The 125,525-nt window shown below is 34.8% G+C and overlaps 1 protein-coding gene across 1 annotated transcript; it reads left to right on the forward strand.

Moving 5' to 3' along the window:
- Nucleotides 1-11,961: 11,961 nt before the first annotated feature.
- Nucleotides 11,962-102,911, forward strand: LOC148313172 (uncharacterized). Its single transcript, XM_088266287.1, has 2 exons — nt 11,962-12,917; nt 101,720-102,911. Exons 1-2 carry the CDS (start codon nt 12,533-12,535, stop codon nt 101,860-101,862), a joined length of 528 nt encoding a protein of 175 aa, XP_088122413.1. The 5' UTR covers nt 11,962-12,532; the 3' UTR covers nt 101,863-102,911.
- Nucleotides 102,912-125,525: the final 22,614 nt, after the last annotated feature.

Below are 125,525 nucleotides of genomic sequence, written 5' to 3' on the forward strand. Positions count from 1 at the left end.
ATATATATTTATATATACATATATATATATATATATATATATATATATATATATATATATATATATATATATATATATATATATATATATATATATATATATATATATATATATATATATATATATATATATATATATATATATATATATATATATATATATATATATATATATATATATATATATATATATATATATATATATATATATATATATATATATATATATATATATATATATATATATATATATATATATATATATATATATATATATATATATATATATATATATATATATATATATATATATATATATATATATATATATATATATGTATATATATATGTATATATATATGTATATATATATGTATATATATATATATATATATATATATATATATATATATATATATATATATATATATATATATATATATATGTATATATATATATATATATATATATATATATATATATATATATGTATATATATATGTATATATATATGTATATATATATGTATATATATATGTATATATATATGTATATATATATATATATATATATATATATATATATATATATATATATATATATATATATATATATATATATATATATATATATATATATATATATATATATATATATATATATATATATATATATATATATATATATATATATATATATATATATATATATATATATATATATATATATATATATATATATATATATATATATATATATATATATATATATATATATATATATATATATATATATATATATATATATATATATATATATATATATATATATATATATATATATATATATATATATATATATATATATATATATATATATATATATATATATATATATATATATATATATATATGAAAAACCTGTACAACATATCGACGGCCCCTACGTTAAGTACTCTATCTGAAAATCTGTTACTTTACAGGAGAGAGCTTAGAAGATTTTTTCAACGTATTTATTTTTTAACTAACGGTTTTATCTTAAATTCTAAACTAGTATTATACATTCAAAAACACGATAAAATAATGTATTGAATCGTTTTAAAACTTTATGCTTTGTCAAAATTAAGTAGTTAGCGTTTTAGGAGTTCAGTTCATTTCGAAAATTCAATGTATATAGCGTCTTATACGCCTGAAAACTAGGCGTAATTTATTTAATATATTTTTTTGTTTGTTTATATTTGTAGATAACGGTCAGTTGATAACATACACCAAATATCTCAAAATTGACAAAAATGAAGTTAGAGCACTTGACGTAGGGCACGTCGATATAATTGTTTGGTCATAGTAGAATCTACCGAAAACATATTGCGATGAAAGTGGGTGCAATAAATATGTAAATATTATAATAAAAACCGCAATAAATCGCAAAATATTTTTTATCTAATAAAAAAAAGTTTTTTTTTTATTATTATTAATTTATATGTGACATGCTTTTTTAGCCAACCTAAAGTAAAAGTTTGTAATTAAAATATATTGTTTGCTTATTATATACTCACTCTAAACTTTTGAAAGTTCCCTACTGCAGCCTTCATTAAAAAAAATATTAAATGTTAATTTTTGCCAATCGATTTATTGACTTCTAATGTTTAAAAAAGAAAACCAGCTATTAAAATGAAAATGGAAAAATATCAAAGCAAATTAGTGCTATGAGAAATACTTAACGTGTTTTAATTATATTATTTATTGAATTGGCATTAACTTTGTGGAATAACAAAATTATTTAAATATAAAAATATAACACTTGTTTAAGACCACTTTTTTGAGTTTATTAATGTAAACACGACTAATTTCGAGAACTGCGGATATTCTCATAAATTATTGTAATATATTTTCACCTGTTATTATTTAAAATGATATTTTCCAAAAGTTTTTCTTGATTGATTGAGTGTTTCCACATAAGTACCTACCGATTTTATTATTTCACCACGAAGCTATAAATAAGGTTTTCATTGCTATTTTTATGTTTTTTTTGTTGTTTTTATAACGTATGAAAATTATATAAGGGGTATAAATTTAAGAGGGTCCCATTTATTAATGTAAACACGACTAGTTTCGAGAACAACAGATCGCTCACTCCTTTCAAGAACGTCATAAATAAAAAATCGTTAATTTTCAGTTGTGTATGTTTTCTGAATGCCCAGAAAATGTACTATATCCCAGCAAAAGAAGCATATTTTTAACGTAATATCTACCCATTACTGGGCAGAAAATGTTGTCATTGCATTTTGAAGAAAATGTTTTATTTTATTATGTTTTTAAATGTGCTAAATATTTTTCAAATGGAGAAAAAACCTTCAGGTTGTACCTAAAAAGATCTGTTGCACAGTAAAAAGTTCAATAAGTGGCTTGATATTTATTTTTGATACATTGTATCATATTTTTAAACTTTAAAAACGTTCTCCTGAAAAATCAAGTTTTTTGATTTATGACGTTCTTGAAAGGAGTGAGCGAGATGTTCTCATCAATTATTGTATTTTCACATTTTCATCTGTGGTTCTCCAAACTAGTCGTGTCAAAAATGTAGTCTTATACAAGTGTTTATATTATCCACTGACACTTCGTGATGGAATTGCATTTTTATGTATTATTAGATTAAAACCAATATTTTTAGCTTTTCCACTTTATTTTTATTTGACCAGCGACCGGGTTTCGTCGTTACCGACATCATCAGACTGGTCACCCAGTCTGATGATGTCGGTAACGACGAAACCCGGTCGCTGGTCAAATAAAAATAAAGTGGGAAAGCTAAAAATATTGGTTTTAATCTAATAATATATTATACAAGTGTTTTATTTTTAAATTTAAATCTGTCATTGATCAACTACATATACGAAAAACGTCCACAGTCAAATTTATTGTAAAATCAATTAATTTGATCGTATCCATGGGTAACAGCCAAATTACTTTGACAATAATTTAAAAAAAGAGCATATTTTTTGTGAAATAAACAAATTGTTCAGTCACCTTTTTCTACTGTACAGTTGAAATTAAAGGGCGGCGCGACGAGAATTGCAATTGTAAATTCACAAAAATCATTGTAAATAAAAAAATTAAAATAAATCATTGGTACCAATCTAATAAGTACACGTACTTACGAAAGGTGGCCAATTGGCCTTTTCATTTTCATATCATTTTCCATACATAATTCACATGTGTTCCAATGTATCCTTATTCATGTATCCAACGATACTGATAAACAATATAAATATTTGTTTCTTCATCAAATTACAAAGATGTTTTGTTTAAGTATATTAATACTAGATTATACTGAATAATATTTCGCCTTGCGATTGCATTGTCAAACTGTGTCTAAAAATCCATTTAAACTTCAATAGAAGTACATTTTTTTAAAGCAATAAAGTTGGATTCTTCTATCGTGTAGCGGATGCAATTTTCTTCGGATTTTTCGAAACAGTTTGTGAAACAGCTGTCATTTTCATTGAAACCTGTTTCAACCGCCTTCCTGGATATGATACAGAAGCATCTAGGCTTCCTGACAGACACTTTCTTGCAAAGCAATTTTTTTATGAACCAAGTTAAAAATTATAGAAATTGTGAAACAAAATTTCATCCCTATTTTACTGTAAATTAACATCTAATAGCTTTCAATGTCCCTGACAATCTAAATACTGTAAAATACAAGTTTGTAAAACACCCCTAGTGTAGGCAGTGAAATGGATTTAATATTTATTTGTGTTCATATTTGCAAATACAAGTTAGTATACTTTATAAAATAAAACAACTTTGTTTTGGTTTAAGCAAGTGATTAAAAACAAAGTTGTTTTATTTTATAAAGTTTATAAAATGTGTCACATAATATCTGCGAAAAACATTCAAGAAACAAGTTAATATGTTGAAAAAACTATCAGGAATGATTTTTTTCTCAATTGCAATCAATGAAGTGTTGTTAGTGATTTTTTCTGAAAAAGTTAAAACATATCTATATCTATACGGCTAAATTAAATGGCCAATTTTTCAAGTAGAGTATTATTTTTATTTATTTTTTAATTCGATTTCAATTTTCCAACCAGCCAAATCTTAACGTTTTGTATATTTTTAGTACTAATAAGGTGGTAGTTAAATAATACACGCTTGTTTGTGGTTGAGGAAACGTTATAATCATATTCAACCCATATTCCAAAGAATGGATAGCCTGTAATTAAAATGTATCAACTGCGTATTCTATTCGATATATTAACTCAATATAAATTATCTGTTCACCCAACAGATAATGTAAGTTTCGTTCGGTTTTTACGAAATGTTCATATACCTCTGCATACGTTACTGATATTAATAAATAAGAATAAATTCGACTTTCTTATCTACTAATCGTTTTAAGTTAAGTACAGTAAACCCCCCTTTAACGTTGAGATAGGTTCCGCGTTATCAAGGGGAAAGTTATAGCGGGTTAATGATTTTCAATTGTATTTTTACACTTTAAACAGTAAAAATGACTCGACTCGTATGAGGATTTTGGGCGAAGTAATCTTTCTACTGGGTTATACGGAAATCTTCGTTAGAGGAAAAAAAATGCCGTAAACGTTATAGGGGATAACCTTATACGAATAAACGTTATACTTAATAGACGGGGGTTTACTGAAAAACCAATCGTATTTAAAAATAAACACGTCGTTAATATTTTACTCTGCTTATTCAAAGGAAAAAGACTTTTATCAGTGAGCCATCAAGCAGGTTCTAAATTTTAATCACACATCTTCAAAATTACGTTTTATATATTTTTAATGACATCATTACAGTTTTGATTAAGTAAGAAATATGATATGGCTGAATTTCGAGAAAATTTAAAAAAATTAATAAAATATTTGTGTTTTTACTACAAACACAATATTTCAATTTCAAACTTTATAAAGTTAAACACCTTTGTTTTAACCACTTTTTTATAATTAGTACACTTTTTAACCTACCGGTTTCGATAAGAACCTTGGCATCATCTGAGTTTATTAAATTCTAAAACATTAAAATACTTAATAACATTCTCTTACCGAAATTAAAAATGTAACTGAGTATTTCAATGGGTTTAATGTTTTAAAATTTAATAAACCCTGATGATGACAAGGTTCTTGTCGAAACCGGTAGATTAAAAAGAGTACTAATAATAAAAAAGTGCTTAAAACAAAGGTGTTTAATTTTATAAAGTTTATAAAATGTGTCTGCGAAAAACATTCAAGAAAATTTCATTTTCATGCTATGTTTGCAGTTTGCACTTGCGAAAAATCATACCAGACCAAGTGAAGTTTGAACATTTCGTAAAATGCGAGTTAACAAGTACGTACGTACAATGTTATCTTTTTTTAATTATAAATCCCCATGTATTTCTTTTATAAAGACTGTGCATTAGGTTTAAGAAGAATTATTGTAACAAAGAAAATATTATTATATACTTATCACTTGTTTAATAAATTCTAGTCTATATGAAAAAATGTTTTTATTTTATTCGTTAACTGTTCTAACCTGTCTTCAAAACAATGAGTACTTTTTTATCATTTGGGCATATAAAAACCTGCGATTTTTTAATGCCAAGCAATCAATGACGTCACCAAGGATACATCTCGTAGAGCTCTAATCTACCTGGTGTAAAATAATTTGATTCACATATTGCTCACTCCTTTCCACAACGTCATATATCAAAAAACTTGATTTTTCAGGAAATATTTTTTAAAGTTTAAAAATATAATACAATGTTTTAAAAATACATATCAAACCACTTATTGAACTGTGCAACAGATCTTTTTGGGTAAAACCTGAATGTTTTTTCTCCATTTGAAAAATATTTAGGATATTAAAAAAAAATACTTAAACAATACCTTTTCTTCAAAATGCAAAAACAACACTTTCTGCTTGTAGCGGGTAAATATTATGTTAAAAATATGCCGTTTTACTGGGATATAGTACCTACATTTTCTGAGCATTCCGAAAACATGCACAACTGATAATTGACGATTTTTGATAAATGACGTTGTTGAAAGGAGTGAGCGATATCGTCACTCTCCTTACTGACTGTCGTATGTACTTACTTACTTCAGCCTTCTTCTTGTGTCCAGTATTGAATAATAGTTTCCCTCTTGGACTTTCACAGTTCTCTGTTGGACTGGAATGTCTTCCAGTGTAGGCCCGCCACTTTTCTAATGTCCTCGGACCATTTTGTCTGGGGCCTACCCACTGTTCTAAGCTTACAGCTAAGCATCTTTTTTGTCCATATATCGTAGTCATACAGGAGAAAGTGACGAAGTGCATTTTACACAAAAACGTGATCATTGACTATTTGTTATCTTACTAGCTTAATATTGCCCTGAAAAAAATCCCAAAGGATTTTTTAAACTTGTAAGTATAAGATTTTGACTTGTTAAAAATGACTAACTGCATTGATGTTAATTTTCTTGCCAAGCAAAAGTGACTTGAATGACCCTCCGGAACATTTTACCTTTTGTTAGTTGGTCACTTTCTCCTGTACGACTACGATATCTTCAGGCACACGTGCCACATAACCTACCCAGTTCCACTAGATCCGCGATCCGTTGAGGGACATCTGTTACTTTGGTGTTTTCCTTTATGTAAACGGATAAAGCAGTGGTGGGATTGAGCCGGTTCGCACCGGTTCGCTAGAACCGGTGACTAAAATTTTTAGAGTTCGCCGAACAGGTCCTTAACCGTTTGTTGTCACACAATATTCCGATTGAGATCATGTATCGGTAACTTATCGGTAAATCTGTACCTACTATTATAATTGGAGCATTCTCAGTTTTTGTGTGAATGTTCTGTTTATGTGCAGAATAAAAAACAAATAAATGAAAAAATGTAAAAAATATTATTATGGGGGGTGGTTAGAGGAAGTACCTAAAGTGCGAACCGGTTCTTGAAATTTTTTAATCCTATCACTGGGAAAAGGATTTTGATTGCCGTATGTAGTCCAGGCGAATTGAACATCAACCTCAAAAACAAATAGATAGTTTTGAAATGTTCTCTAGAAGTTCTCGCTTGATATCTAAGTTAGAACCCCAGAAGTGTTCGTTTGAGGTCTGAGGATCAGATTTCGATTGCGTCAAGTCAATATTGTTTTGCCAACTCCATGCTCCATTTCCATACATCAGGGTTGACTGTTAAGGCCCAGTATTGGTTAAGTCGCAACTGAATTTTCATTAATTTCAGGTAACATTTTACTAATAGATTTTTTTCATAAAACATAAGTTTTTCTTCGAAATAATTATATGTTTTTATAAAGGAAAGACATTGAAAGGTGAGGAGTTAAAAAAATATATTTTTCAATATATATTCTAAAAAACAAACAAAAAATATCTAATATACATTTTTTTAATTGAGCGTGTACACATGTGCACCCTGAGCGTGCTGAGCGCATTCTGATTTTTAATTTTTTTATTTAAAACAAATATGGAGTTATGTTTTTCTTTTACAAAAATGCTTTAATTTCATACTATTTCTGTGAGTCTAAGCGGCTCATTGTCAGAAATCGCTTTCCTTTTCATGTTTTGAAAAGGAAAGAGACATTGAAAGGTAAGGATTTATTTTTTCTAAACATGCGTGACCAGACATGTCGCGCACTCCTTTCAAGAACGTCATAAATCAAAAAACTTGATTTTTCAGGAGAACGTTTTTAAAGTTTAAAAATATAATACAATGTATTAAAAATAAATATCAAGCCACTTATTGAACTTTTTTCTGAGCAACAGATATTTTTAGGTAAAACCTGAAGGTTTTTTCTCCATTTGAAAAATATTTAGTTTATTTAAAAAATAATTAAACAATACCTTTTCTTCAAAATGAAAAAAACAACATTTTCTTCCCTGTAGCGGGTAAATATTAAGTTAAAATATGATTCTTTTTCTGGGGTATAGTACATTTTCTAGGCATTCTGAAAACATGCATAACTCAAAATTGACGATTTTTGATTTATGACGTTCTTGAAAGGAGTGAGCGACATGTGACCTCTCTTATGGTATGAAATCTGTGTTTGCACCTTACTTATTATTTTTTTTAAATCCAATACTTTTCTATATTGATTGAGTGCTTCAAAATTACCGATTCTATTATAGACCACGAAGCTATGAATAAGATTTTCATTGTTATTTTTACACGTTTTTTGTTGTTGTTTTTACAACAGGGTGTCTGAGAAAATGATGAAATAGGGGTACAATTTTAAGAGGGTCCCGTTTATATAAAGAATGATTACTAACTTATGTGTATTGTGTGACCCCGCATGATCGATCGCATAGGGTTAAAGTCGTTTAGAGACTATTCAAAAAGATATAATGTGTTAATATTTAAATTTTATAGGGGCTACCGTTTTTGATTTTAATTCGGGGTGCGGGTTGAACATGGATTAATAACAAAACTAAATGCCGATAGTAAATAATGCACAGCGTTTGTAATATCGTTATCGAAGTATTTTGGAACACTCCTTTCTTTTTGTCCTTGACTTTGTGTAATAAAAGTTAAATAATTATTTTTTATTTTATTTATTTTTTGTTTTTATAAACGAGAAATAGTTGTGTTTTTATTATTTACACAAATATTTCAATTTCATACTATTTCTGTGAGCCTAAGCGGCTCATTATTATGAATATGTATCAAATTGTGGAAGAGTGGGCTCGAGCCGAGAAACTCTGACTTAAAGAGTCCGCGACACTTCCACGGGACCACAACCCAATACAATAATCTTCTTCTTCATCTTCTTGCTCAATGCTGAGCGTCGTGGTCTTCTGGAATGTCAGGCACTTGGTGCACAAGTCCTTTCCATTCTTCCCGGTCCTGGGCCAACTTGATGGCAGCGTTTAGCGAGGATCCGGTTAATTCCTTTATTTGGTCTGTCCTGTTACTACCAGTTTTTCAAGACTCTTCTCGTTCTTTCTGGCGATATGCCCAAAGTACAATAATAAATTTGGATAATTTACATAGCGCCATTTTCGTAAAATACTACCTCAAGGGTGCTTCACTGTGAATGAATTGGGGAAAAGAAAATGGTGGAAATGATTCAGCAAACAAATCGCTCACTCCTTTCAAGAACTTCATAAATCAAAAATTGCCAATTTTCAGTTGTGCATGTTTTCGGAATGCCCAGAAAATGTACTATATCCCAGCAAAAGAGACATATTTTTAACCTAATATTTGCCCGCTACAGGGCAAAAAGTGTTGTTTTTGCATTTTGAAGAAAATGTATTTAATTATTTTTTTAAATAAACTACTTATTTTTTAAATGGAGAAAAAACCTTCAGGTTTAACCTAAAAAGATCTGTTGCACAGTAAAAAGTTCAATAAGTGGCTTGATATTTATTTTTCATAAATTGTATTATATTTTTAAAGTTTAAAAACATTCTCCTGAAAAATCAATTTTTTTGATTTATGACGTTCTTGAAAGGAGTGAGCGAAATGTGTTTTTGTTTTTTTTTCTAAAGATCATCTCACTCTCACAATTTTTCACCACTGGTGGAAGAGCATTCCACGCCATCGGTCTCGCAACATCAAAGGCACGCCTGCTTAATTTAGTGCTCTGGTTGCGAGCTGGTAAGATCACTTATTTCCTTTATCCTGTTGTTCCTTAAGCTATCTCGTAGGCTCTTGCCAGATATGCTTCATAGAGTCTTCATTTCTGACACTCCTAGCGCGTTTTTTGTAACTACGGTGTCCGCTCTGCATTCGATGTCATGATGGGTCGCACACAAGTTTTGTACATATTATTATTATTATTAAACCATATACGCTCCCTAGGTGGAGCATTTGGAGTCCACAAACTGTCTACAGTATTTTCTGTCGACTGCCAGCTCCCTTGCATCCTCCCAAGTCAGATCCGCGTCTAGAAGTTCTGACGAGAACTTCGGGACATATTATGTTCAGTAATTATATTAAATTTTATTGATTGATTGTACAGTCACTTTGTGGTAATATCTAGCTATTTTTAGTTTACATTTCACTTGGTAAATACCACATGTGATTCGATACATCATTTTCAAACACCGTATTCGAAAATGATGCAGAATGCATCGAAACACGTATAGCAATAGATTTTTAAAATTAGTGGTATTTACCAGGTGTAATTTAAATCATAAATTATATTTGAGTTTCTTATTAAGCGTTATTTTAGTAATTTATTACCTCACGGACGTTTTGATTTAAGAACTACATTATATAAAGCTTTATTGTATTAAAGCGATCAATCAAAATATGGCCCTAGTGACGACGTACAATGGTGAACGATGAGCTGCCTAACCCCTTAATTATGTTACATAATATATGTATATTATATACCTATTAGTTCTCACATCTGGCCAAAAATGCCGTCTGTACTGGTTTCTTTAAAAACTTGCCGTTCGCCGAATCTTTTTTACTAATTGAGTCAAATTATATAAATATTTCACTTCAAATGTAAAGCGCCTTTGAGGTAATTTCTGAAATCTTTTAACTAAATTGACTGGAAATAAAACGTTTGTACAATGTTGTATGATTTCTACTATCTGATAAATTAAGAAAACTGCATATCATCTTCTCGAAACGTGAAACAGCAACATAATTATTTTTACATAAGAGCGAGACGGTATCACCTAAATGTCCTAAATGAAACAATATTTTATAGTTTTCGAATTTTAAGCAACATAGTAAAGAAGTTCTGTGTATCGCTTCTAAAGAAAGTCAGATCATACTGCATTGTGCTTTCCTTTTATGAATGTTGATGTTAATGTTTCGTATTTCAGCCACTCGTGGCAGCACCTTCCGGATGGGTACCAGTGACACCTCGTGGCAAATAGGGGGAATTGATTACAACGCCCCCAACAAGTATGGCGTCTTTTTTTGTAATTGGCGCTTTCTTTTTACGCGGCCAGAGGGCTCGAAATATAAAAATATGATAACCGCGTGACAACATTAAAATTTTATATGTCTCATATGCAACAAGCGTTGTTAATTAGATACGTACTTTTATAACGGGCGTTTTATATACACATAAATTTAAATGTAATGCTGTTTCACTAAATTAATTTTTTTTTTAAACCGAATGTTTGTTTTTATTATTTACAAAAATACTTCTGTGTTATACTATTTCTGTGAGCCTAAGCGGCTCATTATTAGAAATAGGTATCAAATTGTGGTAGAGTGGGTTCGAACTGAGAAACTCTGACTCAAGAATCCGCAACACTAACCACGGGACCACAACCCGACACAATGTGCAATTTGATTTGTATATGTAGGTACCGAATTTTATTATATAATTTAATATTTTCAATACATAGTCATCTATACCTCACGTATTGCTTAAAATCTTGTATTAATATATTTATTTTTTTGTAAATAGATAACGCGATTTGAAGGTAACCTAAATATTTAAATTGATGTGTAATTTTATTATTTGTACTTATTAAAAGATTAAATAAAATCTATGAATAAAGTGAGTATTCAACAATATATAAGATTCTAATATGATCTATTTGTTATTGCCTATTATATTTGGAAACATGCCCGTTTCTTATTTTCTATAGGTATGATAAGAAAATTCAAATCTTATTGGAAAAAAATATATAGTTATTGAAGTTATGAAGTATTTTAGGTAGTAAATCGCAGTAAAAAATGGGACAGGTGAAGAATTTAATGCGAATTAATTTGATTTGTTTCTTCATCTATAGTTCGCCCTACAAAGAATTTAATTAATAGCTATAATTATTTAAAGATAAGTTTAAAATATGTGTATCAACAACACTTAAAATCTCCTTATCCTATCAAGCATTTCAATGTTATTTCCTATATTTACATATAATATGTAACTGTCACTCGACTTATCTCGAATTGTGATGAATGATCAACAAAGCGTAGTGTGTTTAGAAAATAACCGATTTCACGAGTCAGCACTGAATTAGTTTCCAACGCGCGTCGCGACTGGCGCTAGTCGTTCGCGAGATACGTTCGGAGGCGGACCTGTGCCGCGCGGTTCGCTTTTTTATCTGGGCGAATCCACTTTTGTAAATTTTGTTCTCAACAAAAAAACCAAAGACCGCGAAATATATTTATGTCAGTGTTTAAATATTATGCATGTTGCATAAATGTGGTGAAATTACTTAATTCGTACTGCCTTAAGTGGCGATCTGATCGCCCGATGTGAGTTTTATTGAAAATTTTGATGTGTGCTGTCGTTGAAATTTTACGAGGACTTGTCACTTTATTTCTGCAAAAAAACTCTGGATTTAACCAAAGATTCAGTTAGTGAAGTGGATATTTTTGTATTTTTATATCGAATATGTAAAAATTACGTGACATTACTGTTGAATTTTCGCATTTCACTTACGCGAACCTAACACGTAATTCATTATTTTTACTACTCTCGCGTGTGTAATTTTGCTACAGCGTTAAACTTTCGTTCGGAACAGAAGTCGCTTGTTTACAGTACTCGCGGAACAAAACTGTTGCGGGACTTTTGTTAAAATATAAGTGTTGTTATTTTTTCATTGACATTTGAAAATGTCAACCATGAGCGCGAGAGTTTTGAGTCCCGCGGTTCTTAACCAGCTGGGACAGATGAGGGGGCCGAAGAGAAAGGAGTTATCCAAAGTGAGGAAGAATCTCTTCGGGCCTCCGGGAGAAACGGCCAGGACGCTGGCGGAGCGAGAGATGAAAACTGCGACCCAACAAGGGTCCCTGAAATGGGGCTTCGACTTCATATTGGAGCGCCCGCTGGACGGGCATACAAGATTCGCGTGGATTAAAGTCCCTGGGGCCCCGGACATGACAGCAGCTCCCGTTGCAAGAAGTACCCCCGTTGAAGTGGAGACCCGTCCCGTTCTAGAAGCGAAAAAACCGATCCTTCCTCCACCCCGGTCGCAGGTTAAACAAGCCTCAGTCAAAGGTTAGTCTATTCTTATAATTATTTCAATATATTGCGCAATTAGTTCACTTCACCATCCCGCTATAATGACACGCTTAAGCTTTGTTCCGAAGTTTGTGCCGCGGCACACTGGAGTACCGTTGATTAGTTGGTGTGCCGCGGAAAAAGTCTAGTTTTGTGAAAATACAATATAGGTATATATATTATATATTTTGATTGCCTGTGCTCAGTTGAGTGCGCTCACATTTCGCATTGAACTTATCGCTCACTCCTTTCAAGAACGTCATAAATAAATCGTCAATTTTCAGTTGTGCATGTTTTCGGAATGCCCAAAAAATGTACTAAATCCCTGCAAAAGACGCATATTTTTACCCGCTACAGGGCAGAAAATGTTGTTTTTGCATTTTGAAGAAAAGGTATTGTTTAATTATTTTTTTAAAATATTTTTCAAATGGAGAAAAAAACCTTCAGGTTTTACCTAAAAAGATTTGTTGCACAGTAAAAAGTTCAATAAGTGTCTTGATATTTATTTTTAATACATTGTGTTATATTTTTAAACTTTAAAAACATTCTCCTGAAAAATCAAGTTTTTTGATTTATGACGTTCTTGAAAGGAGTGAGAGATATTATGTTACCACAATATGGTAAATATGCACCTCTGAAATTTCTTAATTTGATAGGTGTACCTTGAATAGAAAAAGTTTGCGGAACACTGTTCTAAAGAACGCCAGGTTGTGGTCACGTGGTTAGTGTCGCGAACTCTCGAGTTAGAGTTTCTCGGTTCGAACCCACTCTATTTGATACCTATTTCTGATAATGAGCCGCTTTACCTCGCAGAAATACATAGAATTAAATTTAAGTATTTTTTGTAAATGATAAAAATAAAACAAATAAAATTTCTTTTAAAATCAATTTCCATTCCCGCTTAAAACAGTTTGAAAACAATTTCATTCGAATTCTAAATTTGTAATATTCATTGAAACCGTTCCGTCCAATTTCTAGTACCGCCGACGCACTAACGAATAAAAACGCTCTAAATTTGAACTAGGAAATCTTCGGTAGTACAAAGAACATTTGAGAAAAATACCCATGAACACATTTTCATATTAATTAATATTTTATTAAAATTTATCAATAATTTATTAAAATTTTAGTAGTAACTGTCTTATTTTCGTAAAGTATATTTTATGTAATACATATTATCTTAATCTTCAGTGCTGATAATTGCCATGATAAATTTATCTGCCTGATTATTTTGTGGTTTTTAAGTACATAATTAAAAAAATATATACATGTATGTATATATGAGATCTATGCCTTGGCGTAAAAATAATACACAGTAAACCAACCCCCTACAACGTAAAGATAGGTACCCCTTTATCAGTGGCGTTCACAGAGTTTTTAATTAGGGTACGCAGTAGGGTTGAGTGAGAATAAGGCATAGTAGGCACTGGTCGTGTTTCTATATGGAACGCGAGTAATCCAGGGTAGGCACTGCTTTGTTCCGCTATCTTACGGAATGTTATAAGGGATTAATGTTTTAAATTGTAATATTACATTTGAACTAGTACAGTTACATATAAAGGAAAAAAATATATGTACTGTAAATAATTTATATTTGAAGCACTAACTTTGTGATTTTCCATTTGATAATTAAAACATAACTTTGTTTTAAAATCACTATAAAAGTGATTTTAAAATATATTTTAATTTACAGTGATTTTAAAGCAAAGTTACATTTCAATAAGAAAAAAATAAATGTGCAATGTTTATTTAAAAACGTATTATTAAGTGTCCAGTCACGGTATCCCTAAAACTTGCCTTGCAGTGTTGTTTTCGTTGTAAAAATTATAAATACTCGTTTCTTTAAATATGTTGGCATCGGTCTACTGAAAAAAATACGATCGTAGTGAAAGCAAACGTATACCCACGAAGTCGATGTTTTACAGCTCGGATCTAAAATTTAAAAAAAGAACAAAAACAAAAAAAAACAAATTGTATTATTTAACCGGGTCACCTCTTGTTCCCGCGCTTCTGTCTTATTTACCAAAGTCTCAGGAATATATGAAAAATGCATAAAACGCTTTGGTTTTGGTATTTATTTATTTCAAGTAATCTTTGCATTAATCTTGAATCCAAAAATTAAAGTTTTTTTTCTTTGTAAATATAATTATAGAAAATTACGAAAGCTATGAGAATTAAGGCCCAGTATTCGTTAAGTCGCATCTTAATTTTCTCTAAATCCTGGTAACATTTTACATAATTGATTTTTTTCTTAAAACACCGTTTATGCATTGAAAAAATAAGTTTTTCTATGAAATAATTATCGTCCGCCTCCGTAGTGTAATGGTCAGCACGCTCGGCTACCGTTCTGGAGGTCCCGGATTCGATTCCCAAGGGGGGTAAAATAAATATAAGTGATTTTTTCACTGTCATATTTATTTAATATTACCCTGGACTGGGTACCTGAATCGGAGGGCTTATCACCTTTCCTTCATGTGTAAACCATCAAGATAACACTGCGTTTATATGATGCAGTGCCCTATGCACCATTGGGGTGCGGATAAGGGTTTTGTTATTTATTATTATTATGAAATAATTATGTATATGATTTTTAAAAGAAAAGAGTTATTGAAAGATATGGAGTATTTTTTTTAATGTTTATTCTATAAAACCAAAAATCCAATATACATTGTTTACAAAAAAAATGGGACGTTACATGACGCTCACTCCTTTCAAGAACGTCATAAATCAAAAATCGTCAATTTTCAGTTGTGCATGTTTTCAGAATGCCCAGAAAATGTACTATATTCCAGCAAAAGAGGCATGTTTTTAACTTAATATTTACCCGCTACAGGGCAGAAAATGTTATTTTTGCATCTTAAAGAAAAGGTATTGTTTAATTATTTTTTTAAAAATATTTAATATTTTTTAAATGGAGAAAAGCCTTTAAAAGGTTTTACCTAAAAAGATTTGTTGCACAGTAAAAAGTTCAATAAGTGGTTTGATAATTATTTTTAATACATTGTGTTATATTTTTAAACTTTAAAAACGTTCTCCTGAAACATCAAGTTTTTTGATTTATGACGTTCTTGAAAGGAGTGAGCGATGTGACCTCTCTGGTAGTCTTCGGTGGAATGAATTATGTGTTAGCGAATATCCCCTTAACTCTGGGTATTGTGTACATGTACGACGGATCCCAATTAATATTAAAAATGTACGATATAAGACGTCGATTTAATTGTGTTTTTTTTTAATCAAATAAATTAACGCTCGAATGTGAATTTAACGTGTTGCGTAATGATAATATTATTACCATAGTTGAATTCATTGAAATAATCTTCTTATCTTTGCGACACTAAAAATATCATCGCCAGTCGTAAAAGAGATACCCTCTTCCGTATTGCAACGCATTGCACGCGATTGTATAATAATGAATTTCACTTCTCGTTCCTGAATAGATAATAACTTTTAATTTACAAAATTTCCTTCCTGTAATATTTTCGAGTATCGATCGAGCATACGTACCATTATTGTTTATTTATTGGTTCCTTATGTATATTGTATTTACCTTACTATTACATAATTATAAAAAGAAAATGTTATAATTTTTCAATTCAAAAACAGTGTTTAAAAAAACAATTACGCCAAATGTAACCTGCGTTTAGAGAAAATTAAGTTGCTATTTCGTGTCTATGTCCGCCTCCGTAGTGTAATGGTCAGCATGCTCGGCTACCGTTCTGGAGGTCCCGGTTTCGATTCCCAGGGGGGTCTAATGAATATAAGTGATTTTTTCACTCTAATATTTATTCAATATTACACTGGACTGGTACTTGAAGTGGAGGGCTGATCACCTTTCCTTCATGTGTAATCGATCGAGATAACACTGCGTTTATATAAAGCAGTGCCCTATGCACCATTGGGTTGCGGTAAGGGTTTTATATATTTTATAAGTTGCTATTTAACGAATACTTGGCCTTAACGAGATTTCCAATGATAAATAATTTATGTTCGCACTGACCTGTGCAATATTTCACGAAATATCTCCGCTGTATTTTGTCTTTCCATTGGTCGTTTCAAGGTTACATCACTGTATCTATTACTAGACCATTTCTTTTTATCAAGAGTGTGTAATCTGTCAGAATGAAAGGTTGTGACTTGCTTTATCATAAAAGAATGAACCCAAATTATTGTTTCGATAACATAAGGATCGTTTATTTAGATTTTTGACCAATATTTGATGAAAACATATATTACTCTCTCAGTGTATCGAAGATTGACGGCAGTCATCTGGCAAGAAATGGACATATAGCAACTGGCGGTATCAATCAACTATAGAACAATAGGTCGTGGAATGCTTTTGAAATAATTACGTTATGTTGAAAATCAATCACCAAACCTTTTTTTCAGATTCAGGGTAAATAAATGAATACCGTTTTCTCATCAACATAACACATCTCCGACATATTTTTAGTACGTAACATTAAAACAGAACAGTACAAAGAATTGCCATTCATTGTTTTGCGAAAATTATATTAATTTAATTTATTAATTGGATGGGGAGGGGCATATAACAATATCATGAAATCAATCAAAGCAGTACAAAGTAATATTAAAATAAAGATCAACATTCTCAACACAAACCCTTTTCGCAAAATTCTCAGTACATAAAAAAGAATATATCTAAAAAACATATATTATACATCTTCTTATGGTCTTCTTCTTATAGTACCAACAAAATTACACATACTTAGGAATAAAAAAAATCACACAAAAAAACATCCTCGCTTTAGAAATTAAAAATATAAAAGACACAAACACTCTAAAAAAGAAACTTAACGAACACTATTAACATATACAGACTATACAATAATAAAACTAAACAAGATAACTCTCTAGTACAGCATAAAAATATATATTCCCCAGTAATGTCACTATCAACAAAAAAAAGAAGAAAAATGTCCCTCTCCAAGCACAAGAGTTCGGTCTCTTTTTTGAGAGGCTCAACGCAACTAAAATCATAAGATTGTAAACAGTAGAAATGTATATAAATTGTATATTTTTTTTAATAAAAATAAATTCTTAGCGTGTCGATTTCATTCTCACCCCGGATGGCTAGTTGCAATTTTATAATAAAAATGCAACAAATCTCTCATTGTGTTCGAATTACGCACGTCCTCTCTTTTCCCGCCTCGCGAAAGTATTCGCATTCATTTGTTTGCTGTTGTTGAAGTAATGGCGGATTGTTTATCGGCTCCCGCGGACCTACGTGAAGACAGACAGATATATAATATGTACCGAAATATCATCAACCGGCCGCCATTCGGACGCGCATTCGGGCTACCGAATACGCACCCGCCGACTCACTTCATCAAACAAAACGTGACGTCGCAAAAAGGCGAAATCCTTGCCGCACTAAGAAATTTCTTCATCTTGATTCTCCCGCTCTTTTTTATGTATACCCCGCGTATATTAGCGACCTTGTGCGCTTCTCTCGTACGTACATTTGTAGCGATTGTATTTCCGTCTCTTTCTGCTTAGTGCGCCAGAGCAGAGGGGATATACTCTTCGTTGATGTATGAAGCTAGCCGCGAGCGCATTGGAAATTTGAATTTTTAACGGTTCGCTCTTGCACTGCATTGACATCTATTGACATTTTTTTTCTTAATTAGGGCGGTAAATTTTGAAAAAAAAAACATTACATTAGTAATATCGCTCAGTTTGTCTTTTTTATCGGTGTTTATTTAGAATATGATATTATCCTTCCCTCTAAATAAAAAAAATATCTCGCCATATTTCGCTCACTCCTTCCAACAACGTCATATATCAAAGAACTATGTATTTCTAAAGAGAGTTTTTTAAGTTTAAAAATATAATAATGTATTAAAAAATAAATATCTAGCCACTTATTGAACTTTTTACTGTGCAATAGATCTTTTTATGTAAAACCTGGATCTTTTTTCTCCATTTCAAAAATATTTAGTTTATTTAAAAAAATTATTAAACATTAATTTTTCTTCAAAATGCAAAAACAAAACTTTCTGAATTCATTTGTTATTTTTACCCCAACCTATGTAACGTGGATATCAATAATGCAGGCGTTTGTTTATCGAGGGCATATCTGAATCAAAGAAATCGAAGAAGATATATATTTTGTACATTGAGAGCATTGTTAACTTTGTGGTATGGTAATATAACACTCTCCTTATCATTCATCGTTCACTTCTTGATATTACACAAAGTGAACGATGAATGATATGGCGTGTTTCGAATAAGATATAACTATTTTTGACATCTCAATATAGATGAAGAAGAATATGGATTTTTAATTAATGTTTTACTTAGTAAATACCACTATTTCTTAAAATCTACTGTGACACGTGTTTCGATGCATTCCGCACCATTTTCAAACACCGTCAAAAATTTATTTTCAAACACCGTCGGTGTTTGAAAATGATGCGGAATGCATCGAAACACGTGTCACAGTAGATTTTAAGAAATAGTGGTATTTACCAAGTAAAACATTAATTAAAAATTGATAGATTTTACCACAAAGTGACTGCCGAATCAATTAATGAAAGAATATGGATGTCTGGGTATTTACAGGTCTTGCCACCTGTCATTGGCTGTGATTAAGTGGATACTTTTCCCCTTTAGAATCAGCGAATTGACAACGTTTTTCTTTCATATATATATTTTTTATCTATCATTATCTATCATTTATTTATCTATAATTTTCATATCATAATCCACTTCTATATAAACGTTCTTGAGGTAGTATTTTACGAAAATGGCGCTATATAAATTAACCAAAATAATATTTATTATTATTATTATCATATCGTCGGATTAGTCGTTATAACTTCAGTTACACGTTTGTAATATTTTTCAGTAGCACGAGCGGAGGGCGTTTAGTATTCTCATTTATTAATGTAACGAAACCGGTTAGTCGCAAGTCACAGCTGTTTTACCCCACGTGTCCTATCACCCCCCGCATTTGTGTTGTGCATTTCCACCCCAATATCCGACGATGCTGTTTTGCGCCGAAAGCTCATGTTACTCGCGATAAACGCTGCACATTCACGAACTAAAAATATTACGTTAATTTAGAACGCCTGATTTTTTTACAAGAGAATCATTCCTTTTCTATCAAAATCAAACCCTTATCCGCACCCCAATGGTGCATAGGGCACTGTATCATATAAACGCAGTGTTGTCTTGATCGTTTACATATGAAGGAAAGGTGATCAGCCATCTGCTTTAGGTACCAGTCCAGGGTAATATTAAAGTAATATTAGAGTGAAGAAATCACTTATGTATATTTGCCCCCCCCTGGGAATCGAACCCGGTACCCCCAGTACGGTAGCTATGGAGGCGGACAACGAAAATTAAAAAGTATGTTTAATAAATAATTACCAAGGTATTTTTTGAAATTATTTAATAGCGGTAAAATCGTTGGAAAGGTAAGCGGAAGCGGTTACTCCTAATGTCTGGCTAGTGTGATTCATGCGAATTTTACGTGAAATTTGTATAACCACAACACACATTTCCTTTTAGCATCACATCCACACTTCTAACTCATTTAGTTATCAGTGAAAATGTACTCGTTAATGCGTTTGACGATTTGCTAAATAAAATATGCGTTAATGGCAAGTATTGGTAAGTCGCAACTTAATTTTCTCTAAATCCGTGTAAAATTTTACGAAATTAATTTTTTGTTAAAATACCGCTTTTTTATTGTTTTTTTTTTTACAAAATACATATTTAAATAATACAAAATAGTCGGTAAAAATATTTCAAATATGTATAACGTTTCTACCTCTCTAATAAAGTAGACACTTGTGTTTAGAGAGGGAGTTCGTTTTAATATTATTATTAGCTTTTATAAACAGTGTAAATTAAAACAAAGTAAATAAAAAAATAAAATAAAAAAATAAAATAAAAAATATTCCTTGGTATGGAGGGTTGGGGTGAGTGTTTGATAATGTCCTAAGAAGACGAAACGCGTCACGTATTAATAAATAAATGTAGAATTCAATCCAAAAAACCGCGTTTTATTTTGGATATAGTACCCAACAATTTTATTTAATTTTTTTATTCTCTCTGCGGCTTCCAACAGTTCTGTCAGCAACCCCGTGAACACGTTTTCGATCCCATCTCCGTGCACTATCTGCCATCTACCGTCTAGTTATCGGGCCGACGCGTCGATGCCTCCCCCGGAGTCGAACTCGCGTTCCGCGGGTCGACATCCTGATCCCGCCGCACATCTGTCCACCCGTCGGCCCTACCCCCTTACCTTGCCCTCGCCATATCGCACTGTGCAACATTAGCATTAGGAGGGGTGGCGGAAAACCGTTGGCGCATCCCGCCGGCCGTTAGCTGCGCGACACCCCCCATTGTTTCTGCTCGCCTGGAACGAGGAATGCGTAATTTTTATACTTTTACACATAGCGCTGGCCTTTTTGCGGCCACCGACTTCGGGTCGTATGATTATGGGTGCTTGTGCACTACGCGGAATTTTACTGTCCGGCAGTCCGGTTTTTTCAAATAAAAAGGTGTCTCTTAAGTCAGAGTTTCTCGGTTCGAATCCACTCTACCACAATTTGATACCTATTTCTAATCATGAGCCGCTTGGGCTTACAGAAATAGTATGAAATTGAAATATTTGTGTTAACAATAAAAACACAAATATTTCTCTTTTGAAAAAAATTAAAGAAAGAATAGTGCAAACCGATACAATTCAATATTCCATTTTTCTTATTAATATTTATAGATAAAACAGTTTGATCTTTTATAGTATATGTAGTATATAGTATAAATAATAAAAACAAATATTTCTCTTTAAAAAAAAAGCGACTACGACAGTTTAGCGTGATCGAATTCACGCGCTCCGTGATCGCGCACTGATCGAGCGCACCGATCCGAAGAAAGACGGTCAAAAGCACAAGCCAATCATCCGTTTTATCATGCTAACCGGACTACCGGACAGTAAAATTCCGTGTAGCGCACAAGCGCCCTATGTAGTCCATTATCGAAGGTTGCGGTTTGCGTTTAGGACGCCCGCTCCCCGACAACAGAGAGTCACATCACCTGAGGTCGAGATTTTTATTTATTTATTTAAACACATTAACATAAGTCTCATACATAATATTACCGATGGCTAATTTCCATTTTTTAATTACTGTTCCATTTACTTAACAATGACGAGTCTTAGTTATTTTGTTTTGTATTTCCGTCGATAGTGCGACTATAGTGGCATTCCTGTACCGACACATTAGTAACCAATTTCGTATATTGTAAATTGATTCAATTTGGCATTGTACATCATTTTAAGTGGGTCAAATTAAGAGAGCTCGATGTTGTCAAAATTATGTCACATGTTATCAGAGAGAATTCCAGTGATTGTTTCAACTCGTAAATCTCAATAAAAATCCTCCGCGTGGAATGTAAATTGATCAAAATGGAAATAATTTATCTATGACGAAAATATATTAAAAATAAATACCTTGGATCTTAATATCCGTAAAGATTTTTCATCCGAAACAAAAAGAAGTCAAAAGAAATCAAGACGATTACCTGTTTAAAATTAAGGCGATTTTCGCAAACACAGAATTCATTCCATCGGAGATCAACAAAGACGTCACATGTCTGTTCACGACCGAGTTTTTTGAAGAACGTATATTGGATATTTTTGTTTTTTTTTTAGAATATATCGCTGGTTATATGCCACAACGCAAAAAATCTTCATTCCAAAAATCGTATCTAAATCGTCAACACTTTCATATTCTAAAGACATCCATGATTTTAGCGTTAGAAGTGGACATTTAAAATTATACAAAAAAAACTATATTTATAATTTTTTGAACTCCTAACCTTTCAGTGACTCATTTTTTTTCAAAACCATTTAATAATTTCGAAGAAAAAGTTATTTTTTCAATGCGAAAACGGTGTTTTAGAAAATCGATTACTTAAAATGCCACCTGCATTTAGAGAAAATTAAGTTGCGACTTATCGAATACTGGGCCATAACTGTTTAAAATTAACATTATAGATTCGAGCTTCAATAAATTGTAGATGAAAAATCGAAAGGTATGTAAATTTAGTCAGCTGGTCGCGTTTCCGAAATAATGCCACAATTTGAATAAATTATTATTAATTGAAAATGTATTCCAGACCAAATTGTTTATTGGCCATCATACATCATGGCATGGGAAGCGTATCGATTAGCGATCCCGAACGGTATTTTATTATTTAGTAATGTGCGACCACTTATCGACCCCAGCAGAGTAAACAGCCGTGTGAAAACGTTATCCGTATCGATCCGTGGGGTAGCCAATAAGGGGTGGCTCCTAATTGTTTCACAGCGATCGATAGTACTAGACACCTCACTCTAGGTAGGTACACTAACGCCAATAAACGGACTCTCCATCCTCCTGAGAGGGCTAATGTCGTGGGAAAAGGTCAATCAGCTGGCTAACGGCTTCGACTATTTACAACATTTTGAGTGTGTCCAAATACTTGTTCACAAAATCTGGATTATCTCCAATTACACGAGTTATTTTCATGTTTATGAAAATAACTGAATGAAAATAACATTAATATGTTAATGTATTTTGTTTTTTAAATCTTAAATCATTCGTAAACGAGTGGAGGCTTAAAAATAAAACGAACTAACCATCACGCCGCTGCCCCGCAGGGGTAGGCAGAGAGAATAGAACGCCACACCACTCTGTCCTTGCAAACATTCTTCGCCTCTTCCACGCTCATGCATCTCCTCATACATACCCGCCGATTGTTTCGACTCCTAACCTGACCACTTTCAAGTATTTGGCATACTTGATCATGCCAAGTTTTTCTCGGTCTTCTTCTGCTCCTTTTTCCAATTACATTCGCCTCATAAATTTGTTTTACCGTTCTTTCCTCACTCATTCGTTCTACATGCTTGAAAATTAAAAAAATAAAAAAGGTACATTGTTACAAGTCCCGTGTTCTTGGGGTTAACTTATAGTCTCCGGTCTTTTGGATCAAACTTCTATACAACTAGAAAAATAAAAACAAGAGCTTGAAATGTAATGATTTTCGGCAGTAACGTTGTTGCGCTGCCTTTGTGTGTATAACAGGAACTAACGGTATGGTACAAGCCATGTTTTCGTGGTGTCATAGTATAATACTCCGAGTCCCGTTCCTATCGATTTATGGTAATTAAGAACGGCCGTGTGTTATTCGTGTCGAAATTAACGCATAACAGATGCTCCCGTATGCAGATATATGTTGGGGAATTGAAGAGTGATCGCTATCAGATCGACCCAGCGCGCACGATGATTATTCCTGCCGATTACCGTTTGAGCAGTCATCATCGTGGCTGCCTCTCTTAATTAAACAGCGTCATCGCATTATGTCCCCCGATCAAGAGGCAGAGACACATATCGTTCACTCCTTTCAACAACGTCATATATAAAAAAAAACTTGATTTTTCAGGAGATCGTTTTTAAAGTTTAAAAATATAATACAATGTATTAAATACAAATATCACATCACTTATTGAACTTTTTAATGCGCAACAGATCTTTTTAGGTAAAACCTGAAGGTTTTTTTCTCCATTTGAAAAATATTTAGTGTATTCAAAAAAATACTTAAACAACCTTTTCTTCAAAATTCAAAAACAGCACTTTTGCCCTGTAGCGGGTAAATATTAAGTTAAAAATATGCCACTTTTGCTGGGATATAGTACATTTTCTGGGCATTCCGAAAACATGCACAGCTGAAAATTGACGATTTTTGATATATGACGTTGTTGAAAGGAGTGAGCGATATATATAGCCACACGTAGTACATACTAGGTATCCGGTTCCGAATTTGATGTACCCAGATGCCCTCGCAGGAAGCTTATGTTTGTTCATGGTGAAATTAATATTAACACGATATGGCGTGTGGTATTTAGTCTCGTTAATTCGTAAAATAAGAGTACAACAACCCGTTTGTCACGAGCGTGTCATGTAACTCACTGCTCCTCTTTTTATAACACAATTGTTTAATTTCCCAATAAATGTCTAATCACTGCAATATAAGGGTTTCTCGAATGTCAACATCTGATAAAATTCAAGTTTTTTATTGATTAAATGCGTTTGACATTGCAGGGATTACAATTGGGCTTTGTAGACTATTTGTCCACTTCCTTGTAATTGTAATGGTCAGCACGCTCGTCTACCGTTCCCAGGGGGGGTGTCAAATTTAGTGTCGGGCTGTGGTCCCGTGATTAGTGTCGCGGACTCTAAGTCAGAGTTTCTCGGTTCGAACCCACTCCACCACAATTTGATACCTATTTCTGATAATGAGCCGCTTAGGCTCACAGAAATAGAATGAAATTGAAATATTTGGGAAAATAATAAAAACACTAATATTTCTCTTTTTTTTAAATAATAATAAAAGTGATTTTTTCACTTATTCAATATTACCCTGGACTGTTACCTGATGCGGAGGGTTGATCGCCTTTCATTCACGTGTTAACGATCAAGATAACACTACGTTTATATGATGCAGTGCCCTATGCACCATCGGGTGCGGAAAAGGGTTTGAACGAATGAATACATGTAATTTGTTACATTAACAGTCCCACAGAAAAATCTGTGTTAGAGGTAGCAGACCCCCAGGAAGACCACCTAAACGATGGAGAGATAGCTGGTCTTCCGCTTCCCAGGAGCGGACCGGAGAGACAGCACATAGTCCTAAATAAAGAGGAAGAAGAAGAAAAAGAACAGTCCCACAGGTTGACACTTTCTGGCGTGACAATATCGTGGAATTAACCCTTATAGTGTTGAACTTATTTTCACTTATTTTGCATAATTTGCTAATTGCTTTTCATCATCACTACTTGACGAATTTGACATTTTGTAGATAGAAATAAAAAACTTTTACTTAAAAAAATACAAAAATAAATGTTAAATTCACAGCAACATAATTTTAAATGGTTATTGATGAATGTTATTAATAATAATAATAAAACCCTTATCCGCACCCCTATGGTGCATAGGGCACTGCGTCATATAAACGCAGTGTTATCTTGATCGTTTACACATGAAGGAAAGGTGATCAGCCCTCCGCTTCAGGTACCAGTCCAGGGTAATATTGAATAAATATGACAGTGAAAAAATCACTTATATTTATTTTACCCCCCTTGGGAATCGAACCCGGGACCTCCAGAACGGTAGCCGAGCGAGCTGACCATTACACTACGGAGGCGGACTTAATGTTATTAACTTATTAAAAACGTTATACATGCGCGCGCTAAGACACGTCCGTACAGGCCGATACCTAAATCAAATTGCGCAATAGTCGGTATTCCGACGCTCCGCACTTTATACGCATTAATAGAGAGTCGATCTATCGACGGTTCGCACTCTAAGGGTTAAGTAATTATAATATTGTGTACGCTACAAATAGATACCGAGTTGGGCCCCCAACACGTGCCACGTTAACCTACGACAATAGTACCTACATAATATTATAGTAATCCATGCAGGAGAGCGCCAAACTGGTGGGGATGCTTCTATTCCGGGACCCTCGGGTTACTTATTACCGTCACATGTGCCAGCGTAAACACGCACTGTAAATAAATGCAGCATGCCGCGCTCAGAGATTGCCGGAGAAATACGGAGAGTGGAAGACGTTTTGGGGACAGAGTGCAGTCTCATGTTTATATTTTCGAGTTGTGCAGAAGAAAATATATTTAAACAGACAGAGAGAACGACTCAGAAAGTATATGTGGCGAATGTGAGCGGGAGAACAGAACGAAGACGGTACGATTAGATCAATCAAAATCTAAAACTGGGTGGTGTTAAAAGTCGGCGTAATCGGAGGGCATGTATGTTTTACATAATAATTTTGGATAATGTATATAGCGCCATTTTTTTTGTAAAATACTACCTCAAGGGTGCTTAAACTTTGGATATATTATATTTTGTTCTTATGATATGAGAATGACAATGATGGATAATAATAAAATATTAAAGAAAAACGTCGAGTCTGAAGGGGGGAAAGTGGAGCCGCCGTATTGTTGCGCCTTCTTCTCGGTCTTCTTGGGCTGGAGCGTGGCCAAGATGTTGGGCAGGACATTAATGTATTCAATTGCGGGGAGTGTATAATACCGAGCGTTTGTTGTTGTTGAGTCGATAGTAAGAACAACCTCGCTTCTGAGGTACGCGATTCGATCTCAAATCTGTCAGGACCTTAGTGCTCACATTGAATTGCGAGACTCTTTCTCTTACGCGATGTTGTCTCTGAAAATAAGCCTTGATTTTATTAATGCACCTAAGTATCTGACGAAGGTATTATCCTCATCAGTTCTCTTTCTTTATGTCTCCACACTTAGCGATCCTGTGCGGCAAGGCTCCAACCCTCCTTGCTGGATTTCGATCCCTTGCTCCTTGCGCTTGTACATCACTATCTTCCACTTCTCTTTTAGCAACATTTCCGAAGTTATAAACAATTATTTTCCTACATGTTGTGAGCAGTGGCGTGCACAGAGTTTTTAATCAGGAGAGGCAGTAAGGTTGGGTGAGGATAAGGCGTAGTAGGCACTGGTCGTGTTTCTATATAGAACACGAGTAATCCAGGGTAGGCACTGCTTTTCTGCCTATATAGAATGTACGCCTCTGGTTGTGAGCCTCTCTTGTATAAAAGGAGTTTGGAGAGAGTCGAGATACATAGTCGAGTTCGCTGGTAGTCCATTAAAAGCGCAAAAAATATGGTAATAATGATAAATTCTGAGAATTATTAAAGTTGTTAATAATATTGACGTTAAATATACAGTAAGCATTCTTGTATGAAAAATGCAATTTTATCCATTGCACCAAAACAATACAGTCTTATTTTTATTAAATTCAAGCATGTATCTCAAGAGATGTATCTCAGAAAACCGACTTTCTTTAGCTTTTTATTCGTCACGCGTTACGGGCGCTTCTGTTGTCAATTAAACATTCCAAATTTAAATATAAACGGTAATGTTCCGGTGCATGGTCGCGTGCCGTACCGCGAGTGTATCTCCCTCGCTTTATCTGCGTGCTCCGGTCGGTATTATATCGTCGCTCGAATCTAATACTTATATAGCAGCTGCGTGGTACGCAACCTTACCTTACCACAAAGTGCTGTCATTACACGGAAATGGTTTCTGCGTATAGTTATTTTACCTTTCTATGTCGAAACTATCTGTAAGTTTGTACGATTCGAGTATAAGGACGATTGTCAGCATTCTACATACTGCAACATTTTGAGTGTGTCCAAATACTGTTCAACGTTTTAAACCAATATCACTAGTCTGTTTTGGTTGGTTGGAAGATATTGATTTTTAGCAATAAGTCCGCCAATGTACATATTTCTTTTCTGTAAGTAAATAAATAAGTACTTGTTCACAAATCTGGATTATCTCTAATTAGGAGTTATTTTTTTTACATTCTTTTTTGACATCCCAACATAGATGAAGGGGAATATGGAAGTCTTGGCATTTACAGGTCTTACGACCGTCATAGGCTTGGTCAAGTGATCACTTTACACACGTGTAACATTCACCAATTCTACCCATGATTGACAACCACACTACTAAAATTTTTGAAACTTTTACATATTTTGATCAAACTCGTGTAACACAGTATGCGCGAGTTCACAATTGTCATCTATGGTGGGATGAGGCAGATTGTATTAATCACTCTTTAAAAAAAATGAGTACTGTGGTTGTTAATCGTGGGTGGTAGAATTGGTGAATGTTACACGTGTGTAAAGTGGTCAGCTCTATGACGTTCGTAAGCCCTGTGAATGCCCAGACTTCCATATTCTTCTTCATCTATATTGAGATGTCAAAAAATAATTCTACATACATATGTACTATATGGGTCGGGGCGCGCCGCTTTGGCTAGCCCGAATAAAGCGACGAACGTAAACATAACATATTCATACAATATACGTATGTATATTAGACGTGCGTAGTTTTTTTCCGCTTGCCTCGTCAAACAAACGGAAAACGCCTCCGAGCCGCTTCGCTCCTTCCGCCACTCCTTCGAACTCTCAAATCAACGAATTTTGCTTATTTATTAATTTGTAATATTCCTTGTCTATATTTAATTTTCGTGTCAATGACAATTGAATGTCAATGACTCTGTTTACTCGCATATTACGATGACGTTTGCAGGTCATGCTGTTGACACTGCACTTCGTTAAGTTTTAATATAACCGCACTTGGCAATATTGATTTTATTGAATCATCTTGATTTGATAAGGATTAAAGTCGATGTGAGAGTCATCAGCGCACGCGAGCTCTTTATTATTATTATTATTATTAATATGCATTTCTGTAGAGCAGTGTTTCCCAACCTTATTTGTACCATGCCTAACGTGACCATATATTTTTCTCCTCAAAACGGGACGACATCTACCAATTTTTACGTAGTAGTACGTATATACAAGAAAACGAGTATTTTTCATAGTTTTTACGTTTTGATAAAAAGAAAAGCAGTGTTGATAAAGAAAATAAGGGGAGTAAATAATATAAATATGAAAAAAATTATGTTGTTCAGGCTATCTAAAAACGGGACGGTCTCGTTCAAAACGGGGCGTATGGTCACACTAACTGTACTCCACTTTAACTAATCAAATATCTTTACTCCCCCCCTATAAATTTTTTATTTACCAAACAAATTCTGAAAAAAATGAACTACTTCAAATAAAAATTGCACACATCCAGTAAGTACTATTTTTATTTAATTTTTATAAATAAATAATTTGTATGTTATGTTACATCACAACTCCAAAGAAAATAAGTGCGATCCTTGGGCTTGGCTTGAGAAACCAAAATGCGAATAATCTTTTTTCATACTCTTACCATTAATTTTTGCATGGTGTTCGGAAATATAATTAAAATAGGTTTATAAACATTACGAAATGTAAGCGAACGAACAAGTCAATCACACACATGCCACCTTCCTGATTATAATCTCAACATTTTTACGTTGGGCTAGTATTTCTATCTTTCACTATAAATAATATGGAAAAGTGCAAATAAAACAAACATAAATGTTCTCCAAAAGTCAGAGAAGCATTTTTTTGGAAAATTCGTTTTTCGACGACAATGTAACAAATATAATATTAACGATTTCGTAGTTGTACAGGAGACAATGACTTTTGCTTGTCACGAAAAGTCACTTTTGCTTGGCAAGAAAATAAACATCAATGCAGTTAGTCATTTTTCAAGTCAACATATTATACTTCTACGATTAAAATCGCTTTGGATTTTTTTTCAAGACAATGTTAAGCTAGTAAGATATCAAATAGTCAATAATTACGTTTTTTTAATGCACTTGGTCACTTTCTCCTGTATGACTACGATTTGCACATTGCCCCTAAGACCTTCAAATTGCCCCCCGGTAGGGCGTGCCCCACGTTGAGAAACACTGATGTACAGAGTTTATATTGTGAATTGCTAACCGTTAAAAAACCATCATAAGAATTAGGGTCCAATGACACTTGACACAATTCGTTTAATTCGTATCGTTTGAAACTCTAATCCTTATAGGTCATGGCTGTACCGTTAGTGTGGACTTCATTAGACAATTTAATTTACGGTCGATAACCTCGGTTTAGTCTTCGTTTTGTTTGTTTGCTTTTTAAGTATTGTGCTTTACTTAGAATTGTCTGTCTTGTGAGCAAATATGTATTGCGTGTCCATTTATGTCACTCGTCTTAGATCTAGAGACGAGAGAAACAGAACAAGGACTGCCGAAAAAGACTTAGCACGATCAGATCAATCGAATCCTAAAATCTGGTGATGTCAAAAGTCTGCGTAATCGGAGGGAATGTATGACTACATGTATGGATGTGAAGGAGGCGAGGAGTGTATGCCAGGACAGAAGAGTGGCGTTCCATCCTCTCTGCCTACCCCTGCGGAGAAACGGCGTGATGGTAGTAGTAGTAGTAGTAATCTTAGATCCGTCACTCGTCTTAGATCTGTAACTGTGACATCAGATTAGTTATTGCGTGTTTAGCAATTTCAAATAATAAGTACATACATGGCAATTATTTGCCTGGCTCCGTAGTGTGGTGGTTAGAGTGTTTGGCTACTATAATTCCTAATTCCTGCTCTCCACCTTGCTTTCATATAATTAATGATCAATGTGAGATATGAATAATTATTAGCATTAACGAATCAAACTGTCGAACAAAAATACACAGATAGTGCAAGATATATTATGAATCCAAATTTCCACATGTTGTCGTTGGAAATTTCGTTAAGTATAACTAAACTGGGATGCGTTCACATTTATTTTACGCACGTGGGATACCGATAAAATTTACTGGAAATTTATAGTTTCAACTAGATGAGAGTATAAAAATTAAATAATCTTTCCTTTGCTACATTTGTTTTTTTTATGTATGTGTATATATTGTATATTCATTCAATCAAGATTAATTCTGAACATTACCGGAATATCAAAGTATTCGTTTTTAAAATGTCCACAATCCTATATTAACGACGCAGTGTATGGAATTATTTATCCAATCGCCGTCTTAAGATAAGAACTCTCGTAGGTCTTTGAACTCCGCAGGTTTTTTTTTCCTCTTCATAATTACTCTTGTATCATTGTTTGATTTCTAAAGCGACAAAAAACTGTCGTTTGCATAAATATGAAAGTGAACAGTATAATTAGAATACCGCCCAATGCGGTATTTGCACAAACTTACAAACCCGTTTGTTTGGATTCAATCTTCGATGAAGACGTGTCATTCTCCTCTATAAAAAAACTACATAATGGTTATGTTTTGTGTCTAATATATTGAGCAAATTCTCGGAACCCTCGCCCCAGAGATATTCATCATGATGTTTTCGGTTTGACGCCTAATAATTATCTGATTTTTGATAATGCTTTTTTTCTTCTTACACAAACCGTGTCAAATTTGAATCCCTCGAAGCATCCCTAAACAGACCAAAACCCCAAATGTCCCCAGCGGTTCCAAGCTCCCTACAAGTCATCCCTTGTAATGATATCTGATTCTGAGAACTACCGCAGTTTTTTTTCTTTTTTTTCCTTGCCCAGTTTTTTTCATTTACCATTTTCGTGTCTTCTTTATACGTATTTATTTACAAAACCTTTCTCCTATATTGGCTCACAGATTTAACGCACCACGCCTCTGCTTTTTTTGTGCTGTTCAAAATGGCTGTATTATATTTCAACACCCATTCTTTCGTAATCATTATTATACTTTTATGTTTGTTTTCATTTCCATTGAAACGGCGTTTAATTGGTGAATTTGTTCCCTAAGTATGTTCCTGATGCGTTTTATTTGCCAACTAGGTAGTACAGTTAATTTATTTATGTATGTAACATGTGTACATATATTAATATGTTAGGGAGGTATATTATATTTAATTTAAATTTTACTAATGGATAGGTATTTGAGTTAAAACTAAAAGTATATTAAAAGAGCAATACAAGTACGTATTTCAATTATTTTTCATTAATTGATTCGGCAGTCACTTTGTGGTAAAATCTATCCATTGTTAATTTAAGTTTACTTAGAAAATAAATTGTATTTACCAAGTAAAACTTAAATTAAAATTTTATAATTTTTCGTAGTTTACTAATTAATAAACCTAATACATAGTTTTTTAAACTTTATAAAATTAATTAACTTTGTTTTCACCACTTTTTTTATTAATACAATTTATCCTACCGAAAAATAACATTTAGGAGTGTGTGGAAGTTTTTGATGAGAGTAATTTAATGTTTTTGGATTAAAATAACCCCTGATGATGACAAGGTTCTTGTCGAAACCGGTAGGTTACATTGTATTAATAAATAAGTGGTGAAAACAAAGTTAATTAATTCTATAAAGTTTATAAAATGTGCCACAAAGTATCTGCGGAAAACATTCAAGAAACTAATACATAATTGTTGTTGACTAATAATCGCCTGATAATGAACTTGCCGGTTTTATTTTATAAACCCCTCATTCAATACTCGTAACTGGTCTGCGAAGAGCGTAGCGATGCCCATCCTTAACAGGTTAAAATATGTGTCCATAAACGAATCGTGAAGCGATCCTGTAGCTATTCGATAGTATCCACTATCCACAACAACTCTCAGTTTTACCATCTCGAGACCCGAGGTGGCATGTACCGACTTGACTTCGGGCTTTGTTCTTAGAAAAGCCACGCTTCGCCCGCTACCCGCCCCCCACCTCTGCTGCCACAAAAACTACCGAAATCCAAGCCTCTTACGTCGTCCTCGGCGTGACGTCACGATCCAGCATTGGGTCATTACACCCTGAGGTTCCCTTCCGTCAATAGGTCGCGTGTCTCCGCTCTTCCCGCACTCGAATCTCGCCCCGTCTTCTTCGTCCTTCGCGGCTGTAATGGACAATTTCCCGCGAAGGACGCCCGACTTCGTACGGGCTGTAGTTGCCGCGCGAAGAAAGGCCACGAACGATCGTGCGTCCCGGTCGCTCGCGAGCACTTCTAGCCTCTCCGAAAAGGAATAAGAATCCTGTTTTATTATTCCGAGTGTTGTTCGATGAAGGCGCAACGCACTCTGATCGAAATGTATGTAGTTTTTTCGTATGTTTTCGTTCTTTCCCTTTTCCTCTCGGTTCGGGCCTATGTTTTCTCTCGCGCGCGCGTCCCACCGGGAGCGGTCTTCATTCAATACGGCTTTCCTCTTTGGTCGTTAGCGTGGAGTTACCTAGAAGAAAAGGGACGGATTGAGTAGTATGGGTGTGGGGTGCTTCTGGCGTGTCCCGAGTACGCACTACGCACCTGACCAGGCAGGAGAGACTCCTGCGCCGCGCGATGAGGTTCTATGCTCTATGGGCGCGAGATTAGTACATGGTAACATTCTCTAATATTTGTGTATCGCCCGTTTTGAAGGTTTAATGAACCTCTGTCACGTGTTACTATAATAATTCGACAAACGGTGCACATACCTAATCACAATGAAGTCAATGGCAGTAAATTAACCATCACGTGGCGTCGCTCTCCTAGTTCACTGTCACAACTGACATTTTTTTGTAATTTCAGCTAGGGACATTTTCAATTGGATTTTTAAATCGTGCGCGTATAACAGATCATAATAATTATGATTTTAAATGATTAATGTACAGCAAAATATTACCCCGGCGCTATAATTAAACTGTAAATCATGTAACGAAATTACGAATGTGTTATCTATACATATTTTTTTTAGAAGCTTTGAAGACGCATAATGCACCTATTTATAAATAAGCAGTCAATAGTTTGTATTGTAATATTATATATCCTTTCGGGAAAGCGCAAGGAGTGCAGTTCGCCGAAGTAATGGGGTGATACTCTTATGACTGATTTAGAAATACTTATTTATATTACTGACGCGCTTTAACTTAAAATTAATATTACTGATGTTGATGGCAAATCATACTACTGCGGGGAAGCGGCGTGATGGTTCGTTGGTTACTTTATTTTATCCAATATAAGATAAAATAAACTTAGATATAATAATAAATAAAAACATAAAAAACAAATAAAACGTGTACATTATGTTTTCATTTTTAAATCAAACGCATAGTCTACTAAGTTGTAAATTATATTGAAAAAAACACATAAAATTGTTTCGCCTAGTTATGGCATTTTAAAACGAATGCCAAAACTAGGCTAAACAATTGTCACAATATTAATTTTTACGTGTTTTGTTTAAATAAAATACAACTTAGTAGACTCAAAAAATCTGTGTTTGATTTAAAAATAAATACATAAATTATAATGGAGTTCTACAAAATAAACGCCAAATCAATAAATAAAACGTGTACTGCTACAATTTTGATAAATAAACGTAAAGCTAGTGTTTTAATATACTTTGATACTTTAAAGTTACTTCTCCTCTACACTGTTTAATCCTTTATCGTCCTGTGTCGCCTGAACCTACACCTAATGCCTATTCCATCAAGAAATATAAATAATAGAAAAAAAACTCTAACCCTCTTATGATCCCTCGAGACATTTCATCTCCACTAGACGCATACGAGAAATGCATTCGTATCGCGGTCGCCTAGGAGATGCATACAAAAAAGGCCTAATGCGTTCCATGCTCGGGACGATTTATGCGTTTCTATCGGCTCGCGTCGCTTGGAAACGTCGTTATTCACGTAAAAAATTCAAACTTGACCTTATCCTGGTGTTCTCAAATTCAGGTCTGCGGTCCGATATATCTAGATACACTCGGCTGTCCAAACTTAAAACACAGTAAGGGACTTTTTTTGTAGTACGTTTTTTTGTTGCATTTTTGGACTAAGTAGAATCTACTTAGTCCAAAATTGCAAAAAATGTCTCTTACTGTGTTTGGACAGCCGCGCTGTATTGGTGCTGATAGTGCTGATTGTAAAATTACGGATTAAAAGATGCTAAAGAAAATACACGTGGCGAATGTGAGCGGGAAAACAGAACGAGGACGACCGAAAAAGACTTGACACGATCAGATCAATCAGAAACTAAAATCTGGTGGTGTCAAAAGTCTGCTTAATCGGCGGGCATGTATGACTAGATGTATGGATGTGAAGGAGGCGAGGAGTGTATGTCAGGACAGAAGAGTGTGGCGTTCCATCCTTTCTGCTCTTTCTTTCTCAGGGGTACTGCGGGGAAACGGCGTGATGGTAGTAGTAGTAGTAGTAAGATGCTTTGAAAACAAATATATACTACCACTACCATCACGTCGTTTCTTCGCAGGGATAGGCAGAGAAGATGGAACGCTATACTATTCTTATACATTCCTCGCTTCCTGAACATCCATACATTTAGTCATACGTGCCCTTCGATTACGCAGACTTCTGATACCACCAGATTTTAGGTTCAGATTGATCCGGTCGTCCCAAGTATTTTTTAACCGTCCTCGTTCTATTCTCCAGCACACATGGAAAAGGGGGAATATTTAACGATGAAATATTATTTATTATATCAGACACTGGATAATTGACCCTACGGATTAGATTTCAATATTATAGGTGCTTCATTTTGATATGAAATATTTATCGTTCTTCTTTATATAAAAGACACCCATACTATTAAAATCTTTTAATACTGTTGATAAGAAATAAAAAATAAAAAGTAATAAATAAATAAAAAATAATAATAAAAAAAATAAGCAGCTCCTACCCCCTCTTCAACCTTCAACGTCCCAAGGACACAACTCTAAAATTTAGACTTTGCTTCACATACGGCGTTCGAAAATGATGCGGATTGCATCGAAACACGTGTCACAATACATTGTAAAAAATAGTGGCATTTACTAAGTAAAATTTAAAATAAAAATTAAATATTTTACTTTAAAACCTCTGCACGCGAAACCCTTTCTACATATAAAAATCCCGGCCATAATGACCCTAGGGTACTGTTTCGTCTATCCTACTCCGGTGGTCCAGTCTACCCCCGCCCCCGCCGCGTAGAGATTACGTCACAGTATCGGCATGGACCTAAGTATTGGTGCGGGTAGGTACCCCGACTTCGGCTGCCCGTGTTACGCGGCATCCACCCAAAGAATCGCAGGTCATTGTAATAAAAGGTTGGGTAAGGTGATCACCGCATTCGAAACGGCCATAACAAGGCGTCCCTATTCTTTATATCCTTATTTATCATCCCCTGCAACACCTTTCTTGTCGCAATGCCACGCTAGAGTCAAGCTAGGCTGTAATCGTTACGAGAAAAGGATTTTATCCGTCTTGGTTGTAGTCTTCTTGCAAATGTATGGGTGTAAAAACAGGATAACTATTACTTAAATCATTATTCTTCTTCTTATCCGCACCCAATGGTGCATAGGGCACTGCAACGTAGCGACGCGGTGTTATCTCGATCGTTAATTGCACGAAGGCAAGGTGATCACTCCTGCCCTTCGGGGACCAGTCTAGCGTAATATTAAATGAATATAAGAGTGTAAAATCACTTATATTTATTTTCACTCCCCCCCCCTGGTAATCGAACCCGGGGGACATCCAGCACGGTAGATAAACACGCTAACCATCACACCACGGAGGCGGACAAAATAACTTTTATGTTTAGTACATATTTCTATTATACAATCTTCCATGCTAAACCTTTTTTGTATATACAGTAAACCCTATAACGATGAGAAAGGTACCCCGTTATCGGAGGGAACGTTATAGGGAATTTAATGTTTTAAAATTGTATTTCAATTTTCATTGACTCATTAGTCATTTCCGCTAGTTAAAATAAGAAAATACAATTTAAAACATTAACCCCTTATAAAATTCCCTATAATAAAAAAGTACCCATGTCAACCTTGTAGGGGGGTTTACTGTGTGTATGTATATACATTTTTTTTTACCTGTATCCCTCAAAATCATTAAAATAATTGACACATTTTGGGACCGACGCCTTTGTTCGGATTGTTATTTCAGACCCGAGCGCTGGCGGCTCGCTACTGGTGCAGTTTGCGCAGTAATATAATATATCAGCCTGTCGTCGGTATCCCGGTGATTAAATAGCCCCATAATTAGCGGTCTCCGTATCCTTTGTCCGCTTGCCTTTCTCGATTTGGCGAAGTGTTGATGCCATTGTTTTTGCACGCCTACCGTAACGCGGTATCTCTTCGTACTAAATCAAAATATACCCTGAATTCATTATCATTGTGGTACATCAACCCTTTGCACTTCTGTCTTGGAGATAAGACTTGCATTCATCAGGCTGTTTTATAAATACTCAATAGGGCGGCGTGACAGTAGTTTGGTGGATTGAAATGCAATTGATTTTGCAATTGATTGCGTAGTAGATAGAGTTTTAGTATTAATTTAGTCTTTTTTTATTGGAAGGAAAAACAACAGTTACAATATATTATAAATCAGAATACAAAAAAAAATCGTGAGAACCAATTACAGTTCTTCACAACTATGCACAAGAAAAGTCTATATATAAGAAGAGACATGTCTATATATAAGAAGAGACGAGTCTTGATAAAGAAGCGGTTAGCTTCGAAACCGGTAGACATTATGATTAAGTTATAATAAAATATTTATGGTGATTTTAAAACGAAGTTACATTTTAATTATGCAATTGATTTTCTTTTTTATAATAGTATTGGAAAAGAGTTGACAAGGAAACAAATGACTATCTTAGTATTATTAATAATCGTTTTGGATGATTTGTATAGCGCCATTTTCGTAAAATACTTCCTCAAGGGCGCTTATACAGATATGGATTATGATATGAAAATGATAATGAGAGATTAAAAAAATATTTAAGAAAAATGTCAATCGGCTGAGTCTGTAGGGGGGAAAGTGGAGCCATGTGTTCTTTGTTTTTCATTGTTTCGAGTCCTTAGACTCTGAAAAATGTAACACTGATTTTAACTTTATATTAAATTGTATTTTATCATTAAAAACACATAAAAATAAAATATGTTACAATTGTTTCGCCTTGTTATGGCATTGTCAAAATCAGTATTTAATTTTAAAATTTCTATTATATATTGAAATTTAGTTCTACAAATTAAATGGCAAATCAATAAATCAATTACCTTTTCGGCTGTCCAAACTTAAAACACAATGAGGGACATTTTTTTACAAAAACTTTTTTTTGCATTTTTGGACTAAGTAGATTCTACTCTCCAAAAATCCAAAAATGCAAAAAAAAAAAAATGTCCATTACTGTGTTATAAGTTTGGATAGCCATTTTAGTTACGATGTAATTAATATATATTTTTTCATTCGTACATTTTCGAAAATGTGACCACTGATTGAGAAAAACACCACACTCATTTGCGTAGACATATTCACTCATACAACACTCGACAGACTGACCTATCCATAAACTATATTATCAGTGTTCCGATTATCAAAACATTATAAAATATAATCGCTCTTGAGATACTTCATTCACGTTAGCAGCCGTTTCGCACTCTCTTCCACGAGCGAACTTATAAATAATTCAAGTAACCGAATGGTTTGATTGAAAGGTAAACAAACTATTAATCGAGTACACGGAATGAAAGTAAGGCGTCGGTTAAGACACTCGGGATGGAATTACAGCGGTGGCTCTGCGTACAAGCATTACACGAAGATGGCGTTGCTCTAAGGCCGTTGCCGGGTAGGCATCCTCATTACGTATGCAAGCCTCGATATACATTCTATAAAAACGCCTGTTTAAGCGTGTACACATTTGTATAGCTGTAAACTGTAATGGGTGTGCGATTACAGGCCGATTCTTGCAATTTGTAGTCGTACTTGTTTTGTTTCTGCTCCCGTATATTATTCAATTTTAAGAAACTGCCAGTCAGATCTTTCTTTGTGTCAGTCTTTCTTGCGCAACTTTCACGAAGTACGAGGACTGAAAATTACCTTCAGATAAAAAATATGTACAATAATAATAATAATTTTGGATGATTTATATAGCGCCATTTTCGTAAAATACTACCTCAAGGGCGCTTATACAGATATGGATTATGATATGAAAATGATAATGATAAATAATAAAAATATATTCATAAAAAATGTCGTCAATTGGCTGAGTCTGAAGGGGGGAAAGGGTATTATTGTGCGTTTTTCTCGGTCCTCTTGGGTTATTTATAGTATGGCCAAGATGTTGGGCAGGACGCCTCCCTATGCAATGTTAATGCCGGAGAGTAGCTTGTTGAGCTCCCGTCATTGTGGATAGTCTGTATATGATATTTTCTTTCGATTGCTGAAAACTTACAACAAATGGTGTTTATAAGAGTAACAATGCACGCATGTTGAGTTGAAGGCAGGAACGTATTCAGGAATGTCTCAACTTTCGTATAATTACGTTTGATATACAGTTTTTTTCCTTCCTTCTTATGCCGATTCTGCGGAGAAATGAAGATCACATTAATAGCGTGTGCATAAATTACAAAATAAAACCAGTTGTCCATTAAGTGGCAGATGGCAACGTCAATTGTGATTTTACTCTCGAAATGTCGTGTACGATTTTCGTCACCAGAATTTCCTTTAAAATTACTGTTTCGCAATAAATGACCAGAAATGGAAGTTGAATAACCCATGTCGGTACATTCTGTTATACGCTCTAATACTTGGATAGTATAATATTGTTCATCTCGCTTGTATTTCTTTTGGTGTTTAAAAACTAGACGCGATCTCTTCACATAATTGAGCGTGTACCAGTAGTACATGAGATGGAGGAGATCGAGGCCGTTGACTTGAGCGAACGGGATACTCCTATTCACTATTACCCACTATTAGAGGGAGATGGGGAGCGTCACTCGATCTACGGAGAAGTGCGTAAGAACTCGTAGATCCAAACCACATCCTCACCCCTCTGCCTTCCTGCCCTCCTAGTTCTGAAATATTGTACTATCTTATTACAGGGCAGAATGCATCCATTCAGCTTGTGTAAAAACCAGTCATAGTGAAGCCGTAGTTTAATTTATTTACCTTCATTTAGAAACAACAACAAAAATTGATCATATTACGCAGATATCTTAAATTCCTATGAAATTTTGAACCTTTTTTCACATAAAAATATATAGTAGCCACTTCAAATCCATTCGATACCTGTGTTTAATCTTCACTACCTTTACGCGATTCCAACCATGTTTGCTATTTTGATGTTAATCCAGTTTGATTCCTCAATTTAAAATTCTAAAGATGGGCCATTGTTGTGTTGTATAACACATTGCGACACCTCCGATCGTGCCCCCTTTGTGTTATTGGGTCCCGAGATCCAGTGCTTCGGCGTTTGTTCGCGGCACGTTCTGCTACATTGATCGAGGAAGTGATTTCCTTTACACGTCACACGTAGCGGGGGTGATATTGGGCACGGTTAAAAGGAGCATTCAGTTGGTTTCAGCCACGCCTTGGAATTTAAAATTTTAACCCCCCTTATCTGTGACACTATCTAGCGTGGTCTGTTTGAAATCAAATCAGAGACATTTAGCCTTTGCCTATGCTATAGTAGGTAAATCAGTCGTGTGAAATATAAGTCCATACGCGCTATAGAGTCTTGGTATGTGATGTGTAACTTTATATCGACTGTTGCTATCCGAAAGGGCGTGAATGTAAAATCGTCAATTTCTATGTGACGCCTTTGATTCTAGATGTTTTGTAATAAAGTGCTTTTAAATTTTAGCTAGTTATAGTCGATATACAAGTATATGGTTGCTAAATATAACTTTCTTAATGATTTAATTTCTTGAAAGAAAAAAAATGAGATCGCCATTAGCAAATATTTCTACTAACAATAATGATGAATCTAGTAGATATTTTATTTTTATTTACTTAATTAATACACTTTCAAGGAAAAATATTTTCGGAAATATCAAAAAAAAAGTTAGTCGATTCATCATTGGATCTTATAAGTAAAAATACCACATGTAAAACATGGTCTTATTCTTAAGGTCGTAATCTAGTGCTTGAATTTCTACGGTTTAATTGTGTTTTTAATTCGTTTTTTCCGTCTCTCTTTGTATCTCAATATTTCTCTTCTGGCGTCCATCTTATGTAAAATATGAACAGCAATATCTCGCCACTCCCACGACTCGCATAATACGGCGTTACGTTCATAGAGCTCATACGTATATACTATCCCGTTGCTTAATTTATTCGCTTGTGAAATTCTCGCGTAAATCCATTCACTACACATTTTTTTATCCGCTATTGCGGCATGAAGCAGCAGTCACCAGTCATCACTCTCGCTGCAAGTGGCTCGCTTCTCTCCCCCCTACATTAATCCTCCGCATTCCTTCACGGGGCTCGGAATTCCTGATGCGATTGGATCCTTTTAATCCCCGACCCACTTTTCCCCGTGAAATTGTGTCTAAACAAATCCGAATTGAATTCACGACCAGTCTTATAGAACGAATCTCCCACTTTCCTGCCATCTCGCCTCGGTTTGTTGTCAATTCTAGAATACCTGACCCATTGTGTTGTGGTAAATTTATGTTTACACTTTGCGGACCTCTATAATCGCTTGTTATCTTTCTTCTGCATTCCTTATTGATTGCATCATACTATTGTGTCCTTGTTCCATACCAGAATCTAACGTGTTTTTTGTTTGTTTGTTACAGGTATGTCTGAGTTACATAATTCTTCGTATATTGATACGCTTTCCTGTATGGTAAGAGTATTTTTTTGTTATTTCTTTCTGCCAAGTGATTGCAACCAGTGAAGGTTTCATCACCATTCATCATATTTTTACTTGGGTACAGCAGATACTATCACTTCAGTACTCTTTCTCATAATAATAAATCCACTAATTTATTAGGCAGTCAGTCACTTTGTGGTAAAATCTATCCATTTTTTAATTTAACTTTTGAGTAGCAAATACCATTATTCCTTAAATCTATTGTGGTACGTGTTTCGATGCATTCAGCATCATTTTCAAACACCGTATGTGAAGCCAAGTCCAAATTATATAGTTGTCACAATAGATTTTTAAGGAAAAGTGGTAGTTGCTACGTAAAACTTAAATTAAAAATAATAATTTTTTTAAATATTTTGAATTTATATCTAGTCCGAATCATAAATTACCTGAATAAAAATTCTAAACGAAAATTACATCGATACATTGTGCTATTCCTTTTGACGTGAAGCTTTTTTACAATAGGCTAAAAAGTTGAGGTTTTTGGTCAAAATATCGATCAAACGATCCCAATTTAAACGCTTTCCATATCCTTAATCCGTGTTTTATTTTAAAACTAGGAAGTTTAAAAATCCACGAAAAACAGGTACAAATTATCGATTAGTTCGATAGGAAGATGCTATATCGGTTATTGGTGATTGTGTTGCGGTGTTTACTATTATTTCCCTATCAACACAAACTTGTTATTATCCCCCTCTCAGCTGCCTGCGCGCGATGGTTCGCATGCTCGCAGCGGCCATCCCTCTTAGTCTCTCCTAGTCGGGGTCAATTCGTGCCAGGAGGTCGCACAATGGCCGCGGATATCCACAACTCCGCCGGACAATGGCTAGTCGAGACGACTCAATCCCTCCAGCATCTTAATAGCACAATTACCCCGAGCACTCGCCCCATTCTTCCCTGTTTTCACCGGCAAATGCCGCAATTTATCCCGAGAATAGTCAAATGCCGCGGGACCCGACAATTGCTAGACATTATAATCACAAAGATGCCCCGTTACGAGGGGGATCTCTGTATCTATACTATAATGGGTAAAACGGAATGTTTGTTATTTTTTGTCAACCCTCGCGCGTAATTAAAAGGCCATTCTTATTTAAAACTTTGTTTGCGCGAAGATGGATGTGTGAACACAAGGCATGATTAAATTAGTACTAGCAAGGGTGGACGGCGATATGATTTATTATCGTATAATATGTAAATAGAAGCGTATTTCTAGACGCTCGTAGTAATAGCACAGCCCGTTGACGCGTAAGCGTAAATAGTACATTCATTTGTACGAATGGCCGAGTATTTCCACTCATTTCATTTCTCATTTCTCACACTCTTCAGAACGCGAGGCCATCTGCGATTTGTATACACTCGCTCTAAATAAACTTATAATATTCAACTCATCTTTCGTTGCTTCAATTCGGTCACTCGGACTAAATGTTATTCGTTTCGACAAATTTTTACTAGAGGACATTATTATTGCGATCTGGAATAATTATATCTCAGAAAAAGAGTAACGGCCGACTCCGGGACTCGAACCCATAACTTTCGTATGACCCGCCTATCTACGAGTCCGCCTATCTACCGATTGACCTAAGGAGTCTGTGTTACCTTAGTCTTGGAATTGAGCATTTCCTATCATAATTCATAATATCATCACTTCCCGAGTTTTATTGCACATATATTCGAACAAACTACGAAAGTATGCTGAGATCAATAATTTTATCTTAATAGATTTATATTATCCACTGACACTTCGTGATGGAATTGCATTTTTAATTTATTATTAGATTAAAACCAATATTTTTAGCTTTTCCACTTTTTTATTTGACCAGCGACCGGGTTTCGTCGTTACCGACATCATCAGACTGGTTAGAGGCTATACAAATTGTTATATTATATATAAAAGAAGGCAGGAGTTGATAACCATGATTTGATATAATTTTATGAGAAATTAATTTAATTTGAGTGAATTTAAGTATTGTATGATATTAAAAATAATTTTTATAATATAATTTTTATAAAAATTATTTTTAATATCATACAATACTTAAATTCACTCAAATTAAATTAATTTCTCATAAAATTATATCAAATCATGGTTATCAACTCCTGCCTTCTTTTAAATATAATATAACAATTTGTATAGCCTCTCACCAGTCTGATGATGTCGGTAACAACGAAACCCGGTCGCTGGTCAAATAAAAAAAGTGGAAAAGCTAAAAATATTGGTTTTAATCTAATAATAAATTAATTTTATCTTATTTTTTTAAATAATCCTATTTGAATCCAATGAATATAGATTTAAGAAATTGTTTTAAAGACAAAAGATTGATACACAATTTAATATCTAGTATCAGAGGCAGCCTTTAAAATAGCGATGTATTTATATTAAATTATTGCCAGAAAAGCATTCCCCTAAATTTACCTGTGGGTACTTTAAACAAAACTTCTTCGTTTTCTTGTAATTACATAGTCCAAGAAGCCGTTACATTCTGAACAATAACACCAGCAATTCTTTTAATTATCTTCAATACGTTTTAAAGTCTTCAATACTCTTCGCTTCATCCCCTTAAAATAAAGGAGACGCCCAGAATTATTCGAAACAATTTTATTATTGTTATTTTAGTATGCAGTGGGGGGCCACTCAAGGATTACGCATTGCAGTTCGCCGCTTCGATAATTAATTCGTTGCATTGTAAGATATTTTTAATCGTTCTCCATTGTATCTAGCATCAGTACTTTTTCATAATAACGCGTCGAAGGTACTTGTCACGATTATAATTTTTGAATTAATAAGTGTGTGGTGCTTATAAATCTTATTGTTAACGACGAGGCAATGGTAATCAAAGCTCGTCGAATCGTTGTGAACGGTTTATTGTATAATTCAAAGAACCATGTCGTATTATGTCTCGCACTTTATGTTTTTTCTCATTGTCTAAATGCAATACCTTCTACCTCATTAAGGAGAGGTTAATTAATTGCTGTTTGTTTTTATTTTATTTACTGTTTATCAGCCTTTCGATTTGTTAGAATCAATGAACAAGAAGCGCAGGAAAATGTAGATATTACAATAATTAAACTTCACTTCATATTTTCAAGTTAAAAACTGTAAAAAAATATCAAATTTTGAGTGAAAATTACAGTAACCAAATAATTAAATTTCCTGCAAGTTTGGTTATTATTGTTATATCTGCTTTAAGCAGAAAATAAATATAATTCTATATTTGGCTTATGCAACGGGTTTAGAGTCCCGAAAATTTGCATTTAGACTATCAGTGACGTCCTCTGACGATGTCAAACATAAATTGTCGCATTTATTATATGCATTTTTAAATATGTATAGCGACTGGTTTGGTTTACCAAAATATTCGTAGACGAGAATTCGCTGCCAATCCCCCCCGAACGGCGAAAACGCTATCACTTGACGAAATCAACCAACGATAAGAAAAACTTGTTTACTGTTTCATCTTCAAATTTATTTCTCTTAGAGATTTAACGCGAAAGATATGCACGGTCAGAAACACAATAACAATGCGTTCACATTCCGTTGCACCGGACCCAATTAAAAACCAACCAACCTGCTAGGACCGTATCGGCGTAACGGTCCCTCTAAGTCATTATGCAAAATGATCATTACCAAGACGATACCTGTCGGGGTGAACAATCCCGCTGCAGCGACAATGGCCCAATTGTTGCGCAGCTGACCCCACTCTATGACCCGACGTTTAAACGCTGCCGTCTATGAATTGGGAGCGTTTACACGAGTGAGCGACGCTCAGAGGCGCAGGGCGACCCCCAGCCTCCCGAAGACTGTGGACCGGTTCGCGTGTGAACTCGCCACTCTGAATCTCCAAATTGGGTTGTTTGCACCCTTTCAAACACCGCGACACAATGACCACTGTGTATAAAACAATTTGATTAAAAAACATATAGAATTCAACAAAGTAATCCACGGATAAGACCCCTTAAACATTTTATCATTGATCGATTCGGCAGTCACTTTGTGGTAATATCTATCCATTTTTAATTTAAGTTTTACCTCCTCAAACAATCTAGGGAATTGGCCAACGCTATGCATTTTACAGACCCGTGGTTGAACTGGCAGTCCAAATTTAATGAGATTTGTGTTTCTGAAATTAAAAAAATCCATCCCAATACCCATCGTTTTTTTTACATTGAGTATAAAAATCTTTTCCTTCTTCTTCTGCTTGGCGTAGGCCTTGTGGCCTGTTTTTAAGACGGATTAGCTTCCTACTATGTCGATTCTCAGCTGTCGATCCATCTCTATGGTGGTCTGCCCGGTAGTCGTCTACCTTAGGGTTGGCCATACAGTGCAATGTGGGGAAGTCTGGATGGTTCCATTATCCTCACACGTGCATACCATTGTCTCCTTCGTTGCCTTCCCCACCTAATGACATCTTCGATCTCGCATATTTCACCCACCATTAAGTATTGCACCCACCACTTAGTCAAGCTGGAATAAAGATTTATTATTATTATTATTATTATTTCCCTTATCCTGGCGTTCCTTATTCTGTCTCGTAGACTCTTGCCAGATATGCTTCTTAGAGTCTTCATTAAAAATGAGTTGATTAATAACAAATAACATTTCGGAGAAGCCTTAACTTCATAATTATATACAGAAACGCTCGTAGCCAAACGTCACAATGGTCGCGGCTGTCGTCAATCACTCCGTAAATCTGCATATAATTACGGCGTGCATTTTGTAGGAATAGCGGCAAGTAAGAAAGTCGGCAGTTCCCATGGCGTGCGTGACCCTCTGGTCGAAATGCGTGAAAAATCCGGTTGTGAATAATATCATTATTCTGCACACAAATGTTCCGTAATCAGGTCAGCAGGAATCAGAAAGCAGGGGCATTCATTACAAAGGACAAGGAATTATGCAAATGGAACAATGCAGTTGTAAGGAAATATCGCAACTCTACCTGCAGATGTGCAGATGCTGCCCTCGATACTTTAAGAAGTAATCGTTGTTCTAACAACACGAACGTATCGGTTGTTTACTACCTTAAAAAATGTCCACTTTATATTTACTATTTTAAGCAAGTAATCAGATCAAAAAAATATTGATCAGACCAAGTGTGTCTGATTTTGTCGTCTCGAGGCCTAGTATTCGTCGAGTCGTAACTTAATTTTCTCTGAATCCATGTAACATTTTACGTAATTAATTTTTTTCTTGAAACACCGTTTTTGCATTGAAAAATAGGTTTTTATTCGAAATATTGTATGGTTTTGAAAAGAAAAGAGTTATTGAAGGGAAAGGAGTTTTTAAAAAATGGCAATTTTGGACATGGCTGTTCTTATTTTTTTGTTACTTCCTTGGTCCCTGTCTAATGATTCCAAGTATTGAATTATACAATACAATAGTAATATCAGTTTTCGCCGGCGTTCCTCATTGTTATTATCATTAGTCCTGTATTATCCTTATCGATAAAAAGGCAAAATTACAAAGTTCTTCCACGTTTATAAGAAGCTTTAACCTTTCCGGGAGTATGGACTTAATGAACGTCGGTGCGAATTTTCCTTAAAGGAGTATCGACGTTAATGAACGTCGAAGTCCATTTGTCAGTTGGTATGATGTAACTTGTGTAGCAATGACATCTCTGGATATTTGTATGTAATTTTGTCATAAAATAAAACCTAGAGAAGGTGAGTTTATTTAATTATTTTTATCTTAAAAAAAGAAAAAAAAATCACGTGAGAGAAGCCACTCCCCAGAGAAAGTCATCGGATATCAATTATTTCACTCCCGAAAAGGTTAAAAAGACGCAATAAAACACTTGAGAAATTGCGCCCGTTTGTTCTCTCGTCGCGCCCTCGAGGAGCGATTACGCATTGATATTCATAAGTCATTATTCGCCTCTCCAGTTCACCTTGTCATCGGGGCATATTATTATCGTGTCGCACCATTATGGGCAGGCAGCCCCCCGGGCTCGCATAGGCAGGGGTCGCTGACCCGAGCCGCTCTGCACAGCGCTTCCCCGGTCTCTCGGCCAGCTCTGCACGTTGAACCCTGACTCCTCTGTCACAGTTCATCGCTCAAACCGAACCATTGTTTGGGACGTCCAGGTTGCGGGACACAATGAGCGCGCATGATGGATCTTGCGTGCCTAACAGTGTCGAAACGTCTTCAAAGGGCCATCTCCTAGATTGATCGGCCCCGTTTGCTTACATGCGTATCAAATCAGTTACCTACCTTTACGCGAACTGATTTCAAATCTTCCATCGTCTATTTTAACAATGCGTAATCGTATATTCATGACGCTCCTTTATTACCATATTAATAATATCACCATCGATCATGATTTTCCCTTATACCACCTACCTTTACGCGTACTCATTTTAAAACTTCCATCGGAAATTTTAACAATGCGTAATCGTATATTCATAACGTATTTTTTTTATTACCATATTAATAATATCATCATCGATCATCATTTTTCCTCGTATCCATCAAATGAATTGTAATGAATACGTTTTTGACACTTTTTTTTATATATTTTACGTTAGAGATTGCTTTTAAACATGGTTTTATTTAATTTACGTTGTGAAAGTAGCAAAATTATCGGGGTTCGGTAAATTTAAACCTGTATATTTTTCTCCTTTTCTGTATTATGTATGTATTCACCTTTCCATTATTTGTTTTATGAATACCGTTTTTATATCGTATCGGGCTGGTAGTGTCGCTGGCACTTGAGTTAGAGTTTCTCGGTTCGAATCCACTCTAACACAATTTGATACCTATTTCTAATAATGTGCCGCTTAGGCTCACACAAATAGCTATGAAATTGAAGTATATTTGTAAATAAAAAAAACATTAATATTTCTCTTTTTTTAAATCGGTGTTTAATTTTTATATGAACTTGTCTTAAACTGACCATCTCACGATTCGGAAAAGGCTTTCATTATAGTTTTTATTTTATTAAAATCATAAAAAAAACAACATAGATCTCGAATATTCACGCCCTTTATTTTGAACAAAGGAATGCCGCTCATGTTTTTTTTACTATCCTTGACGAACGCGTGTTATTATAGACCATTTTTTTTACCCAGAATCGTCACAGCTATTGTTATGAAACAATTTTCGATGTCATATTGTCTTTGTGCCCATATCGTCATTCCCACGATTTTCCGTTAATTCGTCAAATATCCCACAACAACGCATTCAACGCAACCCGATTACAATTTTATTGTTTTCCACTTCGTAAAATGGCCGTTTAATAAAAATAACCCGTATTTTACGACACATCAAACAGCCGAATCTCGACATAAAATTGGTTTGGCAAACAAAAAAATCTCCGTCCAGGGTCCTCAACCCTTCGCCTCGTCTTTGTGTATATGTTTTTTTAATGTTTTCCTTTGTCGCGCGAACGCAACACATGGAGCATGAAAATAATTACACTAATAACTGCACCGGTTTCGCATGAAAAAGATCCCCAACTGTTTTTTAAACGACTCTGACCCCTCTTATTTTTTTTGCTTTCACTGTGACCTATATCTTTTGATCGGATTTAACTGGAGCGTATTTTTATTGATTTAATTTTATTGCATATTTCACGCAGATCAAACTATACCGTGGTTTTATAGGAATGCACTGAACTCGTAAATTTTGATGTATATATTTTTTTATCCGGACCGGTTTGAATAGTTTCGGCTGTGAATAGAATCCCAGTAATGCAATCGGCCTCCAATCTCTGTGTTGTTGATGCAAAATAGTTTTCTATCGCCTATTGTGATTTTAATAATACACGATCACTGATTGGCTATCGTTTTTTATGCGCCGTAAATGTGAATAGAAAATCAACTATTCTTATAGTTAAATTAAACCTGCACTAATGTGCAAAGGCAAATAGCCGCAAGTTAAAAGCAGTAGTTTTTAGATAAACGAATTTATAGTAAACTTAAAATGATGCTTTTTGCCAAAAGATGTATCAAATTCATACAATTTTGCGGCTATTTGGATAATTAATATCTCGGTAAAGGAAAGAGATAGAGTAAAATCTGTGATTGTATATGATAAATGCCTTTTATAAGAATGCTTTGAGACGTGTTAAGCCAAACAGCCTTTACACATTTGTCCATCGATTATTTTTTTCATACAAAAATTTAAAATTTGTGCTTTCGTCAATATTTTTTTAACTTAAATTTAAATTACCAATCATTAATTTGTTTACATCGTGCATTCGCATGTTGTAAATCGTTTTTAGTAAAATTAAGTGCACGTATTCAAAAAACGAGTTAAAAGTTGGACAGTTTAACGATAAATCCATACAAGACAACACGTATTCACTTACGGGCATTACTTATTTTCATTTTAAATCATCATTTTCCTTAGTAAATTCCCGTCGCTGTACTTAAAATTCCAAGGAACTATATATTTTCAATTTGACTTAGTAAATACCACTATTTATTAAAATCCATTGTTGTGATACGTGTTTCGATGTATTCCGCATCATTTTCAAACAAAAGATTTTAAGAAATAGTGGTATTTACTAAGTAAAACTTTAATCAAAGGTGGGTAGATTCGACTAGTATTAGATGAAACAAATTGATGTATGTGTACGAACAGTGGGAGATGACATTGATGACGTTCGGCTGGTACATTTACTCTATGGTATATTTATGTTTTTCCGTTATGTTGGTAATCAATCGTATAACCTTTAAAAAAAACGCCTACTAGATATCCTAAATCCTGTTAGCCAAACAACTGATGTCTTGTGATTTTACTATAATAAACGGTATGATTTATGTGTTTTCAAATGTATAGGGAGCACTTTTATTACTTGCCGTTCTAGTTTTGTTTACGATCGAACCTCCGCTTAAATACGAACTCGGGTGAAATGGTATATGTTTAACGGTCGTCTCTCGTCTCTGTGTGATTATGCCTCGGTGCAATGTGCATAATCTGCATGATTCCCTCCGGGTTGTCAATCACAGTCCGGTTTCGAGATTCCTCTCCTGCACGCAATCTAGCATTATGCAACTTTATGCATCTAAATATTACCCTTGCACTCCAACCGGCCCGTATTTTGTTTATAATTTTTAATTCACGCACAGAAATTCGGTTAATATTTTCACAGAATTGCGCTTTACGGTACTTTGGCTCGCCAACCGTGCAGCTAGTCAGAAACCTGTAATAATTTGCATATACAAAACAAATTTCCGATGATAGAGAGTGTTACTGTATTATCGGCAGTGCTCACCCCCATAGATGTTAGAAATTGGGGTGATGCAAAAGTACGTTCATCTTTTCTAAAAAATACCCTTAGAATTCCAAAGCGAAGAAAATGTTTATTTATTGAAACATATTACATACATAAATCACATAAATAATATTCCCGATGAGTGATTTCCATTACTCATTTTGGGACATGGGATTAAGGTTAACAACACTGAAAATCAAATAAGAAAATGCAAAATGGGGCAAAATGTAACATATAAGGCAATAAAAGGTACAGTAAATAGGCATTTAAAAAAATCAAACGGTAAGAAGCATGTTTAAAGGAAAAATATAAGAATATGTATATAACTATTCACTATCACAAATATCTTTCTATATTGTTTTTTCAGTTCATTCATTTTGGATTCCTGACTGGGTTCCAAAATGAATAAAATAGACACGTAATAGGTCTAATTGATTTCAAGCTCGTTATCCAACTCGAGAGAGCTTGATAGAAACCTATTTATTAACTATGAAATGAGTTAGGTCAGGGAGAGATAAACGCACGCAAGGTTCAACACTATCTCTTTTACCTAATGTTTTTTGTTGGTGTTTATTTTCATTCAAATTCTGTGATTTTTTTAACCAAGACAATCGAAGAAGGAAAGTGAGAGTGCATTGTACAATCGTATGAGAGATGCATTTTTTATCATGTGCTCATGTGGTCAGTTTAACATTTTAATAGTTATTGCGCGAGCGATTTATTCACAAGTAACAATACACTCAATTTGTTTTATGATACGACGTAAAATAGGTGATTTGTTCAAATGAATACAGAGGTAATTGTAATTGATACTGTGCCTGTAATCAGATCTTTGGAGCACGCCATAATATATCAGATATGTATATGGAATCATATTTTATTAATCTCCACCAAAAATTAAACTACAGTTAAAATAAAACTTTGTTTTAAAATCACTATAAATATTTTATCATAACTTAATTACATAATGAAAATGGTATTTTCTGGCGTTTCTCATGTGTGTGATTATAATCCAGGATTCGGATCTCACATACTAATATAAGAGTTTCTGCTTAATAAAAAAGCTTCTTTACATCTCACCAATAGATGTCTCTAGTGAAGTTCTAGTGATTCAAGAACAAGGTTTCTAAATTGGTTCATATAAATAGAACTTCCAAGAATTTGAGTAGTGTGGTTGTCAATAATGGGTAGAATTGGTGAATGTTACACGTGTGTAAAGTGATCACTTAAACCAGCCTATGACGGTCGTAAGCCCCGTAAATGCCCAGACTTCCATATTCTTCTTCATCTTTGATGAGATGTCAAAAAATAATATAATTACATAATGTCTACCGGTTTCGAAGCTAACCGGTAGACATTATAATTAAGTTATAATAAAATATTTATATCGATTTTAGAATAAAGTTATATTTTAATTATAAAATGGAAAATCACGAAGTTATTGCCTCAAATATAAATTAATATGACGACTCCCGAGCAGACCACCAAAGAGATGGGTCGATAGCTGGGAATCGACATTGCAGGAGGCTAATCCCTCTTAAAAACAGGCCACAAGGCCTACAACAAGATGAAGAAGAAGAAGATAAATTAATAAATTATGCTATTATATTTTCGTCAAATGAGCGCTAATTAGGTACACTTACTGCCGTTTAACTGTAAAAAAAATAAACTGAATCGATTTAATAATCTCCCGCTTTATTATTGTAAACTGTATCGGAATTCATTACAGATATCAGAAGAAAACATTTAACTGTTCGAGTAACGTTTTGGAACGACTAACAATAAATCAACTTTTGCTGTTGTGAACTTTGTTCACGTGTATCCTCGACTCGCCTGATGTTGATTTTATGTCCAAGTTGTTTATCGCTTAGAAATAATACACCCGATATCGAATCGGGTTACGATCCCAGATTTTTCAAGTTCAAGATTGTACGAGTATATATACATCTATATATTTTTAATCGCGCACTTATACTGCCTTCATATTTTCATATTGTGGCAGTTAATCCTACTACTGGAAAATTTCCATTGTTTATCTCATGGAAGATGTGGCCATTCTAACGTAAAATATTTTCCTTCGCCGAAAAGATCCTACTCACAGAAAACAATTCGGCCAAATTCAAACAATATGAAATTGTGATACAGTAGTCGTTAAATATCTGCAAAACTTGCTTTGAAAAAAACTGCTTTGGGGTAAAAGCCCCAAGAACCAATTATTTGACACTTGAGTCTCTCAATATTATTGACTGGTATATTTTGGATTGACCGGAGAGTCTTTGTTAGTTGTGAGAGCATTTCCTCGTCATCTTTTTCTTTTTAGTCTAGCTGGAAAAGACCAGGAATTGGCCAGTATTAAGAGTACTAGATCGGCAGATTTTCGTACGCTCTAGAAATCGTCCCTTTTCAATTTGCCCCTGTTTCAAATTTGAAAATAAACTTTTAAGATTATTCTAGGTGTAGGTACTATAGTCATCGTACTACTAGAATTATTCGCCAGTTGGCTAATATTCGGATTCCTATACAATTATGATAGTAACACTCTTTCTCTTAGCCCAACGTATGTATTTTGTTTAGGTTTTTGCTCCTGTTACGTAACTCAGCGAAACACGTGATGGGGTTACGGTCGAGTAAAATTACAACTGTAACTGTTAAATGAAGATTGATGGATTGAGAGTATGCGGTAATAAAATACCAGGAACTTCATCTGACATCGCTTAACATGTGGTCGGAGGGAACCCCACATACCAATTTACCAGCTAGTGACAGCAATCTCATTGAACGACATGCGTGTACGTTCAATATGTATTCCAGTTTTAGCTTGACAGGCTTCATTCTTTAAAAACAAACCGTGTACATGTTTGCCCATTGTTATGTCCCCTTTGTCACTTCGGGGTCAGTGTGCAAACATTACAATCTGACCCGTTGCAGTATTGCATATTGCACGATGTTTCGCGCCGCCTTGGCTCGCTATTCCCACGGGAAGGTCGGTAAAGCGGGAGGCAGGGCCGTATGCAAATTATCGGTTGTTACTGACACGCTGCGCGTTCAACCTGTTGCGTTGGACTTCCTGGTACCCTGGTAATCCTTATTCCCAAGCGAAGGATACAACTGAACTGTCTGCAAAACTAATGAAGTCTTCAGTTTCAGCTTTCCTGGTACTATTAAGCTAAAAAACCATTTGATAATAATAATTTTTAAAGTTTATTTTCGCATTACGAGTATGTAACTCTTCGAGCTTCTATTATACAATATTCGCGTTAAGAGCGTACAATTTATGAGTACCGTTGTGCGGTTTGTTTTTTTGTTGTTGTGTTCTCCGCTATGAAGCACATAGAATATCTATTGTTCTTTTATGCCGGCAATTACCAGCTCAAGGTTTTACGCCATTTTAGATTTTTATTTCCAAGTCTGAAACGCGAAATATTTTAAATCTTTTCGGAAATCCGTTTATTGGAATAACATATAATTCAACATTAGTATGCGATGCTCATTTTTGACAGTTAACACTCAAACTTTTGAGCTTCCATTGAAATGCTCGGATATTATTTAAATTAGGCTCGAAAATAATACATTTTGTTCTTGTAGCATTTCTCCTTTTGTTCCATTCAAGTCTGCATACAGGTTGTACGTTTTTATTTATTCAACCGTCTCACATTACAGTGAATAATATGTCATGACGAATGCCTAGATAGTATTAATATGACGATAATGAATGGGAATAATGGTTTGGCACCATTTCACATCTTTTCTATCCCGTCTTTGTTCCCATTGTTGGATGCTGCACTCTCTCGGAGTTGTCCAAACAGGTCTGCGGGATGGACCCTCCCCTCGCTGTAATGATGTGTGAAAAGATCTCTTCCCTTTCTGATGCATGTCGGTCACCCGAGATCGTATTACCGCTTTTTGTTATCTATTCAAAGGCGCGTTTTCTACATCAAAAGAATTTTTGATTAACAGTTAATGTTTACTCCTATTGCATAATTTATAGAATATTTATTTATTTAAATCTGAACTGAGTATCCTCCTTCCGCTCCATTAATTTGCCGGGATTGTGATTTCATGCAAAGCATATTTACATGTCTGCAGTGCGAACAACATGATCATTTAATTATTATGTTTATTTAATTTTTTAAAGTATAAATTATAAATAAAACACTTGCTTTTTACCATTTTAGTATTACTTATATTCAAATATGTATTTAATATTACCATGGACTGGTCTGAAGCGCAGGAGTGATCACCTTGCCGTCACGTAAGTAACGATCAAGATAACACTGCTTCAATACGATTCAGTGCCCTATGCACTATTGAGTGCGGATAGGGGCTAGAAATATTATATTGTTACGACCAGTTTCGAAAGCTAGAGATGCTTTACTTGCATTGCAATCTGATCATATCTTACCACAAAGTGAATGCCGAAACAATAAATTTTGAAAGCGTTATTTTAGATTGAATTTTCTTTTTAAAGTCCTTAAGTAAAATAATTTTTATTCAGTAATTCGCATCATTTGTCGCGTGTGCGAAAATATTTTTTGGTCGCCATTTTGGTATCTCGCAAAGCGGGTCAAGAATGTTCTTTGTTTGGAGTTCATTCATACCGTACCGTTGACATAGAAGGAACATTTAATCCACAATGGGAGCAGCACACGGCGACGCTGCTACTAGGCGCAACAACTAGATGGGGTTAGGTTCCCCTAAAACAGGGGTCGGCAACCTTTTGGACAAAAATAATGTGAGTAGTAAAACGGTTTGGAAATTTTTGGGGAGCCAATTTTTAATTTAAAATAATTTCTTGAATGTTTACAGGCACCTAAAAGTATTTTTTTAAGTATCAGTTTTTTTGATCAGAGATACTTTTTTGCGCAGAATTTTTTCACATAAATAGACAGTGGCGTGCACAGAGAATTGATTAAGGTGGGTAGTAAGGTAAGCTAGGTGCTACTAACTAGGGTAGGCAGTAGAGGTAGATAGTTATGTAAGCTGGTACTACTTAGTAAGCTAGGGTAGATTTTATGAGAGCTCATATGTGCTTAAACGGCACCATCCCTCTTTATCGACCTTAACAGTTAACGACGTTCACCAATAAGCGTTGCATATATAGTTTGCGAAGCCAGCAATCTTGGACTTGTCACTGCATGATCATAGTTCTGAAAAGTTTTCGATAAACAAAATTCTGTGCAACTTTACTGTCCAATTTTTTTACCTCAAATAGTTAAAGAGTTACACGTTGCTGACCCCTGCCCTAAAACGTTCGCGGCATCTAGAAACATTTCTCATAGAGCCGCATCCTCTCACGGACTTGCAGGATCTCGTCTGGACCGCGACAGGTTTTTCCCGATTAACCGAAACACAAGAGCCCTAACAATAGGGAACATGTCTCGGGTCAGCTACTGAAATGGCGGACAATGGCCCCGCCTTGTAAACACGCTCGCCCGAGCCGATCCCTATTGATTCGATCCCGTATCGTCCATCTCTCGTGATGTGCCATCGGCGGTTGATGCTGCACAAATAATGCTAGCTTCAAATAGTGCAAATGACCCCGCCTTTGTTCTAAGGTCAGCTACTGGATTTCTCTCAATCGTGTATATGTACATATTAGGCATTGGGCCTTTTGTGTCCTACATTGTTTCTTTATATGCATAGATCGTTACATCAGGATTAAGACAACTGGTTTTATTTATTGAGTTTTGACGGTTATGCGATGCTGTTAAGAAAAATCCCATCTTTCTATATATTGCCTATACCCAAATTAACCAGCTGCCTGACATGTATAAAATAGAACCCAATCGGGAATCCAAAATGAATGAACTGAAAAAATACTTCATGGAAAGATATTTGTATTAGTGATTCGTTATATTTTCTTTTCTTTAAACATGCTTCTTACTTTATGTTTTTTTTATATGCCTATGTACTGTACCTTTTATCGCTTTCTATTTTACATTTTGCCCTGTGTTTTCTTATTTGTTTTTCAGTCTTGTTAACCGTAATCCCATGTCTTAAAATAGTAAATAGAAATTACTCATCGGGAATATTATATATGTGACTTATGTATGTAATATATTTTAATAAATAAATAAAAAAGTTGTTCGAATGTGAATGCAAGGCTGAGATTAGCATTATCGATACAATTAAGACAGGGGTGTTGAGATGGTTTGGTTATGAGTGAGGAAAGAACGGTAAAACAAATTTATGAAGCGAATGTAGTTGGAAAAAGAAGCAGAGGAAGATCGAGTCAAATTTGGCAGGATCAGGTATGCCAAATACTTCAAAGCAGCCGGGTCAGGAGTCGAGTCGAAATAATGGGCGAGTATGTTTAAGGAGATGCTTGAATGTGGAAGAGACATTGTTTTTCAGTTTACAAAGACAGGTTAGTATGGCGTTTTATTCTCTCTGCCTACCTCTGCGGGCGTCGCGGTTAGTTAGGTAGTTAATAAATAAATCTACAAAAGGAAAGTGAGCAATTTTGGATTCTTTTCATAATGGCTTTCGTGATGCGAAACGTTTTACATAATATGCCCAGTTTGCCTAAAGTGTTGCAACAATGTAACGTATAAATGCTTCATTGAATATTTTTTTTTGTTCCCTGGCAGCCCATATCAGCGTAAGAACGCTTGTACACTACACGAAATTTTACTGTCCGGCAGTCCGGTTTTGAAAAATAAAAGCAACTATAACATTTATGTATTAATTTTAAATCAAACACAAATTGGTTCATATATATAGAACTTCCAAGAATTTGAGTAGTGTGGTTGTCAATAATGGGTAGAATTGGTGAATGTTACACGTGTGTAAAGTGATCACTTAAACCAGCCTATGACGGTCGTAAGCCCCGTAAATGCCCAGACTTCCATATTCTTCTTCATCTTTGATGAGATATCAAAAAATAATATGAAAATAACTCCTGTAATTGGAGATAATCCAGATTTTGTGAACAAGTATTTGGACACACTCAAAATGTTGTAAATCTACAAAAGGAAAGTGAGCACTTTTGGATTCTTTTCGTGTTCTGTTAGGGCATCATCAAACGAATGTTTGATGATGCCCTGAAATGTTTGATGTGAATGTTACACGTGTGTAAAGTGATCACTTAAACCAGCCTATGACGGTCGTAAGCCCCGTAAATGCCCAGACTTCCATATTCTTCTTCATCTTTGATGAGATATCAAAAAATAATATGAAAATAACTCCTGTAATTGGAGATAATCCAGATTTTGTGAACAAGTATTTGGACACACTCAAAATGTTGTAAATCTACAAAAGGAAAGTGAGCACTTTTGGATTCTTTTCGTGTTCTGTTAGGGCATCATCAAACGAATGTTTGATGATGCCCTAACAAGGCGAAACAATTGTCACAATATAATTTTTTATGTGTTTTTGTTAATAAAATACAACTTAGTAGACTCAAAAAATCTGTGTTTGATTTAAAATTAATACATAAATTAAAATGGAGTTCTACAAATTAAACGCCAAATCAATAAATAAAAAGCAAGTATAACAGTTTAGCGTGATCGAATTTACGCGCAACGTATTCACGCACCGATCCGAAGAAAGATGGACAAAAGCACAATCCAAGCCAATCATCGTTTTATCACGTCAACTGAAGTGCCGGACGGTAAAATTTCGTGTATTGCACAAATGCCCTAAGAGCGCTTGTTCGCTACACAGAATTTTACTGTCCGGCAGTCCGGTTAGTTGATAAAACGTATGATTGGCTTGTGCTATTGTCCGTCTTTCTTCGGATTGATGCGATTGATCGGTGGGTACTCACGGTGCGCGTAAATTCGATCACGCTAAAATGTAGTCGCTTTTATTTAAAAAAATAATTTTAAAAAACGTACTGCCGGACGGTAAAATTCCGTGAAGTGCACAAGCGCCCTAAAGGTTCCCGGGCGTTGGCGGAATATGTGATGCTGGTACCTCTCTCCGGCCGCTAATTTTCCGCATTTGTGGATTATTACCCACCTCCCTTCGGCGGTCACATCCCGAGTATAACGGATATTCAAATTTAAGTATGTTTTTTTTTCACCTCAAATATGTTATTTGTTTGTTTGGTCCGCCTCAATGGCAACGGCATCTCAAATCGCACGACTTCACTTTGCAGCTGGTCTTTTTTTGCGGTATCCACCTTCCGCCCTATGCGGAAGTTTCTTATTTCAAGATCGACTCTTAATTTTTTTGAAATGGCCAATTATAAAAATGCCGTTGGTTGACGACATCAAAGGAATTTCGGTGCGAACTTCGGTGCGGCTCAAACAAATGTGTAAAGGCAACTAGCCGTAACTCGAGTTGCGGCTGTTTGGCTTAAAGCATTCTTATAACTGGCCTCTATCATATACACTCACAGATTTTACTCTATCTCTTTCATTTACTGAGATATTCATTATCCAAATAGCTCCAAAATTGTATTAATTTGATACACATTTTGGCAAAAAGCATAAATTTATGTAACTAGAAACTCGTTTATCTGAAAACTATTGTTTTTAACTTGCGTAAATATATATGTGGCGAATGTGAGCGGGAGAACAAAACTAGGACGGCCGAAAAACACTTGGCACGATCAGATCAATCAGTAGCTAAAATCTGGCGGTGTCAAAAGTCTGCGTATTTCTTGGTGTTGTCTGGTGCATTTTTTTTTAAAATTAAATACTTGTAATAAACCATTTAATGCGTTTTTTTTATTATACACGACTAGTTTCGAAACATACAGATGTTTTCATCTACAAGATTAGATTTTTTAGTTTTAATTTTCACCTGTAGATGAAAACATCTGTATGTTTTCGAAACTAGTCGTGTATAATAAAAATAAAACTCATTAAGTGGTTTATCACAAGTGTTTACTTTTTAAAAATAGTAAACGTTCTTGACATGATAAACGGCAGCATTCGACAGAGGCGCGAGTTAGTAATTAGTGTGTGGTTTTATACGGGCATTATTAGACCATGCATCAGACTATGCGTCCCCATACCCTGCACACCTGTGCCACAAACCATCCGATCCACATAGCCTTGGTATTTTTTTTCCTCCATTTTTGCAAGTCCCCGACCGTTACTACGAGAGCGGACGCGTTGGCGATCTCGCCGATCTGGTCGTGATTTTGCTAGTAATTTTCCATTTATGTTTCGTCTTGTTGGCTTCCAGGTTATTGTGTGATTCGACCCACCGCTACGGGTGTCTGTCTGTATAGTCTGTAAGCGAATAAGCGCAATTTCAGTTTTGTAGCCTTCAACATTTATTGATCTAAATCAATGTTGCTACATTGAATTTTCTAGAATACACCTATTATATCTTATGTAATTTTAATATCCTATAGTTTAGACTAATGTTCATTCTGCGGGTTGAAATAGCTCTCAATCTAAGAAAATCATTTGTCAAGCCCCTACATACGTTAAATAGCAACCTAATTTTCACTAACCCCAAGTAACATTTGACGTAAATATTTTCTTTCTTAGAACACCGTTTTTGTTTTGAAAAAAATTGATTTTTGTTCGAAATAAATATATGGTTTTGAAAAGAAAAGGGGTATTGAAAGGTAAGGAGTTTAAAAAATTTAAAAAAAAACTTTTAATAACGCTTTTCTTTTAAAAACTTTATACATATTTATTTCGAAGAAAAACTTATTTTTTCAATGCAATAACGGTGTTTTAAGAAGAAAAAATCATTTACGTAAAATCTTACCCGAGGTTAGAGAAAATTAAGTTGCGATTTATCGTATATAAACCATGTATCTATAATATTAATCATTTTATACTATAGTATTATATTTAAGTTTTGTATTGACATTTCTTGATGTGACTGCATTTAATATAATAAAACAACATCATAACCCTTATCCGCACCCAATGGTGCATAGGGCACCGCATCGAATTGACGCAGTGTTATCTTGATCATTACTTACATGAAGGCAAGGTGATCACTCTTGCGCTTCAGGAACCAGTCCAGGGTAATATTAAATAAATATTACAGTGTAAAATCACTGTAATATTAAATAAATATTACAGTGTAAAATCACTAATGTTTGTTTTTTTCACCCTCCCTGGGAATCGAACCCGGGACCTCCAGCACGGTAGCTAAACACGCTGACCATTACACCACGGAGGCAGACAAATAATAAAACTACAATTAAGTATATAGGTTTTCCCGCTTTTATTTTATTTGACCAGTGGGTTTTGTCGTTACCGACATCAACCACTCTCATGATGGAATGATGAAATTAAGTTGCGATCTATCAAATACTGGGCCTTAACGAACTTCACCGTAACCATAGTGTTGAGCTTGATTTTTTGCTACATTTTATAATTACATTATCACGTTTTAATTACGCGTATGTATGCACGTATGTGTGTGATCCCCGAACGGCGCTGGCGGCGTCAGGTTGGCCGTGAGGAGCTGGCCGTAATAATAATACGGCGGGCGGGTGAGAGATGATGTATGCAGGTATAATTCGCTACCGCCCGTCAGCCATAATGCCTTCTATTGCCCCCGGTGTTACGGGCGGACGCCGGACCGCGGACCCGCGGCGCGGTGACCAACCGTTCCCCGGTGTCCCGGTGTCTGACACCACCACCTAACCTAACCTTACCTTACCTTCAATTTTTCCAAGAATATGATATCTACATTTTTTAATACTGTCCTTTCCCTTACCTTCAATTTTTCCAAGAATATGATATCTACATTTTTTTTTTAAATTTTGTTCTTTCCCCCAGTAGAAGTAAGTGTAATAATGGTCAGCATGTTCGGCTACCGTACCGTAGGTCCCGGGTTCGATACCTAGGGGAAGGGAGTTAAATAAATATGTGCTTTTGTTCACTCTAATATTTATTCAATATTACCTGGACCCAGTAGCCAGTTTATAAGTGTTCGAAAAACGTGTCACAATAGATATTAAGAAATAGCGGTATTTAGTAACAAAAACTTAAATTAAAATAATTTAATGAAATTTATTCAATGTTCAAAGGAACTTAAAGTATTTTGTCTGCCTCCGTAGTGTAATGGTCAGCACGTTCGGCTACCGTACTGGAGGTCCCGGGTTCAATTCCCAGGGGGGGTCAAATAAATATGTGATTTTTTATTCAATGTATTCAACATTACCTGGACTAGTACCTGAAGCGGAGGGATGATCACCTGTCCTTCATGAGTTGATCAAGATAACACTGCATTTATATGACGCAGTGCCCTATGCACCATTGGGTGCGGATGAGGGTTTGAAGAAGAATGAATGAAGAGTTTTTTTACAGTATTTCTAAAATCGGTGCCTAAAGGTACAGATAGACATACTAGTAATAAAGTATGCTTTTTTATAGTATTTATTAGTATTTTTTTTTTAAATTTGATTAAAGTTTTACTCAGTAAATACCACTATTTCTTATAATCTACTGTGACACGTGTTTCTATGTTTGAAAATGATTCATATTTTTAATGGTTGATTAGATTAGTTATCTAAGTAATTGCTATTAAAAAAGAAATATATCGCTTATGATATTTATCTAAGTAATTGCTGTTAAAAAAAGAAAGATATCGCCCTTGATAAACCAATATCTCGTAAGCCATGTAATGAAATTTTACGGGGAAGCGGAATACTGCAGAATATCTATAAAAACAATTACGTAACTTGAAATAAACTACATGCATTTTAGTTATATGTACATACTTGAGATACGCTTTTTTGTACATTCACATAATGACTGAGAGCACGTTGATTGTTAGACAATTTGCATAAACGTCTAGAAAAAAATGCATTTAAATGTACAATTGGTAGTATAAGGTCAGAACAAATTTTCTTAGTGCCGATTTCGTGAAATAAATACATCTCAAGGGATTGCATTTTCTACCTGGTCACGAGTTGGAATAATCGGCGGGTATATGTGAGGAGATTCTTGAATGTGGAAGAGGCGAAGAATGTTTGCAAAGACAGGGTGGTATGGCGTTCTATTATCTCCGCCTACACCTGCGGGGAAACGGATTAGTTTTTTTTAAATTACCTAACGTCCAAGTGACTCTGAAATCTAGCTACGGCTTATGCAACACCGTTTATCATGTCCCTACCCAGACTTCAACTTTATAAGTTTCATAGCCTATGCCCACTCGTGAGTGGGTTTACACTTTATGTTTAAAGTTACTATAATTTCATGTAATTCATGAGTGAAAATTCTAGGCAAAACACTTGCTAAAACGGATTGATGGTTAATTAGTTATCTCTAGGCAGATTGTAGAGAATGTCGCAAATCGTCCGACGCATCTTGGTCACCCCAACTTACACGAGTGGAAAAATAAACCTTACCTTAGTGGCAATATAAAAGGCCAGCAGACACCGCTCACCGTGTATCTGTGTATCGGTGTATATCAGGACGATAAGGACGTGTTTAGCCCGCTGTGCTCGGCTACCGCGCATGCGCACTTTATACCTCGGGCTCGGACAATATCTCTGCTCCTTATCTCACATCTCCACCTCCCATCTCGGAGACTCGGCCATTGATATTAACATCGAGGAAAACCGATTGGCCATTGGAGAGTCGTATAAACGCGGGTTTTTATCGACTCCATGAATTGTTATCGACTCGTGTGAAATTTAGTATCGTCTCATAATAATAACGTAGCGCAGCTTGTGTTCTTAGGAGTTTTTAAATGTATCCACTTTTTCTTAAAATCTATTGTGTAGTACAAAGTAATATTTAAGCAAAGATCAAAATTCTCAACACAAACCCTTTTCGCAAAATTCTCAGTACTTAGAATAGAATATATCTACAAAAAGACATATATTATAAACTAACTAACTAACCATCACGTCGCTTTCAGCTGAGTAAGGAAGAGTGAATAGGACGCCACACCAATCTGTATTTGCAAACAATATTCGCCTCTAGCACATTCATGCATCACCTCATACGCACCCACCGATAATTCCGACTCCTGACCTGACCAATTTCAAGCATTTGAAATACTTGAAACAACTACTAGTTTTTTTCCACCGTATGAAATGAAAACGATGCGGAATGCATCGAAATACGATCATAATGGATTTTATGAACTAGGGGTATTTACCAAGTAAAACTTAAAAATTAATAGATTTTACCACAAAGCGACTGCCGATCTATTAATGAATTTTTTAGAATCTACTTACAACTTATTGGTTGACGTCAGCTCTTTTGCAGAGAAATGTATGGAGATATTATTATAATCTATATGGGGAATGATACTGGCCATTGTTTTTTTTAAGTATCATGCCACACTAATACGGCTATTTATTGTATTTTAACCATCGTCACTCGCGGAATATGTTGAAGCTATGCCTAATATACCGCTCACTCCTTTCAAGAACGTCATAAATAAAAAAAAAGTTGTTTTTTCACGAGAACGTTTTAAAGTTTAAAAATATAACACAATGTATTAAAAATAAATATCAAGCCACTTATTGAACTTTTTACTGTGCAACAGATCTTTTTAGGTAAAACCAGAAGGTTTTTTCTCCATTTAAAAAATATTTAATAAAAAAAAAAAAATAATTAAACAATACCTTTTCTTCAAAATGCAAAAACAACACTTTTTGCTCTGTAGCGGGTAAATATTAAGTTAAAAATATGCCGCTTTTGCTGGGATACAGTACAATTTCTGGGCAATCCGAAAACATGCACAACTGAAAATTGACGATTTTTGATTTATGACGTTCTTGAAAGGAGTGAGCGATATGTATACATACGTTATAAGGCTCTAGCTTGTTGCTATGAATCACGATTCCCCTCTATTCTTACGGCCAGATTTATATCTCGCATCTAGCCATCGACCACTTCATTACCATATGCCTCCTGGCTCATGAACATAATAAATTCCTATATACTATTTGGTCGTTATTTACTACAAACACCTTCCCATCTTCAAGTAGTTGCCTATTTACGCGTGTAAACCCGATTTGTGTTGCCTTCCAGATGTTTTGTTTTTTTTTTACCAGCCTCATTTACAACCAGCTGCTCTCGAATAATCGTAAAATGCCCAATCAGTTTTCCAAACGAAAGCTGCGTTGGCCCTCGCACGGTCAATTTAATACGCCATTACAAAGAAAAAACACTGCTTTAATCTCTTGTCCGAGTGATGCAGCAAAATTGATCTATTGTTGATTGTAAACGTATAAACCTTCAACCCTTTCCCATTACATAGTATTGTTTAGACGAATAACACTTCTCTTTTTTTAAAACAGACTGGATAAGACAATATATGGTGTACAGACAATATAAGATAATTTATTATATTTTGTATCGTCTTATTTTCGTCATCTAAGAACTTAAAAAGTAAGTCAGCATATGGTCAGCAATACAATGGTTCTCCAAAGAGCCAGAGCGAATAGGGAACTAATATCAAATATCAAAACACGGGTCCTATTTGGGACATGTGTTCAGAGGAGAAAAGTACAAGCTACTGGAACTGATCATCAAGGGGCGAAGAGGTGTCGGAAGAAGGTGGATTTCTGGCTCCATAATATACACGAGTGGACAGGAGTACAGAGCATCGAGGAGCTGTTTTGGACTGCCCAAAATAGGGACACATTCTCAGAAGTGATAGTCAACGTCGCGGGAACCCGACACGACATCTAAACGAGAAGATGTAACTTAACTCTTACCACTCTGTAGGCCAGACATTCTGGCCCGTACGATTCTAGTAGGCAGCTCCGTGGGCCACAATGTCTGGCCCGGCGTAGGTATAACTTTAATCACTGATTTCTCTATCACCCAAGTACTGAATATTCTACCAAAAAATATTTCAGATAAATACAGCTAATCTTAATTAACATGTTCATATGAATTGCCAGGCAGAGTGTCCCAAAATTAGAGAAACAAAATATTTATTTTAATGGTAGAAAAACGTCACATTTTTTTGATCAGAGTAGCCGATCAGTTATGAGAAAAAATGGTCAGAGTGGAAAAGGTTAAGAATGCGATATTGTATTTAAAAAAAATGTTTTAAGAGTAATATAAACGCGATCAAATTCATTTTGGCCATTACAAATTTTGCAAAGGGTTAAATATCGCATCTTTGATTTCAGACTATTCATTTTTAGCGCGATATAATATATAATAGTACAATTTGATTATTTTTTTTTTTTCCTTATCCCCCCCACTATTTATGCTCCGCACATGCGAAACATCAAAGAGCGCCGCATTGTATCGATGCTGTTGTACGTTGATTGTTTTTTTATGTGGGAGTTGCATTTTTTGCCTTGCATTCAACGTTAAAAGTTTAATATTTCATTCAAGGGGTTAGGTTATTCGTATATTATTTCTAGGAAAGAAAGGATTAATCTTCTGTGGCCAATTAACACTCATATATAAATATATGGTTAGCTTTCGATTTCAGTTTCATTATCAGAAAACGAAGAAGTAAAAGCAGAATATATATAATATTTAATAAAACAATAACTGTGTTTAGTTTTTTCCACTTTTATTTGACCAGTGACCGAGTTTTCTTATTTAAAATGCAGTTCCATCAAGAAATGTCAATGCAAAACTGAAATCTAATAGAAGAGTATATAATCAATAAATGGTTGAGGTCCAATATGCGATAAATCGTAGCTAAATTTTCTGTAAACCCAGTCTTAGTTGATTTTTTTCTTCTTAAAAAATCGTTTTGTGCGCTGGTCGCGAGCTGGTAAGATCACTTTGACCATTGCAGTTGTTGTAGCCGATCGAAGCGTGAGACGTATATCAACCAATTCGTCTGGAATACAAAATCTCTTTTAGATACTCTGGAGTCATATTATGTATTGATTTAATCGTAATATATTTAACTAACTTACCATCACGCCGCTTCCCGCAGGGTTAGGCAGAGAGAATCGAATGCCACACCACAATGCATCTTTGCAAACATTCTTCGCCACTTCTACATTCATGCATCTCCTCATACATACCCGACGAGTATTACGACTCCTGACCCGACCGCTTTCAAGTATGGAGATATTATTATATTCTAAATTATCTACAATCTATATTATTGAACTGAAATTCAAGCGGTGATGAAGCTATAAATATTTCCAATTCCGACTTAGAAGACACGGCTCCCGTTTCGAATTCTAACACGCGAGCCTTGCTCGAAATGTACAATAGATTGCTTCCCTCGTATCTCTGGTGAGATATCTCGTTGGAGCGTTTAGTGCCGCGGGCGCTGGGCAGAATCTCGGCAGTCGAGCGGAGCCCGGGCTGACGGCCGTGCCCCCGTGATTAATGGATCCCCGTCGCGTTGCGAGGGCCCGCGCGACCCCGGACCCGGGCCTGACCCGCCCGGCTGGTCGACAGGGCCGGAGCTTCTCGAGACCTTCGAAATATGGGGTCTTGTCTACTTTAGAATGACCGTCTTGAATCTTGGCATTAGTTTAGAATAGCAGTACTCAAACGGTTCGGATCCTTGTACCTCAATTTTGCTCCTTTATTAATATGAAATGTGTTATTTTTTTTACGTACTTACGTTCTTTTGTATTTGTCAGTTTAAATCTTATTTGTTTAATTTTTTATGCATTTTGCTTATTGTAAAGTTTTGAAAATAAATTTGGTTCAATGTTAAAATAAAATATAAATTTGTATTTTATATTAGCACTTTTAATCTAGCTATAGTTTTTGTATGTTTTCCAATGCCTTTTATTATAACCAAAATTAAAACGTATACCTACCTACACACAGCCCATGCCTCATTAATCTGCAAAGAGTTTTTTTAAACCTTAAGAATATTTTGAACATTTTCATTTATGCGCAGCTGACGAAGAGTTCCCCTGGACTCTATAACTGCTGCGGGTGGATGGTGGGTTTAAAAAAAATAATGCGAATATCATTCGCCTTTTTACATTATTAATATGATTCTAATAATCTACTAAGATTATGATCAAATGATAACTTGTGATGTTTCAATAATCTAATAAGATGGTTTAAAATATAGTCCTCAGTCCGTCACTGAACCAAACCGACCCTTCCTAACAAAAGAGTTTCAAACCGAAGGCGAATAGGTTATCTTTTAAACCCGAGTCGATGATTGCTGTTTCCTTTCAAAGATAGTTTGCTTTTCGTGGAATAATTCATTTCACTATCTCCTCAGTTCTTGAAAGATTACGGGTTTTATTTAATTTCTTTGTATAATCACAAAACGATATGCCGTGAAACAAATAATGACTCAACACAATACAGTGGAACCTCTCATAACGAACATAATTCGTTTCAGAATCTTACTCGTTAGGCGAAACATTTTTCCCATATAAATCAACGTAAAATACGATAATGCGTTCCATGCCGAAAGAATACTCAACTTTTTATGTTGTTGACTAACGTTTATTCAAATAAATTTACTTAAAAATTGTCAAGGAAACAACTTTGAATACAATTTAGATTTAAAAAACGCAAAAAAGTATGAATTTATGACAAATAATTCATCCTTTTTAACTAGAAAACCGTCTAAAGACATTTTTTTGCCAATGCTTCAAAATTTAGCGAAAATGTATCACGACATTAGTATTGAATAAATTTGGAAAACGAATAGCCACCTCCTTATTAGGGTGATGCTTATTAATGTACGATGCAACAGTTTCCCATGCTTTCAGCATTTCTCTTATCGTGCTAGAACATTGTTGCTCTGCTAGTTCTATTAACAAGCTCTCCACCATAATTTCTTGCTGTGATACACGATGCAACTCCATAAGCCCTTCGGTGTTCGGCTGACTGTGTTCTTTCACAAGATCTTCAATATCGTCGTTATCCACCTCGAGTCCCGGCGCGGAAGTCCCAGCTTACAAGTAAATGTCGTGAAAAGGGGACTTGCCCTTTATATGTTACTCGTAATGCGAAATGTCGCTCGTTAAGGGAGCAACTTTTTCGCATTTTTTGCTCGCTATGCGAATTACTCGTTGTGATAGAGGTTCCACTGTATAATATTATCGTCCTGTCAACTGTTCGATTAAAATCTCACCTATAACTAATGTTTCACGCCTATAACGACACAAAAATGACACATTAAGCTAATAATATTATTATTATACATAAAATCTTGTATCGGGAGTTATTCGTTCGCCTCGGTTAACTCGTGCGTAAAATAATCTACGCTCGTAATCTAATTTATGAAAAAGTGCGTGTCTTCGACCTCTAGTATATCGGATAGAAACTGGTTTGACTCATCGATTGTGTGCGTGGTTTTTTTTATCTACATTGTGCAAATCTGTAATATTAATAATAAATCAGCACGAAGAGCGCGGAGTGGCCAGAATATCCAGTTATTTGGCCGAAGAAGTCCGTTTACCTTTGCGCGTAGTGTTTGTGTGATCGTTAGTAGATGGCGATTGTTGTTATCCGACGATAATCGTGCTGTATAAAAAAAACTTAAATTCTCTTAGGTCTCGTAATTTTCTGTGATTACCTGATCTCGAAATCTTGTACCTTCGTAATTAACATTCCTTTACAACATTTTGTACTACAAGTGTGCCCAAATACTTGTTCACAAGTCTGGATTATCTCCAATTAGGAGATATTTTTTGCTTTATTTTTTTGACATCTCAACATAGATGAAGAATATCTCAACATAGTCTTGGCATACATGCCCAGACTTCCATATTCTTCTTCATATATGTTGATGTAAAAAAAATATGTACTCCTACTCCTACTCCTAATTGGAGATAATCCAGATTTGTGAACAAGTATTTGGACGCACTCAAAACGTTGTAAATAAATTAACTGGTCAAATTAAAAGGTAAAATAAAATGTAAATGATATTTTTTAGCGTTTCTCAAGTACGAGTATTTGAATATAATCCAAGATTCGGACCTCGCATACAAATGCAAGAGTTTCTGCTTAATAAAAAGCTTATTTACATCTCACCAATAGATGTCTCTAGTTTAGTCAAGCACTGTGTTTTGAGTTTGATCAATATGTCTAGAAGTTCCAAGAATTTGAGTAGTGCGGTTGTCAATCATGGATAGAATTAGTGAATGTTGATCAACCAGCCTATGACGGTCGTATGCCGCGTAAATGCCCAAACTTCCATATTCTTCTTCGTCTATGTTGAGATGTCAAAAAAAACATTTCATTAGCCTAGTTTGACCGTGTGCTGCCTTACATTGTGTATTTAGCCCCGATAATATTAGAATAATATTTGGTCAGTGGCAAGAGTTAAATTAATGGTCCTGCCGAGTTATTACCATATTCAAATCAGGTCGGGCTGCAAATGCAATGGCTTTTATTGTCGCTCAATGTCAAATGATTCTTGGCCAATAAATTTGGATCCATTATCATAAATCACCATTCTAGAGCCATTGTTCTAGACGCTTTGGACCTTGAATTTTCGTTACGGCATATATTATACAACACGTTCGCACGTGTATATTGCGAATGGTATCGTTTATTTTTGTGAGATGCCTTCGATTGCATAAGGCTTATAGCATAAATACGAATTTACAGATAAAATCGTTTGCCCTGATGAATTACCAGCGCCATGAGCCTTGTTCTTACACCGTATAAACGTAACGTATTTACATATTATTTTTTGATATCTCATCAAAGATGAAGAAGAATATGGAAGTCTGGGCATTTACGGGGCTTACGACCGTCATAGGCTGGTTCAAGTGATCACTTTACACACGTGTAACATTCACCAATTCTACCCATTATTGACAACCACACTACTCAAATTCTTGGAAATTCTATATATATGAACCAATTTAGAAACCTTGTTCATGAATCACTAGAACTTCACTAGAGACATCTATTGGTGAGATGTAAAGAAGCTTTTTATTAAGCAGAAACTCTTATATTAGTATGTGAGATCCGAATCCTGGATTATAATCACACACATGAGAAATGCGAGTGTAAAGTGATCACTTGAACCAGCCTATGACGGTCGTAAGCCCCGTAAATGCCCAGACTTCCATATTCTTCTTCATCTTTGATGAGATGTCAAAAAATAATATGAAAATAACTCCTGTAATTGGAGATAATCCAGATTTTGTTAACAAGTATTTGGACACACTCAAAATGTTGTAACGTATTCAGTTTTATTCAACGACATTTTCAACGACAGTAAGTACTTATTCGAAAAACTGTATTATTTTTGCACCTTTGTATCATTATAAATTTTTCCATCCCTAGAAAACTTCTTCAAACTTCAAACCCCTTACCGCACCCCAATGGTGCATAGGGCACTTTATCATATTAACGCAGTGCTATCTCGATCGTTAACTCATGAAGGAAAGGTGATCAGCCCTCCGCTTCAGGTACCAGTCCAGGGAAATATTGAATAAATATTAGAGTGAAAAAATCACTTATAATTATCTAGAAAACTTACTACCTAAATATACGATCATCTACCTGTTCCGAAATTTCCCCATTTACTACTATTTTATATCCAGATCTACATTCATTTCTTTCAAAAACCATAACTTTGGATTTTGTCAACATTCAACAGCAAATCACTTTCTTTGCACACATTAAACACTTTGCCACTAGCTCCTGCAGATCTCCTCTACTATTGGCAAGAAGCACAGCATCGTGAGCATATAAAAAACAGCAAACAGTCAAATCGATCATTTTAACAGCTTGGTGTGGCGTTCTATTCTCTCTGCCCACCCCTGCGGTAAGCGGCGTGATGGTTAACTAAGTTATTTATTGATTTGGCGTTTAATTTGTAGAACTCCATTTTAATTTATGTATTAATTTTTATATCAAACACAGATTTTTTTAATCTACTACATTCGTTTGAAAATGCCATAACTAGGCGAAACAATTGTCACAATATTAATTTTTTATGTGTTTTTGTTCATAAAATACAACTTAGTAGACTCAAAAAATCTGTGTTTGATTTAAAAATTAATAAATAAGCTAAGCTATCGTTAAATTATTCGTTGATTATATTATTCAAATATTTTTTGGCCATGTTGTGACTCCCTTTATACTTTATCGCGATCTCCGATGCTCCCTACCCTCAGATTGAGAAACGACGAAGACAAACAGTTCGGAAACAAAGCGATGATATAACGCAGGCCACAGAAAACTAGAGTTATCTATACGCAATCACTGTAGCATTTTGTTCTCTTCGCAGAACTCCATAGCGGACTTGAAACGGCGCAATTACCTTCGCTGTGCCCGTCGATTACATATTCTTCAGTCCTAGTCTCGTCGAATTCTAGATGCACGGTAATCATCGGGTATGCGAGATTATAGAACCAGCTGCGAACGATAACTGACGATCTTTGGTATCGAAATACCTATAATTTCCTAGCCTTTGAGATAACCATTATGCTCAGAATGCTACGTAGAATATCGCGCAATTGCTTTTCGATATGAAGCGACCATTCTTGGCAGACGAGTCTTTATTTCTTTATGCCATTGCTGGATGCTGTTATACGAGGAAATGTATAATCAGCATTTGATCGAGCAAGATGGCCATTCAAACTGCAACATTTCTTCAGCCATAAAAGTAATAATGTTATTTCTCAGGGAATTGATTTTCGCGTCTGTTTCCGAATGTAAAAATGATATTTCAAATTATTTACTATTTTTTTTATGTACAAAACAAATTTCATAATATATTACATAAAACATATACACTGTACATCATAAGTTATTCCATACACATACATACACACATATTTATACATACATACATGCCTGTGAGGTAGATAAGATAATAATTAGATAGAAAATAGCAAGTGGACATGTGGACTTACATCGTGAACAGATGTGATAGATGGACGTTTAGTTGCGCCCTTGAGGCAGGTAGTATTTTACGAAAATGGCGCTATATCAATTATCTAAAATTATTATTATAAACCCTTTTTGACGCATTTTTATTTCCCTTAAATATTGGATGAATATTTATCATTTTTATGTACCTAGTTAAATCTCGAAGAATGCAGAATGCGTCCTTTATAAGGCTATAATATTACAAATAGGGCTACCTTTATCCTTGAAGTACGCAGGATGGTTATTATTATTCATATCTGATTGAATAAAACAGGATACGCCCATTATAAAATCAGAATCGGTTCTCTTCGACGTTTTATGCGAACACCAATTAATATCTCAAGGTAGAGTTTGACGATACCCATGTTGAATTGCGTATTTTTCCGACATAATTTGTTTATTACCTCGCTCGATATCTGAAGTACCTACATACTTTGTAATAATAAAATTTAAATGTTTAAAGAAACCACCGGTTAATATTATTTTATGCTTCATTTCACGTTAAGTTTTAGCCAAGTGACTTCCTTCGCAGTTTATCCCTCTCTGGATGTCAGTTACCAATGTATTGTGTAACCAGGAAGGTAACAGGGTAGCATAAGGTAGGTGGATGCCATTGCTGCGGCTTCTCGCACTTCTTCCCCCGCGGACGGTATCCTGTTCCCGGGCACTACCGCGCATGCTAGGCCTCGATCACTCGCCCGTCGATTAATCGAATATCTCTCAGTTAATTGAACTCTAAACGCCACCTGGACGGACATCTTGCCTAATGATGCTACAGTTACAAAAGTGACAGCTGTCGCTGACCACCTTACAGAATACGAGTACCTACCATAATATATCGGATTCCTCGCACAGACATTTCAAAATTATACTCACTTTATTTACTGCCCTGCCCAACATCTTGGCCATGCTCCAGCCCAAGAAGACCGAGAAGAAGGCACAAAAATACGGCAGCTCCACTTTTCCCCCTTCAGACTCAGCCGATTGATGACGTTGTCATTTAATACTCGTATTTTGTATCTATCTATCATTATCATTTCCATATCATTATAAGCGCCCTTGAGGCAGTATTTTACGAAAATGGTGCTGTATAAATTATCCAAAATTATTGTTATTATTATTATTATTGATCATCTCTTAGCGAGAGAGTCTTCTTCTTCGTGGGTCACAATTTGTGTGATGGATGATTGGTTGTTTCTTTTATTATCCGCTCAACGCATGTCGGAGATACTTTGGTCCATATAAGTTAAGCGGGTCGTTCTACGTAGTTTGTGCCTTCGCACATGCCTTCCGCAATCGTAAGAAGCAGGCATGGGTGTCTTATATTACTAATGTGCAAAGGCAAATAGCCGCAAGTTAAAAACAGTAGTTTTGAGATAAACGAGTTTCAAGTTAACTTAAAATGATGCTTCTTGCCAACACATGTATCAAATTAATACAATTTGCGGGTATTTACATAATGAATATCTCGGTAAAGGAAAGAGATAGAGCAAAATCTGTGATTGCATATGATAGAGGCTAGTTATAAGAATGCTTTGAGCCGTGTTACGCCAAACAGCCGCAACATGAGTTACGGCTAGTTGCCTTTACCTATTCGATTATGGCCTATCCATTTAGCGAGACAATGAAAATGATCTCCTCTTGAATGTAAGAAAAGTACATTTTTCTCGAGTTGTTATTTAAATACATCAAGTTCTTCCCTATATTATCACTTTCTTCCCGTGTACGATGAAATGTCGTGCTCCTGTTTTACGATTATTTTTACGATCTAGCTAGATTCCACCTGCTTGACGTATCTTCCAATAAGAATACACAATTACCTACGATTAATTATCGTTTATCAAATGTCTAATAACGCATATTTGCATACCCTGAATAGATAATTGAACTAGTAGTGTGTGTGTGTAGCAATCGTGCCGGGTGTATCATTACATGCAGTCAGTCGGTTGCGACCTAATTACCCACGGCAGCGATGGCCGCCAATCTAAGCGAGAACGAGAACTGGTTTTCTAATAAATTGTTTTCTCTCTGCGAGCTGGTCGAACCGAGCAAATTCGCGCACAGGTCGGCGAAGTGTGGCTCGGGAGCCGCGTGCGGCTCTTTGACTTTTTAAGCGCGGATCCGGCACAAATATCCGCGGGAAGGCTCTTCGACTCATGCGGACAGTATTTTTGTTAAAGCATGAACCTTATTAACCTTTTCTCCGCGTCTTCAATGTATGCGAGCAACACTCATACGCGGCTCTGTTTTTAGGGAAACGAAAACATTTTTTTTAAACCGTACGATGTCTGTCAAATTCATAAAGTTGCAAAAATATGTCAACTGACACCTAAAGTATTTTTTCAAGTTATGAAACCATCTTTATTTTGTTTATTTTCGGAGAAATAAATAAATAATAACCTCCCATACTAAAAAACATACCTCTCGGCCGGCGCCATTTTTTGTCATCAATCTGTCGGTCACTGCGTCGATCGTATTTCTCGCACTTGAGAAACTCGACTCGCGAGAACACTAGCTCCACTTATGATTTTACGATTTATTACACTAAGATAAGCTTAACACTAGGAAAGTCATTAATTATCAACTAATAGTTTATTCTTTCATGATGCGTATAGAAGCACGTTAGGTGACAAAGGGACACATCACACTCGCAACACATTACTCTTGTCATTTTACGTTGCCCTAACTCGGAGCAAATTTTATATCTACGAAATGGAGTGATTTTTTTTTTCTGTAGATGGAATTGTTCGGGGCATGTGTTTTAAAAGGAAACTGAGAAGTCGTTTAACTGACGAGAACCTGGAAACGTGCTAAAAATAACGACATACAAACCTGAGTTGATCAAAATTTCAAAGGAGATGCAAGGACATTATTCGCAAAAAGTAGTGTTGTTATAGATATTTTACTTTCAAAAGATTTTTTATTCATGAATAACATCTCATTAAGCGTGAGATCAAGTTTTATTGAGTCTACCCGTAATTGAATAAAGCTCTAAAATTGTAATTAAGGTGCACAAGAATTTCAGATTTGACTCTAAAGAAAAATTTTATTCTTTGTAATATGTGTGTCCGCCTCCATAGTGTAATTGTCAGCATGCTCGGGCACGCAGCATGCAGCGTTCTAGAGGTCCCGGGTTCGATTCCCAGATAAGGGTTTGAAGAAAAAGAAGAATGTGCATATTTGGCTCTTTGGCTTACAAGTTTGCCGACCACTGTACTCCGGTCTTTGTCTTGCGAAACAAAGACCTCAGTTTTGATCCTAGCCAATAACAACTTTCACACCCGATGATGATATTTGGTATACATATTATCCGGATCCGTTTCGCTCCCGCGCGTTATTCTCTAAAGATTATTTTATTTACAACATTTTGAGTGTGTCCAAATACTTGTTTACAAATCTGGATTATCTCCAATTATAGGAGTTATTTTTCATATTATTTTTTGATATCTCATCAAAGATGAAGAAGAATATGGAAGTCTGGATATTTACGGGGCTGACGACCATCATAGGCTGGTTTGAGTGATCACTTTACACACGTGCAACATTCACCAATTCTACCCGTTATTGTCAACCACACTACTCAAATTCTTGGAAGCTCTATATATATATATATATATATATATATATATATATATATATATATATATATATATATATATATATATATATATATATATATATATATATATATATATATATATATATATATATATATATATATATATATATATATATATATATATATATATATATATATATATATATATATATATATATATATATATATATATATATATATATATATATATATGAACCATTTTTTAAACATTATTCTTGAATCACTAGAACTTCACTAGTGACATCTATTGGTGAGATGAAAAGAAGCTTTTTATTTTATTTCTTTATTTCGTCTTCCAGTCATTCGTAAATTGTTTCGGATCAAAGCAGTCGATACCATTAAGCATGCCTAAAGCCTTTTACGTCGTAAATATTGTTTTATGTATTCTTTTTATTGCCGACTATTGTTTTACGGCGTGTTGGACCTCAAAATACAGCTGTCGTGAGGGGAAAATAGAATCGAAATCACGACGACAAAACCTAGCCGCTGGAACGTGGTTGTCGAATATACGATTGACGATAAGGTGACACGGTCCTAGAATTTCGGTGCAAGGCGCGTCCCCTTAACACCACAAAGCTAAAGACTGGCATCCTTCGATACATCCATAATCAGATACGATGTGGTCTTTTGGTTCAACGCCTTTTAGGATTTGTTACTTCGGGAGACAGCCAGGAATTCGGGATGATAAATCGTTTCCTTTTTAATTTTCATTCTTATTTAAATTAATGTAGGCATTTTGATTGTCCCGCGCCGCCAAGGGAACTTCATTAGTATTCGTTCAGTGTTGTATTTAATTTCCATTTTTTTTTGTCTCGACTGTCCATGTTCTATTACTCAGTTATTTTCCCCCCTCACTATCAAGTACCCAAGTATAAGTATATTTCTTCACTGCTGTTTTATTTCACAGCACTTTTCTTTCTAAATAGCGTTGAATTGCTTATTATCGTTACCACGTACGCTTTTCTTCGTCAGTTTACGTTCCGTTTAATGTTCGCGTTGATAGTTCGCTTTCATCCGGCTGATTTGCGGATTAGGTAGAAATATACAATCACGGTCATTTAGTTTGGGCAGGCATAAACTTATACCTCTCGAGCGAGAATACTAGTAACCAAAGAAAGATGGATTATGATGACACCTCATTTGAGATCAGCCACGTAATGAGAAGTGTGAGAAACACTAAACATTTTACCCTCTTCTCCAAGAAATGTTTAATAAATATTTTAAACTCGTCTAAAAATTGGAAATAACTATTAAGAAATAGCTATACTAAATTTCTCCGATCGTATATTGTTAGTTTTACTTTTACTCGAATATTAGAATGAGCAATGTTCCGGTGCCGTACCGATTTTGGACCTTTTGCGCACGAAAATTTATGTATGCACACCGCCGACTTCGTAACATATTGCTATTTAACTTTACTAATATGATTATGGTTAAATTATGTATATTGAACAATAAAGAAAGCAATATATGTATTAAAAATATTGAGAAATAAAACCTTATTTTCTTGCCGCCGTAACGGCGGCACCGAGTAATACGCCTAACCATACATGCCGCCTCTATGACCGCACTCTAGTTAAGGGTTGAATCTTGACAGAACGCTGCCAAAAACTAAGTGCAGTTCTACCGTCGTAAAAATAAAGTGTTAGGCCAGATTTACAATGAGTCAGTAGCTGACTTCAAACACAAGACAAGTCAGTGCTGATTAGGTATTGCTATCGTATATGTCAATTGATTTTCACGGCAGTACAGCGCTGATACGTCAGTGCTGACTTCTATATTCTCGGTATAAACAGTGTAAGTCAGTTCTCGGCGCCAGTACTGACGGCAGTAACTGGCTTAATGATATAAGATATTGAATCGCAGGCTAATCCCTCTTAAAAACAGGCCTACACCAAGCAGAAAAAGAAGAAGAATCCATTGTGTCTATTGTATTGTTGTATCTTTTGAATTATTTTTAGGGATTAACCTCGTCCATTTTAAACTATACACATCCACTATCATTTTCAAGACATAAACTATGTAAATATGCTATTAATCCTTGTACATAATAGGCAAGGAGAATTTTCTATAGCAACTAATATATATTTTTAAGAAAACTATCCCAATGTATACCCGGCCTGATGTATAACGTATAAAGTGTAATGAACAACAAAATAAATATAAATAAATCACTGGCTGTCAAATTTTATGGAAAGTACAAACGGTGGTTGGGTTTTTGCTGTTATATTTATAGTTGTGGTTTTACGTTTTCGTACGGAGCGGAAACGTGGTCGCGCGCCGTACTCGGCTGTCATAACAAATAATTTGCTTTCACATCAATATTATTATTGTTCGTCACCAATACATTATACCCTATTATATTGAACGTCGGCATTGCATTGCAAACAATCACAATAGTGTCAAAACCCTCAATACAAATAATTGTTCTTACGAAACTCGACTTATCGCCGACGTGCCTATTTTTATTTTTTATTTTATAAAAACTGATTTGACAGGCGAACTCTATTTGAAGGGGTTAATGGTCGCATTGTGAAACTTGCATTATATCACAGTACACTCCAATTAATTTATATTTATATAATCAAATGTCATGTCGAAAAATAATTGCCATTTTTGTCTTATCAATTAAAAACCTGTTTCGATCGCTGTTCGAAAATTTAATTAAGTGAATAAGAAAACATTCAGCTTGCAATAGTTTTGCATTTTAATTGCCAGCTTTTAATTTGACATAGTAAATTTTATTTCATTGGCAATATCGTTAAGGCAAGATATCTTTCAAACGCTATATAATTACTACTACTACTACTACTACTACTACTACTACCATCACGCCGTTTCCCCGCAGGGGTAGGCAGAGAGGATGGAACGCCACACTCTTCTGTCCTGACATACACTCCTCGCCTCCTTCACATCCATACATCTAGTCATACATGCCCTCCGATTACGCAGACTTTTGACACCGCCAGATTTTAGGTTCTGATTGATCTGATCGTGCCAAGTCTTTTTCGGTCGTCCACGTTCTGTTTTTCACAACTTCTTCACAACTATGCATAAGAGAGGTCTTTATAAAGGAAGAGACATGAGACAAGGATAGGATAAAGAGAAAAGGAGACAGCAGTGATAGGAAAAGAAGAAGAGGAAAGGACAGGGAATAGAATTACCTTTTTAGGTTTATAAGATTTCGAACAATTTAGCTTTAAAGTTTGAAAGATTGGAGTAGAACATATCAAGGTGGGTACAACATTCATTGAATTTCCCACAACTTCGATAAATTAAGGAATTTAAAGGAATAAAGGAATACAAGTGTATGTTATGTATTTTAAATGTAGATTAGTAGCAAATTGAACACTCACATCGATACGACGTTATCTATGTAGGTCTTGATGTCTTTAACATCATATAATATCTTTGTATATCTAGATGATTTTCTTATAAGCCCATATTGCCGTTGATGCCCGCCCATTTTTTTAAAACCCAGATTAAACGTAAAATGTAATGCGGACCAACCCATTATTATGTATCCGTACCTGCTTCTTCAAATCTTAGAGGTAGCAATTTGTCTTAAAACCAATACGAATTATCGGCCTGGTCCATGGTTTTTTTCCCCTTCAAATTTTATTTTAATGTACACTTTGATTACTTACTCGGTGTTTCGTTAAATTATATATTTGTATTATTATTTTTTTAATTAAAAGAATAAGTAAACCTCGGTCATAGTCAATCATGATGAATGGTGATGATAATAATGTTGTATATATTGATTAAAATATGTTTTATCTTCGAATGTATCGGCGTGTGGATACAACACTATTAATTATTTCATGATTTTTGGACGCTGCCGAAATATTTGATATTCATGCTATGATATGCCAAAATGATATTCGTGAAAAATGTATGAATGGATCCTCAACGTTATATCAACGTAGATAAGTATACTTTATTTATTGATTTGGCGTTTAATTTGTAGAACCCCATTTTAATTTATGTAATAATTTTTAAATCAAACATAGATTTTTTGAGTATACTAAGCTGTATTTTATCAAAAAAACACATAAAAATTAACATTGTGACAATTGTTTCTCCTAGTAATGGCATTTTCAAACGAATGTTCGAAAATGCCATAACTAGGCGAAACAATTGTTACAATATTAATTTTGATGTTTTTTAATAAAATACAACTTAGTAGACTCAAAAAAATCTGTGTTTGATTTAAAAATTATTGCACTATAACTTTGCTTCTAGACTTCTGCCATTATTAAACCGGTTATCGATCAGTTTTGTCAGAAATTTAATATTACCAATAAAAACAAAAGAGTATTTGTTTTGTCACCGAACAACAGTAAAGTTAAATGTACAGACACTTCTTCTCTGATCTACATAGATATACCCTTCAGAATCGACCATTTTAGTAAACCAATTTGTGCTTATTTTGTGTGTTTAAAAAAATAATATTCTTCAAACCCTCATCCGCATACGATGGTGCATAGGGCACTGCATCATATAAACGCTATGGTATCTTGATTAACACATGAAAAGGTGATCAGCGCTCCGTTTCAGGTACCAGTCCAGTGTAATATTGAATAAATATTAGAGTGAAAAAATCACTTGTATTTATTCGACCACCCCCTGGGAGTCGAACCCGGGACCTCCAGTACGGTAGCCGAGCATGCTGACCATTACAATACGAAGGGCGACAATATAGTGTATATGAAAAAAATGTTCCGACTTGAATTTTGTCCCGCGTTTACAAATATATTTTTTTCGTGTATATTTTTAAAGTGCTGGTTTGTTGTGAGTAATAGCCAATCGGAAGCCGCCAGCGTTGAAAACCACCACGCGTTGAATAAATGAATAAATAATTAACGCATTCGCTGCGATTTTTTACGGTCCGTTGATTCCGGACGCCCTGTAGCTGGACTCGGGCCAGCTTCCCACGGGTGCGGGCGGGGTCCCATGCGTGACTTACTGCCCTTATACAGCGCGCCGGACTCATTATTAGGGGGGCCGACTAGCGAGCTACCCTTTATCCTTTGAGTTCTTGGGAAAATCTACGAAAAGGTTTCGTAGTTAGAAATTAATCTTAATAACGCCAACTGCACACTGGTGAACAGCTTAAAATTTAAAATAAGGTCACTTAAAAAATATTTTTACTGTATTCAACTCTTTGCTTTTTTTACGTATCGTATTTACATTGTTTTTTTTTCTTTATTAAAGGCTGTAGTCAATTTGTATGTAATACAGTATATTACATGTTATATAAAATAATAAATAATACGATATTATGTTTTCTCTTTTTGAGTATATAGGTATTGTCGTAGACCGTAGCCAAATTGTACATAATATATTCCATGTTGTATACTTTATGATAAAATGATATGTTTTCTCTTTTAAGTATATTATTGGTTCGAATAATATTTATGTAAACAACGATGAACATATAAAACAATGAATTATTCATTAGCCTGAAATATTGTAATTATTATTGCTTTATAATTAGAAAATGACATATTCCAGATATTGATAATGGTCCGCGACATCATTGCCAAGGTTTTCTAGTGTTTTAAAATGTTGTTATTTTTGTGGGTACCTTGTTACTTTAAACCTAAAATGAGTAATGGAAATTACACATCGGGAATATTATATATGTTACTCTCATTTATGTTATATGTTTTTAAACGAAAGATAAAAAAATCCTACCAACGAAACCAGAAAAGTATCTCGCTTGAAGAATCTAGGAGACTGAAATGGAAAAACACTAGAACCCTGTCTCGGGCGGTTGTCTCTACAATCCGAATATGTCTGATGATACCCAATCTCCGTATATGCATATGGTCTATTTTTTGTCCAGTACGCGCTTGGAATTTAAGATAATTCAATACTTTGCGATTAGGTTCCGTTCCAGAAAGATGGCCGTAAAGTCAATTGGTCGGAAAAAATACTTCACGTTATCTCTTTGACGATGAACCTCATTGACGACGCTGTTGAAAAAAATACTTGTGCGCTAAAGGAGTGGCGCTTAAGCAAGCTGCAGAAAAATGCGCGGCACATTGCATTCTGCGCATAGCTGCGTCGGCACTAATGTCCTTTTATGAGAAAAACTAATTAAACTCTCGAGATGACCGGATGCCTGCTAGAAGCCGAGTCTAAGAATCTTTCGTTTTCATCTGACCGAAGGACGAACTAATTTAGTCATAATACCTACAAGCAGTGGCGTGCACAGAGTTTTTAATCAGGGTAGGCGCTAGGGTTGAGTTATGATAAGTCATAGTAGGCACTGGAGGGGTAAGTAGAGAGGATTACATTCTTCTGTCCTGACATACTACACTCCTCGCTTCCTTCACATCCATACATGCCGTTTGATTACGCATAATTTTGACACCACTAGATTGTAGGTTCTGATTGATCTGACCGTGCCAAGTCTTTTTCGGCCGTCCTCGTTTCGTTCTCCCGCTCACATTCGCCACATATATTTTCTTAATCATTCTCTCTCTATCCATTCGCTCCACGTGTCCATAGGTGGTATGGTGGTTAAAGAAATCTTCTTAATCTTTTCAACTATTGTTCAGCCTTACATTACTTTCTTATACATTTATTCTTTTTTAATTATGTGGAATTTGCATGGAAAATCATTGTAACACAGAAAAAATATCGTTCAGCTTAAATAAAACGTTCATAATAATATTAATAAATTTGGATAAATTATATAGCGCCATTTTCGTAAAATACTACCTCAAATCTAGTAGATATGTATATAATATGCTTATACATACTAGATTTTTAAAATATTATCAAACGAATACACGGCTGTCCAAACTTAAAACACAGTAAGGGACATTTTTGTAGTACCTTTTTTTTGCATTTTTGGACTAAGTAGAATCTACTTAGTCCAAAAATGCAAAAAACAACGCACTACAAAAAAAATGTCCCTTACTGTGTTTTGAGTTTGGACAGCCGTACTACTTTCCGGATAATCCTCGTATGTCCAATAAAGTTTCGGATTCCATCTGTTTTCTTTTGGATGTCGGATCGATGTTCGGTCTCATTCATTACTACTACGGCCGTAATCCGAGAGTGCGAGTAATTTCACTTTCTTCTGACTTTTTGTCCTGCCCGTTTCGGCTCTCGTCCCACGCCGCTTGGCTAATTGATCGATCGTAAAGAAACAGAAAAGAGACACCGGTTCATGACTTCGAGGGCTTGTCCACGTTGCATCCATCAACCACGACGCAGGTTTCGCAGTATTTATTTTATTTAAATATAATACATTCATAAGCCACATCTAAATATTCCCGATGAGTAATTTCCAGAAGAATGTGTGGAAAACCATTGTATGACAGAATTAAAAACGATATAAGAAAGGAATGTAAGGCTGAACAAGGGATAGTTAAAACGATTAAGAAGAGTTCTTTAAGGTGGTATCGACGTGTGGAGCGCATGGATGACGAGAGGATGACTATGAAAATATGTATTAAATATGTGGCGAATGTGAGCGGGAGAACAGAACGAGGACGACCGAAAAAGACTTGGCACTATCGGATCAAACAGAACCTAAAATCTGGTGGTGTCAAACGTCTGCGTAATCGGAGGGCATGTATGACTGGATGTATGGATGTGAAGGAGGCGAGGAGTGTATGTCAGGACAGAAGAGTGGCGTTCCATCCTCTCTGCATACCTCTGCGATGAAGTGGCGTGATGGTAGTAGTAGTAGTAATCTTAGATCTGTAACTGTGACATCAGATTAGTTATTGCGTGTTCCGCAATTTCATATAATAAATACTCGTACATGTCAATTATTTGTCTGGCTCCGTAGTTTGGTGTTTAGCGTGTTTGGCTACCGCGTTGAAGAAGAGATTCAGAAAAGGTGGGAGTCTAGAGCTAGAGAATCTAAAGTCTAGGAGAATCTCTGGCGATCCTAGAGTCCGTGTACCGCGGATGCGTACTGACCCTTAGCGAATGCTCAGCCTGGAGGGTGTTCTATCGCAGCAGTCCAATGACCGTCACGTTAGGTTAGGTCATTAGGGAAAATCTTTAGTATCGCGGTGAATTCAGGACTGTCCTTACGCAACGTACCGAGCTAACACGTGTTCTGGATAGCCGCTCAGTCCGCTTGGTTCTCACGCTTCGAGTGTCGGATAGAAGTGGGCAGTAAAGCGACTCATTATGCCGCATTCTCTATTATGCCTTTCCGCGTCCTGTTCCTTGCTCCCTGCTCCCTGCTCTATGGCCGGCATTCGAAGGTCGTACACGCACTGCATCATAATACATATCAAACACATATTACAATAAACAGTGTATTATGTTTACTACATCAACCGTGTCTTGCGAATTCCGCGAATTTCCTCAAAATGTTGTGAAATACATTCGCAACATTTTGAGTGTGCCGTACTACGTAGGTACTAAGGTAGGCAGAAATGAGTGATGGAAATATTATATACCGCTCACTCCTTTCAAGAACGTTATAAATCAAAAAAAAATATTCTTCAGGATAACGTTTTTAAAGTTTAAAAATATAATTCAATGTATTAAAAATAAATATCAAGCCACTTATTGAACTTTTTACTGTGCAACAGATCTTTTTAAGTAAAACCTGAAGCTTTTTTCTCCATTTGAAAAATATTTAGGATATTTAAAAAAATAATTAAACAATATCTTTTGTTCAAAATGCAAAAACACTTTTTGCCCTGTAGCGGGTAAATATTAAGTTAAAAATATGCCGCCTTTGCTGGGATATACTACATTTTCTGGGCATTCCGAAAGCATGCACAACTGAAAATTGACGATTTTTTATTTATGACGTTCTTGAAAGGAGTGAGCGATGTGTGACTTATAATAATAATAATAAATTTGGATAACTTATATAGCGCCATTTTCGTAAAAAAAATACCTCAAGTTATGTATGTAACATGAGTAGTGCACTTGCAAACCACGTTATGTTAAAAAATTATGTTTTTTAGCCAATGGTGGCAATCGGTAGGAGATGAAATCTTCTACCGATTTGAGCTTTTGAGAGATTTTAGACTGTGAACTGTCTTTCGGCATAGCGAGTTTTGCAAGAGTATTGATTTTTCTTTTCCATTTTATTATTAACTTAACGAGTTTTGGTAGATTATGTTAAATATGGACGTTAATATTTTAAATCTTCTACCGATTGGCGCCATTGGATAAAAAAATTTTTTTTTAATATAAAGAGGTTTGCTAGTGAACTACTCATATCGCTCACTCCTTTCAAGAACGTCATAAATCAAAAAACTTGATTTTTCAGGAGAACGTTTTTAAAGTTTAAAAATGTAACACAATGTATTAAAAATAAATATCAAGCCACTTATTGAACTTTTTACTGTGCAACTTATCTTTTTAGGTAAAACCTGAAGGTTTTTTCTCCATTTGAAAAATATTTAGTATATTTAAAAAAATTACTAAACAAAACCTTTTCTTCGAAATGCAAAAGCAACATTTTCTGCCCTGTAGCGGGTAAATGTTGAGTTAAAAATATGCCTCTTTTGCTGGGATATAGTACATATTCTGAGCATTCCGAAAACACGCACAACTGAAAATTGACGATTTTTGATTTATGACGTTCTTGAAAGGAGTGAGCGATATGTTTAAATAAATAAATAAATATCACGGGCACTCGTTTGTCTCCAGCGGCCACGACACTCTTACGTGTAACTTCTTCCGCACAATATTTGCGCAACTGGTCAACACGACGAGCGCGAAATGCGTGTTTTTATTTTAGCTATTTATTCATTTCTAAATGATAAACAAAATGCGTACACGAGTCGATAATTGTTGACAACAGTGATGCCGCAATTCCGTTTATAGATAACGTAATCGTATCATGCGAGTCGGTACACGATTTTAGTCGATCTTTTCAATATGAAACGGCTTTGCCCACCGCACACTGCATACCGCGTCTGACTAACGTTTCCTTGACGGTGCGCACACACATTAATATAATTAAAGTCCAGGTGTAATTATTTTATTGTAAAACTTTAATACTGTAAATTGTTATTTTATCTATTGTATATAATGTATATAATCTAATAATAAAAAAATATTTAAAAAAAAAACAAATAAAAATGAATTTAAAAAATGTATAAACATGTAAGTATTTCGGCTCAACACAGGCCATGCCTAAAGAGCCGTAATACATATAGTAAAAAAAATGTATGTATCTTTGAAATAAATAAATATACATGCAGAAATAGTGTTATCCCGCAGGGGTAGGCGGGGAGAATAGAACGCCACACAATCTGTCTTTGCACACAATCTTCGCTTCCTCCACATTCATACATCTTTTCATACATACCCACCGATTATTCCGACCGGACCTTTGAGTATTTGAAATACTCGAACGTGCTCATTAAGGGGATACAACGAAACTCAATCAACGGCCGACCGCCGGAGAGGTAACACGCCTTTCCATGCCCGATTTTTTAAAGAGTGTGTATTGGATATTTTCTTTTATGTATTAATTTTTAAATCAAACACCGATTTTTTGAGTCAACTAAGTAGACTCAAAAAGTTCTACAAATTAATCGCCAAATCAATAAATAATAAAAATAAATAAAAAAATGATATTTTATTGTTTTTTAGAATATATAAATTGATTTTTTAACTTCATACCTTTCAATAACTTTTTTTTTCAAATTCATATATTTATCTCGAAGAAAAAAAAATCAATGCAAAAACAACGTTTTAAGAAAAAAATCACGTAAAATGTTACCGGAATTAAGAGAAAATTTAGTGCGACTTAACGAATACTGGGCTTTAAAATTCCAAGAACTAAAGCAAGACGGACGTTGCATGGATGTTTTTTCAAACTGCGCTAAAGACTTGCGAATATGCCTCATAGTAGAATAATAACAATAGCAGACGGAGCCGAGTTTTCCTCGGCCTTCCTCTGCCGTTGTCATGTAATCTACACGCGGCTTATCTCGGTGGTCGGTAAACCCACTTGGTTTTTTTTATCTGCTATTGAATGCGAGCACTCGTATCGTCATGTGTGTGTGTGTACAAATTACTGCGTAGTAAATAAAAAGCCGCCAACGAGAAGTTGGCATTCTCGCGGCCGTAGTATCGCAGTGGCGGGAAAATTCTAACTGTCGTCATTTCGACTTGGTGTCGCCCAATTTGTACACAGTACGTGTGTTGTGTACCCCGCTTTGTGTCCGTGTCAGAAACGAGCGGCGATAATGTTATTTTTATTATTATTTAATACATGTGTAATGTGTGTCGCGTCGTCATCGCGTTTGGCACTTGCGTCCTACATTCTACGGCGCATGTGCCGAATCACTAAAACTAAAAAGACAAACGCCAACTGCTGGACAAAAATGTTTTCGTTTTTAATTTAGTTTCGCTTAGTAAATACCAGGGTTTTTTTTAACAAAAAAGGTCCCGTAACTCACTCACATGTGAAGCTTTTTACTAAAACAAATTATATACCAATATTATATCATTTAAATAAAATGTAAAGCAACTTATTCTATAATTTTTAAGAATTATATAATATAGATTGTAATTATGTAAGCGCAAACATTGTTTCGTCTAATTGATTGAAAATAATATAATAAAATACATCCTCAAAAAAAGGAGCCAGAACGCCGTTCCACATAGAAAAAAATCCTGGTAAATACCACTATTTCATAAAATCACACGTGGTTCGATGCATTCCGCATCATTTTCAAACACCGTATGTGAAGCTAATTCTAAATTTTAGAGTTGGGTCCTTGGGACGTCGAAGGTTGAAGGTAGAAGAGGGGGTAAGAGCTGTTTCTTAAGAATGAATTTTGGATTTTTTTGTACATGATTGAATAAATAAATTAAAAATGGATACATTTTGCCACAAAGTGACTGCCGAATAAATCAATGAAAAAATATTTTATGGTCTAGCTTTCTTCTTTTATTTGTATTTTATAGTTTATCTATCAGCTGTCGATATCGATAACTTTTATCATAATCGTTTTGTCATTAGAATTTCATGTTGCATACATGTCAATTGTATTAAAAATAAAACGCCGTGTTTACTTTTTCAATAATGGGGTCGACTGCAAACAATGAAATAATATTATCAACATCCTATCTCCGCCTAAAACTAGGCCAAATATTGTTATCAGTCGTAACCGTTTTAGAATTTCGCACAAAGATATTAGGCGGTCAAAATATGTCTAAATTTTTTTTTATCTAGCTGTACCAATTTGTACATAATATATTACATGTTGCATACTTAATGGTAAAATGACATGTTTTCTCTTTTAAGTATATTATTGGTTCGAAAAGTACTTATCTTAACAAGGATGAACATATAAAACTAATTATTAATTATGCATTGGCCTGAAATATTGTAATTATTATCGCTTTATAGTTAGGAAAGTTAGTTAGTTTCGCTATTCACACAAAGGTTTAAATGGCGTTAGTTGTTTTTTTATATATATTTTTTTATAATTAACATATACATTACAAACAAACATTTAAGGCGTATACATTAAAAACATCAATTAAAAAGTAAGCAAGAAGACTCTTGTTAAAGATGTAGAAGAATCCCGCTTCGGAATACTCTTTCAGACACATGAAACAGATCAATATCCAGTGTGATATTGTTCAACATAGCGGTAGCTCTTCCTGCAGGCGAATAAAATTGTGAACGAAAGTGCCTCGATATTGAAAAAGTTGACTTCAATTTTGCAGTTTTTTATTTTATTTATTTATTTAAGGACCACCAAAGTTGTTTAATAACCCGCAACGCCTCTATTTAAGAGGCTTGTCTGAAGGTAGGATAGTTAGGAAAAGGAAGGTATATCGCTCACTCCTTCCAACAACGTCATATATCAAAAATCGTCAATTTTCAGTTGTGCATGTTTTCGGAATGTCCAGAAAATGTACTATATCCCAGCAAAAGCGGCATATTTTTAACTTAATTTTACCCGCTACAGGGCAAAAAGAGTTGTTTTTGCATTTCGAAGAAAAGGTATTGTTTAATTATTTTTTTAAATATACTAAATATTTTTCAAATGGAGAAAAAACATTCAGGTTTTACCTAAAAAGATCTGTTGCAAAGTAAAAAGTTCAATGAGTGGCTTGATATTTATTTTTAATACATTGTATTATATTTTTAAACTTTAAAAACGATCTCCTGAAAAATCACGTTTTTTGATAAATGACGTTGTTGAAAGGAGTGAGTGATATAGAGTGATATACTATATGAAAAATGCATTACAAACAGTCTGACCAATTGAAAAAATTGAATTTATTGAATTCATTTTGCTATTGGCGGGAAACGATTTCTTCAGTGAGCAGTATTGTTTTAGTGATAATTTCTGTTGAACGCTCGCGACTTTTTGTATAGGTATTTGCCTATTTCAGTCGACATTGGTCCAGCATTGTCAGATGTCGAATCACTCCACCTTACGAACATTGCAGATTCAGTGTCCCGATGACGCAATTCCTACTCCGTATATCCGAGTGCACCGACGACGTCGGGACTGTCTATTTCTCAATTCCGACCGAATGCAAGGTCATAATTGAATTTGCACAATGTTTTTAGAAATTGGCCGCTTCTTGTTGACCTTGTGAAACCTTTTAAGGCGACTTTTTCTATCGACGTTTGAAAATAACCTGTTGCGTTGTTGAGCGCAGGATTCAGTGCATTATTTGTTCAAGTATTATAAATGGCGGGATAATCAAATGATATGTTCAAACGTCGGTAATTTCCGTCGATTCTCCGATTGCTACTGTGATGTGGGACCTAGGATTACTTGTTTTGTTAACCAGTTGCCAGTTTATCCCGAGCGTGACTCGGGCAAGGAGTTTTTGTATTACATTGATGAGTCCGAGTGCTGCTCGGACGAATCGTATTCCAACGTGGTGGTATTGATTTGCCCGAGCCAAATATATTTATGTATTTGTTTTTATTGACTAACCCGAGCAGTGTTCGGGTAGTCCTGTTTCGAGTTGTTTGGTGATGATTTCCTGCACCGACGAATTTTCTCGCCAAAATTCGACTGGTTGATATTCCTGGTTTTCAAGTTGCTTCGTAGCCAGTAGCTTTAAGCGGGAAATATGTTTTTATCTATTGAAACCGAGAGTAGCTTTAACACACACAACGTCACATTCTCCACATGTACAACTATTGTAAAAGTATTTACACTTTAAAAAAGTCATCTTTGAATAATCCAGTTTATAAATCAATCATAAAATTCCCCCATACAGACAATTTTTCATGCGTCATTTAGTTACTCCGCTCCGGTACTAATTAATGAATTAAATTATATGGTGATCAAGTAACTACCAGGGTGACAGGAAGAGCTAGTAGGTCAGAGTTCGAAAGAAAAAAAGTTTTGTTAATTTCTTCGCAATCCTTCTAGGAATCAAAAGGGTTGGGTGTCAATCAAGTAACCAGGGTGACAGGAAAAGCTAGTAGATCAGAGTTCGGAAGAAAAAATCGTTTCCTCGCAATCCTTCGAGGAATCGAATCAGCAAAGGGTTGGTTTGGTTTGATCGAATCGTCCCGCCGCAACCTTGACAGAATTGCCGCGTCTTTGTTAGAGATGATTGGCGCGACTGCGCGCTCGGTTGAGGCGGCGAATTGTATGGTGTGTTTATATCAGCCATTTAACTTGTAATAAACTTATTTATTTAAATATATTACATACATAAGTCACATATGTAATATTCCCGATGAGAACTTTACATTACTCATTTTGGGACATGGGATTAAGGTTAACATGACTGAATAACAGATGAAGTAGCAAACAAGAAAACGCAGGGCAAAATGGAAATATGAAGCAATAAAAGGTACAGTAAATAGGCATATGAAAAAAACATTAGGTAAGAAGCATGTTCAAAGGAAAAAAAGAGAAAATATAACTAATCACTAACACAAATATCTTTCCATAAATTATTTTTTCAGTTCATTCATTTTGGATCCCTGACTGGGCTCTATTTTATATGTCAGGCAGCTGGTTAATTTGTGTATATGCAATATTTTGTAAGGACCTTATTCCAAACTTAGTTATGTTTATTGGCCCCGTATGTATGTTATTATGTCCTTTCATATTTCTCTGTTGAAAATTGGTTTGGTGTTGCTGTGAGTCGTTTTAAACATTATTTGAAGTCTCATTTGTAATCTCACATTTGTGGCGGCCATCGCGAATCGTATGGCATGTTTATATTAGCCATTAACTTGTAATAAGCTTAATATCGCGATACCCTCGCGGACGTGACAGGTCCGCGGTTCGCGCGTAATTCGGTCGGCGGTTTTCCCGCCCTCGGCGCATTTGGCGCGCGAATCCGGCGGCCTTGCAGCGCCGCCCGTGTTTACTACTTACTACCGTACTACCATACTACCGCGAGCGTGGACCGTCTCGCCTTTTATCGCCATTACTCACTGCGCTTACTCCGCTACTACGGCTACGTGAAATGAGCGCGCCAATTTTTTCCGTTTCTCTTTTTAAAATTTCATTCCGAGAATCTGTCCTCCGCTCTTGGCGCCAGCGGGCGTTCGGCGGTTCGAATCTATATCCGCCAACCGAAAAGTGTTGCCACCTTAGGACTCTTTCAGGCAGCCGCGGGCACCTACTTTCTGCAAGTACCTACCTGCCTGCTTCTCTGGCGACCTGTTTTAGTCTCCCATGTAGCAATTATACAATTAAAATAACTTTAAAAATTGCGGATATATTATTTCAAAACGATAAAGGACGATCACGTTACATTTTTATCTGATTTCCAAATTATCGAATATTTTATTTTTATTTTCACATCGATTATTTTGATTTGTAGTGCCTGTATATGGGCATAAGTATTCACCGCGAAAGTTACAATAAAAATCTAACGACGATTTTCGGTAGTCCGAAGGATAAAAAAACGACGCTCTTTGTCAAAAAGTTCCAAGATGTACATTGTAATGTAAAGTAAATTCATAAAGTATAAACACGTGTAACATTTACTAATTCTACCCATGATTAACAACCACACTACTCAAATTCAAATTCCAAACATAGTGCTTGAATCACTAGAACTTCACTAGAGACTTCTTCTATTGTGAGATGAAAGAAGCTTTTTTATTAAGCAGAAACTCTTTCAATTGTACGTGAAGTCCGAATCCTGAATTATAATCACACACATGAGAAACGCCAGAAAATATCATTTTCTATAGATATATTGATCAAACTCGTAACGCAGTACGCGCGAGTTCACTATTGCCATCTATGGTGGGATGATGACAATTTATCGTCACTCGCGCGTTTGTTTCCGGAAGCGACGCGCTGTCCTATAACGTTAAGTCCCGGTAAATAATTTTCACACGTTTATTGCGGCCTTGTCCGTTAGCCCGGGTGGCTAGGCGGACTCCGGATGTACGAGTAGAACTGTCGCGAGGGTTTCGACCGAAGATTTCTCACGGCGAGTGGCGATGCGTTAACCACGCGATGGCCGGACTAAGGGGTGAAACGTGACACTCGATATGGTTTTCATATGTACTAAGATTGCGACACATCCGTGCTATTAAGCTGCTTTTGAAGATTGTAAAGTAGAAATGTCTAGAAAATGAAATAAATTATATATAAAAACTCTTGTAACTATATTAAATAAATCAAAAATAAATAATCAGTCAGTGTAACGCGTAAAAACAGACATATCGCAGGCATAGATGAGACGAGAGAGGCAGGAGCGTCAGTTCGGTGTTTCTAAATATGTACGTAGCAGGGATGTGTCGCAATCTTACGAGTACATATCGCTCATTCCTTTCAACAACATCATAAATAAAAAAAAACTTGATTTTTCAGGAGAACGTTTTTAAAGTTTAAAAATATAATACAATGTATTAAAAATAAATATTAAGCCTCTTATTGAACTTTTTACTGTGCAACAGATCTTTTTAGGTAAAACTGAAGGTTTTTTCTCCATTTGAGAAATATTTAGTACATTTAAAAATAATTAAACAATACCTTTTCTTCAAAATGCAAAAACAACACTTTCTGCCCTGTAGCGGGTAAACATTAAGTTAAAATATGCCTCTTTTGCTGGGATATAGTACATTTTCTGGGCATCCCGAAAACATGCACAACTGAAAATTGACGATTCTTTATTTATGACGTTCTTGAAAGGAGTGAGCGAAATGTGGAATTTAGTAATTGGAATAGAATATTTATTTTGTAATACCTTGCTCTGCAAAATTATCATTTAAAAAAAATAATAATAACGAACGTCTCGCACCCGATCGCCATTACCTTTTTATATTACAATATTTCGTGATATATTTGCACCTACATTTTTTCTGCCCGGTATGGGCATAAGTAATTGAACATTAGTTTTCGGATCACGATCCTTTTTCAAGGTTTTGTCCGTCTTCGAAATTACAGCTTTTGTGGTTTGTGTTTATTTTACAATACGATAGAATACCATAATTCTACGCTGGGTCTCGAATACGCGCTTCTCGGCTGTGCCTATAAATCCGCAGTGCTGATACCACAAATAAATAATATACATCGTCTTTTGGTTCGGCAAAAAATATATCATTTTTGTCAGATTTTTTCAGGTCAATCACGACACGCCGATGTTTGGTCCATAATACCTGCGTTTATGTCTCAAAATCGGATAATCAAATTGAATTACTTAATAAGCAAGTACGCACGCAAATAATTACCATGCTTAGTATCTCGAAAAACTACATCCTTGCAAACAAATGGGAATAAATTACCCGATACAATAATTAAACGTAAAGTTATTGAGATCGTATACGTTGTTTTTTAGAAGAGACTAACAATATATGAACAATGGATTATTCTATCCGCTTTTTATGATGAAGTCTTTGAAAAACATTAAGTAAAGCCTAAAACAGTTCAATTGTTCGTATGGCCTTATAATATTAAACAAGAACAGTTTTTGAAAATAATCATTCGTTTGGCATTAAATCGTCTTAGAAAAAAAAAGAGTAAGATGCGTAGGTAGGTACATGGTAGGTACTTGGTGGAGTTAAAACATCAAATGCTTTCCTCTCGAAATAACTACTACTATTACTACCATCACGTCGTTTATATATCGCTCACTCCTTTCAAGAACGTCATCAATCAAAAATCGTCAATTTTCAGTTGTGCATGTTTTCAGAATGCCCAGAAAATGAGCAAAATCCCAGCAAAAGAGGCATATATTTAACTTAATATTTACCCGCTACAGGGCAGAAAATGTTGTTTTTGCATTTTGATGAAAGGGTATTGTTTAATTATTTTTTTAAATATACTTAATATTTTTAAAATGGAGAAAAAACCTTCAGGTTTTACCTAAAAAGATCTGTTGCACAGTAAAAAGTTCAATAAGTGGCTTGATATTTATTTTTAATGCATTGTGTTATATTTTTAAACTTTAAAAATGTTCTCCTGAAAAATCAAGTTTTTTGATTTCTGACGTTCCTGAAAGGAGTGAGCGATATGTCAGGCACCTGGTTAATTTGGGTATAGGCAATATATTACAAGGACCTTACTGCAAATTTAGTTGTGTTTATCGGCTCCAGATGTATTTTATAATTGTATTATATTAAAATTGTTTTAAATTGTTAACATTACTTTACCATTTGTTGTACTTCAGCATGTAAGTATTTCGGCTCAACACAGGCTATGCCTAAAGAGCCAAAATGCATATAAACTATATATACATTTATAGTTAAGGAATAAAGAAATGTCTTCGTGTTTAAAAATGATATATGAAATCTCATATTATTTTTTGACATTTCATCAAAGATGAAGAAGAATATGGAAGTCTGGGCATTTACGGGGCTGACGACCATCATAGGCTGGTTTAAGTGATCACTTTACACACGTGTAACATTCACCAATTCTACCCATTATTGATAACCACACTACTCAAATTCTTGGAAGTTCTATATATATGAACCAATTTTGAAACACTGTTCTTGAATCACGAGAACTTCACTAGAGACATATATTGGTGAGATGAAAATATATTTTATTATTCTTCATCTTTGATGAGATGTCAAAAAATAATATGAAAAATAACCTTTATAATTGGAGATAATCCAGATTTGTGAGCAAGTATTTGGACACATTCAAAATGTTGTAAATGAATTTCTCTGTTGGAAATCGGTTTGGTGTTGCTGCGAGTCGTAAATCAATAAATCGAAGTCGTGTCTGGTTTTGTGTGTAAATAATGCGTATTGTATACCTAACTTGATAACTCGTAATTGACTATTGAATAGAGGTATTATTATAGCATCACACACGTGCGCCCCTTGATAGGTCACGGGAGATAATGCAGGGTACACGGAGATGGGAGGCCTGCTCCATAGTAAAACGTCGCGTTGTTCTCGCGCCCGGGAGTGAGTACGTACGTGGTTCTTTGTTGTTGGGACAGGTTTCGTGGTCAACGCTAGTCATTGAACTCACGCAACTAGCCCGCCGTCCGTCTAGGCAGCGCTAGAGGAACGGGCAGGAAACTGGACTGGTTCTGGGCCGGTCTCTGCCGGGAGAGTCCATCCGCTCCCGTCTCCACCATGCTCTAACCTGCCCACCCGATAAAGAGTTCACCACATGAAGAGTCCAAATCAAATAACACAAGAAAGCGCGTCACAGAAAAGCCCACAAATCACACTAACACTTTTTATGGTAACGTAAAATAATATAAAATATATTTTATTTTATTTGGGAATTTTACATAATAGTTGCATAAATCAAGTCATATCGCTCACTCCTTTCAACAACGTCATATATCTAAAATCGTCAATTTTCAGTTGTGCATGTTTTCGGAATGCCCAAAAAATGTACTATATCCCAGCAAAAGCGGCATATTTTTAACTTAAAATGTATCCGGTACAGGACAGAAAGTGTTGTTTTTGCATTTCAAAGAAAAGGTATTGTTTAATATTTTTTTTTAATACTAAATATTTTTCAAATGGAGAAAAAACATTCTGGTTTTACCTAAAAAATATGTTGCACAGTTAAAAGTTTAATAAGTGGCTTGATATTTATTTTAAATACATTTTATTATATTTTTAAACGATCTCCTGAAAAATCAATTTTTTTGATATATGACGTTGTTGAAAGGAGTGAGCGATGTGAGTTACATAAATCAAATGAAAATGAGTTGCACAAAATAAGTTAAATAAGCACCGATCCAGGCATTTAAGACCGACGCAATCTTTCCGAGTTATGCAATTCTCACTGAATTCTGATGAATGGAGTTTGAGAAGTGTGGACATGGCGATAAAAATAATTCATTCGGCGACTTGCCCGCAGAAATGGCAACACCTTTGTGATAGCGCCGGTCGCCAGCACGCGCCGCTACAATAAACACCGGCGTTCTCGTGCTATAATATAAAGCGTAGTTAGTAAACATTGCGACACGGGGCACTAAGATAAATACAGTACGCATTTCTTCAGTACTCCAGTATCAGATTACACTACCAACGCCGACTTTCGGTAGTCTTGCTGAAATATTAACATTTTTTATGTGTCCAAATACTTGTTCACATATATGGATTATCTCCAATTAGGAGTTATTTTGCTTACTTAAAAAATTATTCTCGATCTGCGGATAGAAATCAATAGTAATTTTTTCAATAATATACATATCGTAGTAGTACAGGAGAAAGTGACCAAGTGCATTTTTTACAAAAACGTGATTATTGACTATTTGATCTCTTACTAGCTTAATGTTACCCTGAAAAAATCCCAAAGCGATTTAAAACTTGGGAGTATAATATATTGACTTGTTAAAAATTACTAACTGCATTGATGTTTATTCTCTTGCCAAGCAAAAGTGACTTAATTGGCCCTCCTGAACATTTTACGTTTTGTTAGTTAGTCACTTTCTCCTGTACGACAACGATATAGTTGTTGACGTAGTATAAAAAAATATTTAACCAAATAGTGGAAACTAGCGAGTAATGAAGTTTGACATCGATGTATTATCCTACATAATCAATTGCTGTACTCCGAGTGGATACTATCAAAAGAAATAAATGTGATTTATCTTGATGCTTTGATGATTTTTTGTCTGGTTTTCTGTTAAATTGCAAATATTTTGCGTGTACATAGTAATTATGGTGTTGCTGCGCAGAATGTATCGATTTCATTGTTCCCGACGACACGCTCCACTGCATACTGCATCGAGCCTGCACACTTCCTGTGGGAAAGTCGGACGAGTGCATTGCCAGTCGTGTACAAAATCATTACTCGATGTCTGTCTGACCTTCGGCGGATCGAATTTTCTGCATCCACCCAATATGACCGACGCGCGCTCAACGGATTTCGACGAAACGGAATAAAAATGCACCCCAGCATTCTGAAAATATTATGATTTATATGTAAGGCGTCCTCCTAGAATATACTCGTAAAATCGCACCCTTACTATCTCGATCCGGTGATTTACAATCTAAAAACATAACGACTCGTATTATGAGTGGGAAAGTACCTAGCGATATGTCACGAAAAAGTTGTCGTTTACGACCGACGACCATTCGGTTTGTCTCCTTGCCTCCGCTCATTCGGATTTGGGTAGAATCACGAGATCTCGCACTCTCGCCAGTCGAATAGCTTGAGATACGATTCGGGCGTTCGTTCATACGAAGGGAAGGTTTCGTATTTGTTCCCCGTGTCAATTTTAATATTTTTACGAGCACCCCTATCCGCCCCATCCCGGACGGATTATACCGAATAATATAATATTTATGACGTACCGCGTTTTGTCTCGTCCTTCTCGCGCACTTCCTACCGTAAAAAGGTCGTTAAGATTCGACACTCGGTGTTGTAAATCATAACGCGCGTTTCTGCGTTGCACATCCATCTGATTGCGCTCCGCTGCGCGTGTGATTGCAGTCAGGCTAATATATTCGGGCGAAGGGCGTCTATGACTCGGGATTATTTGATGACCCGCGAAGCATCTACGCGAGCAATATATAATATATTGTACTTGTTCAAATTATAGTAAGTACGAATGTCAGAAAAGCCTAGTAGTCAGTGAAATAATGAAGCGAGACCACATCTCGAACGACGAGGTACTACGAATAATCGAAGAAAGAAGGCACCTACTCGCGACTATCTCCAAGAGACGCGCCGAATGGATCAGATACGCGTTGAGACAAAATGGTTTCCTGCACATAATAATAGAGGGGACGATCGAGGGAATGAACGCCTTATACGAATACCTAAGCGACTTATACGAAGACGTGGGGGGAGTAAGAGGTAATCGTATGAGGAGCTGAAGAGGGTTTCGCAAATTAGTCCGGAATGGCGAAGGAGGTATCATTTTTTATTACAGACCAATCTATAGGATTAAGACCACAGGAGTGATCAAGCTGTAATTAAAACCTAGTTACACATTACTGTAGTATGTAATCCAAGAGAAGTACTGGATAATAACGAAAGTTCTCCGCTCGTATGTATTCTTGCGACGTATATACCACCATCCTGATGTGATCGCTTAGCGCTCTGCTGAAAACCCGGGATCTCGTATACAACTTACAAATAATCCTTTTGTTTTTATTCATCGCTTCGGCCCGCGTTTTGTATTGTACGTTTCCACCCTTGGCCGACGGCATTACGCATTCACAATGCGGCGCTCATCCCTTCCGAGTTGCATTAGGATCCCCCGTACGCAGAGTGCACACGTGCACCGCGTGTCTCCCATTACCGCCACCGGGGACAGCTAACAGCTTCCCGACCAATATTGGCGTTTCCTGCTCCTCTCACTTCCCGTCCTCCGGGCCATTGTCTATGAATACACCTACCGCTTTGAGGGGAACACCGACTTGAGGAAATAAAATTTAAACCAAGATAATGTTTATATAACAATAGATGATAAACATACATTGTATTTTTCAAAGAAGCATAGGACTACATATGGTATCGCGCTCATAATAGAGATAAACATCTCTGAAAAGAAGTGATAACATTTAACCATACTGTATACATCGATATGAGATCAAAAGATGCCGCATTAAGTCATGCGTAAAAATAACTGTCAAAATGAGTCGAGTGAAAAGGTAAAATTACCCTTCCCTCCCAACACCACCAGTTGAGTGAAACGGTAAAATTACCCTTCCCGCAGATAGTGTGTTTAGTAAGTCCTGCCGAAATGCTGTTTCGAGTATGTACTTCAGTCTCTAAGGGAAGTACGCGCTGGGACTTCTCGACTTCTTCGTAGTATTTAAAAATGCGATATTGAATTAAAAAAAAAAATGTTTTAAGAGTAATATAAACGCGATCAAATTCATTTTCGCCATTTCAAATTTTGCTAGAATTTTTTTACGAATATTTTAATAACATTAAAAACCGTCTTTACTAAAATTATCGTTACTTTATGTATCTTGTACACAATTTTAATTCTGTCATAAATCATTGTATGATAGAATTAAAAACGAAGATATAATAAAGGAACGTAAGACTGAATTAGGGATGCATGGATGTGAAGGATGCGAGGAGTGTATGTCAGGATATAAGAGTGTTGCGTTTCATCCTCTCTGCCTAGCCCTGCGGCGAAACGGCGTGACGGTAGTTTCATTCAACCCTTATCCCCACCCCAATGGTGCATAGGGCACTGCATTATATAAACGTAGTGTTATCTTGATCGTTAACACACGAAGGAAAGGTGATCAGCCCTCCGCTTCAGGTACCAGTCGAGGGTAATATTGAATAAATATTAGAGTGAAAGTATCACTTATATTTATTTGACCCCCCCCGGGAATCGAACCCGGGACCTCCAAACGGTAGCCGAGCGTGCTGACCATTTTTCCATTTTGCTGTGTGATACAACACTACTAAATGGGAATAAAGTTTTTTTTTGTCTAGTATTATTTATCAAATTGAAAGCAGTTCACTCTTTTCGAATTGACATCAAATGCTGGGATTCGCAGCTTGAGCCAGTTGCAGTCGGCGGTCAATGTCCACAAGGCGACATCTTGATAAAATGAGATTGGCTTCCACGGTCTGCTGAATATGACTTCCCTCGGTACCGTTACACGCGCTACGGGCGCGACACACATACCACGTACCACGTACACGTATGTACATACATCGCTCACTCCTTTCAAGAACGTCATAAATCAGAAATTGTCAATTTTCAGTTGTGCATGTTTTCGGAATGCCCATAAAATGTACTATATCCCAACAAAAGAGGCATATTTTTAACTTAATATTTACCCGCTACAGGGCAGAAAGTGTTGTTTTTGCATTTTGAAGAAAATGTATTGTTTGATTATTTTTTTAAATATACTAAATATTTTTCAAATGGAGAAAAAACCTTCTGGTTTTACCTTAAAAGATCTGTTGCACAGATAAATATCAAGCCACCTTATTGAACTTTTTAAAGTTCAATAAGTGGCTTGATATTTATTTTTAATACATTGTATTATATTTTTAAACTTTAAAAACGTTCTCCTGAAAAATCAAGTTTTTTGATTTATGACGTTCTTGAAAGGAGTGAGCGACATACTTTGCGACGCGGCTCATCCGTCCTAATCTGGACGTTTCGCAATTCCGCGATCTGATAACTAGAAATCTTAAGGCCTTACTCGCAGTAATAGAATTCGGTAAGCGTCCGGCTGCGCTGAGAGCCGAACGTGACTTCAAGATCGATTTTTCTTTTAGAATATATATATTGGATTTTTTTTTATTTTTAGAATATACAGTAGCGAGCATTGAAATCTTTCCACCTATTACAAACGCCTAATGCAGGTATAAATTAGTTGTAAGAACTAATTACCCCCACCCTTTATTTTTTCTACCTGAATAGGGTCTAACTCAAATAATGTGACAAGTTTTATTGTATAATTAAAATTAGTTTTAAACTTAGTTTTAAAATCACTTAAATTTATATTTTTAGTGATTTTAAAACACAGTTACATTTTAATTATAAAATGTAAAATCACAAAGTTAGTGCTTCAAATATAAATTATAAGTAATGTTTTACTAAGTAAATACATTTTCAAACACCGTAAAAACGTGTCACAGTAGATTTTAAGAAATAGTCGTATTTACTTAGTAAAACATTAATTCAAAATGAATAGATTTTACCACAAAGTGACTGCCGAATCAATTAATGAAAATAAATTATAAGTTTTATTTTTTGACTTTCAACGTGTCATTCGCTTTTTTGTACGTAAATTATATTTTTGAGATTTGTGGTGACATTAATTTTACATGAATTTCTTTTTCTCCTTCCAGATTTCATGAAGTCCCGCAAGCGCCCGGCCCCCTCGGGCTCCGCGTCCCCCGCGGCCGCCAAGGTGCCCCGCGCCGCCGCCGGCTCCGACGCGGCCTCCGCGGCCGCCGCGCGGGCCCCCCTCGAGCGCGCCTCCACCAGCTAGAGGACCCCCCCACGCGGACCCGCGACACATTCTACCTAGACTTGTTATATTCATTTATATATCTCATCACCGCCTCGAGATCAGCGACGAGGAACATCGTAAGAAGAACAAGGACAATAGTAATATATGATTAAAATAATCAAATACGAGTTGATTGGAAAAATATCGTATTTTATGGACAGTAAAACGTACTTTTTTAACTAAAAAAATTGCCTTTAAAATTCAGGTGCGTCTTAGTTATACTCGAAATGTCGTGGATTTAAGGTGGGATATTCTATAACCCGCATCATAATTTTCTCTAAACCCAGGTGACATTTGACGTAATTCAATTTTTTTCTAAAAATATTGATGTCTTTTTTTTCTTAAAATATTGAAAAAATTAAATTCTCTTCAAAATAAATATATAGCATCGAAAAGAAAAGAGTTATCGAAAGGTAAGTAGTTAAAAGCAATGATAAATATATTTTTTTCAATATATATTCCGAAAAAAAAATCTAATTCCAATATGTATTTTTTTTAAAATATAGTGCGCGGAGACACGTCCGACCTCAAGCGCGGCCGGGTCGCGTTCTGATTTTGTACGTTTGAGATCTCAGCCTTGAACATAGCATTGCCGATGAGAAATACCAACGCCACAAACTTACCAAAATTCCAGTCTTACGTTTTCTATATATTTTCTTAAGTATGTATTTTTAATTTGCGAGACGAAAAATTATTATATACTTTTCTTTGTTAGCATATGTTTTTGTAATCATTATTATTCGATAATTCCCACCACTTTAAGTAGCAGTAGGTCTTATCATTTAAGTAGGATTACGATATTATAAATAGTTATCCGCAATGATGTACAAATTATTCCAGTCGCCTACGATGAAAATTTGTAGAAATTGATCGGCTTGCTTACATTACAAAACTGAATTTATCTCTTTCGAAATGTTGGCATTTGTTTCCTGTAAACAAAATTCCAACATTTCAAAATATTCGTTTTGTTTCCTATAAACAAAAAACCAATATTTCAATTTTGTTTCCTATAAACAAAATACCAAAAATTTCAAAACATCCGTTTTGTTTCCTATAAACTAATGGTCGGAATTGAATCGTTTGAAGATTTCCGCAGTACGGAAGCGCGGATGAAGCACAAACCGTTTGGCATTGCGACTGCACACGTGCACTGTAAAACACTATTGTTGTAGTAAAATAGTAAAATAACATTTTGCTGTAGCACCTACTAACTAAAATAATATTCTCCGGCACAGGGTAACTGACAATTCGCTTGATTTATTCCTTAATTATTTGGCGATTAAATTCTCTCATTTTCAAGGGACAAATCGACTCTGTTTTGCTATAATTCCTTAATGCGTATTATAACTATCCTAAATTTTGACCGTGCGTAAAATAAAACACTTTATTCTTTAGTTAGAGGAGCTTTTCATACGTAATTGAAATATTACGCAAAAAGGGTGTATTCTCATTAATTGAAATGTATCCATTTTTAATATAAGTTTTACTCAGTAAATACTGCTATTTCTTAAAATCTATAGTGACACGTGTGTCAATGCATTCCAGATAATTTTCAATGGTGTTTGAAAATAATGCGGAATGCATCGAAACACGTGTCACAATAGATTTTAAGAAATAGTGGTATTTACTACGTAAAACTTAAATTAAAAAAAGGGTGTATTGTGTTAAATAACAAAAACAATATGTTGTTTTCTATTTGATAATATATCCGCTACGCTCACTTTGCACCAAAGGTAGCCTGCTTTGCGTTTAGTATTTGATCACGCACACTCAATATCCGGCATCAACAAAAGGCGCCTTTTTCCGCACCAAGCTATATAGTGCATTATTTTACCTCGGATAGTGTAAAGAGCGCGTTGTTTCCTTTTCCGGATTCGTTGTGGCGACTGGTATCGATCTCTTTGAACGCATACCGAAGAAACGGATTGTTTCTTCGTATCCCAAAGCTCTACGGTACAAAATTGTTTTTATTTAATTATATTTTTTGTTGTACACGTACAAACGCTTTCGTTGCATAATGATCTCCAAAATGCACTTGTAAAATAATATTGTTTAATGGTGTATATCTGTATGAATAGATAAAGGGAGAAATTGCGCTGTTGCCATAAGAAATGTGTAGAAAACTAAGCCAAACTCTGAACTACATATCGTGCATTGTAGTCCTTATTTTTGTAAAATACAAAAACAGTTTTATTCAATTTGAAATGATTACAGCATTCTTAGGGTACGTATTTTCTTCTTAGAAATGCTGCCTTAATTTTCATACTACATCATAGAGATTTAAAATAATGTTTTGTTGATAATTAAATCTCTCTTTAGAAAACTGCTCTAACAAGCCAGTCTCCAAAGAGGGATTTGAGTAAAACATTTCGATCTCGAGTTGTTTATGAACGACATGAGAGCTTTTCTAAAAACACTTTCTTTTTTGGAAATGTAATATACAATGCGATTTTTAGTTTGGATTTATTTTCTAGTTTTTTTTTGCACAAAACAAAATGAGGGTCCACACCTGTTGGCCGGTTGACGGATTTATCGAACGGTGCCTACTTTAAAAAAAAAATTAAACACCCAAATTAACAATCTTTCATTTTGTTTCGAGAATACTGATTCGGAACTTTTGTATGGTAACGTTTTCCAAACCTTTGTATATGTTTATATTTTAATAATCCTTATTTATTATTTAACACCGGTGACCGGTTTTATACTGTAAGATATTAGTTTATAAAAAATATTAATTGACACATTGACTTTATCAACACTTCATTGCCATCTCTACATCTATGAAGAAGCGTATCGAGATGAGAATGTGTGGTATTTACGGGGCTTACGACCTGTTGCATTGCGATCGCATTATTTAAATTTTGAAAAGTTGCATACAGCAATATGCAAATACTGAAAGCGTTCGCTTTCAACACATCTTTTCAAATTTTGAATGCGGTCATTATTCATGGGTGAATTGTGAATGTTACCCAGTGTTTTAAGTGATTACTTAAACCAGACAATGACAGGTCGCAAGGTCGTATTCTCATCCCGACACGCTTCTTCGTCTATGTTGAGATGGCAGTGAAATCTTGATGAAAAAAGGCTCCTTGATGGGGTACAACCCAGAATTTGTGAACAAAGATTTGGACGCACTCAACATATTTTGAACATTGACTTTGAATTCGCTATTAAGTATTGCATTTACTTTTGAAAATCACTTTTTTTCCTAACGTAACAAGATATCTTACCAAATAAAGTTTCTTGGTAAAAAATTATTTTTGTTTGCTAATACAGTGAAACCTCGATATAACATACCTCTATTTAACAAACTTCAGATATAACGGACAATAATCCGGTCAAATGTAAAAAAAATAAAAAACGTCCTGTTAATAATATACATGCTTAAATTCAATTGTTGCCGTATGTAAACAATTTTTAGGGGCCATGATAATCACAAATTATCTCTCAAAACTTCAAAAGTGTAAACAAGATTTGATTCCTTTTTCAAAGCAGGATTACCGAAAGCAAGTGCATCGATACCAAACAGAAACATCACTTCACGACGAGTGTCCGAAGACAATAAATAGAATTTTGATTGTTTTTTGTACTGTTTATTTATACCTAAATACAGCGTTCACATTAAAAAAAAGTTTTTGATTTATTTCAAACCTTTTTTTTATATAATGGACTTTCACCTTTAACAGACACCCCCTGCCCCTAATTAGTCCGTTATATTGAGGTTTTACTGTACATACTAAATCTGTTGATGCAATAAGGAAATTTTAAATCCTCACCCGCTTTTTGAAGTATCAATCATAAGTGTCGGGTTGTGGTCCCGTGGTTACTGTCGCGGACTCTTAAGTGAGAGTTTCTGGATTCAAACCAACTCTACCATAATTTGATACATATTTTTAATAAAGAGCCGCTTAGGCTCACAGAAATAGTATGAAATAGCATGATACTGAAGTATTTTTGTAAAGAATAAAAACACAAATATTTCTTTTATAAAATTACAAAAAAAATGAAACAGTTTGCAATGTATTTTTGTCTCATTCACACCTGTAATATATATAAATGGTTCATGATATTTTTCTTAAATTTAAAATGTGTTGCCATAATTTGACTTGAAGATTGTACATTTTTATTGTTGTAAATATTCACACAACAGAGAGGCAGATGTAAGATCTCAAAATAAATTTATCTAATTTTTTGAGTTTAATAAATATAAGCTACCGATAGGAAAAAGATAATTTAATTTACTAATCTAGGCATAGAAAATCTAAGATCAAAAATATTCATTGCCCTTTTTTTTTTAATACCAAATTTCGACATTATTTCTACTTTTTCTTTTCTAAATTATTCTAAATTTATTCCACACTCGTTTCTCGGCGTGTATAATTTTATACATATATATATATATATATATATATATATATATATATATATATATATATATATATATATATATATATATGCAGCGTCTCTCGCAGAGGTGCAAAGAGGAGGATGGGATGCCGTGGGCGCATGGAATATCCGAGAATGTGTGGAAAATCACTGTATGACATAATAAAAAATGTAGATATTAGGAAGTTATGTAAGGCTGAACAAAGGATGATTGAAAATGATTAAGAAGAATTCTTTTAAGGTAATATGGACATGTGGAGCGAATGGACAACGAGAGAATGACTAAGAAAGTAGAACGTGAGCGGGAGAACAGATCGAGGACGGCCGACAAAGACTTGGCACGATCAGATCAATCAGAACCTAAAATCTGGTGGTGTCAAAAGTCTGCGTAATAGGAGGGCATGTATGACTAGATGTATGGATGTGATGGAAGCGAGGACAATGTATGTCAGGACAGAAGAGTGTGGCGTTCCACCTCTCTGCCCACCCCTGCGGAGAAACGGAGTGATGTTGGTAGTAGTAGTAGTAAGAATATGTTCTTATATGTATACTTATTTAGATTGTAGCAACCACTGTCCCTCGATTTTAATAAATTAATATATTATATATTAACACACTATGGACGGGGATGGCAATGTATATATATAATATTCATATAAAAACATGTTTAATGTTTTTATATGAATATTATATACTAATCTCTTTGTTAAGGTCTTAACTATATGTACATAATTATCAAATCCCGTCGCCAGCGGTCTGCAGGCGTAAAAAACACCCGTCTGAAATGTGTTAATATAATACACACACATAGCAGTTTTTTTCTTCTATTTGTTCCTAATCACATTAACACTCTAATTTCAACACAAAAATATGTGAAATTGCATGAATTGGAATACAGCAAATTATAACCATAATCTAAACTATAACCATTAGGAATGGTCATTGGTAGTCTAAATCCACATTTTCCAGACTCGGACCCTGTTGTGTAAGCAATCTTGAATTATGTACAATTTTTGCTTTATGCAGTAAATGGTAGTCACCCCTTTCAAGAACGTCATAAATCAAAAATCGTCCATTTTCAGTTGTGTATGTTTTCGGAATGCTTAGAAAATGTACTATATCCCAGCAAAAGAGGCATATTTTTAACTTAATATTTACCCGCTACAGGGCAGAAAGTGTTGTTTTTGCATTTTGAAGAAAAGGTATTGTTTATTATTATTATTTTTTAAATACTAAATACTTTTCAAATAGAAAAAAACCTTCAGGTTTTATCTAAAAAGATCTGTTGCACAGTAAAAAGTTCAATTAGTGGCTTGATATTTATTTTTAATACATTGTATTATATTTTTAAACATTAAAAACGTTCTCCTGAAAAATCAAGTTTTTTGATTTATGACGTTCATGAAAGGAGTGAGCGATATGGGAAAATCAATTCCCTAAAATAAGTGAAAATAATGTTTCCCTTATTGTCAAAAAAGAAGTGAAATTTAACACACTAAGGACTGGAAAGGTATTCTATCTACCCGTTCGATCGATTGATGCTTTAGGACGGGAAGGGTATTTTTACCTTCTGCGCCGGCCTCATTTCAAAGTCAGAAAAGAAGGAATTATCCAATGTTTTTATATGAATATTATGAACCTCTCTGTTGAGGTCTAAACTATATGTACACGATTATCAAATCCCGACGCCAGCGGTCCACAGGCGTAAAAAACAACCATTCGAAATATGTTAATTATTGTTTCATCCCGATATCGTTATTGAATTATTATTTGAGACGGTAACTCACTCAATGGGGTCGCAGTCCTGAAAGCCTGGATTTAGATTACCAATCACTATTTTCCTCCCATGTATGCATAATACCACGAGTTTTTTTAAACCAATAAAATTGTTAAAGTATAATTGTTGCTCCGCAACTCTGCCTGCGAAATTACTCGTAAATTAACGAAGTCCTTTGAGTCCTGCCGATCAATGTTTCCAACGATAGTGTTTGCAAGTTGATTTTGTAATTTATTATTATTTTGTTTAATTCTGTGATGTATTAAATATGATCTCATTACTGATTAATCATATTTAATAACAAAAATATGTTTATATTTAAATGTTATTTTTAAAGATAGTATATATTTTATGTAAGCGAGAAAAATGAAAGAAAACTGTAGTATTTCTTGTGGCCCCCATCCTCACCCGAGCGGTGCGTAGGGCACTGCATCGGATCGGCGCAGTGTTAACTCGATCGTAGTATTTCTTACTTGTAAAATGATACGAGCCAAATGGACATGTTCAGCAGTGAAAAGTAATGTTTAAACGAAATGTAATTTTTTTCAAAATATGTACTGTTAAATGTTTGTTTTTTTCTTGTATAATGTATAACGACGCTATTGAAATGTCCATTTGGCAGTATGTATTTTAAAATTTAATATAATACTTCATTAATATTATACATTCATCACATGAAATGATTGACATACCGTAAAATTAGTTTATACTTGTATAAATCTTTCATCTGCAATTCTTTAATCAAATCTTTTGTCATTTGAGTTATGTTCAATGATGAATGAAATTTATATTTAATTGTATTTCTGCAACTTTTTCAAAGTCACTTTGGTTTCCAGTGAACTGGAAATATTGTTTTATGAATGTTTCAAATTAGTATAATAGATTAATATATGTAAGTTGTAGCATACAAAGATGGTAAGTTGGTAAGCAAGGGTGAAGAAGAGATACAGGAGATATCAACAGACATTATTTAAAATACACCGGCTTCTTTTGTTAGCAAAACAATGTTTTTTTATTTCTACTTTTCCCTTGTCATTTCCTCATCCTATAGCATGTCCCCTATAAGAATAAGAATTCTATACAAAAAGCATTATTCTCCATTTACACTTCTTTTATTCATTCTTCCAGGCCAATTTTTCATTCATTCCACTACAGTAAACTGGGTCAATATTGGCCTCACTTAAAAAGACATTCCGAGACAACGGAATGTCCTCTAGTAAATTTTTCCAGCCCAATCTACTCCATCGCATTAAAACACTTTCTAACTTATGGCTAAGTGGACCGAGATCGCTACTGATAAAATGTGCAACTGTAAACTGAGTTTTTGATGTCTAAAAAAATGCCGTTCAAATCTTTTTTAAATCGTTAAACGCCAATACAAAAATTTGCCAATTTTTTAAATTCACAAAAAAAACTTTTTGGTAATTTACATATTTTAATAACATAATGTAAAAATATTTAATTGTTTTCATTTTTGGATTTGATGTTGGGTTTTATAGTTAAAGGATTTTGAATATAGCTCTTGATTGAGGTCACTAGTGCCCCCCATGGCGCTGCGGTCCAACACAGGCGAGGTCACCGGTGCCCCCCTCATGGGGTTTAACGTGTTAAGACTGAAATAGCAGAAAGATGATATTGGAATTTCATTTGATTTCCTGAAAATATGACAACATTTCAGTGATTGCTATCTCCTGGAATAAAGAGGATGCTGTTGAAAAGTGTGTAGAAGAAACATTTTTTTAATCAAATATTAATTTGAGTAGTAATTTCATCGTAAGGAGCTTATTTATTACATGAAATAATTTTATTATTGACCAAATTTTTTTAAAGAGTTCAGTAAAACTGTTGGAACATAAGGGAGCTAGCAGTTTTACCGTCTAACTCAGCTATCGAAAAAAGTTAAAAGTATGGATAATGCATTTTGCATCGATTGAGAAATGCCACTACAAGGATGGACCACTCCAGGGGAGGATTTACAGTGAAAAGATAGTATGTCTAAACTTATATAACCCCGCCTTCGTGGTTAGCGTGTTTAGCTATCGTGCTGGAGGTCCCAGGTTTGATTCCCGGGGGGGGGGTGAAAATAAATATTAGTGAATTTACAGTCTAATACTTAAGGTGATCACTTCTGCGCTTCAGGGACCAGTCCAGGGTTATGTTTAACCTGGACTGGTCCTTGAAGCGGCTGCCTTGTAAGTAACGGTCACAAAGTAATAGTGATCACCTTACCTTCTTGTAAGTAACGATTAAGATAATACTGCATCAATACGACACAGTGCCCTATGCACCATTGTGTGCGGATAAGAGATAAAAGAAGATATATCGCTCACTCGTTTCAAGAACGTCGTAAATCAAAAATTGTCAATTTTCAGTTATGCATGTTTTCGGAATGCCCAGAAAATGTACTATATCACAGCAAAAACTAAAAATAAACAAAATATTTTTAAAATGGAGAAAAAAAAAGTTTTACTTAAAAAGATCTGTTGCACATTAAAAAGTTCAGTAAGTTGCTTGATATTTATTTTTAATAAATTGTATTATATTTTAAAACTTAAAAATCAACTTCTGAACTTTTAAGTTATCTACGCTACTTGCTTAGCGCGTTACATTTCCATACAGTCCGATTTTTACATGGAAAAGAACTCTTTCACCTACCCACTGAATAAAAAAAAGTTAGAAAAGGAATTTATTAAAACATGTCTGGAGTATAGTTCTCTGGTAGACTAACCTAGACGGTGAGTAAGAGGCAAAGGGAAATATTTGGATGTGTTGCGAGTTGTGATATTGGAGAACGATAAAAAAATGATAAATGAAAAAAGGAGAGTGGAAGGAAAAAGACCTTATTAATACACTAAGGACGGGAGAGGTATTTGTATCCCTTCGGTCGATAAATGCTTAAGGACGGGAAGGGTATTTTTACCTTCTGCGCCGGCCTCATTTCAAAGTCTGAAAAGAAGAAATTATTTAATGTTTTTATATGAATATAATATTTTTTATCATATGTTCAAAAAGCTTTAGCATACATGATGATAACGCTATGGGGCGGTATGAATCTCCCTTCAGTGAATCTTTGTCCTGACAAAGGCTTAGACATGATCCCATTCTCATTGATTCAAAAATTTCGAGAACAAATTTTACTTAAATATATTAATATTCTAAATAAAATATTTGAAACTGGAATAATTCCGGCTGATTGTAAAATTCAGCAGATAATCCCTATTCTAAAACCTGTTTTAGAATAGGGATTATCTGCTGAATTTTACAATCAGCCGGAATTATTCCAGTTTCAAATATTTTATTTAGAATATTAATATATTTAAGTAAAATTTGTTCTGGAAATTTTTGAATCAATGAGAATGGGATCATGTCTAAGCTGGGGGATGAGATTTTAACATATTCTAGGGGAAGTAATAACTCCTCAATCTGGAAAGGTGAGTCAAACCAAGATTCTTGATTGAGAATGACTGAAGAGTGAGATGGGAGTTCTTGGATTGTTGGAACATGAGAACCTTCTCATGTTTCAACAATCCAAGCCAATTTGTCAACGAAATCGTAGATCCAAGCTGAATCATCGGAAATGTTTGAGTGACGCAGAAGATGGGGACCTAAATTTTCGTATGACTGTCCAAACATCTGTCAATGGGGTTTGAGGTGAGAGAGCGCAACAGAAAGATTTCCATCCTTTTGGTTTTTTTCTGTTTTAATATTTTTTTTTGTCTCAACTCTTTTAAAATCCAAAAAATTTAATTCACTCATATCATGTTTATATTTGGACATACAAATTTTTCTATTTTTAACAGCTAGATTGCACTCGGAATCCCACCAAGGACATGGCGACAGATTCCTCCAAGTCTTTGGATTTATTTTAGGAGTGGTAGAATTAACTGCAGACATAATTGTATCTATAAATTTAGAATACTCCAGTGGGATATCGAAGTCGCTCGCAGGATGAGATACATTGGAATTATTTTTTTTCCAAAATACTAACAAAGTTAGTCCAGTCAGTTTAAAAAAAATTATTAATAGTGTTTTGAGTGCTAGGGGTGTTGCGAGACTTAAGAGATAAGTGAATAGTGATTGTAAAATGATCACTTGAGTGAGGATCGTCTAAGATACTCTAGGTTACCCTGGATGCTAAATCGTTAGAGCATAATGAAATATCAACAGCGCTCTGTCTATGAGACAGAGAACTTAATCTGGTAGGAGAACCGTCGTTAAGGATACATATATCATTATCATCAACGAAACTTAAGATGTTCCTACCTGAGCGGTCTGTATAAGCACTCCCCCAGCTGAGAGAATTTGCTTTAAAATCATGAAAAATGATTTGGGCAACAATTTTACTATATTATTCCAGCCAGACAGATCAAATGGGATGTTAGGGGGAATATATACTGAAATATAGGATAAATTGTTTATAGAGGCTGCAACAATTTGGAAAGATGAGGAGTTTGGGACTAGGATGCGAGAATAGTGAAGATGGTTTTTAATAAGGGCTGCTCCTCCTCTACCATCGGGTCGGTCATCACGCAGGCAAATGTAACCTGGGGTAACAAGTTGTATCCTGGCTTGAACCAGGTTTCTGATAAAGCAGCTATATCAATTTTGTATTCATTTAAAAGAGAACATAAATCTATCTTATTCGAAATAGCACTGCGGCAATTCTACTGTAAGATAGATCATTTTGACTCCATCTCGTTAAGATGAGAGTCTTGTGTAAAAGAGGTGATTATATTATTAGAGGAGATTAGAATTTTGTGAGGCATCGTGATTTTGGAGAGTTGAATTGGAAGTGGTTTTGGCAGTGTTGTACGGTTTTTGGGGGGAGTTTTCGAAAATTGAGGTAATGAGTATGATTTATTGAGAAAGTACATGTGATAAATTATCAGGTGTTATAACACTGGCCTCTTTATTACCAGACTGAAGAGCACAACCATCGGGAGAGTTTGTATATGGTAAAAAGGAATAGGACTTTAATTTATCAAGAGTTGTTTTGTTAGGAAGAAACAATGACCTCGGAGCGGATTCTTTAAAAACTGTCTTATTATACGACGAAAATTGTGGATGAGAAGATTGTGGGTATTAAGGGATTGTGAAGAAGTGGGAGATTTTGCAATATTAGCATATGATTTGCCTTTGCTAAATATGGATTTGGCAGCTTCGCTATATGAAATATTTTGCTCAGTCATGTTCTTCTTAACGATATTTTGTCATAAATATTCTGGGCAAATTCTGTTTGTAGCAAAATGATTTCCCGAACAATTGACACATGTGGCATTATGAATTTCAACAACTTCGCAAGTCTCACCCAGATGCTCCAATCCACATTTGAAACATCTAGGTTTGGACCTGCAAATTGTATTGGCATGTCCATATCGACAGCATGCAAAAAAAAGAATTGTAGGGTAAATATATAGCTCAACGTCTATTGCCAAATAAAATTAGAATTTAGAATAGGCCTTGAAAAGTTAGAATAACAGTTTGGGTGGGTACCCATGAGAATTTTTGGTCAACAGCCGAAGTCACTTTTCTCGATAGTCTGCGAGATTTTGTAATCTTACCACAGTCATTTGGTACCTCAAATTTTTTACAATCTTCTCATGGGTCCACTCCAAAGGAATACCCTTGACCAGGTCCATGCGAGAGACCATATGGCACGGGATGAATACTTTATACCCATATGTTTCTAAAGCATTATCATCAATTAAACTATTTGCCGCTGAGTATGTCGAAAATTGTACAGAAATCCGGTTTCGGCTGATAGATTTTATTCCTGCACAAGGAACAATACCAGAAATATTTAGGGATTGCAAAAGTTTGCCAAATTTGATGATATTTAAAGAGAAAGAAGAATTGGGGATAACATTTTTATGGACAAAAACACAGAAAGGTCCACTGTCTTTTTCTGTGTATTTGTTTTGATATCAACTGACTCTGAGGAAGAAGGTTGATTAGATGTTGAAAGTAAGATGTTAGGGGATAAGATTTTCGAAGTTACATTAGGAATATCTTTGGTAGAATCAATTTTGGATTTTTTTCTAATTTTGTTGGGAAGGATTGGAGAAGAGGGCAATAAAGAGTTGGATGAAGATGTAGAGGGGATGTCGGGAGGCTCCTTCCGTCGTGTTTTAATTCTTTCCATATTTAGATATAATGAAATGAAGGATTGTATAAATGAATAAAAGAAAAATATGTATAATAAACGAAAAATATCATATGAAACTAAGAAATATTATTGTTGCAATTTACTATTATTACTAAGAAAATAACTAATAAAGTATGAAATTTAAGAACTAAAATAATGAAATAAAGATTGATTTGGCTTATCTGGGAAGTATTCCTTTACCAGCAACCATTAAAACCATAAAAAAACTTATAAAACAACCAAAAAATTGAAAATAAGACAAAATTATTGGGAGCTATAAACGAACTGACAATTACAACTGTCAAAACTCAAGACATCAAAGTGCAGGTCAGTGCAGGTCAAAATGTAAGAAATAACATATGTTGTTAAATATTCATTAAAATATTTTGATAATATTCCAAATTTAAATAATCAAAAAAATATATTACAAATTCTCAAAATTGTTTGCCTGAGAATATAAGAAGCAAAGTAAAGGTATCATTTTATATCAGTTTTTCATTTCATTAATTTGATATTTCGAAATTAGAAAATTTTCTCCTGAAATACTCACATCTTCATATATTATGGTAATTATATTCTAAAGATTTAGTGATCGTCGTAGACTATGGGTGTTTGTGCACACGGAATTTTACCGTCCGGCACTTCAGTTAGCATATTGGCTTGGATTGGCTTGTGCTTTTGTCTTTCTTTCTTCGGATCGGTGTGCTCGATCGATGCGTGACCACGGTGCGCGAGAATTCAATCACACTAAACTGTTGTAGTCGCTTTTATTTTTCAAAACCGGACTGCCGGATGGTAAAATTCTGTGTAGTGCATAAGCTGCCTATGAGTGGGGATAGGGGTGCAATAAAACATGAATATTTTAGGATACAATAAAAGACAAAGAAATTGCAGATGACTTCCATATAAATATTTATTACAACATCACCACAGTAGTAAATACAAACAATGATTTGTTAATTTGTGTATTATCTTTCCTCTCCCGGATTGTTACCAACCTCGTGAGTGGGTTCCTCACTCGGGTTGCTACCAACCTCATCAATGAGTTGCTCTCGGGTTGCTACCAAGCCCGTGAAAGAGTTGCTCTCTCGGGTTATTATTAATCTCATGAGTGAGTTGCTCTCTCCGGTTGCTACCAATTTCATCAATGAGTTGCTCTTGGATTACTACCAACCTCGTGAGTGAGTTGCTCTCTTGAGTTGATGCAAACCTCGTGAGTGAGTTACTCTTACGGGTTGCTTCCAACCTCTCGAGTGAGTTGTTCTCTCGGGTTGCTACCAACCTCTCGAGTGAGTTGTTCCCTCGGGTTGCTACCAACCTCTCGAGTGAGTTGTTCCCTCGGGTTGCTACCAACATGAGTGAGTTAGCGTACAACATGAAAACATGATTATTTTTCTAAAAAAATATGCATCTAGGCCATTAAGTTTGCGTTACAGTTATTAATAGAACATTTATTATTTTGGCTATAAGAAAACACACACCGTGCTAAATTTTATAAATTTGTGAAACACCTAAGCTTCTCCTTATTTTTAATTATTCAATTTCAATTTTCAAGAGAAAATAAGATTCAAAAATTTTATTTGCAAATTTGTTTTATGCATTAATTTTAGCTAAACTTTGACAATAGTTAGCAACGTAATGACATTATTATTATAACTTTTGCACTGAATTTTTAAGGCGTGTGAATGCTTCTTCACATACTTACTACCCCAGAGCTGCAAAATATACAATCTTTATTCAAAACATCTCATTTGTTGGCATGGAAACATAACTGCACCCGGCAATAAAATTACCCTAAATATAAATATGATCCTTCAGACAAAGTTATTGCAAAATTGGCGATTTTGAACCTAGTATATAGCACATCAGACTCCCAATTTACCGGGATGGATGGAAATCAAATTCTCCCTTAATAGGATATTGAAAAATTTACAAATATTTTGATCTTTTCGGCCTGAAAAATAAACTATACTTATAAAAACATGTTGGAACAGCACACAGTTGGAGCCTTTACAGACACGATTAACAATAGTTGATGGCACTCCTTTACGCGTTTGAACATCATTAAAATGTTTTAAATACTTTTTTAAATGACTTTTTCAGTGATTTTCAAAATATAAAAAATCCCAGATAATCCACTTCCTGGTTGATGTGATCCCAATAAATTGAGAGTCCGCCATGCTGTTGAAAAAAAACTTTTTAATCTGACTCAGTTCACTTTGTTTGACAAAATGTTTTATTATTTTAATATTAGTATAAATATACAAATAAATTTCCATATTACGGAGTTATAATGTATAAGTTAATTCACAGTAAAAAAGTTATTTGTTATGTATGAAATTCCTAACACAGAATACATACGAGTACATGAGTACATACAAGAATACATATTAGTATTTCATTCATTAAAAATAATTATTATTAGAAGAATTTCGTTAGCTATTTCGTTATACCACTTCCACAGTATAGTGAATAGCGCATTCAACTCTCGGGTTCAATTTCCAGGGGAGTATAAATAAATATAAGTGATTTTTCACTCATATTTATTTAATATCACCCTGTATCTGAGGCACAGGACTGATCACTTTGCCTTCATCTAATTAACCATCAATATAATACTGCTTGATGCGATGCAGTGCCTTATGCACCATTGGTTGTGGATGAGCATTAGAACAAGATGAAAAAGTTTGTTCTATGGAATTTCAACCGTAATTGAAATAACAAATTGTATAGCTGGAGAAAGAATGAATTGGTATAATGAATTTGAGGCCACCATGCTGGAGGTTCCGGGTTCGATTCCCAAGAGAGCCAAAATAAATATTAGTGATTTTTCAGTGTAATATTTATTTAATATTACCTCGGACTAGTATCTGAAGCGCAAGGCTGATCACCTTTCCTTCCTGTATTTAACGATCAAAATAACACTATATCAATACGATGCAGTGCTCCTTTGCACATTGGGTACAAGATAGCAGAAAAATATGCAAATTGAAAGATTTGCCGGGATGCGATATGTCTTTATAGAACTATGCAACAAAATTATTCTAATGCTTTCTTAATGAAAATTAACAAATTTATTGCAATATTAAAAATAGCAGCTCTGGAATATTAAAATATATCAACAACTTATATATTCAATTTAATATAATAATCTACTTTAAACAATCCTACAGGCAGTATTAATTATCTTATTTATTGACTTGGCGTTTAATTTGTAGAACTCCATTTTAATTTATGTATTAATTTTAAATCAAACACAGATTTTTTGAGTCTACTAAGTTGTATTTTATTAACAAAAAACACATAAAAAATTATATTGTGACAATTGTTTCGCCTTGTTAGGGCATTATCAAACGAATGTGAAGATCAAATGGACTACGGTCCTTATGTAGCTATACAATTCTATGTGACAGTTTTAACATGTGCAGTAATAATTTATGGGAGACAACAGTCGCTAATGGTCAGTCCCAGAAAACAGTCCCAGAAAACAAATATAAGGGTACATACCTACATCCCCCATTAGCGACTGTTGTCTCCCATAAATTATTACTGCACATGTTAAAACTGTCACATAGAATTGTATAGCTACATAAGGACCGTAGTCCATTTGATCTTCACATTCGTTTGATAATGCCCTAACAAGGCGAAACAATTGTCACAATATAATTTTTTATGTGTTTTTTGTTAATAAAATACAACTTAGTAGACTCAAAAAATTTGTGTTTGATTTAAAATTAATACATAAATTAATTATCTTAGTTGAACAGTTTTTCTTTATAAGTTCTTCAAAATATACATAGGCATATCTAGAACATCGTTATTATCACTGCCTGTAAAATAATTGTTATATTTATAAATTCATTTAATAGCGTCACATTACAATATTATTGTATTTCGCAAGAATAATGAAATAAATGGATTTTGATTTGTGCGAACCAACATGATCAATTCTGCTATGAAGTATTATAAGAGTGTTGCCCGGAATGTAATACAAAGTTTCGTTGTTTAGTAGTCGACTAATGAGTGATATATAGCTGAGCAGATTTGTCATTACGTTGAGTTAAAAGTCAGCATAAAGCGCAGATTCATTTAATGACAACAAGAAGAAAATCAGTCGACAGGTATTCAAGTTTGTATTTTAATACAAAGATTGACAAATTATCAAGCTTGTATTTAGATACAAAGATTGACAATTATGAAGCTTGTATTTAGATACAAAGAGTGACAAATGTTCAAGTTTGTATTTAGATACAAAGAGTGACAAATTTATTCGGAAGTTATTAAAATTGATATAAAACTTGAGAGTGATGTAATTTTAGTAACATCTATAAGTTTTAAGTTTAGTCGATAAGATCTATATAAAAATTCTATGGAGAGCATTGTATGAAAAATTAGATACTTCATATCACAATAATTATAGGTCTACCAAACTATGTATATAATATATAATATTTTGTATTTTTGCATTAATTATTATATAATATTACAATAAAAAACTACACATTTGATTTTTTTGGATCAACAATAATTAATTGCAATTTCTATGTTCATGGTACATGTCTACAATCACTAGGTTTACACATTTGTATAATGAACTTACGTTAAAGTACACATTCAAAATGATATATCTATTTACCGAACCCTTCGCCCATACATAACTTTAGTGACAGCCTTTGTAACCTATCCGACTCCCTACTTCCCTACTGAGGAAACAGTCTGGTGACAGCGCCTAGGGTGATGGCCCTACCCTCCACCGCGTTCCTACACCATTGCACTACACGCACACACGCACACACACGCACAACACTCCCCATAGAGCGAAGGATTGTTCCAAGACATATGTACGAGAGATAAAAGGCGAAACAAACACCAAATCTATGCGCTGAACATCAACTCAATGCACGAACTACCTAGCTACATACACCGTAAATCTATTTTCATTGGACACATTTTCTGTAATATATGGTATGACTTAATAATACGTGTAATGATTTAAGTACGATAATGTTAATATCAAAGATAATAAATGTTCATCCAGTGATACGTTAGGCACATCGATTGTAAGATAATAAGTCTACGTAATAATGATAAGTGAAACACTAGCAAGTCCTTCCGAGCCAGGGACCTCTCGCTCGTAGGACTCGAGTAAACCCAAAGAGGACAGCCATCGCAGCGCGGGGGACTCGTGTAACTCCGCCTTCCCGACTGTCGGATATTCCTAGCGGCGACCGTTGAATGCATTATTGTCATTACATCAAACAAATTCTGGGACGCAGTTCCCAAAACTTCCAACTGCGCGCCTCTTAGAACATAAAATCTATTTGCATCATCTAACATACTCTATTTCTATATAATATTTTATCACATGTTTATTTTCTTCTTCTGTGGAATCGAATGAAACAACATAATTCTGATCCGGGGAAACTCGTCGGGCTGACTCACACGAGCTCACTGCCCTGTGATTCGTGAACCAAAAGACAATTTTTGGCGTCTTTAAGGTGCTTGTGGAAAACTTTGTTCGCTAATGTGCTGCATTTTAGAAATCAGACTTTTTTCAAACACTTTCCTATATCAGGTGACTAAAGCGAGTTTGAGCTAGCGATTACAATAATTTTCTCGAGATTTCTGAAAATTAATCTTTATAAAGTCGTATTGAGCGAAAACTCTTATAGTTGCCTCTAAGGGTATACTGCTACCGAGACCTATTAATCCGTACTGTTCCCTAGCGATTGTTACTCCACTATATCTAGAATAGAAGTTTGTAATTTTAAGAACATTCAGTACAATTTAACAATTATAAAAATATCATTTTAAAGACATCAAATGCAAGTACTTCAAACCTTACTTAATCAGTAAAGCTATTATAAAACACCGAGACTGAAGAAGTTGACAGCTGCACAACTATTAAACACTGAATATGTTCCACGCTATATGCGATCATTAATCCATTGTGAATTATTAGACTCGCCAACTCGTATAATAAATCCACTCTATGGCAGTTAGTATACTACTGTCACATTGAATTCCTATTTGCCAGAATATACTTTATTTGACGACATTAATCTATAAACCCGTCGTGTCTAACATATATTCTCTACACAAATGTGGCCGCTACCGTATGTTTGTCTGTCTGAAATCAATCGTCTAGAGAGAATCAGACTCATTTTCCGATCTAGATCAGTGTGTGGGAAGCCCGATACCCGATAGCGTTTGCTCCGGCAGGACTTCCGGAACCAGCTAACCCCCCCTTACAAGTAGAGAGAAAAACACCGACTACAGGATACTATTGCTCCATTGAATAATAACATTTAGATTTGCACAAAATTTGAGGAACATTAAAAGACACAGAGATGTGACACAAAAAAGACAAAATCTCATCTAACATTTAGGACACACTTTTATATCTTAATTTTAAGAAAAACTATTCAATATTTAATTAGGTACTTGTGGAAGTTATCATAGACAGCAATATTAAGCTCGTAGTATATGTTTTGTTAATGAATAATCTCTAGGAGTGCCCATACACCGATACAGTCAGACTATTCCTAGCCTAGTTAGACATGTTGACTACAACCGTATCTTCTGTGTTACATATATATTCACTTTGTAAAAATGTGGCTTACCTTAAAGCGAAGAATGTACTTAATTCTCAGGATAAAAACATCAATACAAGAATCGCTACAGCCTTAGGTACATTATCGGATATACATTGTCATGTTACCACTTCACAATGATCCAAGCGGGCGAATAGTGAACACTAACAGATCCAAATATTCAGCTAAATGTCAATCACAGAACTTGCTCTTTCGTGATTATCTACAATTATTGTTTGGTTCTTTAAACCACCAATATAAGATATGTGTACAGTACTCCCTTGTTATCCACAGTCAAAAGATGAAAATCAATACCTTTTCTAAAATTGCACGCAAACTTCTTACGAATCGTAAAGAGTGGTGCACAACGAAGGAGACCTTCACCCGACAGAGGGCGGATGCGGGTTGTAAAATAGAGAACATGATTCGTCAAGTAACTTTGGGTGAATTTATAACATTTAGAAAATATGAAATAATTTTTTTACGGAGATGTAACTTTACAATATCGTTTTATCATTTTTACTTTCTGTACGAATGGACAATGTTAACGATATTACACATTTATAATATTTTATGATGTCTGTGAATCTTTACGCCTGTGGACGACGAAGGATTACTGTGTTTTTGCGAAATGGTAAATTAACATGATGGAAAAGTGAGTTACGATCGATGAATTCTAATTGACTATGTTGACACAAAGATGAAAGATCGGAATAAGAAGAGAACATCGTAATGTTTATCTGATGAAATGCATCACTAAAGAGGTACACACGGTTTACATACGATTATAATATAAACAGCAATATTATTATTTCACAAAACTACATCAACACCTTATTAAAAATGGATCAAATGACTATCTAATAAATTGATATAAAAACAGTCCCCTGTATGTAAGTATGTGTAAGCTAGTGTACTTACTTAATAAAACATTTTCATCAACGTGACCGAAGAGTGAAGTTAATATTACGCCCAAGTAAAAAATCTATTACTCCGATGTTACGTTTAGTTAAAAAAAGGTGCTTTGATAAATATGTGAATAGTCTAATTTAGCTATTTTAAAATCACAAATCAATTTTGACATAATGTTCTGAAGCAATCCACATAACATCTACTTGCATTTCATTGTATGGTACAAAATATAAAAGCAAAAACAGTTATTTCGAGAACTACTAGCAAATACTTTACAACTGTGTTAATACGCAAAACTCTACAAAAACACACTGCACAACTATGTGAAGACTTTAGCCCGACAGTAGTTCTATGCAGCCATTGCATGTATTCCTGATAACCAAACTTTTAATAAAATCTTGGGGAGTTTAGATCCTAGTGGCGTGAATCCAGATGATAAATTTGGTTTAAAATAAACAAATTAAATTTAAAATACATTTAGAAACCACGCTTGATGTGAAATTTTCGTTCTAATAAGCTCCAGGGCTAAACAGCATATGCTCTTCATCTCAACACATGCTCTTAACGATATCAAACATGTGCATATTGAAGCAACAAAACTGTGCTCGATTTCAAGGAATACAAATACCTCAATAATGCTGAAACAGCAGCAGTAAGTGGGGTCTTACTGTACTTAATCATATAATATACTAAACCTGAAACATAGTTAAAAATTAGGCACAAAAAAATGACAAGCTGAGAGCTGTCAAAATAATTTGCTCAAGTATTTTAATCATTACACCAGTTGAGTTGGGAAAACTGACCAATAGATGGCACTATACACTCCTAGGTAAGTTTTGCGTATTAACATATTAAATGTACTTACTAGTCAAAAGTAAAGTTTATTTACAACTATCATGATCCGAAAGAGTTGGATGGCGAGTTATAAAAACCTCTTTCTTCCCAATTAAGACAATTACTACTGATTTCTTCCCCTAAAAGCATCTTTATAAAAAAATAGATAAATTTATCAAATTGGCAAACTTGTTAATTAACTTTAGAATGAATATCCTTATTATATGTATTGAAAATATTTGGTCAAATAATGTTACACCTAGTGAAGATATAAATAGTGAAATTTGTGATTACATATTCTAAAAGATATTCTTTATTTATTGGGTGCAATAACTACTAATAGGTTGCTGTAAGAAATTCTCAATAAAAAATAAAATGAAAAAGAAATTATAAAAAAACAAATACTCACAAACTGCCAAGTCCTATCTTGTTCTGTCTTACCTTCCTTTATTTCTGACTATCTTTGGTGGAATGTTGAATTTTGTTCTTATATTAAGTTTTTTTTAATCAATCAAATTTGTTTTATTTAAAAAAAAATTAAGTAATAACTTAAAAACAATGGACAATAGTCCATTGTAAATTAGTCAAGAATTTTTTTTTTTGTTATTTAATTTCAAAACATTTGTAAATAATTTTGCCTTAAAGAAATTAATATTACTTACTAGAATTATAAAGGCAACTGAACAAAATGTATACTATATACTTTTAAACTTTGTTTTATAAAAATAATTAAAATTTTCAAATAATTCAGAAATAAAACATTATTGACCACTTTGGTATCAGCTTCCTTGAAGAGCAGTCAGTGTACACCACGGATAAATCTTGGACAGTTGATAAAGATAATAAATAGAGATGCACCGGGTACGGCTTGGTTGACTATCTGACAACAATATATATTTTTTTAATATTTCTGAAGCGGGAAATGTTTAAGGGAAAGTAAATAATGTCCGCCTCCGTAGTGTAATGGTCAGACGCTCGGCTACCGTTCTGGAGGTCCCGGGATCGATTCCCAAGGGGGGTAAAATAAATATAAGTGATTTTTTCACTGTCATACATATTTATTCAATAGTATTACCCTGGACTGGTATTTGAAGCGAAGGGCTGATCACCTTTCCTTCATGTGTAAACGATCAAGATAACACTGCGTTTATATGACGCAGTGCCCTATGCACCATTGGGGTGCAGATAAGGGTTTTATATATATAAATAATGTTTTACATAATGTCATAATCAATTAGAAACAATGTCATAATAAAGTTGATTAAAAAAATAATACAAAAGAGAAAACATTTATTTTGTTATTTGCCGACTGTGTTTATTGAATTTAAAATAAAATAAAAGTTTTCGTAAATAATGTTGGATCATTGTGTTGAAAATGCTATTTACAATTTAATCCATTTTTTTGTTTGTTCAAAACATTTATCTTGTTGGCAGCTAAAGATAGGTAGGCAAGTAGCCGATTAATCGGTGCATCTCTATAACCCAATCATAAAATCAAAACGCAATAAACTGAAAGAAAAACAAAAATAAATAAAAATGAAAAAGAAAATAAAAAAATCAAATAATAGTAGTTAATAAGAATTTTATTTACAACCATATTAATTAAAAAAAGGTATAATAAATGCGCACGCATCTAGTTTTATCCCTGAATTCCCATCTTCAACTTTAATTCAATATTACATATAAAATGATACACACGACTTGTCATTTGGAATTGACACGTCAAATAATTGCAAAATGGGAAAACCAAAATAGTATTTCTACGCTCCGACAGTAAGTTCACTCGAATGACACAATAATACTAAACAGCGGCTGGTGCGGAACCTTAGGATAACTAGTGGGTAAACAGAACTCGCCTAGTATTCGGAACAGCTCTCCGTAATGCAAGATTGGACAAAGTATATTTCTAGATACAAACACTCGACATTCATCGCAGGTGATCAGATTCATAATTATTTTTTTGATTTAGCCTCAAAGAAATATTATTCAATCCCTGTCGGGTCTCGGGAGATGAATGCCAAATTGGACATCTAGAACTCGGACAGTTTGCGGTGGATATACACTACATTGACACCCCTCCAACTAATAAAATGCTACAATTGGTAAATACACATTTGGCCACTCGGGATATTACGGGCGAATGTGACAAAGCGTGAAAGCTAATAAAATCCTAAGGATGGACGAAAGTCACTAGTAAGTATTCATTCCGGCGTAAAAATATATCACAAAATGCGCAAAACCCAAAACATCTAGAATATACATACGCGGGTTATATTAGAGTAGTCCTCGTACCGATTATTATGCAGTAAACTAAGCCTAGGTATATATTAGGATAGACTAACGGTACGGCGACCGGAATCTGACGACTCCTTCCGCATACCCGATGAACACCTTACACCATTTTCAAATTTTATTCAGAAAAAACAAAATTCAACAACTATGAAAACCTACTCGCTACTAATGACTATGTAGATATTCCGCCAAGCAAAAGGTAAAGAGTTGTAGAGTACGCATAGTGCGGATCTAAGGCTAGACTACGCTAAGCCGACTCTTCCGCTCGGCAGACTCACTGAACGGCGCCAGTGCCAGACTTCCAGCTTCCACCGATCCTTACGCTATAATCCCGACTAAAGCAGATATCATCTAACCACCAAAGCTAACATACAGAATATTTTTTTGTAGTTTTTGCGCGTAGCGAAGATCAAATCAATTAAAAATATTAAAAAAGTAATAAAGACTAAATTCAAATAGTGAAAAACATTAATTTTATATTGCGTAACTTATCGCGAACACTAGTTAATAATAAAATTTCACTGTACATACAGTTAATGAGACAAAGCGTGAACATAATCGTTACATTAGTAGGAAATAAACAATTACTATCTACAATTCATACACGGATCACAGAATATATTTTCAATTTTTACGGCGAGCGTTTAGTTACTCATTCTAAACACTTTACACTTCCAATTCAACTATGTAAATACATTTCCCC

Source organism: Brachycentrus maculatus, unplaced genomic scaffold, assembly GCF_059751285.1.
Source record: "Brachycentrus maculatus isolate JH-2025_06_01 unplaced genomic scaffold, ASM5975128v1 h1tg000017l, whole genome shotgun sequence".
Lineage (NCBI taxonomy): Eukaryota > Metazoa > Arthropoda > Insecta > Trichoptera > Brachycentridae > Brachycentrus > Brachycentrus maculatus.

Excerpts from the sequence above, each read along its gene's own strand:
- LOC148313172 (XM_088266287.1), top strand. The coding sequence starts at position 12,533 with ATGTCAACCATGAGCGCGAGAGTTTTGAGTCCCGCGGTTCTTAACCAG. Across the intron at positions 12,918-101,719 it reads TAAACAAGCCTCAGTCAAAG|ATTTCATGAAGTCCCGCAAG; the intron begins GTTAGTCTATTC and ends TTCTCCTTCCAG.